The sequence below is a fragment of the Thermobia domestica genome, chromosome 7, assembly GCF_964235325.1.
Source record: "Thermobia domestica chromosome 7, izTheDome1.hap1.1, whole genome shotgun sequence".
Taxonomy (NCBI): domain Eukaryota; kingdom Metazoa; phylum Arthropoda; class Insecta; order Zygentoma; family Lepismatidae; genus Thermobia; species Thermobia domestica.
This window is the reverse complement of record NC_137460.1, coordinates 185,952,624-186,096,802: the sequence shown is the minus strand read 5'-3', so window position 1 is coordinate 186,096,802 and position 144,179 is coordinate 185,952,624. Positions and strand designations below refer to the sequence as shown.

The 144,179-nt window shown below is 35.1% G+C and overlaps 2 protein-coding genes across 2 annotated transcripts; both read right to left on the bottom strand.

The window, feature by feature from the left end:
• Positions 1-27,405: 27,405 nt before the first annotated feature.
• On the bottom strand, positions 27,406-70,678 carry LOC145690613 (uncharacterized). Its single transcript, XM_081765674.1, has 2 exons — positions 68,330-70,678; positions 27,406-27,669 (listed from the first exon to the last, which is right to left on the bottom strand). Exons 1-2 carry the CDS (start codon positions 70,540-70,542, stop codon positions 27,522-27,524), a joined length of 2,361 nt encoding a protein of 786 aa, XP_081621800.1. The 5' UTR covers positions 70,543-70,678; the 3' UTR covers positions 27,406-27,521.
• Positions 70,679-84,991: 14,313 nt separating this feature from the next.
• On the bottom strand, positions 84,992-139,205 carry LOC145690612 (uncharacterized). The gene is made up of 3 exons (XM_081765673.1): positions 139,099-139,205; positions 113,886-115,258; positions 84,992-92,568 (listed from the first exon to the last, which is right to left on the bottom strand). The coding sequence occupies exons 2-3, from the start codon at positions 115,247-115,249 to the stop codon at positions 90,537-90,539; spliced, it is 3,396 nt and encodes a 1,131-aa protein (XP_081621799.1). The 5' UTR covers positions 115,250-115,258; positions 139,099-139,205; the 3' UTR covers positions 84,992-90,536.
• Positions 139,206-144,179: the final 4,974 nt, after the last annotated feature.

The window sequence follows — 144,179 nt, the reverse complement described above, 5'->3', positions numbered from 1 at the left end:
TGATACTAGAGGAGATACTGGTCTTCTTTTTGCATGCATCCAGTCATTTAACTTCATCGCTTTACTATATTTCTGGTCTTCAAATCTCTAATATATTGATCAGATCCAAAAATGCCTTCAATCTCAGGATATGAGTTTCAATGAAACTCTTATTCAGTTTCAGAGCCTGCTTGACACCATTGCTATCTGGAGACTTGAGCTGGGCAAGGAAATCATGTTCGCAGCTGAAGGAAGTTGCAGGGCATGGAACATAACTTTGGGTACACACAGTAGGAGAAGGAGATGCATGCCTGGAGAAACAAAGAATGAACCTCTGACTGCACAGGCTGAAGTGAAGCGCGCTAACAATGAAATTCTACATGAGATTAGACAACAAATTTATGATCAGTTTACTCAGATGCATGACCTGAACGGCAGATTTGGATTCCTGTGTTCTATGGCCAACTTTGTACAGCAACTAGATGATGAGAGCGAGGAACGGCTAAAAGCATGTTGCTCTGATCTGGCTTCGTTCTACCCGAATGACCTGGATGGCTTAGAAATATTTCACGATTCTAAGAATACGTTCACTAAGGTGTGCTCAGAAAGCTAAGGAACAACTTGACTTTTCCCTAAAAGCCATCCTGAAATATGTCTCTTCAATGAGGTTTGAATTTTACTAAAGTTTGGCAACCGCTCTTGATTTTGGTAGCACTACCCGTATCTGTCGCATAATGTCAAAGGTCTTTGACCAAAATGAAATTGATAAAATCGTACTTGCGTTCCTCAATGAGTCAAGAAGGATTCATGAATCTGGCCATTCTTTCTATCGAAAATGAAATAGCATCCACTTTGGATTTTGATAATATAGATGAGACTTTCGCTGCTACCAAATCAAGGAAGATATCATTCTGAACGTTGATGGAAGACAGGCTAATATGGTAGTGGAACTACTGTCGAAAGAAGTTTCATGTTTGAAGTTAAGGCAATAAAAATACTAAAAGAGTAACAAAAAGCCTTCAAGATTTGTCACTTGGCTGGTGATAGGTGGCAATGAAAAGTAGGACGGTATAACCTGTAGCAGAATTCTGTGCTCACATATTTAATCTCCCCAATTATTCAATATATTCAGGATTTTTTGTTTTAATATATGTTAATACTAAGTATGTTAGCAAGTGGTAATGGAAATAGTCTTAAGTGACAGAATATAAACATGACTGCATTATTAAATACAAAATGATATAATCATAAAACAAGTGTGAAATCTGGAAACAATAGTAAAAAGACAAGCAGAAGAGAAATATTCTAGTGGTTAACTATTCATTGATACTTCGGCGAAAGCAGTGGGACTAAATAGATCGTACATTATCACTGGAGAGAAACCTCGTAAAAGATAAATGAAGAAGACAAGCAGGGGAGAAATCTATTCTAGCCATTATTTACTGATAGTTCGGTTAAAAAAAAAATGTTTAAGTATTGTGTATGATCACTGGAGAGAAACCGAATGTTAAAGTGAATGGGACTAATTGCAGAAGAAAAATCTAATCAAATAAAACCCATGTAGCGTAAATTCATACAGGGAGAAACTATGAATAAACTTAATCATATGAGAAATTGCACAGGAGAAATACCAAGGAGGAGAACCAAACAAGAAAATTCTAGAAAACATAGGGCTTACATTTAGAAATCGCGTCGGTTATATTATTATTTGCAATTTTTTTTGAATATCAGCTCATTGTTAAGTTGGGTACGCAAATTTGTCTCTAAATGTATTATTAGGAGGATTACTTCCACTATTCCATCTAATTACAGTATCTGTTGATACTAGGATAGTATAGGTGAAGGATAAATTCTGGATTCTTTGTTGTTACGTTTTATTTGTTCTTCAGATTATGCTATTTCTGTTGTGGGATGTAGTTTCCGTTACACTTGTATCCCTAATCATTTTTATATCGTGTCCTTTGTTTGAAAATGAATAAAAAAGAAAAAAATATGCAATGATAGCCCTGGTCTAGTTTTATTTTTAGATACCAGCTTGAAGGCGGTTCTAAGCATTCAAAAACAGACAGGGATGCTGAATGTCACCCCTGTTTATTTAATATATCCCAGACTAATCCCTTACCGCATGCTGTGCCATATATGGCACATGCCCTTTTTTCACTTTAGCTTTTTTGTGATTTATCAAAGGCATCAAATGACTGTTTTGTCTGCTGTGTGAGATATTGACGTGTATGAATAAGTGATTTTGTTGTCATCTGGCAAGTGAGTCATATATGGCACTTATTTATTTATCGTCGGAATTAAGTGAAAAATCAAATTCAAGCTTTAATTCATTTTTCAAGTTCCCATATGAGGATTTCCAATACTGATTTTTTTTTTCGCTAAAAGAAAAAATCATGCAGAAAGGGGTTAAAATGATCTAAACACACACATCAACGGGAAAAGGGGAGGAGGAAACAGAAAGAATGATTATATAAATGAATGCCAAAAATAGAAGTGTATAAATCACGATTGTTCGAAAAGGGCCCCGATCTACTTCACTGGCCCCCGGCCCCAGTTTGCCTTATGCCGCCACTGGTTATGTGACCATGAGGTTAAGTAAATGTGAGGTTGAGTGAGCGTGATGTCAGATTTTGTGAAGTTGAGTGAGCGTAATTTCAGGTGTGAGCGTGATGTTGATAAGTGTGATGTCGGAAAATATACACATACTGTATGTGCAAATACTGTATTTCCAACACGAGTGATGATACACTATCTTGTACCCCATACTGTTGATGGAATTCGGCTCCAAACGATAGGGCTATTTTCGAAGGTTGAAGGAAGGTACATTACAAGTTTCATTCAAATCGGATGACTTTTGAGAGAACTGACATGGAGCAGACAAACATACGAACAGTTAGACACACAAATTCCGTAGAGTCAAATGGTTGAAAGTCGCTAAATTCTCTTCAATTCTCAAATATCAGTTGATTTCATTCTAACTAATGATGTCTGTGCATTGTACCGTTTACGAATTGCCATCCCATCCAGCATAGTTATCTCTAGTGGCGAAGCGTCCTATGAGGCTCTGAGGCCGGGCCTACCTTGTTTTCTACCATATATCTTCTTTATCTTTGGTTTCTTATAAAATAAAGTCAATACTTCAACATTTCGGTTTTTTCGGTAATAAAATAGTAGGTTGGAAGCACTTGGAGTCCCTTCCGTCTGAGCCTCATCAGCTCGCTAGACAGGCTTATTAGCTATGCTGCTCAGGGAGCGAAGCTATTATCGATGGTTATTGCACGCATTGTTGGGCAGGTGCGAAGGCTCGCCTCTGAGAGTTAATATTAGCGTTGAAGGCATCTTTCAAGGCTAATATGTTATAAAGCTATTTTCTTAACACAGAGTAAAAAGTTTCTGTGTACAACTATCTGCTTCTAGTAGTGATAATTTGTTTAATTTAGATACATATACTCGAATATTTGTTTAATTTAGGTATTCAGAGTAGCAATTTTTTCCTACATGGGGTCTGGAACATTATAGCTTGTAGAATATAAGTCTGATACATTAAACATATATATACATTTACCAAACGCTACTGTACAGGATAAAATAATAATATTGCTGTGTAATTTTAATTGAGTTTTCTATTTGATAGAATCTTTGGGGTATTTATGATTTTGTTTCGGAGGACTTTGCTTGTTTCGGGAGCGGCTTTGCTAACTTTATTCCTGGAAATGTGAAAATTCTGCAATATATATAAAACAACAAAATGTTGTGATAAAATTTCTGTGAGTGCTTAAGCCCGGAACCCACCCCCTTAAAGGTCACTGCAACTGCATAGGATACAATATTAAATATCTTGCATTGTTTCTATTGAAGTTCCTTCGAGCATTAACATTTCTATTGAAGTCATTATCACGTGATGCATTAATTAAACGCAGCATTGTAAGTGGGAGATGCAAGTAACAAACGCTGATCCAAGAAATTTCACAGCTAACTGTAAGAATGTACTTTCTCTCTCCCTCCATTTTCAAATATGCAGGAAATGAAAACAGCAAGTGGGGAGGAAATTCCCCCTCATCCCCCTGCAAATTCCAGATAGAAGAAAATTTGAACTGCATTTTAAAATATCTGTAGTGAAGCTAAATGGGAATATTCCATTAATACATATTGCGTGTTTTCTTCATATAAATATTTGTTTAATAATAATAATAATAATAATAATAATAATAATAATAATAATAATAATAATAATAATAATAATAATAATAATAATAGACTACTTTCTGTCTACTTTTGCTTATATAAATATCCATTCTTTCTTGTTAAATTAATCAACAACACAAAACTACTATGTGTACATGTACATAAATTTAACTTTAAACAATGCTAGAAATACAGCTAAGAAAGTTCTTTAAAATAAATAGTTTTGTTAGCTTCATTTGTTTAACTCAGTGAGGAAAATGTCTATAATTTTAAACGCTTTATGATACATTAAATATTGTTTGTGTTGTTAGTTTATCGGGCCTACCCTACTTGTGAGATTACGCTTCGCCACTGGTTATCTCTTTATCTTCCAAGAAAGTACATGCTTTCCTACATAAAAATAAGGGCTATCATTATCATTAATAATAATAATAATAATAATAATAATAATAATAATAATAATAATAATAATAATAATAATAATAATAATAATAATAATAATAATAATATAAACAGACCAAAACCATATCCAGGAAGAAATTAAATATTGACTGAAAGCTGACTATAGTACAATATGAAATTATAATGATAAATTAACTTCGATATTTCCAGGTCCATAACTTGTGGGAGGGCAGGGGGCAACTGCCCCCCAAGGGAAGCTCCCAACCGTTCGAGGAAGGCCCATTTTAAGACAAAAATTTTCTTACTCCATATACGATACGAACACGAAATTATAAATGAAGCATCAAACAGGTTCACTAATTCCATAAACAAAACAGCACACAAAAGGTCAATAAAACAAAAATGAGTCGTGAGCCCATTTCAGCAAAAATGTCTACTATTAGGGGTCTTAGAAATAATATTTATTCGTATGGCTTTGAAATTTGGCAATATTTTCCCTAAATTAATTTGTCATGTATGTAGCGGGCCCAGTGGCGTAACAAATAGTCCCACAGACGCTGCCGTGCGGGAGGGTCCACAGGCTCCGTGTGGCTCATAAAGAGTAAAAGGAAGATGGAAAGATGGGACCCAAAAATTAGAAAAACAACTTTTCTAGGGGGCCCAAATACGCGTATTAATGCTTTTCCCCCAGAAAAAAATGTAAGTTACGGCGCTTGATATTTCACCCCTTCATTACAAACCTCAGCTTTAAAAAGTGAAATTAGTTAAATTTCGATACTAAACGTAGAAAGTAATTTTCACCTAGTAGAATTCAATTAGGGCTTTTCATGCTACTCGTACGAGACAAAATTAAAGAGAAAGTATTGAAGAAAATGGTGTTTGTTGCAATGTTTTTGATTAGCCCAGTCCTAAAGTCAAGTTTATGCTATCTGCAAAGTCACATATTGGCACGCAGTGCTCGACAAAAATAACCGTCAATTACAAACTGCCTAGGATTATTTTTTTAAAAAAGTTTTGTGCTGCCAATATGTGGTGATGGTATATTTAAAAGATCCATATGTTGAAAAGCTAGGTTTATATGTTTGTCCCCAATCCTTTCGACAATGAGATCTCGAAAACCACAACTACTAGAAACGTGCCGTTTTTACTGGTCGATTCCAATTTTTGTGTAGAGTGTAAAGTTCTAAGTGAATATTAAAAAAAAAAAAGAGCATGTCCGTTATTACATTTTTAAGGGTAGCCTACACTGTAAGTGTTGAAATTTAATAAAAGCATCATATCCTACGAGTTATACATTCCAACACCACATTGTTGTACATAGGGGTTGTGTATATATCTCAGGAGTTAGTTTCATGGCCAAATGATAATGAGAAACGAAGAATAACCATTTCTTCAGGCTAATATGAATCTTTATTGTTTGGAGTGTTTTGCTCAATGAACACCATACATCACTGACATTATAATTAATTGTGTATGTAATGTATTTGCTTATTACATACTGCATGTAAAAAGAACGAAATCACTGATCGTAGTTGAATTAGAAACTTCAACCGGAAGTAGGCTCAATCTTGCAAATGGAGCAGGATATTGTAAAAATAATCCAGAAAATTTCTCCTTTATGGTACCCCTTGCCGATTTTTATGAAGACGTCATTCACTTGTGTCTGTAAAGGGACATTTACAGATGTTGTGAGGAATGACAAGGAGATTGATGCTCATATGTGAATGATGCGCGTGCTGTGTAGAGAGCGCAGGTCGAGCTAGGTAATTTAAAAATAGTGAAGTAACTCTCATTAATGTCAATCAACTTCATATAGATTGACCGATTTTTAAAGCATTTATTTTTCTATTTGAAACTTTGTACAATGTAGATGGATTTAATCTTTACGTACAGGTTAAGAACTGCCCAGCATACAAAATATTTCTGCAAAATAGTGTTTATCTTTAGCCAATTATATCTTCTGATACTTTAAACATTTCTAAACATGTTGGGCAAGGATATTTTTTCCATAAGGGAGGTGCAAGGGCTAAGGGAGCAAAGGCAATTGAGTGGCATGTAAAGGCTTCTAATGCGCAGGGGGCGGTCTTTATTCGAAGTCTCTAGGTGTCGTGGCATATAAGATGTGTGAACTGTTTCTCATATGGAGGCACATATGAAGGTCACGTTCTACCTTATTATTGTAATTGCAGATTTCCCAGTTGTGTAAATGAGTTCCTTAGATATTATTCTTTCTCTGATAAGTAAAATATTTTACGCTAATATTTCCAATTGTAATCAAGACCGCCCTAAATCTGTACTATTGTAAATATTTTTAGTTATTAAATAATCAGTGTGTGTTTTATGTTAAGCGTAAAATTGAGCATAGCTAAAAAAAAAGTTGACGTGAGTTGAGCTAGCTCCCTTTAAAAGCCTGAGTTTGAGCGTGAGTTCACTCACTTTTTACACATTGACTAATGAGTTTGAGCTAACGAGGAAGGTCCATAAACCGTGAAAGTTGAATTTTGATGAAAATTTGTGACAAGATCCAGTTCGAGTTGCAAAGTAACGTAGTAACAGTCACTCGATGCGCAAATGCTTCGTTGAGCTACTACACTGACGCCATCTTGAAATCCAGTAGGCAATGTCAAAGAATACCCTTTTGACACAAAAATGAAGAACCCTTTGATAGATCTGACTTCAGTATTGTAAACAAAGGTATAGCATCTATATGTGGGAGTACTTTCAGTGCATGATCGCCATTTTGAAAGGCGCCATATTGAATCGCGGTTAAATATGATAAATGGCAAGGGGGTCATATGGGGTATCAAATAGCACTGGAATTTACTCCTGAATCCATTTCCGTAACCAAAGTTTACATATCTGTTTTCACTTCAGAGTTAGGAGCTCTCTCGCTCACAGGAATATATAAAAACTGTGCAATTAAAATGTGTGTTATGAAATACAGTCGTGCGAGCACTTGCAGGATTTTGACTAATGCAGTAGTAGTCACTTGATATACAATAGCCGCTATACCAATCAGATCTTGAGACTAGTGAGAGAAATCGTTAATTAAATGAAAATTCCTGTAGTGAAAAATGGAATAGCAGCACTGTAACAAATTATACCTATTTCAAAGAATGCTATATATATGAGTCTATGTGTGTTGCGATTATGCATAGCATTTATATGCTGTAATATAAGTTAGGTGCAACGGCACATATGACTTTACAAGAATATATCTTGAAGTTATTAGAAAATTAATAGAAAAATTAATAGAAAAATAATATAAACTGATGTACATAAGCATGTATTAACCTACTAACCTTTTGCTCTTCAGTTCTGATGATTGAGATCCAAAACGAAGTGATTAGCACACAGTATCGTGGAGCAGTACAAACACTTAACAAATGCACTTTCGTCACAATCTTCATGACTACAGACACTATTTTCTACTATTCTCCAGAACAGAGCTGGATTTAGGTTTGGTCGGGCCCTAAGCTACTGAAGATAATGGGACCCTTTATGTGCCCAGATGAACGTAGGGCCCTATATACATAAATGAAGAAACCAGTGATATTTTACGAAGCAGACTAGCAGAAGGGGCCCCATTACTCACATCATAGGGCCTACACAAACGAAGCACTGTTGCTATATGTAGATGTTACTTCATTTCTTGTTTTTCTTATATTTTGAAAATGTACATTCAATTTTTTCCTTTATTTTTTTGGGCCACCATGAGTTGGGGCCCTAAGCTATGGCTTGTTTAACTTATACGTAAATCCGACACTGCTGCAAAACATTTGTAAACTAACCAACTATTGCTCCTGTGACGTTCCCACATTTCTGCCATGCATATGCAAGCATGTCCTTTAGGACTGGCGCACAAAATTGATGATACACAACAGAATGCACTTTCATTATGAAAATTCTGCCACGTAACTTGTACACCGAACAAGTGAACACCTGCTACAATTAGTTATTTATCACAGTTTTGATATGAAAACTAGTCTTGCCCTTATTATAAGCAAGTGTTTTATCGTTAAAGGTGGAAAGTTGCAGATATTTAATTATTTAATATTGAAGGAAAAAGCAAGAAAGAGGCTTGTTTTATGGATTGCAACTTGGTATTGAATCTTGTAATAATCTTTATTGCCACCTATTCTTAGCAGGTGTGTAGGCATTCCCCTATCACTAATAGCAGAACAAACACAAGAGAACTGAATTCTAAGTTTCCAGGTGTATCTTCTTCTAAGAATTAGCTGTGAACTGATAATTTAAATCCCCTTAATTGTTCAATGCGTCAGCAATAATTCGATTGTATTTAGACAAACAGGCAATAAATACATTAAAGTATTTTAACTTCGTAATATGCACGGTAAATTATAGGTTGTCAAGTATGAGTATTGGAAAAGAACGAAATATTCTGCAATAATGATGGTCTTTGCCTAAGGTTTCAAGATTGGAGAAGAAAACTTAACACACCATAACGGACCACGTAAAATTGCCTAAAATAGATTTTTGGTTTGATTCAGTCCAACGTCCCACACTTATGCCTACTGCGCTAAAGGAGACGTGGACCTACTGATTATAGTGGAATCCGAACCATTTTGGTCGTTCATATAATATTCACCAGTTTATATCATTTTTCTAATATTTATCCGAACAATCACTTTGGTATTCTCTGCTCGTCAGTACTATTAGGCATGTGTTTCATCGACGAGCAGTCTATTCCATCGCACTTTGGAATAGGTATAACTTGTAGCATGCTGCTATTCCATTTTTCACTACAGGCATTTCAATTTAATTAAAGATTTCTCTCATTAGTCTCAAGATCTGATTGGTATAGTGGCTATTGTAGTGCATTAACTACTGTATTAGTTAAAACCCTGCAAGTGCTCGCACGACTGTATTTCATAACACACATTTTAATTGCACAGTTTTTATATATTCCTGTGAGCGAGAGAGCTCCTAACTCTGAAGTGAAAACAGATATGTAAACTTTGGTTACGGAAATGGATTCAGGAGTAAATTCCAGTGCTGTTTGATACCCCATATGACCCCCTTACCATTTATCATATTTAACCGCGATTCAATATGGCGCCTTTCAAAATGGCGATCATGCACTGGAAGTACTCCCACATATAGGTGATCTATTTTCGTTTAGAATACTGAAGTCAGATCTATCAAAGGCTTTTTCATTTTTGTGTCAAAAGGGTATTCTTTGAAATTGTCTACTGGATTTCAAGATGGCGTCGGTGTAAGTAGGGTGGGGACACTTGGGCGAGTTTTTTTCCTACTGCGCATGCGCAAACCCTGGACGCTGATTGGCTGGCGCAGGTCACGTGACCCGGCCACGCCCCCTGACGCTGATTGGCTGGCCACGCCCTCTTGACGCTGATTGGTCGGCGCAGGCCACGCCCCCGGCCACGCCCCCTTGACGCTAATTGGTCACGCTCTTTTATGACCTCCGATTGGCCGGCGGCGGACTCCGCCCCGTTCACGCCGATTGGCTGGCGCAGGACCCCCTTCCGATTGGCTGGCACCGGACCCCGCCCCTTAACGGCGATTGGTCACGCTCTTTTATGGCCGCCATTTTAGGAGTACCGCGCTGATTGGTCGGCGCCGGACCCCACCCACTGGACTCACGTACTGCGCACATGCCACATTGCAGCAGAGAATACGAACACATAGCATAGCAGATAATACATAAGATTCGTTCCCTTTTATGAGCACTTTACGAACACATAGCAGAGCAGATATCACATTCTTCATTCGCCTATTTAACGCAGCACATATTACACAGAGACTCGTTCCCTTTTATGAGCACTTTACAACCACATAGCAGAGCAGATATTACATTCTTCATCCTAGCGCAGAGTATGGCTTATTTTCTTTTACGGGGGTAGCAACACCCCCAACCCTCCTCCTTTCTCATCCAGGGCTTGGGACCGGCAATGGCGGAGTTTAAAAAAATAATACCATCATACTCTCATAAATGAATAAAGCATAATATCATTAGCATCAATAGCGGTGAGTGAGAATTTGTTTAAAAAATCGTGCAGTGAATAACCAGATGCACGACATGCTAGATATAGAAAACAGTAATGTCCACAAAATTGAGATAAATCACCTTGAATACGTCTATTATTCCATGTATAATACAGACAGTTTCGTTTTAAAAACCTTATATGATGTTGTATATAGGGAGGTATACCATAGCTATCGAAATACTCTCCCACACACATATTAGATATATAAACAGCAACCCAATGTTCACCAGGCTTATCACTAGAATCAGTATTTATAATTATGGCGGCTGGAAATGTATGAATAAACAAAGGTAACTCATCGGCGGCATACACACCAATAAAATGATCTTTAGGCAAATTTTGTTGTAATGCTTCATAAAGCTCAATTGTATTTAACATTTTTCCCTTTAATTAATATATACTTTTCTCTGGAAATCAATTTCTAATTCTGAAGAGAATTCACCATAAATAATTGTTGTTACAGGAGATGGCAGTGCTTCTTTAAAATGAACCTCTAGGCGTACACTTCCTTGCCGTTGTGGGCTAGTATGAAATCCAGCGCTAGCACTAGAATCGGGAGTTAAATCAAACACCAGTAGAGTATAACCATTAGGATATTCGGCTAGTGAAATATTATTACCTTGATTAGAATAATAAATACCTGAACCTGTAAATAGCGTGGAATATGCTTGTATATATAGCTTATTATCAAAATCAGGTTGTAATGGTTTGGAAGGCACAGGCGTTCCATCAACATACAGTGTAAAAAATGACATATTAAAATGCTGAAAATTGAACGGATTTGTCTGATAAGTACCATTAAAAGCAGTATTAGTAACAAAACCAATAATAATACGTTTAGGCACTAGGCCTGAAAATAGATCTGGAAGTGTACTATCCATAATTCCTTGTGGCAGCGTTTCAGTCTTCACTTGCACTTTTGTTATAGGATATTTTACTCTAAATTTAGGATTTTGTAATACTTTATTTTGTGCTATTTTAACGGCCGGTGACACATCAACCTTTTTCACAAGCAATGTTGCATCTGTAATTACAACTTTTCCATCAGCATCTGCGTCACCCATTAGACAGAATGTAGGTTTAGCTGGAATTAGTTTAATGCGCAGTTGTACACCATTCAGTAAAAATTTCTCCTGATTAAATATATCAGCATGAATATAACCCAATAATTCAAATGACTGACTTAAAGTAGTGAGAAGAAAACGTTGTTTAAATCCTACATTAGCATCGGTCACACTGTCCATATGTCCTGCAGTATCTTTAAACCACATTGATGTTTGAAGATGCGTTGATTTAGCTTCAGCATTATAATTTAGTAGTTTTTCAATATACGATCGATATGGATATGTGTGTGAAGAGTAGGAAATAAGTTGATTATTTAAATATAATTGCAATTCACTGAACATTGCATTGAGAAAATCATTTACAGGGCCGATTTTCTTATCGGCAGAAGTTAAATTAGAACCATCTGATTTAGTAATTTTACCTTTAATATAAAACATTGTGTGCGATAAGTCAATATAGTCATCCCCATGACCGGGGACAACAAATTCTATTGGTGCATTATCAGCTATCGAAGCCACAGGCTTATATGGAACTATTTTATTACCTATAATACTGGTTTGAGTGGGTAAACCAGCAAATAAATCTAATTCTGATTTCATACACTCACACTGCATTTTTTTCTCTCTATTAATATTCACACATGGTAAAATTTATAATACCGTATTACGTTTGCGAAAATGTAATTTTACACATACACTGCCATGTTGGAAAGGAAGTGGATTACCTGTACTATCTCTTAAATCAATAATAATTTGATCAAATTGTTTACGTTGCACGGAGACATAGTGAGGATTGTCAAAAATATGTACATTATTAATACCATACTCTGTAATATTTGTATTTATAATACGTAACAATGGAGCTACTGTGTCACCCACCATTTGTGGTTCTACAATATCACTGTAAATATACATAAGTGTAGGTAGCGATTTTTGTAAATCAGGTGGATAACGAGCATGATGCACAACTGCAATATCTTCCTGTTGTATGTGATCAAAACCTAGTATTCTGGCCAGTTCAGGAGATAGACGTACTTCTATATGTCTCTCTTGATCTTTTATTACTCTACTGACTTCAATTCGTTTTACTGATGCTTTAACTTTTAATTGTAAATTTAATATATCACTTTTATGATTAATTTGAGATAGAATATCATCGACATTATAATAGTGTCCTGGTAAGATTTTAGTTATGTTCCAGCTTTCTGTATTCATGAGACGGTAATAAATATTATTAGTATATTTGGAAACATTCTGAAATGAATTTGTATAATGTACTTCAACAACTGCCGTCTCCCACTCACCTTTCTCTAGCACCAATGGATGATATAATTTGGTAGTATAACATGACAAAGAATTTTGTGGAAAATACTCCATAGAACTGTTACTCGGTAGTGTAAGATAAAAGCTAGTCTGTTCCATATTAATCAAAAATATCACTCTTCCTTTTCTTTTTACCACCAGTCGTCTTTGCAAAATGAACTTTTCTCCGTTTTCTTCTTCTTCCAGATCCTTCCAACACTTGATTTATTTTATTTTGAGCTTTAGTTTTTAAATTATTTTTAGCTTCTTGCCAACGTGATGTTAAAGCTTCGTCAATAGGTCTATTATCACCTAATACATCTCCAGCTACATTAATTCCTGTACGTAACAATTCTTTACCAACAGTTTTTGCTCCTTGTTTAATTAACGGAAATACACTTCGAAATAAACCACCTAAAAAACTTCCAATACCATAACCTTCTTGATATGGTGCACCTCTATACACGTTATAACCACCTCCTGCTTGGTGAGTATAGTATTTAAAGTATGGATCATTCATTATTATTATTTTTTCCTATATACACAGATATAACAGTTGTTTCTAATATTGTATTGTGGCTAAATGTTTTTCAAATGCGACACAGGAATCCATGAATTAAAGGAAGGGGGTACCCCAGCCAACGAACAAGTACACGTTTACCTTTAACTTCTAAAATTTCGTCTATTTCATAAAGTTTCGGCAGAGGCACTCCTTGTAATTCCTCCTCGTAAAATGTACCATCAATTACTTCACCATTTAAGTCCTCCAACACATAAACCACTTTCTTTTCCTTATGTATCACCTGTTTTATTTTAAATATTTCTACAGTCCACTTTTCCTTGTACCCTTTTTCAAAATGCCGTTTTGCTTTAGTAATGCGCACAGTATCACCTTTTTTATATTTTGCAATGTTAGTATGTGGCATCGGTTTTATTAATTTATTCCAAACTTGTTGAAAAGTGTCCTGGTTCACACTGGCGGGTGGTAATTGATGAGCTCTATGTGGTCTAGAATTATATGCCTGAACAAGTTTCAATAGCACATCTATGTATCGGTAAGTCTTCTTTGCTGTAAAATATTTCCACATTCGTTCTTTAAGAGTTCGATTAAAACGTTCCACCACACTTGCTTTAATATCGGCGTTTTGTGTTGTGAAGAATTTAATATTTTGCTTTTTTTAGTATAACTGAAATGGTCTATTAACAAACTCTGTACCTTTATCTGTTTGTAGACGTAAGGGTCTACGACGTGTAGATGCAAATATTTGCTTAAATGCTTTTATAATGTTTTCACCAGTTTTTGTACGTACAGGCACAGCCCAGGCATAACGACTAAACAAATCAATCACTGTTAAAATATACCTATTACCATCATTATACTTCTGCAGACTGTGCATATCGTTTAAATCAGCTTGCCACTGATCGTCGATATTGAACACTAAATAGGGATTACGTGGAAACTTTTTACGTACTGGCTTATGCAGAGTATAAGCCGACTGTTCTTTTACCCACTGTTGCACTTTGTGTAAAGGAATAGATTTCTTCACAGCTCTCCATAATGACGTTGCGGTTGAAAACGAGGCAGGGTGTGAAGGGTTATAATAAATAGCGGCCAGCTTCTTCATATTTTATAATCACACCATCTGTTGACAACTTTACGTTTACGTGGTGGCTCCTCCTCCTCCTCTTCTTCTTCCTGTTTTGGATCATCAGCAGCAGCAGATGATGTCAGCTTACGAATATATTCTATACGTTGTGGGTTGCCTATATACTCTAAAGGTATATTGGATTTTGCTAACAGTACAGCAAAGGGTTCCCAACCTGTAGGGGAAATATTTTTCTTGCGATACCTGACAAAATCTGCTATTAGATCTACTATATTAGCTCCAGGAATTAATTTATTATAAATATTAACATTACCACTGTCATCCCAATGAATGTTGGAATTTTGTTTTAATCTACGTAATAAAGGTCTTGCTTTACGCAGACAATTTTCGGGAAGAGTAGATAGCATTTCATCGTCCTCATCCTCCTCCTCCTCCTTCTTAGTACCAACACTAGTTGATGTTGTTGCAGTAGGTTTTTGCACAATGTGTAAATATTTTTGTAACACCTCTTTATAGCGTATCCATTTTTCTTCAACACTCATATTTTTATTATTTAAAATATTTTTCATCTCATCATCTAAATTAGATATAGTTTGATATTGGTGCAATTTTTCTGGTGCAATTAAAACAAGCTTTTGTGCATGCTGCATAATTATTTAATTAAAGTAGATAGTATACCTCCAATAATAGGTGCAAGTAAAGCAGTAAGAAACCCACCTTTTTGTACAATTATTCGTTTTTTCTTTTGTTTTAATGATGGACCTTTTTTCGCTAAATACCTCAATTCCTTTCTATACCTTTTTAATCTATTTTTCTCTTTTTTATTTAACGGAACATTTCCTTGTAATACGTTATAGGAACATTCACAAATAGAACGAATTAATTCGGGATCAGCATTTTGTAAAATTGCTTGGCGTACTTTTGGTTTCGCCTTTGCTAAAAGTTTTAGTAAATGTGCACTCTCTTTGCTAATCATTTTTCTTTTTTGTAGCTATTATATTAAAATTGAGTATTAAAATATATCAGTTATTGAGATTATTTTTTTACCGGTACATAAACATAGTTGTAAGAATCTGAGGGGAAAATTTTTGTTCGAACACGATGTTCGTCGGGAGTGCCCTGTTTTAAATCAAAAACCAAATAACTATGAGGATCTTGTGTTGCATCCTGATAGGCTTCCTGTACAAATTTTGTGTTACCAGGATATAATTGGCGTGCTAGATAATTAATTTGAGCCTGGTCTCTGGGGTTTTTAAAACATATTATATAATGGCAATTTAATGATATGTCTCGCATACCTTTAGCTTGATGAAACATATTTTGTGTTATAAAAATAACACTTAAATCTCGGTGGTGGCTACCTTTAGTAAAAAAGTCAACAATTCGTGTATCACATTCTCGCATTAAATCGTCAATAATTACCAGATGGGGGCCAGCTTGTGCTGGAAAATCATCTATTTTGGGGAGCCCTTCTTTAAATGTACAACCTGAGGATAGAGTTTCATACAGAGGTTGCCACTCACCATAACACCATACTATATTTTTCCATTTTTCGGCATAATGTTTTAAAAACTCTTTTACAAAATATGATTTACCACACCCAGTGGGGCCAGCTATAATACAAGTAAATGGATGTTGAAACTCCATATTCTGTTACACCACAAAATAATTATGAATATAATAACATATTATTATTATTACTTTTCAGGCATGTTTACAACTTTACATAATTGAGAACAAGTAATTATGGTCCGCTGAATGCACGGCAAATGAAGCTGGAGTTTTCGCCATGTACAAACACAGAAATTTACCTGACCATTACTATCGTCATCTGACGAGCGAATAAAACACTGACGAATACCTTTAAGAGTATCTGACAATGATATTTTATAATTTTCACTAATGAAAAATTGTGTAGGCAATGAAGAATTTGTATCAGCATTAAAGTAGTTTTCAATATATGAATAATATGATAGAAAAGTATACCACTCATCAGGTGAAAGACGAATACGATCAGAGTACTTATGTAAAGTGATAATAACAGAAAATTCTCCCTCATCATCGTATGCTAGACCAACACATACCTCGAGTTCATTGAAATAATAATAATATTGATTTAAAATTTGATTATCCATTTTTTTACTCTCTACTTAATTAAAAACTATCGTTTCTACTAATACTGTATTTACCCTATTCGATTTCTTTTATAACCGTAGGGAAGTGTATCAAAATTTTCTATTCGTTTCCTTTTACTAGCAGTAACCTGATAGATTTTATGCGCCTCCGGCTTAGTAATCAATTTATAATCTTTAGTACGTACAATTTGTCGACCGAGAGGAACGCTAATAGAAGGTGAATTATTTAAAATCATATCTTTCATCTGTTCAAAGTTAACATATTTTAATGTTTTATTATTCAGTGTGATTCCCTTGATTTTACATATTGTCTTTGTTTTACCATTAAGAGTGTTAACAACAGAATAGCCGTAACATTTGGGACCACCAGCACAAAATTCTTCGATATATGCATCCGGACCATATTCTGCCAACTCATTCTTCCATTCCCCTAAATGAACTCCTATTTTTAACTGTGGCTCGCCAGGCGATTGAGTGTAAATAATACTATCGGTATCATAATATAACACACGCTCGCCAAGTAAATCCAAATAACGAAATAACTCGAGGCGAGCGTGTGTTGTGGTGTATGCTGCGATTATCACGTTAATGTTTTTAGCAGGAGCAATAACGCTCTCATTAACACTCCAGTTGAGCACACGGAATTTGTCGCCGATTGGAATACACGAATTAACCTCAATATTTGGATTTGTTAATTTATCGAAATACTCCTCGGGAGTTTTAATGATAGCGATTTGCTCCATGTTTTCTCTCTGTGCGAACTTACCCCACAGGCTGTTTACTCCTAGCTTTGAAATTCGTTTCTTAGGTTTGTTGCGCATAATCTTTTCCCAGTCTAATCGAATACCCTCTTTCTCATAATACTCCTGTATGAACTGGTCTTTTTGTTGTTCGGTGACGCATCCTGCAGGCCAACCGTTACACTCAGTCTTGATCTTCATAAACAGGTTAATGTATTCCGTGAAAAGACCGCCCTCTTTCTTTTCAGTGTCATACATTACAACCTCATAGCTCCATACCTCGTGTTTTTCTAGCACTCTATATCCTTTCTCGACAGCTACCCGCACTTCGTCTACAACCCACACTCCAGTCAAAGCTCTTTCCCCTTCTGAATGCCGGCATTCTTCTTCCTCATTCAGAGTGTCCGCGCACGTTCGGCATAAGGGGAAGAATAATTTTCCACCACTCCGATAGGGCAGCACCGGGTGGTAGAGATCGGCCGGTGGTAAAACCGAACACTTTATTATCCCCTCAAACGCTGAAATATCGGGACACTCGTCATCGCCCACATAAACTTTCGGATGACCCACAGGATATTTTTTCACCTTACAACAGTAAGGATAGAGGGAGATTATATCTGTATACATGATACGTTCTCCCTCTTTCGTCTTTCTATAGAGTTTCACGTTGTCGACTCTACCGCCATACAGGGCATCCCGCGGGTGAATTGGGGCTTTTTTAGTCATGATGTGGTTTTTTACAAATATACTCATCGGTGGGTGTTCTTTTAAAAACTCACGCCACCGGCATTCCCACATTTCATGGACTATATACCCCAGCTCTTTTAAACGATTAATTTTGTTTACACTACTTTCATAACGCATATTGAAAGTAGTGTACGCGTCATTATATATGGGGTTGTCACGGCCTGTGGGGTAACACTCCCGACACCCGTGAAATAGACACCCTTGGTACTCCCAAATGTGTTCTTCTCCGTTATAGTGTGCATATCCATCCACTTTATACCCTCCTCTCACCACAACCTCTCGCCCGTTACCAGAATGCTGGATTCGTGTTTTCAATCTGTCGGCCTCGTACACGAGCCACTGAACGGCGCCGACAGATTGATTATCACGCCACCTGTAGCCACTATGTGGGATAATACCAATGGTGTCTTGTCGCAGGAACTTTTTTCGATACATTAAGTTGCACGCGCTGGCAATGCTTATAGTCTCGAGGAACGGGTTGACGCCCGATATAGCCTCAAACTCGTTCATGAATTTTACGCAAGCATTGCGCAGCACGTCCACATCGTTCATACAATATTTTATAAGTTGTTCTTTTAAAATGAAACCCGTCTCTCCAAGTGTTTCCTTTTCCTCATTGTACCAACGCAAAAACTTCTCTTTCTGTTTCTTTTTCAAACCTCCCACATCGTAATACTCGATACCCGGTAAAGTGCCCCTATACCCCTGATTAGCTTTTGCGTTAAATAAATGAGGGAAATGACCCTTCGAGACGGGCAGATCGAACGCGTCGCCTAATTTGGCCAAAGGCATCGGCAAGAAATTTAGACTATCGATAAATTTTAAATATAAATACTCCATCGATAAAATTTTGCACCCCCGCATAATTATTCGCGGTGTCCACTCTTTATGAAGCTTCATTGCGCGTAAAATAAAATGGGCGTCGTAGCCCTTTGCATTATGAGCCACAACGACTATTTTATTTATTTCAGAACGCCTTTGTGCTAAATAGTCTAAAAATTCGCCGATGCATTTGTCCCCATAAAATACATGTGTTCTATCGCCGCATACACCACACCGTTCAGTCTCACTGTTTTTACAGCGGTAGCACACCTGTTGGCTGACTAACAGGTTGGGCTCATGCTCAAAAATACCGCCGGCTATCTCTTTATCTTGGCGGCACTCGATATCGTAAAACACTAATAGCCATTTCTGTGGGGTACGCGTTCGGCATGGTTGTATATAACATAAATGGCCTGACGGCATCATATTATTACACCCTGTGCAGAATACCTCCCCACAGACATGTGGATTCCGCCCTTTTTTCACGACGTAGGCTTTACGACATTGAGGGCACACCTTCAGAATAGCGCACAATGAAGCCTTATGGTTTTTGAGACACTGAGCCCCATAAAAACATCTATTGCATTCCCGGCAGTATACCACACGTTCCGTAATTGTGCATGGTGGTCTGTTCCGGCATTTATTGCATAAAGCTTTACACTTCCCCACGTGCCTGTCTTTGGTCTGAAATTTTTTGTGACATTCTTCGCAGAAGTATCCGCATGAAAAGGCTGCTGTTAGGCTAGTGATCACGTTATAATGGTTGTTAATATATAACAAATTAATCTGTTTGCCATGACCGTGACCCTCAAAAAATATTTTTTCTCCCGATAACCCATCATACACTGTGATTTTATAGTCCGCTAAATATGCCTAAAATTTTTTAAATTCCGGTATCCCCCCGCCATTCTCTAGGCTAACACCAGCCTTTTCACTTAGTTCGGATACCTTTTGAAACATATGTTTTGGGCATTGATCACGATATCTATGTCTTTCTTTTGTATCATTTTTATGTTCAATAAGCCCTATAGCTACCACCAGAGCTTGACCCAAACAATAGTATTCAGGGTTTTTAATGACCATAATACCTCTGTTATGTTTTATGTACTCGTTTATGTCAGAAAAATTCTGTTTCACCCGTCCCATACCAATAGGTAATTCGACGTGGTGAAAATAGAGAATAAAGCGATCTTGATATAAGAATGAAGTATTGGATTGAATTACTTTTTCTAACGCACCCCACACATTTTCAGCAGTCATATTATTAGCAGTTCGAAACGACAAATAGAATGGTTTATCTGGGTGATTTTGGTTTATAAAAGTCAACCCTACACGATGATGAGGAAGCACACCTCTCATTACATACCGTACCAAATCATTAATACCATTTTCTACCCATTCAAGGGGGTTTTCTCCCTCGGGGGGAGGAGTTAATTCAATTGTCACTAAATTCCCATTATCTTTAAACTGTCTATAATATTGCCGAGATTCAGATATTATATTAAATCGGTCCATTTTTTTTTGCTGTTTATCTAACTTTTAAAATATTGTAAAATCGTTAATGCTTGCTGTCTTCCAACTATAGAACACCAATTACTGTTTTTTCTAATAACCTATTATTCTTAACGTTCAACAATTATTCACTGTAACGCTATATTTTTTTGCAGAATTCTTCTCGAAAAAATCAGGTATTTGCAAGAAAAAAGTAATTGGGACTGTTCCAACTATAGAACACCAATTAGTGTTTTTCCCAATAACCTATTATTCTTAACGATCAGCAATTATTCACTGTAAAGCTATATTTTTTTGCAAAATTCTTCTCGAAAAAATCAGGTGTTTGCAAGAAAAAAAGTAATTGGGGCTGTTCCAACTATAGAACACCAATTAGTGTTTTTCCCAATAAAGTATTCTTTCTAAACCTGTAAATAAAAAAAACGGAATTTTACTTTGCAAAACCACCACCGAAAATTTTGACGTCGGCTTATACTCTGCATAAGCCAGTACGTAAAAAGTTTCCACGTAATCCCTATTTAGTGTTCAATATCGACGATCAGTGGCAAGCTGATTTAAACGATATGCACAGTCTGCAGAAGTATAATGATGGTAATAGGTATATTTTAACAGTGATTGATTTGTTTAGTCGTTATGCCTGGGCTGTGCCTGTACGTACAAAAACTGGTGAAAACATTATAAAAGCATTTAAGCAAATATTTGCATCTACACGTCGTAGACCCTTACGTCTACAAACAGATAAAGGTACAGAGTTTGTTAATAGACCATTTCAGTTATACTTAAAAAAGCAAAATATTAAATTCTTCACAACACAAAACGCCGATATTAAAGCAAGTGTGGTGGAACGTTTTAATCGAACTCTTAAAGAACGAATGTGGAAATATTTTACAGCAAAGAAGACTTACCGATACATAGATGTGCTATCGAAACTTGTTCAGGCATATAATTCTAGACCACATAGAGCTCATCAATTACCACCCGCCAGTGTGAACCAGGACACTTTTCAACAAGTTTGGAATAAATTAATAAAACCGATGCCACATACTAACATTGCAAAATATAAAAAAGGTGATACTGTGCGCATTACTAAAGCAAAACGGCATTTTGAAAAAGGGTACAAGGAAAAGTGGACTGTAGAAATATTTAAAATAAAACAGGTGATACATAAGGAAAAGAAAGTGGTTTATGTGTTGGAGGACTTAAATGGTGAAGTAATTGATGGTACATTTTACGAGGAGGAATTACAAGGAGTGCCTCTGCCGAAACTTTATGAAATAGACGAAATTTTAGAAGTTAAAGGTAAACGTGTACTTGTTCGTTGGCGGGGGTACCCCCTTCCTTTAATTCATGGATTCCTGTGTCGCATTTGAAAAACATTTAGCCACAATACAATATTATAAACAACTGTTATATCTGTGTATATAGGAAAAAATAATAATAATGAATGATCCATACTTTAAATACTATACTCACCAAGCAGGAGGTGGTTATAACGTGTATAGAGGTGCACCATATCAAGAAGGTTATGGTATTGGAAGTTTTTTAGGTGGTTTATTTCGAAGTGTATTTCCGTTAATTAAACAAGGAGCAAAAACTGTTGGTAAAGAATTGTTACGTACAGGAATTAATGTAGCTGGAGATGTATTAGGTGATAATAGACCTATTGACGAAGCTTTAACATCACGTTGGCAAGAAGCTAAAAATAATTTAAAAACTAAAGCTCAAAATAAAATAAATCAAATGTTGGAAGGATCTGGAAGAAGAAGAAAACGGAGAAAGTTCATTTTGCAAAGACGACTGGTGGTAAAAAGAAAAGGAAGAGTGATATTTTTGATTAATATGGAACAGACTAGCTTTTATCTTACACTACCGAGTAACAGTTCTATGGAGTATTTTCCACAAAATACTTTGTCATGTTATACTACCAAATTATATCATCCATTGGTGCTAGAGAAAGGTGAGTGGGAGACGGCAGTTGTTGAAGTACATTATACAAATTCATTTCAGAATGTTTCCAAATATACTAATAATATTTATTACCGTCTCATGAATACAGAAAGCTGGAACATAACTAAAATCTTACCAGGACACTATTATAATGTCGATGATATTCTATCTCAAATTAATCATAAAAGTGATATATTAAATTTACAATTAAAAGTTAAAGCATCAGTAAAACGAATTGAAGTCAGTAGAGTAATAAAAGATCAAGAGAGACATATAGAAGTACGTCTATCTCCTGAACTGGCCAGAATACTAGGTTTTGATCACATACAACAGGAAGATATTGCAGTTGTGCATCATGCTCGTTATCCACCTGATTTACAAAAATCGCTACCTACACTTATGTATATTTACAGTGATATTGTAGAACCACAAATGGTGGGTGACACAGTAGCTCCATTGTTACGTATTATAAATACAAATATTACAGAGTATGGTATTAATAATGTACATATTTTTGACAATCCTCACTATGTCTCCGTGCAACGTAAACAATTTGATCAAATTATTATTGATTTAAGAGATAGTACAGGTAATCCACTTCCTTTCCAACATGGCAGTGTATGTGTAAAATTACATTTTCGCAAACGTAATACGGTATTATAAATTTTACCATGTGTGAATATTAATAGAGAGAAAAAAATGCAGTGTGAGTGTATGAAATCAGAATTAGATTTATTTGCTGGTTTACCCACTCAAACCAGTATTATAGGTAATAAAATAGTTCCATATAAGCCTGTGGCTTCGATAGCTGATAATGCACCAATAGAATTTGTTGTCCCCGGTCATGGGGATGACTATATTGACTTATCGCACACAATGTTTTATATTAAAGGTAAAATTACTAAATCAGATGGTTCTAATTTAACTTCTGCCGATAAGAAAATCGGCCCTGTAAATGATTTTCTCAATGCAATGTTCAGTGAATTGCAATTATATTTAAATAATCAACTTATTTCCTACTCTTCACACACATATCCATATCGATCGTATATTGAAAAACTACTAAATTATAATGCTGAAGCTAAATCAACGCATCTTCAAACATCAATGTGGTTTAAAGATACTGCAGGACATATGGACAGTGTGACCGATGCTAATGTAGGATTTAAACAACGTTTTCTTCTCACTACTTTAAGTCAGTCATTTGAATTATTGGGTTATATTCATGCTGATATATTTAATCAGGAGAAATTTTTACTGAATGGTGTACAACTGCGCATTAAACTAATTCCAGCTAAACCTACATTCTGTCTAATGGGTGACGCAGATGCTGATGGAAAAGTTGTAATTACAGATGCAACATTGCTTGTGAAAAAGGTTGATGTGTCACCGGCCGTTAAAATAGCACAAAATAAAGTATTACAAAATCCTAAATTTAGAGTAAAATATCCTATAACAAAAGTGCAAGTGAAGACTGAAACGCTGCCACAAGGAATTATGGATAGTACACTTCCAGATCTATTTTCAGGCCTAGTGCCTAAACGTATTATTATTGGTTTTGTTACTAATACTGCTTTTAATGGTACTTATCAGACAAATCCGTTCAATTTTCAGCATTTTAATATGTCATTTTTTACACTGTATGTTGATGGAACGCCTGTGCCTTCCAAACCATTACAACCTGATTTTGATAATAAGCTATATATACAAGCATATTCCACGCTATTTACAGGTTCAGGTATTTATTATTCTAATCAAGGTAATAATATTTCACTAGCCGAATATCCTAATGGTTATACTCTACTGGTGTTTGATTTAACTCCCGATTCTAGTGCTAGCGCTGGATTTCATACTAGCCCACAACGGCAAGGAAGTGTACGCCTAGAGGTTCATTTTAAAGAAGCACTGCCATCTCCTGTAACAACAATTATTTATGGTGAATTCTCTTCAGAATTAGAAATTGATTTCCAGAGAAAAGTATATATTAATTAAAGGGAAAAATGTTAAATACAATTGAACTTTATGAAGCATTACAACAAAATTTGCCTAAAGATCATTTTATTGGTGTGTATGCCGCCGATGAGTTACCTTTGTTTATTCATACATTTCCAGCCGCCATAATTATAAATACTGATTCTAGTGATAAGCCTGGTGAACATTGGGTTGCTGTTTATATATCTAATATGTGTGTGGGAGAGTATTTCGATAGCTATGGTATACCTCCCTATATACAACATCATATAAGGTTTTTAAAACGAAACTGTCTGTATTATACATGGAATAATAGACGTATTCAAGGTGATTTATCTCAATTTTGTGGACATTACTGTTTTCTATATCTAGCATGTCGTGCATCTGGTTATTCACTGCACGATTTTTTAAACAAATTCTCACTCACCGCTATTGATGCTAATGATATTATGCTTTATTCATTTATGAGAGTATGATGGTATTATTTTTTTAAACTCCGCCATTGCCGGTCCCAAGCCCTGGATGAGAAAGGAGGAGGGTTGGGGGTGTTGCTACCCCCGTAAAAGAAAATAAGCCATACTCTGCGCTAGGATGAAGAATGTAATATCTGCTCTGCTATGTGGTTGTAAAGTGCTCATAAAAGGGAACGAGTCTCTGTGTAATATGTGCTGCGTTAAATAGGCGAATGAAGAATGTGATATCTGCTCTGCTATGTGTTCGTAAAGTGCTCATAAAAGGGAACGAATCTTATGTATTATCTGCTATGCTATGTGTTCGTATTCTCTGCTGCAATGTGGCATGTGCGCAGTACGTGAGTCCAGTGGGTGGGGTCCGGCGCCGACCAATCAGCGCGGTACTCCTAAAATGGCGGCCATAAAAGAGCGTGACCAATCGCCGTTAAGGGGCGGGGTCCGGTGCCAGCCAATCGGAAGGGGGTCCTGCGCCAGCCAATCGGCGTGAACGGGGCGGGGTCCGCCGCCGGCCAATCGGAGGTCATAAAAGAGCGTGACCAATCAGCGTCAAGGGGGCGTGGCCGGGGGCGTGGCCTGCGCCGACCAATCAGCGTCAAGGGGGCGTGGCCAGCCAATCAGCGTCAGGGGGCGTGGCCGGGTCACGTGACCTGCGCCAGCCAATCAGCGTCCAGGGTTTGCGCATGCGCAGTAGGAAAAAAAACTCGCCCAAGTGTCCCCACCCTACTGTGTAGTAGCTCAACGAAGCATTTGCGCATCGAGTGACTATTACTACGTTACTTTGCAACTCGAACTGGATCTTGTCACAAATTTTCATCAAAATTCAACTCTCACGGTTTATGGACCTTCCTCGTAAGCTAAGTTCGTTCCAAAAGTGAGCGTTTACAACCCTGGTATTTATCACGTAATTCAGTTGTGGTCTTAATTCAGTATAAGTTGCTGTCAAGCATGATATCATTACATATCAAAAATCGATTAAGTAGTTTCTTTTGTTGCATAGTGATGGAACCATGTATTAACTTAAGGATAATCTGGGGATATTATTTCCCATAAATAATAGATCTGGATTTATTATATGCTGAGGCAAGAATATTTGCAAGGAATTCCTTCTATCTCGAATGATTCATATTCACCAATAATGATAATGTCTTAAATTTTCACTGGCTGAAACTTGAATGAGGATAATTATATTATAAATTATATCCTATATCAAGGTAATAAAACCAAAAATCGATTATTTTACTATAAATATCCTATATTGGTGGACCTCTAACGTTGAGAAAAGCATATCCATAATATCCAGTCAACAGCAAGTCATTTGGTATCACAACTAATGTGACCTATTGTTATGGCAAGATGTGACACATTTGGTGTATTTCAATTTGTATATTTTCCTCGATTCCACTTATATGAGTTGTCAGATCAGTAAAATTCATTATATATCCGTCAACTGTTTATCTAGACGAGTTGTTTGATAGGTTGCAGGTAGAAAAATGTTCAATAGTTTTTGAGTTGCTAATTAGGTTAAAATTAGTCGTGGTGGTAATTTCAGCTCATTTACTCGATCCGAACAGCTCTTTCTTTGCAGCTATATAAACATGATTAATCGCCCTTCAGGATTTTATCCCTCTTGCAACAAGTCTTGGGTAAGAAAGGGAAGAAGTCTCCAGTTGTATGTTGTTTGCCGGGACTTGGCTTTTGTTTCTGGTCATATGTGAGAGCCGTGTAACTTAACTGTTCGAAATTACTGGAAGTTGGACATATATGAACCCTTTATATAAGAATGCGTTTCATCCGGGCAAAGAATTGAAACTTGTTTGACAAGCCCTTTCAGGAAATATATAGGTTGTCCCCAGATTCAAGGTTCATCTTTGGAAGCATCCCTGGTTAGACCGAGATAGAGCAGAATTCTTTGAAATAAATCCACTTTAGTCATCTATATTCTAGTGCTTAATGACAATAAATAAATAAATAAATAAATAAATAAATAAATAAAACTCCTGTAGAAATTTTTGAATGCACAAAAGAATTATACTGAATGATCGAGTGTGTTCTTTCATGATACGTTATATATTTCTCACATTAATGATTTCTGATATGCATTGCAATGCACAGTTCGTCATCTTCAGAGTAAAAATGATTTCGAGACGATATTCATACAGTTAATTCCATTAACCATACATTCACCATACACCATACAGTTAATTATAGTGTTTTCAACAATCAAAATGTCAACATTGAGTCAAAGCGAGTTGAACATTAGAAAATCTCTTTATTTATTTATTTTGTGTATTAACTACTAACCATACAAATAAAATTTTATGTATTTGCATACGTAAGTGTACTATACTATCTGAAAATCTGTGAGTGTAATGGTGTTGCCTCTATTCATGGAAACAACCTCGCTTATTATGAGATATAGACAAAGAAGAAAATGACCCGATTTTGACGTTCCAAGGAATAATAAGCACAAAGAAATCATAATACGAATTACAAGGAATATGGTTTATTGTTGAATTAACTACAGAGTGCATACACATAAATTATAACTTACACAATTATTTTTCTCCTTCCTCCCTATTCCTTCAATGTTTCACACGTAATTTTCAGTTTATTTGGTGTGTGATTACCAGAATTCTATCTATGGGCACATGACCAAAAAACGCTATCTTCGCTAGCAAGTACTTCTCCTTGGATTCTCTGGTAAACTCTGCTCCAAACAGTAAGGCTGCCTTGTAATCCTTTAGACTTCGACTGAAATTTAATGCAAAAGAAAACACTCAGAGAAACATGCTTAAATCAGGTACAGCTGAGGCGTTAAGAGAAGAAAAGATATCAACACTCATTTGCCAGTGGTGAATGAGTCTCTTAATCTTTAGATAGCATGTTGTATATCAATTAAACATGTTATTATGAACGAAACAAAAAATAAATTTGAAGACTATTTTTGAATATAAGTTGATACTGCTGATGATTTATCAGATTAGTTTCGAATTAAATTTATGTTCTTTATACTCAGAAATTAAAGTGAAGTTTTTATATTCAGGAGCATAAATTCAAAGAAAATCAGTACTGTGAATTTATTACCTGCAGGGCTGTAGTCGAGGGTACACAGGTACACGCAGTATACCCTCTGCTTAATCTGAGTCTTTAGAGTATAACTTTCTACTCTTCTTTCGTTGATATGTTTATTTAATCAGGCCATGACTCCAATGATAAAGTGACCAAATCATCTCTTTTCTTATATTCTTAGCAGGTGTTCATATATATGAGACAAGAAAAAAAGATCCATTTTTTCTAACTACGCTGCGATCAAACACACACAAACACAAAACACACACACACAAAAAAAAAAAGAAATCAGAGAGACGGCGAGTCAAAGAAAATGTCCGAGAAGTTGCCCCCCCCATTGAAGCACTAATGATCTCTTCTAGTGCAATCGTTAGTGCTTCGTTAGTGCTTCTCAGAACACCAACTCCCAACATTAGTGCTTCAAAAGTTTGGACGCTAGAAGCAAAAAACTTTGGGGGGGGGGCAACTTCACGTTAGCCCCCCCAGAAAGCACTAACGATTAAACCTAGTGCAATCGTTAGTGCATCGTTAGTGCTTCCAGAAAACACGAGTAGTTTCGTTAGTGCTTCACAACTAGTGTGGTTATGGCCAGTTATATGTCACGAAATTCCCATAACGAATACATGGGGAATTTTTAACTGGCTCTAATTCCCGCCAAATTCAAAAGCGCTTATGATCTCTTCTAGTGCAATCGTTAGTGCTTCGTTAGTGCTTCTTAGAACACCAACTCCCAACATTAGTGCTTCAAAAGTTTGGACGCTAGAAGCAAAAAACTTTGGGGGGGGCCAACTTCACGTTAGCCCCCCCCAGAAAGCACTAACGGTTAAACCTAGTGCAATCGTTAGTGCATCGTTAGTGCTTCCAGAAAACACGAGTAGTTTCGTTAGTGCTTCACAACTAGTGTGGTTATGGCCAGTTATATGTCACGAAATTCCCATAACGAATACATGGGGAATTTTTAACTGGCTCTAATTCCCGCCAAATTCAAAAGCGCTAATGATCTCTTCTAGTGCAATCGTTAGTGCTTCGTTAGTGCTTCTTAGAACACCAACTCCCAACATAAGTGCTTCAGAAGTTTGGACGCTAGAACCAAAAAACTTTGGGAGGGGCAACTTCACGTTAGCCCCCCCCAGAAAGCACTAACGATTAAACCTAGTGCAATCGTTAGTGCATCGTTAGTGCTTCCAGAAAACACGAATAGTTTCGTTAGTGCTTCACAGCTAGTGTGGTTATGGCCAGTTATATGTCACGAAATTCCCATAACGAATACATGGGGAATTTTTAACTGGCTCTAATTCCCGCCAAATTCAAAAGCGCTTATGATCTCTTCTAGTGCAATCGTTAGTGCTTCGTTAGTGCTTCTTAGAACACCAACTCCCAACATTAGTGCTTCAAAAGTTTGGACGCTAGAAGCAAAAAACTTTGGGGGGGGGCAACTTCACGTTAGCCCCCCCAGAAAGCACTAACGATTAAACCTAGTGCAATCGTTAGTGCATCGTTAGTGCTTCCAGAAAACACGAGTAGTTTCGTTAGTGCTTCACAACTAGTGTGGTTATGGCCAGTTATATGTCACGAAATTCCCATAACGAATACATGGGGAATTTTCAACTGGCTCTAATTCCCGCCAAATTCAAAAGCGCTAATGATCTCTTCTAGTGCAATCGTTAGTGCTTCGTTAGTGCTTCTTAGAACACCAACTCCCAACATTAGTGCTTCAGAAGTTTGGACGCTAGAAGCAAGAAACTTTGGGAGGGGCAACTTCACGTTAGCCCCCCCAGAAAGCACTAACGATTAAACCTAGTGCAATCGTTAGTGCATCGTTAGTGCTTCCAGAAAACACGAGTAGTTTCGTTAATGCTTCACAACTAGTGTGGTTATGGCCAGTTATATGTCACGAAATTCCCATGACGAATACATGGGGAATTTTTAATTGGCTCTAATTCCCGCCAAATTCAAAAGCGCTAATGATCTCTTCTAGTGCAATCGTTAGTGCTGCAACTTCACGTTAGCCCCCCCCAGAAAGCACTAACGATTAAACCTAGTGCAATCGTTAGTGCATCGTTGGTGCTTCCAGAAAACACGAATAGTTTCGTTAGTGCTTCACAACTGGTGTGGTTACGGCCAGTTATATGTCACGAAACTCCGATAAGGAATACATGGGAATTTTTTAACGCATTAACGTTCGGATTTGCTGCTCTAAGAAGTATTAACGATTGCACTAGAAGAGATCGTTAGTGCTTTTAAATTTGTCGGAAGTTTGACTCAAAGAAATATTCCCAATGTTTTCCTTACGTGAGCTTCGTCACATACATTTTGCCATATATATACTAATAGTAAGGCACTAACGAAACTATTAGTGTTTTGTAGAAGCACTAACAATATTGCAATATTTTTCCATTCCAATATTGCAGTATCTTTCATGTCAAATTCTTATCTGCTACGCTATTTACAATCAATACCACGTGTTATATTAACATGTGTTTTTATCATAATATAAAAATCTTTACAATATACTATCAATTGCACTAGGTTTCATTCTTAGTGCTTTCTAGGGGGCTAACTTGACGTTTGTCCTTTTAAAGATTCTTGCTTCTAGCCTCCAAACTATTGCAGCACTAATGTTTTGAGTTAGTGCTCAAGGAAGCACTAACGATTCCACTAGAAGAAATCATTAGTGCTTTTGAATTTGGTCTGGATTTCAAAAAACGAAAAATTCCCAATATATTTGTTACAGGGTTTTCGTGATAAGTAATTGGCCATAGCCACACTAATTGTGAAGCACTAACGAAACTATTAGTGTTTTCTAGAAACACTTACGATACACTAACGATTAGACTAGCTTTAATCGTCAGTGCTTTCTGGGGGGGCTAACGTGAAGTTGCCCCCCGAACTTTTTTGCTCCTAGATTTCAAACTATGCAAGCACTTATGTTGGGAATTGGTGTTTTAAGAAGCACTAATGAAGCACTAACGATTGCACTAGAAAAGATCATTAGCGATCTTGAATTTGGCGGGAATTTGAGCCAATTAAAAATTCCCCATGTATTCCTTATGGGAGTTTCGTGACATATAACTGGCCATAGCTATACTAATTGTGAAGCACTAACGAAACTATTCGTGTTTTCTGGAAGCACTAACGATGCACTAACGATTGCACTAGATTTAATCGTTAGTGCTTTCGGGGGGGGCTAACGTGAAATTGGCCCTCCAAAGTTTTTTCCTTCTAGCGTCCAAACTATTGAAGCACTAATGTTGGGGTTGGTATTCTAAGAAGCACTAACGAAGAACTAACGATTGCACTAAAAGAGATCATTAGCGCTTTTGAATTTGGCGGGAATTTGAGCCAATTAAAAATTCCCATGTATTCCTTATGACAAATAACTGACAAAATAAGAAGTTTTTTTGTTTCCAGCGTCCAAACTATTGAAGCACTAATGTTGGGAGTTGGTGTTCTAAGAAGCACTAACGATTGCACTAGAAGAGATCATTAGCGCTTTTGAATTTGGCGGGAATTAGAGCCAGTTAAAAATTCCCCATGTATTCGTTATGGGAAGTTCGTGACATATAACTGGCCATAACCACACTAGTTGTGAAGCACTAACGAAACTACTCGTGTTTTCTGGAAGCACTAACGATGCACTAACGATTGCACTAGGTTTAACCGTTAGTGCTTTCTGGGGGGGGCTAACGTGAAGTTGCCCCCCCCCCCCCCAAAGTTTTTTGCTTCTAGCGTCCAAACTTTTGAAGCACTAATGTTGGGAGTTGGTGTTCTAAGAAGCACTAACGAAGCACTAACGATTGCACTAGAAGAGATCATAAGCGCTTTTGAATTTGGCGGGAATTAGAGCCAGTTAAAAATTCCCCATGTATTCGTTATGGGAATTTCGTGACATATAACTGGCCATAACCACACTAGTTGTGAAGCACTAACGAAACTACTCGTGTTTTCTGGAAGCACTAACGATTGCACTAGGTTTAATCGTTAGTGCTTTCTGGGGGGGCTAACGTGAAGTTGCCCCCCCAAAGTTTTTTGCTTCTAGCGTCCAAACTTTTGAAGCACTAATGTTGGGAGTTGGTGTTCTAAGAAGCACTAACGAAGCACTAACGATTGCACTAGAAGAGATCATTAGCGCTTTTGAATTTGGCGGGAATTAGAGCCAGTTAAAAATTCCCCATGTATTCGTTATGGGAATTTCGTGACATATAACTGGCCATAACCACACTAGTTGTGAAGCACTAACGAAACTATTCGTGTTTTCTGGAAGCACTAACGATGCACTAACGATTGCACTAGGTTTAATCGTTAGTGCTTTCTGGGGGGGGCTAACGTGAAGTTGCCCCCCCAAAGTTTTTTGCTTCTAGCGTCCAAACTTTTGAAGCACTAATGTTGGGAGTTGGTGTTCTAAGAAGCACTAACGAAGCACTAACGATTGCACTAGAAGAGATCATAAGCGCTTTTGAATTTGGCGGGAATTAGAGCCAGTTAAAAATTCCCCATGTATTCGTTATGGGAATTTCGTGACATATAACTGGCCATAACCACACTAGTTGTGAAGCACTAACGAAACTACTCGTGTTTTCTGGAAGCACTAACGATGCACTAACGATTGCACTAGGTTTAATCGTTAGTGCTTTCTGGGGGGGGGCTAACGTGAAGTTGCCCCCCCCCCCAAAGTTTTTTGCTTCTAGCGTCCAAACTTCTGAAGCACTAATGTTGGGAGTTGGTGTTCTAAGAAGCACTAACGAAGCACTAACGATTGCACTAGAAGAGATCATTAGTGCTTCAATGGGGGGGGCCAACTTCTCGGACGTTCAAAGAAAGAATGGAAAGATTACTTCAGCTTTCCATGCAATGAAAATACTAGCTGGCAAAACAAGTAAAAAGACTTATCACATATTAATAATATTTAGTGGTTGTATCCCAACGGTACAATATTTCTACTTTCCAAAACCAGAAGATTAGGGCCATTAAAACATGTTCTTAAATGCGAGAATTAAATTCTGTTATATTTTAAGCACAAGGGGAGTAATAAAAAATGAGCGTTGATTCCTTTTCTTCCAATACAATTTCCTTATTTAAAAAATAAAAATAATTTGAAAAATATATTCTGCTCCTTTTTAGTGAGTACATACAATATTTTGGTTACCAGTATAACAGTTGTTTTGTGTAATTGTGATGTAAATTACGATGTACATGTTCCATCATTTAATACTATACTATTCAATTGTCGTAAAAATGATATACCTACAGTGAGACCCGCGACGCCATTTAGTGCTCTGTGATTGGCCCGCCCACTGTTCCAAGTTGCACACCCCTGCAGTACAACTTGCATGCTGATTAGTATGCACTTTTCCTCATGTGCATGTTCTTCTTAGTAATTTTTCATATTCCCTATGTTTTTGGTTACTGCACCCTCTTTTCATTCACGTTCGAACGCCAATTCCTATTGCAGGTATACACACACTGTGCTGCTGCCATTCACCTCGAGTAGTCCGTCTCTCTCATTTATGGTAACTAAAGGATGCTTTTACCTCTTACTGATGTTGCCGTTATGCAACCCCACATTCCTAATTACAAAATTTCCGCGCCATGTTGAATTCCTTGAAGATATCACATTGCCGACAACGAATTATTGTTTGCTGTTTTTATAGTCTTCAAACCACGCTAATGTAGACCTCTCTTTCTCAAAAGAATTTACGAGGATTCCCCACTTCCTTTGGGGAATCCCTTGCGCACCGCTAACAGCACAAGATGTGCTAGGCATTTGCCTTTTAGGTGTAACAGCTACTTTTTAGGTACCCGAACTTGGCACATATGATATTCATGTGCTAAGTATGTACTTCAGCTACCTACAGTTTTAGGTACTTGTTACACCTAATTGCTATTTACAACTATGTAACACAAATATAGCTTTTATAAACCTGGCTCAGTTTCGCACTCTAACAGTCATTTGTTATTATGTAGTCACTTGGGACATATATCTGTCATGTTCTAGGTACGTCCTTTAGGTACAGTACATACTGTTTCAGATACCCTAACAACATAACATGTGCTAGGCATGTGTCAGTTACATGTTCTAAATTCATCTCCCACATTTCATGCATTTGTTGCTTCTTTTTCTAAGCGATTGTGTACTAGAAGTAACAAACGCATTAACTTTATTAGATGGCAACTGTCGTCGATCATTTGAAAGTGAATATGAAAGAACCATGAAATGAAGTAAATAGACCATCATTTTGTTATAAAATTACATGGCGAGCAGATTTTATCTGATTCCAAACGGTTATCGTCGAATATACGCGCTTAAAGGAGCAATCTGATTAGCCAACTTTAAATGCCCTAAATAATTTATCGATCTACAAGTGACGTCCTCTTCATCGCCTTCGTGGCGAAGTCGGAAGAACACAGGTAATAATCCATAGGTTGGTGGTTTGCGCCGACCCTTGGGTACTTTTTTTTTTTTTACTTGTTTAAGGTGACATTTTACTCATCTTAATGTAAACACATTACACATATAGGCGATTTAACATATTTTGGGGGAATAATTTTGTGGTTCATTGACGCTTACGGCATGGGGAACATACCTAGAACATACTAGGCACGTTCCCAAGGCACATGTCAGGCATGTGTCTACCTGCGGACATAGACTGACTATCACTTGCCATCCATGTGATTGTTCTCTCAGGGGTATTGCCTGCCAACAAATAAATGCATGTTTTCTTCGGAAAAGTATCTTGCCCCTTGCTGCTATGAAAATAAAAAATACTACACATTACCCCATATCATTTCGCCAGTACCTTTCTATTTGCTTATCACTTAAAACAGTATACCTCGGCATCGTGGCCAAAAATGTATTTGCTTTTTCGTGCATCGTACGAAAAACATAAAGAGTGAACGCAATAAAAAAAATACAAAGCGATGTAAAGTCCTTGGACTCTTTCGACAAATCACTCAATGTAGCGCTTTACTTGCAAGCAGGTGTTGATGGTGTAATCGGTAACACCGTGGGCTCTAGTTTACGGGGTCCTCAGATCGATTTCCCCTGAAGACATACTTTTTATTTTCTTTACAACAATTGAAGCTTTTTTAAATTATCCAGTCATCCGAGAAAAAGAAATTGTGTAGGAACACAATATTTCACTTTTGTATTCACATTATCGCGAAGAAATATGGTCATTTCTTGTAGTTCAAACCGTAGACAATATGTTAGTGAATAATGTTTTTCGGTCTTTTTTATAAACAATATCCAGTGTGTTGTCGGCAGAGCTCTACACTGTAGACAATAAAGTCACAAGTTTCTGATGAAAACTGTTTCCATTTATTATTATTATTATTATTATTATTATTATTATTATTATTATTATTATTATTATTATTATTATTTTGAATTTTGTTCAATGGTACCACAATTACAGGGGCAAAGCATCCTAGATTGTGCTGTAGTTAGTAATCTGGACAGCAATAATATAACGATTCCAGAATATGTGAAAATGATGTTACTGAAGTAATAGGTAAACTTCGGCCATTATCATCTTCAGGATCTGGGAGCTTTCCAAATTATATCCTTAAAGCATGTTCGAAAGAAATAGCTCCAGTCTTGTCAAAAATATACAATACCTCATTAAGAACAGGGTCATTCCCATCTAAATGGAAACATGTACATGTGGTACCGGTTTACAAGAATAATGACAAGTTAAATCCGAACAACTACAGGTCGTTAACCTTATTGAACATATTTTCTAAAATTTTTGAAACCATCATTCACAAACACTTGTTTTTTAATGTAAAAAAATATATTGTAAAAATCACAGCATGGCTTTTGTAAAGGAAAATCAGTTGTAACCAATCTCTGTGAAATAACGGATTTTATCTACTATGCAATGAAAAGTAGATCACAAACCGATGTCATATACATTGACATGAGTAAAGCTTTCGATTCAGTTGACCATAGATTACTATTAAAAAAACTGTCAAATACAGGTGTAACACCCTTGTACCTAAAATTTTTTGAAAGCTATTTGACTGGTAGAACACACCAAATTAAAATTGGAATTGTCATGTCAGATTCAGCCAGTATTAGTAACGGTGTTCCTCAAGGTTCTTCTCTGGGCCCATTACTTTTCTCTATTTTTATTAATGACTTACCAACAGTTTTAAATCATTCAAATGTTTTACTTTATGCTGATGACATTAAGCTCTTTAGTGTAGTAAATAATATTGAGGACAACGATAGACTACAAGATGACTTAAATAGAATCATTATGTGGTGCAAGGATAACGGTATGTGTGTCAATTGTCTGAAAACTAAGTGCATTACCTACAGTAACAAATCACAATACTATGTAAGTCAATACGAAATACAAGGTACTGTAATACAGAAAGTTGACACAATAAAGGATTTGGGTGTAACATTTGACAGGTCACTACGCTTACAAAATGTACAAAATGTATGTAATGAAGCAAGAAAAGTAATCGGTTACCTGTTTAATCAATGGCCTGCTTTCTGTCAATCAAATACATATGTACTCTTATATAAATTACTGGTAAGGTCGAAACTAGAATATGCATCAGTGACTTGGAACAGCCTAACAAAAACTCTCGTAAACAAACTCGAGATGGTGAAAAAGTGTTTTATTAGAATACTTTGGTTAAAGTTAGGACTTGACTATTATTCTAGCACGTATGAATATTGGATAACGTATTTTAATTTGGCACGACTGGCTGACAGGAGAAAATTGATTGAATCTGTATTTGTAGAAAACTTACTTGACAACCAATATACCTCAGACTATATTTTTAAAAATGTTGATTTTAAAGTTCCAACATATGGTACAAGGGCAAAAATTTTATTGCAACCGCATAATAGAAAATATATTTTAATCTGTAGGATTTTAAAAAGCTATAATGAATGCATATCTTAAAATATGACTTTACTTTAGAATTTTAAATATAACTTAGTAGTTTTTATTTTTTTACTTTTAATTTTTGACACTTCCTTGTTTTAATAATTGACGTACACTACACTGTTAGTATTTTTATAATTAATAATTTATGTTATAGATATAATCATAATTTAATGTAGAATAATGTAGAATAAGACAAAGTGCTGTATTTTTGCTGTTCTCAGCACGTAAAAAAATAAAGTTTATTATTATTATTATTATTATTATTATTAGTAGTAGTAGTAGTAGTAGTAGTAGTAGTAGTAGTAGAATGACAAAAGAAGGAAAGAAAATGACACATAGTCGAAGCTATTGATAAGAACAGAAGAGATATATTTTATGTCAGATTGTTTTTAGGTTTATACATGAACGTAGTAATATTATTACATTTATGGATTGACAGAAAGAATTATTATTTTATGAGAACAAGAAATGGAGTATAAATATTTGTAAGCTGGTAGCAGAAATGAATTTTGTTTTGTCCTTCTTCTAGATAGGTTGAGTTGATTTTAAGTTAAGCATACCTTTCAGCAGCAAGGCTATATGAGACGGGACCTATTGATTAACTTGGAATCCGAACCACAAGAGCTTCTGATGGGAATCGAACCCGGGTCTTTTTCTAGATGGGAAGGTGAGGTGACACCTTGAATAGAATCGTTCTTGTGACTAGAGTTGTAAGTTCGATCACTATTTGTAATTTGTGTTATTCCTTTAATGCTTTATCAACGTTGCATGTAGTGTTAAAGCTAATAATAAGTTCTTGGCGAAATCAAGTGTAAAATTTGAAGACCGAGTTAGTTGTGTAAATTCGCACACAGATCGAGGTAATGAAGCGAGAGTAATGTGCGTATGTCTCTTGAACAAAGCAATCAGTTTCTCTGCTCTGACAATCTTCCCTCGTAGAGTATTCGATATCAAGGTGGTCTGAAGATCTTCTAGTCTACGAATCTCCGTAGAGTAGACGGTTAGCGCACGCTCCCCAAGTATTTTGTTTTTATCCACGATCATCTGTTTGAATCCTATACCCTACTCTGCCTTTTTGTATCTTTTTAGAAAAGCTTCATTCTGTCAATTTCTTAAACAACAATGTGTTGTTCTAATAATGTTGCTTACAAGGAAGGGTCACGCAGCGGCTCCGCTGAGATCCGAATGAGACAATTGTGTTTGCATTTGATATGTTATAAATAGACGAATCCCAAAGTTATACGTGCCACCGAGCGGAATATCGTGAGTTACAACATATTTTGTAATGTAAAAGTTACGAAAAAATTACATTGTAAAATAATTTGAAACGGGCCATTTGTTCGGAAACGATTGGATAAATGGAAAACTCGGTGAACACGTGTCCCATCATTTTCAAGAGAGTACTTCTGGGGCTAAAAATTTTTGCCCCAGGGTCCTCTGTAGGGTCCTAGACGGGGTCCAACTCAAAAGTTTCAAATGGCAAGGGGGGTTAAGTCGCACATCGTTTGAAAGCTGTTGTTAAATGAAAGAAGATGGAGCAAGTCTCGACTCTCTACGACAACTCTGTGCAAAATGGCGGAGGGTCAAAATGTAAACAAAAACTTAATCGAAAAGTCCATGGCCACCCCTATAAATCGGAAACGGTGAGACAAATGTGAAAACAGGAAAGGACGTGTGGTATTACTTCCAAAGTACAACGATTTAAGTTAAAACGTCTTGTTCTAGGGCCCTCACAGGGTCCCAGGTGGGGTCCAACTCATAAGTTTCAACCGGCAAGGGGGGTTAAGTAGCACATCGTTTGAAAGCTGTTGTTAAATGAAAGAAGATGGAGGAAGTCTCGACTCTCTACGACAACCCTGTGCAAAATGGCGGAGGGTCAAAATGTAAACAAAAGCTAAATTGAAAAATCTATGGCCACCTTGAATCCAAGATGGCCGCTTAAAACCTATGTCGAAAGTATAGACATACCAAACTGCAACTACCCATTCGTACATGATCATGCCAAGTATTTCGATGGATGGAACATTATTACCACATATGTACGTTCTTGTTCCGGAACCAACTGGAGAATTTCCTGCCAATTTTCAAATCGATTTACCTAACATCAAAGCCTTTGCTGGTAAATCTGCAAACATGTCAAAGAATGACCTTACTGTTTTCTTAACGGATGTCTTATGGCCAGATTTGCAGGGTAAAAAGCAAGTTCTACTACTAGTTGATTCGTGGACATCCAATAAGGATTCTGACCTATATAACTCTACTGTTCCTGCAGGTGTGGAACTTATCAAAGAATTGATACCACCTAAGTGTACAGGACGTATTCAACCAACAGATGTTTACTTTTTCAGACTTTATAAGAATATGGTACGATTCATCACAGATACCGTTCTCACACAATTTGATATCAATTTGTGGCATAGAGATCATTTTCTTCGGCTTCAGTCTTTCGTACATTATCAGTTCATGGCGGACAGATTTAAAAACATGATAAAGTACGCGTTTTTCGCAAGTGGTTATGTTGATGACAAGCCAGAAGAGTTCGTAACGCCTCTGGAGTATTGTTTTGAAGCTGGATTGCTAGACAATTGTGCTATGGACAATTGTCAAACGCCAGCTTTCATGAAATGTGCTCATTGTAACAAATGTTTTTGCCTCAATCACACTTTGCTTACATGTTTGCACACCTTTTGCACTGCTTCACTTACATAGATATGTTAAACATAGATATTCAGTTGTTAAGTACAATATCCTATGATATTTGTTTCATTTGTACAATTTTGCGTATTCTATATTAAGTCTTGCCGGTTGCATTACATTTTGTATCTGTTCAATATCATTTTGCTATTGTGTACATTCATAACAGTACAAATGTAAATTTCCACTTTTCTCTATTATGTATTTAGAAACAATAGGAATATTAAAGAACAACTGAATTTCGATTCACTTCAACTATTATTTCATTCCGTAATAACACATATATGTTTTGTTCCTAATGTACGATCGTTACGGTTCTTTCGATATCATTTACGTGAAAATAATGAATATGCAATGAACACATAACTCTGACTTTCTATTCATAATGCTAAACAAACGTTGAATATCTTCGGGACTTTTCTAATTTTCTCATAAGTAGTTAATACATAAAGGACTTGCTGCACCAGTTAGGTTGAGAGCTCTATTGTAACGTATTCGTGATGGTTATATTTGTATGCCATTAGTTGGTTTGATCACAATGTTTCAAGCAATACTAGATATAAAACAGAACATTCATTTACAAGATTGGCGAGCAGTACCAACCACGTGCAAATCACTCCAGTACATCGAGCTGCGTCAAAGTTTGTTGGTTTGGTCATAATACTCCAAATAACATATTTATATACAAACTCATTTTTCACGCTGGCAGACATAATGGATTATAGATGATACGTCTTTGATATTTTCTGGATATCTACTATTGACCATAAACGTAAATACCACATTTCGCTTCTCCAATTCCAGTGGTTTGAGCTGGACATGGTTCGATAAATAGTGTGGCATTTTGAACACAAGATGTCACTTTTTTAATATTTCGTATCCTCTTGTCACTTATTTTTCCTGATCAGCATTCATACCAAATTTAGCTTTCCTAGCTTCAGCAGTTTGGTATGCCTATACTTTCGACATAGGTTTTAAGCGGCCATCTTGGATTCAAGGTGGCCATAGATTTTTCAATTTAGCTTTTGTTTACATTTTGACCCTCCGCCATTTTGCACAGGGTTGTCGTAGAGAGTCAAGACTTCCTCCATCTTCTTTCATTTAACAACAGCTTTCAAACGATGTGCTACTTAACCCCCCTTGCCGGTTGAAACTTATGAGTTGGACCCCACCTGGGACCCTGTGAGGGCCCTAGAACAAGACGTTTTAACTTAAATCGTTGTACTTTGGAAGTAATACCACACGTCCTTTCCTGTTTTCACATTTGTCTCACCGTTTCCGATTTATAGGGGTGGCCATGGACTTTTCGATTAAGTTTTTGTTTACATTTTGACCCTCCGCCATTTTGCACAGAGTTGTCGTAGAGAGTCGAGACTTGCTCCATCTTCTTTCATTTAACAACAGCTTTCAAACGATGTGCGACTTAACCCCCCTTGCCATTTGAAACTTTTGAGTTGGACCCCGTCTAGGACCCTACAGAGGACCCTGGGGCAAAAATTTTTAGCCCCAGAAGTACTCTCTTGAAAATTATGGGTCACGTGTTCACCGAGTTTTCCATTTATCCAATCGTTTCCGAACAAATGGCCCGTTTCAAATTATTTTACAATGTAATTTTTTCGTAACTTTTACATTACAAAATATGTTGTAACTCACGATATTTCGCTCGGTGGCACGTATAACTTTGGGATTCGTCTATTTATAACATATCAAATGCAAACACAATTGTCTCATTCGGATCTCAGCGGAGCCGCTGCGTGACCCTTCCTTGTTAGTATTATCGTCTACATCCTAGTTTATTTGAATATTTTCAAATAATTCAGAATTACGTCCTTTAAATAAAGTATTACAATTATCAAGAATGTTATAAAAAGATGAAACTTCATTTCTATGATTATCCTAACCGGAAGTGTAAACTTATAAATATTAGAAATGGTAATTAACATATGACTAAACTTTAATGAGACATTACTAAAATAAAACATTTACTCCGAATAGTCTCTGTAAGTAATTTGTAGAAAATGGATAGAAATAGTGAACATAAACTATTATTTATCAATTAAAAGTGTAGTAGCGATAGTTCTAAACCCAAGTAGTTCTAAACCCACTTTTTGCTTCATGAAAATAATAAACATTTTATAAAAATAATGATCTTTTGGCTGTATCGTAAATATTTTAGTAAATAAATAAATAAAATACATATTATGTATAATTTAATCACCGTGACTCGATGGGTGATTGCGAGGGTGAAGATAATGAATATTACCACAAACTGTTACAAAGCTAGGGGCCGCAGTGGCCCAGTGGAAGCCGGTGGGTGTAACTGAGCAGCCTGAGGTGTTAGACTGTAGTGTTGTCAACGGCTCGAGCGGCTGAGCTTACGGCTCAGTCATCACCGAGCTGAAACGAGAAGTGAGCCGAGTCCACACCTCACCCTACCGAACCGGCTCGAGTCCTTGGTTCAGTTGGACCAAACCGTGCCGAGTCAATGTCTCACACAACAGACCCGTCTCGAGACGAACCGACTTGGTGACTCACTTAAGCTGAACCGAACCGAACCGGCTATAGCTGTTGGCTCAATTGAACCGAGGCGGAGCTCGAGCCGAGTCGGTCGATATCATTATTAGACTGATGATCGTGAGGTTTTCGAGTCCCTCTGTAGTAGGAAGGGAAGAATTTTAATTATCCTCGATGTTTCTGAATTCATGTTCCTGTCGATTCTAGGGGTCCTGAAATGTGATTGAAATAGAGAATAAGTCAGGAAGTTAAAAAATGGAGAGCGGTTACCTCTGGTGCATAGAGCCCCTGGTTCGATCCCAGCTCACGCCAAGTGAACTTTGTGGTGCACACAGCGTGTGTATGTGGGTTTTCTCGGGGTTTACCTGTTTTCCCTCACTTTCTTTATTCCCCCATTTCATTGATTTCTCATGAGCACCGCCTTCTTTACCCTAGTCGGCATAACTATGGGACGTAAAACTTAGTGCTTTTTTGTTGTTGTTAGAGGTAAACGACTTTAAGTAAAGTACTGTAAATAATTGTAAATAGAATTTTGTGTCTTCTCAAGGGAACATCTTATATTGATAGTGGCGTTGCCCAATCAAACAATGTGCAATCGATAGAGGAGTGAAGAAAGGTGAGAAATCAAGTTTTAAGGGCCGACACCAAGAAACACAGGAGATACAGAGGAAAGAAGAATCCAGAATCATGTGAAAATAGCAATGGAAAAGATATACTGACACAGAAAGAACTTCGAAATGATTAAAGTAATCAAAATGATATTTACACGTCAGTATAGTAAGCAAACATTGTACCCACAGACATGCTCAACAACATCATATGTAATGCATTTAACAAAACTTCATTTTGTGCTCAGTTTTCAACACTGCATTACACATGATGTTATTGAGAATAAAGAATAAAATTCCCTCTCTCTGTGTAAATTTCGCCCCGCGTTTGCCACGCTTACGAAAATGGAACTTAGAATCTGGCGATGAGTTTAGGAGATTTCTTTTATTAATTATAACTTCTTTATTTCTTAATTTTTTTACAGAAATATTTTTTAAATGTGGTTTCCTTTTTCTGCATATTTCTAAGAAGACATTTAAGATTTCCTATAATATGGAAGAGAGTTATTTCCATTTATGTAATATTGAACGACATGCGACAGAAATTCTGGACAGAAGTGTACCGTAATTGCGGACTACTTGGACCCTTAAGGGGCTACTTGGACCCATACCAAAAACTCGTTTAAAGTCCCATATGCAATGCAATAATGAGTGAGTTCAGAGTTAGATCCGTTATATAGGATCAAAATGCAGGCGTACACACATTGAAACTAGTTCTGTGGTAGGCTACGATTGAGCAGCATTGGTGAGAAAGGTCGCTGACGAAAACAGTGTATTTATTGACCGCCAAACTTTTATGTGTGGACACTATTTGCAAGGAAGTGGAACCAATGCTAAGTAAACACATAAGTAATTACATATCGGTTAATGAAACTGACATGGTAAACTTTTTCACATACAATAAGATGGGTGCGTAATTGCATTATTTATGAAGTGTGTACATATGACCTGGAAAACATGGGTATTTTGTCTCACCACATCTTTTGTTATCTTTATCCCACCCCATCCTTTGTTATATTTATATATGAGAAATAAAGGTCTGTTGTCACGTGTCACAGAAGTAAGAACTTCTCATTGTGAAACGTCCCGTCTTGGGTCTCGTTTCTATAGAAAAAGATCTTTGGATTAAAGGAGCCAATTTTTGTAACAGTCTTTCCCAGGAATGAGAAAATCTCAAAAACAAATCGAAACTCCGGATTATGTATTGTCAATTTTTGTAATCACTTAATCCTGTCAAAATAAAGAACGAGAACTGATTTCTTATTTACATACGCAACGGAATTTTGAACGCAATCGCAGATTCTTGTCAAGTGGTAGACCGTCAATGAGATCTTAGCGACTGTGCTATCTAGCACATGTTCGACATCAACTTGCACTTTATGTTACTATTATCCTATAATCTAGGTACTTAATATGAATTACTGGTACGGAATCATACATTGAAGTTCAAGTTATCATTTATTGTCAAAAGCAAGGAAAAATCGAAGTACAGCTTAAGAAGAACGGTTATAAATTTTGAAATCTTGTTTCAGAATAAATTTGATTCTTTAGATTGGTTTAGTATTACATTCGGTTAAATATTATTGCAATTGTACGTAGTTTACATATTCGTAACTTACCGGTACATATAAGAAAGAAAGAAGAAAAATAAATAACTATTATAATTAGCTTCTTAGGCAGGTTTACATAAAATATTACGTTCCAATGGAACAATCCTATTAATTCTCACTATTCATTGATCTCGTTCAAGACTCAGGAAAGTGTAAAGAATAAAAAAAATTATGAAGAAAAAAAAATATGCTCCGTGCACTTCCGCCACGTGTTGCATACGTGCCCACTTGTGTCATTTTAACATCTATATACTACATTAGCATTATTATTATTATTCCTTCTTAGGAATCGTTTCATAAATTATATCTGTAGCATATTCCAAGTTTATTTCTATGACACTGGGTCACCTTTAACACAACAACACTGCATCGATTATCAATCTAAATGAACATGATATATATTTATTTATATACAAATGAGTATGAAAAAAAATTACATCTACAATATCTATCACTTTCCTGACTATATTGTGAACATGACATTTCAGTACATGGAAATACGAGAACGACAAGTTAAGCATAGCTAACCTAACCTTTACGTAGAACTCTGTACCGGAAGCTAAGTTTTTAATTTTTACCGAATGCATACTATCATTTTATAATAGTACCAGTCTTAATAATTATATTAATGGAAGTATTACGATAATCCTGTTAGATGCGTGGCACAACACGAGATTTTATTTACACATGTTTGTTGTGCTATTGATGTACCGAATAACAATTTTACAAACTGTCATTAAGTTGCAAATAGTTTAGGTTTTATATCACCACTGGTACCCTTGCTGTCATCAATCTGAATGGTTCCCGGTTCAGGATAAATAAGTAAGGAAAGTTTTTACCTTATGACACGTTGGTTGTATCCTCCTCACTCCTCCGGGTCCCACCTTTCTCATTAAGTAATGGAATTGTGCACTCCGAAGAAATGATGATCATATATCCAACTTTAAACCACCTGACACCTACTATTTTCAGCATTCATAGGCGGTTGTATCAGGCGACTGTTTACCAAAATTGTTAAAGATTAATTTAGCCTTCGGCATCCAATTCTTTTATTCCAATTATTTCTAGGTTGGATCAAGACACAAATTTTGATGAGGTTGAGTCCTAAAAGTACGTTTTACGTATTTAAATTTCAAATTATCATGGATGACCGAAGGGGTCGCCTATTTCGTAGCACGGTAAAAATGGCTGAGCATCATGCAATACCTGGCGACTACATAGCTCAACTACACCATATTTTTCATATTGTAAAACTTAATATTTTAATGTTATTACTTCCCTGAAATTTAAGAACTTAGTGAAGTATTAATATATATATAATATATTTAATGAGACACATAACTCCTCAAACTAAAACAGAATATTGATAGTTCTCACCTAGTCGTGTCTGTCCATTCACTCGAAGAACACCAATCGGCATTCAGTACATTTTCATGTCTTCTCACCCGGTTATCGCCATCTTGGCCTCACTACCCAGCATGCCGCAAGCACAAGACAATTGAATGCAAAGGACCGATGATCGACACGATTAATTATGTGACGTCATGAGTGAGTGTTATGTAAATAAGCATTTTACTATTACAGTGTTAATAAAATGTACCTAGCAAATTTAGAAGAATCCGATATAATATTAAATCATTTGTAATTGATATTAGTTATACGTAAATATAGTGGACAGTCATAGAATAACCCCACCATCCGGTGACTTGTATTAACAGTAAAGAAACATTTGAACAACTAACGTTAATAGCTAACACGTAAAAACAAATAAAACATGTATTTGAACTAATGGCACGACTATACCAAATGGGGACCATTTAATAAAACAACAGCACAACAATAACAATGAAAAATACCGGTAAAACAATAACAATGTAAAGTACCAGTAAAAGGGTACGTTACAATTGTTTCCTTAAGGATACCGGTACAAAATGGTATATCAATATAAAAGATTGCCTGGAGGTCGAAAATATGCTGAAAAATGTTTAGCAGCAATTCAGTCGAGGAAAATGTCGCAAAAAGAAACAGAAGCTCAATTCAAGATAAGTCGTTCCACCATAGAAAGAAGATTAAAGAACAGGTCAAGGCAGAATCCGGGCCATCTGAAAGTGTTCATTGAAGAAGAAGAATTAGCCTTGGCTAGTCATCTTGATAAAGTTTGTGATTTCGGATTCCTCGTTAATTAACTTGATTTCAGATTTATTGTGAAGTCCTATTTAGCCATGCATGGGCGAACTGTCATTGCTTTCTAAGACAATCTTCCCAGTCGAGATTGGGTGAAGTTATTTTAGAAACTGCACCTCCAGTCAACGACTAGATTCGCTGCTAATATAGATAGGGCTCGTGCAGCTGCAGGAGAAAACGTAATCAGCTATTACAGTCATTTTATTTGATAGTACCTCTTAACATGTTCTCTTTGTGGTTTGTAGGAAATAAAAAGTGTTGTTCTTGGAACACATACGTCCTACTTAGTCTCAGAGCAGATTTCAGTGGTTTTCTGTAGGAAAATATGGGGGTGGGTTCAAGTAGCCCGAACACAAGTCTTACTTGGACCCATTTTTTTTAAACAATAATCGCCTGTGCTTTGTTTTCAATATATGTAACTAAAACTGCCCTCGATATGTACAATAAAGCCTGTAGTTCAACTTAATATTTGTTATGACAATAACTTTCGAGTTTTCGTGGATGAAAACAGGCCGAAAGAACGAATTTATTGCAAAATTGGGTCCAAGTAGCCCGCATCTACGGTACTTTCTTTTATTTATACTCCATTTCTAGACACAGAAAAAACAACTTTTCTTCATTTTGTTTTTTTAAACAAATCACGTAATGACCTATACCTTTAGTTCGGTCTAACTTCTTAGCTGTAAACTTTATGCGTCTCGATTTTTATTTGCCTTTTCTACTTGTTCTCAAGAATTAAAAATGGTTCTGTGTGCGCTGCGATCGATTCGTGGACTAGAAGATCTTCAGACCACCTTGGTATCGCATACTCTACGAGGGAGGATGGTCAGAGCAGAGAAACTATTTCTTTGTTCAAGAGACATACGCATATTACAGTCTTCATTACCTCGATCTTTGTGCGAATTTACACAACTAACTCGGTCTTCAAATTTTACACTTGATTTCGCCAAGAACTTATTATTAGCTTTAACACATGCAACGTTGATAAAGCATTAAAGGAATAACACAAATTACAAATAGTGATCGAACTTACAACTCTAGTCACAAGAACGATTCTATTCAAGGTGTCACCTCACCTTCCTATCTAGAAAAAGACCCGGGTTCGATTCCCATCAGGAGCTCTTGTGGTTCAGATTCCACGTTAATCAATAGGTCCCGTCTCATATAGCCTTGCTGCTGAAAGATATGCTTAACTCAAAATCAACTCAACCTATCTAGAAGAAGGACAAAACAAAATTCATTTCTGCTACCAGCTTACAAATATTTATACTCCATTTCTTGTTCTCATAAAATAATAATTCTTTCTGTCAATCCATAAATGTAATAATATTATTACGTTCATGTATAAACCTAAAAACAATCTGACATAAAATATATCTCTTCTGTTCTTATCAATAACTTTGACTATGTGTCATTTTCTTTCCTTCTTTTGTCATTCTAGTTATAATAATAATAATAATAATAATAATAATAATAATAATAATAATAATAATAATAATAATAATAATAATAATAATAATAATAATAATAAATGGAAACAGTTTTCCTCAGAAACTTGTGACTTTATTGTCTACAGTGCAGAGCTCTGCCGACAACACACTGGACATTGTTTATAAAAAGACCGAAAAACATTATTCACTAACATATTGTCTACGGTTTGAACTCCAAGAAATGACCATATTTCTTCGCGATAATGTGAATACAAAAGTGAAATATTGTGTTCCAACACAATTTCCTTTTCTCGGATGACTGGATACTTTTAAAATACTGCAATCGTTTTAAAGAAAATAAAAAGTATGTCTTCAGGGGAAATCGATCTGAGGACCCCGTAAACTTGAGCCCACGGTGTTACCAATTGTCTTCACTCTTTATGTTTTTCGTACGATGCACGACAAAGCAAATACATTTTTGGCCACGATGCCCAGGAATACTGTTTTAAGTGATAAGCAAATAGAAAGCTACTGGTGAAATGATATGGGGTAATGTGTAGTATTTTATTTTCATAGCAGCAAGGGGCAAGATGCTATCCAGCAGAAACTTGTATTTATTTGTTTGACAAACAATAGATAAGTCACATACTGGATACATTCCCATGTACCTGAAGGAACATGATAGGCATATGCCTGGTATGTTAATTGTTCTGTTAGGGACAGGTTTCACGATTGTGGCATAAGCATTTTTAAATAGAGCACATTCGATGCCTTTGACTTGACCATACCGCCTTTTCTGTATCGTTTAGGATAGTGAAGATATAGATCTCTGAAGTTCATTTTCCCACACTTTCGGCACCCTATATCTCCGAAACTATGGACTTTTTGTAATATACCATTACAGTTGAAAGTAATGGCAATTTTTTTTACGCACCCTGTACCTAGTAATTTTTTTTTAATTCAATTTCGGTTTAGTTACACAATTTATTTACTCTCTCTACTTCGAATTAAATATAATGAACCCAAAGGTTTCGTTAGTAACCATATTCCCACTGTATAATATATTTATTTATATTTTGATTAAGTGTAAATCCCATTTTCGGATATATAACTTGAATAGTTACAAGGTTTACCATTCTGACGTCATACCGAAACATAGTTCCGTTATTGGATATAAATTTCCTTAATTTCAGACCAATGTAGATTTTGGCCAGGTACCTAATCTTTCCCTCACCCCCTCTCACTAGTCCATAGTAGCTTTCAGATCCGGTTATATCTGGATTTGCCAAATTTCTATTTGCTTTGTAATTTCCGCGGCTAACGTTTTCGTTCTGATTGGAGGAATTCTCCTACCTCTGGCTTTTTCGGCGCAATATTATCAGAATAATCGAAGACGCTATGAGAGGCGTAGCTTGTGACGTTGATTGACACATTTTGATGGGAAGAAGCTGACATGTTAAGGAAAATCCAGGTAACATTAACTTATTTGCATAGATAAACGTCGTGTGATCAATCAGAAGCCAGGAAATCCATATTTTTGTTGAAAGAACTGTAAAATCAGGGGAAAATATCTGATTCAGGATTTCGGTTTGCAGGAAGCCATGTTTGCTGCCCAGATAGGATAGACAGTATAGGAAAGTGATTTTTTTTTTATCTTTTCAAACTCAAGTAGGGATTAGGGAAATTACGACCTGTTTGGTGCATGTTGTTCGTGTATTAAGTAAATGTGACTTTCTATTATTTATTCAGTAATCGCATGTACGTAGGTTTGATGGTTGTAAAGTGAATAATCATAATGGCAGCTTAAGGTAGCTTAAAAGGGCTCCTATCCCCTTTTCCAAATTGAACCAGTTCTAGCGGGGGAATGGGTTAGTTATTGTTCGTTTTAGGGCCTTTTCCCCTTTCAGGGGAAGGGTCCCTCCATAAACCTCGTTAAGGTGCCCCCCGGGCATCAATTTTTGGCAATCATTATGTAAACAATTGGTCAGGTCAATTGGACCTAGTGTTACTTTTCTCATTTTTGACCCCCTTTAACTTAAATAGAGCCGACTGTATATATCGACGAGGGAGTAATGTATTTTAAATCTAATGTGTTAGGTTATTTTCGTCAACATGCATGTAACTAAATGGTGCATGTTTAGTTTAGTTAGTTGTCTTTATGTATAGTACTAACCGTGGTGTATGAAGTTAGTAGTTTTGTGTGAGTGTGTGAATTTTCGATTTGGACAGTGTATAAATATGCTTTAATTTAGTACCATTTTTCTAACATAAATAAACCAGAGTAAATATTAAATTTCCGATTAATGAGTACAAGTATATATTTCAGTACACGGTAAATTATGCCTCCACTACAGCGCCACAGCGTCCGGTTTCGGTACTCAATTGTTTGTTGACATTACGACATCGCATAACTTAGTGATCTAGATTGTTTGATTTTGGCCATTTATTCTCAAATTACTTCCCGTGGACATGGTTTTCGGTTCGGATGAGTATACCTTCCTATAAGATAGCATGAGATCTTACTGTACTGAAAATTTCAGTTTGCTAGGTCCAATAGAAAATGAATAATCCGCTGAAATAAAGAACACCTATTTTCTTAATAGAAGTAAAACCCATATGCTGTTACTGTTTGTTTAAAAATGTAGGATTAAATTCTCTTTTCCCGTGGCTGTAGAAAATTCCATTGTTGCTTCAGTTTTATCAACAAATCAGAAATAGATTAATCGTTGACAATTTAACTTTCCGTAAATACATGTATGATTTTTTTTTTTTAAACCTGCAAGGTAAATACAATTTGGGTGCTTCGAAATAAAGAGTACGTGGTTCGATGAATGTGATCGTGTGGTGGTTTGAGCGTGATAGATTGTGATAGTTATATATATATATATTTATTACTGCGTAACGTAAATATGTGTATGGCCTGCGTGTAAAATGTACGAAATAGGGTGTTTATAAAATATTACTTCGTGCGAAAATTAGTAGATAATGAATGAATGTAATGATATGTTAATAATATGATATATAATACGAATGAGATGATGACCCCTATATTTAAATGGATAGGCCTAGTGAATTTTATATAGTGAAAATATGAATATGTTTACGAAGAAAGAAAGAAAAAAAAAATCTCTCGCGTTTTGACTTCCACACCAGTGCATTCATCCAACCGAGTTTGCTACTTGGATAGTAAATTATAGTTGGGAATTGTGTGTTACTTTGCATTTATGTACCTCCTAACAACAGCCCCAGATCTTAAGCCTTTCAATAGATAGAGTAGCATCATGTGGGAATTACTTCTAAAGGTTGACAGAAATGATAATTAAGAAAACCAACTGCTATATCCTGTGATCATCGAAAAGTACAGGTTTCGGTCATTTGTACCTTTAGCATTCATTGCCTCTCCGAGATTTTTTTTTTTGCTTACCTTATTTAGTTATTGTGCAGTGTTCATATAACTCAGTTCGGACTATCCGATTAAATCAACTGCTACTAAATTAATATTTATGAGATAGCGTACCCGGACGTCGACCCCTAGTCCCCTTAAGTATTTTTCATGTCTTTTCTTAGTTTAATTAGATGAGGGAAATTAACGACGTCCCAGACGGTGGCATGTCTGCGCTGGGTAGCCATCGGTGATGTTTCGGTAATTGAAATCACCGATCCAAAATTCAGTTTATTTATTTAATTTTTTTTATTTTTGGCGAATTACTAATTAGGGATACCTTAGCTATTACTCTAATTTCATCCCTATTCTGGAATCTTCTAGTTTCCAAGAGGTCGGATGATTTTTTTTTCTTTTCTTGAAATTCTAAATTAGCGCCTTCTCTAACCTTCCGGACGATTTCCGGGAACCTGCTGGTTTGGGCCGGATACGGGGATCGGATTTCAATCTTACAACCAAATTCTTGTGGGATTGGGATCTGATGGACACAGAACTTGCATCCTTGGCAGCAGGGCGTTCCTTGAGTCTACGTATTTGAGTAGACCACCCTTTTGGCATGTTAAGAATATTTTGGCTATGGATTTGTTGAGATAGAAATTCGACTTTTGTCTTTGTAGCGTTAGTTATTTCCCACTTAAGTCTTTGGCGCCACTATTCTTCGTCTTCCTTCTTCTCTATCTCTCTCTGTCTTCATTACTTCGAGATTTTTTTTTTTTAAATTTCAACCTTCCCCCCCCCCGGTTTCTGAAACTCATAAAACATACAATATTCATTTCACTTATTTCGATCGTATGTACTAACTGAGACATCGAGGGATGCAATTCGTGGAGGTATTGCAGCACAACTCAGGACCATTTTCGCGATATTTAATCCACCACGGGAGAAATTGACGAGAAGGTACACTATGCTTTCGGATTCCTAGAAACCTTCGTTATTCATTGATCATACAACTTATATCAATTGATTACTGATTTCTGGTTTTTATTTCTATTGATTGGTCATATAGTGTGTATGTATTAATAGTTTGGGCCCACTAGTTTCGAATAACATTGATTTTTTTTCCTGTATATACATCTATATATGTATTTACATAGTGTTAAAAGTTACGTGCCTGCTCTATTTGTTGCATTTTCCACCTCTTATGTCAACTCATTAAATAACACCAGCTATTTTGTTTTTTGTATATATACGCGGATCTTTAGTAAACTGAAAATGATTATTGATTATCGGGTTTATTCATATGAAATACAATGTTGCAACCTTATGAAGGAAAAAGGTGAATGTTGATAGTCAGGGTTTTTGTTTTGTCTTTGAGCCAAATAAATATAAATATTTATAAAATATGAATACTTGTCGAATATGAACGGTGATGTAGAATTTAAACGTCGATGAAATATTAAGATAGATATTAAAGTGAAATTTATTGTATTGATTAATATGAATACATATATATATATACGAGTATGTATGTAATGGGCTCGATATTTACCCTGGTCTTGTTAGGTTGCCATAGATTTTAGACACCCGGTATTAACTAACTATTTGTGATATATAGTATTCCCGCGTAAATTGTCATAAATTACCTTTTGTTGAGTTGTTATTAATTTTTGTAACTATTAAAGTGGAATATAATGTTAACTACTGCATGTGAATAAAACAAGTAGCGGGTCGTAAGATAAATAAGAATAACCCTAATCCTTACTCAAATTTACTTTGCGAGTGAAACTAGCAACCTACGAAACAGTGTGCCCCTCCAACGAATCTTTCCATTAGTGAACCATGAAACAAATCCTTCCCCTACGATCGGAAACCAAACTATTCAATATTTAGAATCTTTTGACTATAAGATCTATATTAGGAAAAAAATTAGTGATCTTAAATTCAACGAACTGAAATCTGTTTAATAAGTTAATATGAATACCGGAATATGGAAATATGTTCCCAATATCTGTGACTGGATTTGATAATTTTTTCTCTAATATTAACAAACTTTGAAATTTTAGATCAAGTGTGTCGAGTGACAAAATAAAAAATATAAACGTATATGTGATATGAAGCAATTAGTTGTCTATAGTTAAAACAAAACCAATTGAATACTCTCATGGACACAAACCACAGTGCGTAAAGAGAGTTAAGAAAAAAAAAAAAGGAGCTATTATCGACGTAAAAACAAAGACTCATAAAACTGTCGATATGTCTCCTATTGAGACAAAGACTCAATAAAATATTACTAAAGTTTTTTTTTTTTGAATGATTAACCAATTATTTTTTCTCTTCTGCCTGCAACGATATGTATTCATTGCACTGAATTTTAAATATATCTTGACCCTTGAAGTTTCTTTTTTTCTTCTTTTTTCTTGTTTCGTCTTTGGTTTAATTCTTTTTCATGTAATTCAACTTTTAATATATATATAAAAAGGGAAATGTGTTATTTGATCTTGTTGCAAGTAGCGAATTTCTGTGCATGTTTATGAAACATTCTTTTCATGTATTAAATTTTTTGTTATGTTAAACTAAATCTTCTTCTATTGAAATGTAATAAATGTCTATAGCAATGTAGTTAGGTTAGTTTAATTCAACCAAATACAACCCGAAGTATACATTGTCCTGTATGAATGTGTGTGTGAGTGAAATGTAGGTTTAGTATTAAGTGCACCAATTATCTTGTCATACATGTGTAATTTATTATAATTATTGGTAGTTATCAATTGAACTCATTGAATGTTAATACTAACTTAAGTTGGCTCTATGAAGGAAGTAAAAAAGGACTGAAGTAGCCTGAACGAATGATCATCATGAGAGAACTGTGAAAGTCAAAATTTTCGACACATATGTGATACTCTGATTTTTTTTTTTTCTTACTGTGGTCGTTTCTAACATGCCATCAACTGCGTCGTTCATTTTTCAAATATTGAATATTAGTCTAAAACTTCTGGAAATATTAAATAAACGGTAAAACTAAACTTTCTCATCTATCTCCGAGCTAGATTGAGATAATTCGGTAGTTGGGGTCAAATGGATCTAGATCGGGGATGTATGGGTTAACATGTGTCTACCTTTGATCACCCTGATACCAGACATTTACCCAATAGCTATTGGAAATGATCACCATTAGATAATTATTCACTTTCCTTTACCATATTCCTCAAAATATCCAGTAACAGTTTCCTCTTTATCACCTTCTTACTTTACCTATTTCCTCTTCTATCTTCCTCTTCCTTTCTTCATCTTCTTCTTCTATTTTTAATAAAACTGAAAGGGGGGTCGTGACTGGGAATTCTATATGTAATAAACACGGTCATGTATTTATTTGATTTTATTTTCTTTAGAAGTCCGATAAAAAGTTTTCTCGTTTCGATCGAATCTAGTATGTTCAAAATTAAGAAACGGCTAATATATTCCAACGTAATTAGACATAAGCTGATAGCTTCATGAACATCCCCACCAGGGGTGAAGGGTTCCCACTTACGACTTATTCTTTTCTTCAAACAGTTTTAGATTGACAAGCAGTGACAGGATTCGTTGTTATGGCAACAGTGGTTGCTGTGGCAACGGCCCCCCCTTTTTCCAGTTTTAGAGTGGCGACACGTGACAAGACTGTTGCCATGGTAACGCATGTTTACTGTGGTAACGGATCTGAAAATGCTTATTGAATAATACCAGTTATCATGCCAATCAGTTTGAATTGGTGAATCGCGATAAGAATGGTTGTCATGGCAACGTTTGTTTCCATGGCAACGGATCTCAGTTTAAATGGCGACCGATAGATTTGAAATTTTTTTTAAGAATGTCAAAGAGTGAGGTTGAAGGCATGTTGAATTGATTACAACATTGAAATTAATAAGAGAAATTTTATAGTCAAATGAAATAAGTAAAGTCGTTGGCTACTTTGTCATTTTTGTTTCCTTTTCTAAGGGGGAAAAAGAGAAGGAGTGTCCAAATTTTTCTAAAATTAGAATTAAACGCTAGAAGGGTTTCAAGGAAGGAAAGAGAATGGGAGTCCTTTAAGTCATGAATAATACTTGTCTGGATAGCAAATAAGTATTTTATAGTATATGTGTATTTTTGCTATATATATCTTGTCTTTTGTAAAGTGTAAAGTGTCTCGAAACTATGGCAACAAAAAAGGTTGTGGTGTCACAGGGCGAGTGTGAAATCACGTGCACTCAATGCACATTAAATGAAAAAGAGAAAAGATCTCGCGCCCCGCGAAGATTAATTAGATGCACCGGTTGTGGACAAAAATGGATCCACTTTGCTTGTTCCAATTTAGATGACACTGCTGAAAATGCAGAAAAGGTGCAAACCGGCGAAATAGAAAAATATTGTGAGGACTGTGAAAAGGACCGAGGCCAAATATCTCCAGCGGAGATATCTGACCTCGACGATGAAGAAAAAAATGAAAATCACAGTGATTCTCGGGATCAGACGGCAAACCCGAAGGAAGGAATGTCATCTGGAGGGTCTGACACGTCTGCATTAATTCGCCAGATGATGGAAATGATGCATGAAAAATTTTCTAACATGGAACAAAATAGTGCAGATATGAGGCGTGAGATAAATGAGATAAATCAGAAAATAGATCAGAATAGTGAAAACTTAAGGCGTGAGATAAATCAGAAAATAGATCAGAATAGTGAAAACTTAAGGCGTGAGATAAATGAGAAGTTTGATACCTCGAAACGAGAGACCGACGCTCGATTCGAGGTATTAAACAATAAATTCGACCAGATTTGTTTAGACTTTGCCTCTTCGATTAGTAATCTGAAAGAGCAAACGTCTACTGAATTGGAGCAGGTTAGATACCGGGCCCAACAGTCTACCGAGCAGCTCAGAGACGAAACAAATGAGAAATTCAACGAAATAGATGTAAGGTTTGAGAGTACGAACAAAAGATTTGGTGACATCGAACAAAAAGTTGAACAGCAGCAGACTGAAATAAGTAGATTGAATGTTGTAATATCCGACCTATCAATAGAAACTAAACTAGAGTCGGTTGATCAAAGAATTAGTCGAATTCAAACCGAAGTAGACAGTATTAAGGGGAATATTACTAAATTGCAAATCGCCAAGTCTGATATCTCCTATCCTTTTCCTGATGGCGATTCTCCAGGGAAAATTTTCCCAGAAACAAGTAATGTCCTCCCGGGTAAGAGTCAAGTGTTGCCTGATGCACGGGACACAGCAATGTATTGCTCCCCGCATCAGCCAACCTCGAAATCATGGTTGAGTAATTTCGATGTACCGATGCAGTCGAGTGTTGTGACTACAACAGTCACTAGCGTAAATGCTCACTCTACCTTTGGAATGGTACAATCTTACAGTGTGCTGCCAGGAGGGGAAAGGAGATGTGCCGGACCGTCAGTTACTGCAGTGGTGGGTCCTAAATTCGAACCTTACATGGTCAATACTAATTATAAAACCTCTCTTGGTCATATGGGAGCGTTCAGTTCAGTGACCACTCCGTCGGTGGCAAATCCGGTGACAACCCCAACTGCTCAGGATAACGCGTTGATTCCACTGGATTCTTTTCCTGCCCCGCATAGTATGAGCTCTAAAGTTTCCCTCCGGGATATTGAACGTTTTCCCACTTTCGATGGGAACATTACTAACGGGTTACCTCGAGTTTTCCTGCGGAGACTGCAGCAATATTTAGACATGTACAAACTTACAGATGGGGAACGCCTACAGATAGTTGAAAAATGTTTGATCGCCGCTTCGGGCGCATGGTTTGCTTCAGTTAAATACCAAATCCGGACGTTTAGTGATTTTTTGATTCTTTTTAAAGAAGAATATTGTAATGAGCACATCGAACGGCTCCAAAAGAGAAACTTACAATCACTCCGGTATGATCGCTCCAAGTATGGATCCCTCTTGGACTATGCTTGGAAAATTATCGAACTATATTATCAGATAGCTGAACATCCCTCTCAGGCCGAACTGGTAGATATTATAGTTAACGCTCTTCCACCCGATGAGTCCCGGGCCATAGCGTCCCACTTGTGCCAAACGGTGCGAGAAGTCACCTCACGTTTAGCTGCCTTGTGCGGTAAGGAAGTTGGTGGTCCACCAAAACGATACTTCGCCCGACAGGCAAAGATTCTAAAACCGACGAAGACGAAGGTAACGGCAAGTTGCCAGACAGATTTCCTGAGTTATACCCAAGCTGGATCTCGTTATCCTAGTGGGTATGGCTCAGAAAACAACAATAATGGCCGGCGACTGTTTAGGAATCGGCCCATGTTCAACAATCGCCGGAGTTATCGTCCCTATGACCGTACCAACATGGCATCGAACCCGGATAGGGGCGATAACACCAGGAGGAATTTTAACAGGACGTACGGAAGAAGGGAGAACGGTAATAGTCAGGGCAATAATAATAGCAATAATAGTAACAATAATGTAAATCGACCCCAGAATTCAGTCCCTTCGCAGGTGCGTGGTAACGGTGAGCCTAGAACAATATTAAATGGGAGTGATAGTCGCGAAACGGCGGTAAAGTCGACAAACTAACGCCGCAGTTACCTGATGGAATGGGGGAGGATAACTGCGGGTACATACACCCCATTAACTACAAAATGCAATATTCTAATAATAGTAAATCCGAGTTTCAGATACAAGAATACCCCTCACCAAATTCCTTAGAATTTATAATAAAATTCGTAATCGATGAAGAGCCATTTGCGGTGGGGGAAGAACGTTATTTCTCGGCATCTCCCAGCCTAAAAGGAAGTATCGGTGGCGTTGAACTTGTTGCTACCATTGATAGTGGTTCGGAGCTCTGCCTAATGGACTGGGAGGTGTGGAGAAGATTGAAACAGCGCTTCCCTTCTGCAAAATTAAGGCCGTACACGGGTCTTACACTGGGTGCATTTGCTGGGAAGGAAAGTTTTTCAGTTCAAGGGGTTCAAAATTTCAATCTTAATATTCAAAACCATATTTTTGAAATAGCTATTTTTGTTATTAAGTACTTGCGAACGGATTTAATCTTGGGTTGCCCATTCTTAGATAAGTTCCATTGTATCATCGACCGTGAAAAGAAAGAAATTCGTATGAAAGATAGTCTCGGGAATGCAGTTACTGTTTCAACTGATAAACCAAATGTAATGTTAGTGGGAATACCGGAAAGAGAGATTGCAATCGGTGAGTCAGGGCGGCCAGTGATGGATCAGCCCATGCTTGACCCCAGGTTTATCTGTCAAGCTGCTTGTGCAGTGACGCCTCTCAATGGGGGAGAGGTTAACAGGGACGATCAGCTGGATCCATTCCTGAATGCCGAATGCAATGTCTCTCCACAAGACATCGACACTTACATTACTACTCGGGATGATTTACCACCACCAATTAGATCAGGTCTCCGTAAACTATTATTACAGTACAGATCTCTCTTCTCCGAGTACCCACGTCGTGTTAATGCGCCTCCATACAAAATTCAACTAAAAGATAACGAACCAGTTGTGGGACCTTGCTATTCTGTCCCACAAGCAATGCAACCCGAGTTTGAGGCCGAATTAAATAAGTGGTTACGGTTAGGAATTGCTATAGAACAGATGTCCCCATACAGAAATCCTATTCATGTTGTCAGAAAGGCCTCTGGGGGCGTACGTCCCGTTTTGGACCTCAGGGCTACCAACTCAAAAATTATTTCTCCACAAGCACAGGTTGAACCAATAGACGATTTATTACATCGTGTTTCACAAGCCACTTGGTTCTCATCTTTTGATGCATCTAGTGCCTATTATGGGATCAGTTTACACAAAGAATCATATCAATGTACTAGCTTTGTGTATAAAGGAAGGCAATATTGTCTTACCGTTTTGCCACAGGGATTGAAGAGCAGTCCTGCTGTTTTTCAATCCGTTATGACTAATTTTTTCAACGACTCAACTCGTTCTTTTGTAGTTTTATACCTTGATGATGTTATGGTAAAATCGGTCACGGAAGAAGAACACTTATCTCATTTAGAAAGAACCTTTGAAATTTTCAAGAGGGCAAATTTTTCCTTAAATTTTCAAAAATGTAAGTTCTTCGCACGGGAGATAAAATTTTTAGGTCATATCATTAGTGGCAAAACGATAAGAGTCGACCCTAAATTAAACGAACCCATTCGTTGTTTTCCGGTTCCGAAATCAAAGAAGGCATTACAAAAGTTCCTAGGCCTCATAGGGTGGAGGAGAAAGTTCGTACCAAACTTTTCTGGACTTACCGCTAAATTATATCAACTACTAAAAAAGGATCAAAAATTCACATGGAACGATGAAACATTGGAAACTTTCCATAAGTTAAAAGAGCTTATTAGCAATCCGCCTGCTCTAAGTCAGCCAGATTTCTCCCTGCCATTTCACATACACAGTGATGCGTGTATGGAAAATCTGGCTGGCTATCTTGCACAATATCCAGCAGGTCAAGAAGATCCTAATGTCATCGGATATGCTAGTCGACGGGTAAAGCCTTACGAGTTGTCTCTGTCGATCTCTCAGTTAGAACTACTGTCCGTTCTGTTCCTATGTGAGCACTTTGAACAATATATTATGGGTCGTATCACGTATGTTCATACCGACAATGCAGCAGTTACTCATGCTTTCACTCAGAAGAACCTTGAACCAAGAACCACCAGGATCTTACTTAAATTACAAAAATTTGACTTAACATTTCAGCACTGTCCAGGCCGCGAGAACTTTATCGCCGATACACTTAGTAGGTATCCGCCCGAGGTATTGCTTGAACCCGAAACCCATTATGTGCATTTCCTAACGAAAACACAATATGCTGACATTGATTTACATCATATCAAGAAAAATCAGGAAACTGATGAATTATGTCAAACGTTCTTAAAGCGATATGAAAATAGTGGTAATCAGAGTAGAATCGCAATGCATTGTGGGTTAATGTACATAAAACCGTTGCGAGTTCAAAAATGGCTTTTAGTAATACCTCAGGCTTGTATTCACCAAATTATCAGTATTGTTCACTCCACAGGTCATTTTGGAGTTCAAAAATGTTATCGCTTTTGTCGCGCAATCTTTTATTGGAAAAATCAAAAAGCTACCATAAAAAATTTCATCCGAAACTGTATCCAATGTGCGGAAACAAAGTTCGCAAACCGAACCATAGCTCAGCAAGAATATCACATAAGAGCAAATGTACCCCATGAGACTCTGGGGGTGGACCTTATTGGGAAATTACCACCTAGCCAGGGATACTATTATATTTTATCATTAATAGATATTTACTCTCGTTTTGTTACTTTTCTTCCGCTCAGAAAAGCTCATACCAAAGAAATAATAACGGTACTAGAGAGAAGATATTTTCACCTTTTACCATATCCTCAAGAATTCTTAAGCGACAGGGGCCCACAGTTCCAGTCCAAACTGTGGCAGGATTTCTGTGCTAAGTATAAAATTAAACACAAGAAAACAGCTAGCTATTCTCCTCAGGGTAACAGCATAACAGAGCGCAGCCATAAAGAGCTCAATAGGTTAGTTCGGTTATGGTGTAATGAAGATCAAACCACCTGGTATAGATATCTTGTAAAAATACAGGACCTTCTTAATAATTCTTATTGCTCAAGTATTGGTTGCACGCCGGCGGAACGCTTTCTGAGTTACTCTGCTGTTGACAACTACCGGAAGGTGTTCCCATGGCCAAAACAATTAGATTCCGTTGAAAATAGGTTTAAATTTACGGAGATAGATATAAATTCACGAAATTCTAGTAAACGGTCAACACATTCTGTTACTCTGGAGGAAGGTCAACTAGTAATGCTGAAATTACACAACTTATCGTCAATAATAAAGCAGGAATCCGCCAAATGGATGAAAATTTTCACTGGCCCGTTTATCGTGAAAAAATTATTAAAAAACTGCGCTGTTTTGTATAATCTCAAAGGTGAAAGTATCGGAACTCACAATTTTCGAAATTTAAAGATTTTCAATTGTACAGAAGAGAAACGTAGTGAATTACTTGCGCAATACCCCAAGTAGATATAATACACTGTCCTAGAGTGACTGGTAACGTGTGAATGGGATGAATGAGTGTGTTAATTTAACAAGCATCATTAGTTAGTATTCCCAATTAGCAAAATTTTGTTATTCTAACAAAATTTTGTTAATGGGCCGGGGAAAACTGTAATATACCATTACAGTTGAAAGTAATGGCAATTTTTTTTACGCACCCTGTACCTAGTAATTTTTTTTTTAATTCAATTTCGGTTTAGTTACACAATTTATTTACTCTCTCTACTTCGAATTAAATATAATGAACCCAAAGGTTTCGTTAGTAACCATATTCCCACTGTATAATATATTTATTTATATTTTGATTAAGTGTAAATCCCATTTTCGGATATATAACTTGAATAGTTACAAGGTTTACCATTCTGACGTCATACCGAAACATAGTTCCGTTATTGGATATAAATTTCCTTAATTTCAGACCAATGTAGATTTTGGCCAGGTACCTAATCTTTCCCTCACCCCCTCTCACTAGTCCATAGTAGCTTTCAGATCCGGTTATATCTGGATTTGCCAAATTTCTATTTGCTTTGTAATTTCCGCGGCTAACGTTTTCGTTCTGATTGGAGGAATTCTCCTACCTCTGGCTTTTTCGGCGCAATATTATCAGAATAATCGAAGACGCTATGAGAGGCGTAGCTTGTGACGTTGATTGACACATTTTGATGGGAAGAAGCTGACATGTTAAGGAAAATCCAGGTAACATTAACTTATTTGCATAGATAAACGTCGTGTGATCAATCAGAAGCCAGGAAATCCATATTTTTGTTGAAAGAACTGTAAAATCAGGGGAAAATATCTGATTCAGGATTTCGGTTTGCAGGAAGCCATGTTTGCTGCCCAGATAGGATAGACAGTATAGGAAAGTGATTTTTTTTTTATCTTTTCAAACTCAAGTAGGGATTAGGGAAATTACGACCTGTTTGGTGCATGTTGTTCGTGTATTAAGTAAATGTGACTTTCTATTATTTATTCAGTAATCGCATGTACGTAGGTTTGATGGTTGTAAAGTGAATAATCATAATGGCAGCTTAAGGTAGCTTAAAAGGGCTCCTATCCCCTTTTCCAAATTGAACCAGTTCTAGCGGGGGAATGGGTTAGTTATTGTTCGTTTTAGGGCCTTTTCCCCTTTCAGGGGAAGGGTCCCTCCATAAACCTCGTTAAGGTGCCCCCCGGGCATCAATTTTTGGCAATCATTATGTAAACAATTGGTCAGGTCAATTGGACCTAGTGTTACTTTTCTCATTTTTGACCCCCTTTAACTTAAATAGAGCCGACTGTATATATCGACGAGGGAGTAATGTATTTTAAATCTAATGTGTTAGGTTATTTTCGTCAACATGCATGTAACTAAATGGTGCATGTTTAGTTTAGTTAGTTGTCTTTATGTATAGTACTAACCGTGGTGTATGAAGTTAGTAGTTTTGTGTGAGTGTGTGAATTTTCGATTTGGACAGTGTATAAATATGCTTTAATTTAGTACCATTTTTCTAACATAAATAAACCAGAGTAAATATTAAATTTCCGATTAATGAGTACAAGTATATATTTCAGTACACGGTAAATTATGCCTCCACTACAGCGCCACAGCGTCCGGTTTCGGTACTCAATTGTTTGTTGACATTACGACATCGCATAACTTAGTGATCTAGATTGTTTGATTTTGGCCATTTATTCTCAAATTACTTCCCGTGGACATGGTTTTCGGTTCGGATGAGTATACCTTCCTATAAGATAGCATGAGATCTTACTGTACTGAAAATTTCAGTTTGCTAGGTCCAATAGAAAATGAATAATCCGCTGAAATAAAGAACACCTATTTTCTTAATAGAAGTAAAACCCATATGCTGTTACTGTTTGTTTAAAAATGTAGGATTAAATTCTCTTTTCCCGTGGCTGTAGAAAATTCCATTGTTGCTTCAGTTTTATCAACAAATCAGAAATAGATTAATCGTTGACAATTTAACTTTCCGTAAATACATGTATGATTTTTTTTTTTTAAACCTGCAAGGTAAATACAATTTGGGTGCTTCGAAATAAAGAGTACGTGGTTCGATGAATGTGATCGTGTGGTGGTTTGAGCGTGATAGATTGTGATAGTTATATATATATATATTTATTACTGCGTAACGTAAATATGTGTATGGCCTGCGTGTAAAATGTACGAAATAGGGTGTTTATAAAATATTACTTCGTGCGAAAATTAGTAGATAATGAATGAATGTAATGATATGTTAATAATATGATATATAATACGAATGAGATGATGACCCCTATATTTAAATGGATAGGCCTAGTGAATTTTATATAGTGAAAATATGAATATGTTTACGAAGAAAGAAAGAAAAAAAAAATCTCTCGCGTTTTGACTTCCACACCAGTGCATTCATCCAACCGAGTTTGCTACTTGGATAGTAAATTATAGTTGGGAATTGTGTGTTACTTTGCATTTATGTACCTCCTAACAACAGCCCCAGATCTTAAGCCTTTCAATAGATAGAGTAGCATCATGTGGGAATTACTTCTAAAGGTTGACAGAAATGATAATTAAGAAAACCAACTGCTATATCCTGTGATCATCGAAAAGTACAGGTTTCGGTCATTTGTACCTTTAGCATTCATTGCCTCTCCGAGATTTTTTTTTTTGCTTACCTTATTTAGTTATTGTGCAGTGTTCATATAACTCAGTTCGGACTATCCGATTAAATCAACTGCTACTAAATTAATATTTATGAGATAGCGTACCCGGACGTCGACCCCTAGTCCCCTTAAGTATTTTTCATGTCTTTTCTTAGTTTAATTAGATGAGGGAAATTAACGACGTCCCAGACGGTGGCATGTCTGCGCTGGGTAGCCATCGGTGATGTTTCGGTAATTGAAATCACCGATCCAAAATTCAGTTTATTTATTTAATTTTTTTTATTTTTGGCGAATTACTAATTAGGGATACCTTAGCTATTACTCTAATTTCATCCCTATTCTGGAATCTTCTAGTTTCCAAGAGGTCGGATGATTTTTTTTTCTTTTCTTGAAATTCTAAATTAGCGCCTTCTCTAACCTTCCGGACGATTTCCGGGAACCTGCTGGTTTGGGCCGGATACGGGGATCGGATTTCAATCTTACAACCAAATTCTTGTGGGATTGGGATCTGATGGACACAGAACTTGCATCCTTGGCAGCAGGGCGTTCCTTGAGTCTACGTATTTGAGTAGACCACCCTTTTGGCATGTTAAGAATATTTTGGCTATGGATTTGTTGAGATAGAAATTCGACTTTTGTCTTTGTAGCGTTAGTTATTTCCCACTTAAGTCTTTGGCGCCACTATTCTTCGTCTTCCTTCTTCTCTATCTCTCTCTGTCTTCATTACTTCGAGATTTTTTTTTTTTAAATTTCAACCTTCCCCCCCCCCGGTTTCTGAAACTCATAAAACATACAATATTCATTTCACTTATTTCGATCGTATGTACTAACTGAGACATCGAGGGATGCAATTCGTGGAGGTATTGCAGCACAACTCAGGACCATTTTCGCGATATTTAATCCACCACGGGAGAAATTGACGAGAAGGTACACTATGCTTTCGGATTCCTAGAAACCTTCGTTATTCATTGATCATACAACTTATATCAATTGATTACTGATTTCTGGTTTTTATTTCTATTGATTGGTCATATAGTGTGTATGTATTAATAGTTTGGGCCCACTAGTTTCGAATAACATTGATTTTTTTTCCTGTATATACATCTATATATGTATTTACATAGTGTTAAAAGTTACGTGCCTGCTCTATTTGTTGCATTTTCCACCTCTTATGTCAACTCATTAAATAACACCAGCTATTTTGTTTTTTGTATATATACGCGGATCTTTAGTAAACTGAAAATGATTATTGATTATCGGGTTTATTCATATGAAATACAATGTTGCAACCTTATGAAGGAAAAAGGTGAATGTTGATAGTCAGGGTTTTTGTTTTGTCTTTGAGCCAAATAAATATAAATATTTATAAAATATGAATACTTGTCGAATATGAACGGTGATGTAGAATTTAAACGTCGATGAAATATTAAGATAGATATTAAAGTGAAATTTATTGTATTGATTAATATGAATACATATATATATATACGAGTATGTATGTAATGGGCTCGATATTTACCCTGGTCTTGTTAGGTTGCCATAGATTTTAGACACCCGGTATTAACTAACTATTTGTGATATATAGTATTCCCGCGTAAATTGTCATAAATTACCTTTTGTTGAGTTGTTATTAATTTTTGTAACTATTAAAGTGGAATATAATGTTAACTACTGCATGTGAATAAAACAAGTAGCGGGTCGTAAGATAAATAAGAATAACCCTAATCCTTACTCAAATTTACTTTGCGAGTGAAACTAGCAACCTACGAAACAGTGTGCCCCTCCAACGAATCTTTCCATTAGTGAACCATGAAACAAATCCTTCCCCTACGATCGGAAACCAAACTATTCAATATTTAGAATCTTTTGACTATAAGATCTATATTAGGAAAAAAATTAGTGATCTTAAATTCAACGAACTGAAATCTGTTTAATAAGTTAATATGAATACCGGAATATGGAAATATGTTCCCAATATCTGTGACTGGATTTGATAATTTTTTCTCTAATATTAACAAACTTTGAAATTTTAGATCAAGTGTGTCGAGTGACAAAATAAAAAATATAAACGTATATGTGATATGAAGCAATTAGTTGTCTATAGTTAAAACAAAACCAATTGAATACTCTCATGGACACAAACCACAGTGCGTAAAGAGAGTTAAGAAAAAAAAAAAAGGAGCTATTATCGACGTAAAAACAAAGACTCATAAAACTGTCGATATGTCTCCTATTGAGACAAAGACTCAATAAAATATTACTAAAGTTTTTTTTTTTTGAATGATTAACCAATTATTTTTTCTCTTCTGCCTGCAACGATATGTATTCATTGCACTGAATTTTAAATATATCTTGACCCTTGAAGTTTCTTTTTTTCTTCTTTTTTCTTGTTTCGTCTTTGGTTTAATTCTTTTTCATGTAATTCAACTTTTAATATATATATAAAAAGGGAAATGTGTTATTTGATCTTGTTGCAAGTAGCGAATTTCTGTGCATGTTTATGAAACATTCTTTTCATGTATTAAATTTTTTGTTATGTTAAACTAAATCTTCTTCTATTGAAATGTAATAAATGTCTATAGCAATGTAGTTAGGTTAGTTTAATTCAACCAAATACAACCCGAAGTATACATTGTCCTGTATGAATGTGTGTGTGAGTGAAATGTAGGTTTAGTATTAAGTGCACCAATTATCTTGTCATACATGTGTAATTTATTATAATTATTGGTAGTTATCAATTGAACTCATTGAATGTTAATACTAACTTAAGTTGGCTCTATGAAGGAAGTAAAAAAGGACTGAAGTAGCCTGAACGAATGATCATCATGAGAGAACTGTGAAAGTCAAAATTTTCGACACATATGTGATACTCTGATTTTTTTTTTTTCTTACTGTGGTCGTTTCTAACATGCCATCAACTGCGTCGTTCATTTTTCAAATATTGAATATTAGTCTAAAACTTCTGGAAATATTAAATAAACGGTAAAACTAAACTTTCTCATCTATCTCCGAGCTAGATTGAGATAATTCGGTAGTTGGGGTCAAATGGATCTAGATCGGGGATGTATGGGTTAACATGTGTCTACCTTTGATCACCCTGATACCAGACATTTACCCAATAGCTATTGGAAATGATCACCATTAGATAATTATTCACTTTCCTTTACCATATTCCTCAAAATATCCAGTAACAGTTTCCTCTTTATCACCTTCTTACTTTACCTATTTCCTCTTCTATCTTCCTCTTCCTTTCTTCATCTTCTTCTTCTATTTTTAATAAAACTGAAAGGGGGGTCGTGACTGGGAATTCTATATGTAATAAACACGGTCATGTATTTATTTGATTTTATTTTCTTTAGAAGTCCGATAAAAAGTTTTCTCGTTTCGATCGAATCTAGTATGTTCAAAATTAAGAAACGGCTAATATATTCCAACGTAATTAGACATAAGCTGATAGCTTCATGAACATCCCCACCAGGGGTGAAGGGTTCCCACTTACGACTTATTCTTTTCTTCAAACAGTTTTAGATTGACAAGCAGTGACAGGATTCGTTGTTATGGCAACAGTGGTTGCTGTGGCAACGGCCCCCCCTTTTTCCAGTTTTATTTTGGCCAAAGTTGAAGAGGACGTTTTTGCTTTGTTTGACATCAGCTATCTACCCTTAATTTTTTGTACGGATTAATAGGACAGCCTGTATATCTATCTATCTATCTATCTATAGATAGATAGATAGATAGATAGATAGATAGATATAGATATTGATTGATTGATTTCAAAGAAGTGTTTAGTTTCCGCGACAAAATTTTATCGAACTTTTTGTTCGAACTCCAAGTTCGAGATTTGGAGCGTTCGTATTCCTTAAGCAATAGCGTGTTCCACTATACGTAGGGACTAAAGGAAGCAAGGAGAGGTCTCAATACAAAAGTGTGTCATTGAAATTTTATAAGGGGCAAATGTAACATTTAAAGCAGTTAGTAACCGAATAATCGTGAACACTACTCTATTCGAAGCCGTACCATAATCGGGAGAGTATGTGTAGGGCAGGAGAGGGGGAGGTTGGCAATCAGAACCAATGAAAAATCTGAAAGTTACATATGTCATGAGAACTTGAGTGGAGTAGCATCCCTGCTATACGGATATATAAATCCTTGGATGAAAGGAAACAAGGAAAAAAATCCAACTCCTTGTTACTATTGGTATACATAACCAAAATCCTAGCAACTTTTCCTATACTTTCGATTTGGAAAACTAGTTATACATGCACAATTACTAAAATGCAGTAAAGAAATGTACCACTTACCACCTAGTTGTACTCTCCATTTTCATATTCTTTCGACTGCACCACGATGATAATAATGGTAATAAATATGGAACAATGTGAACCTCAAGGTGATCTACAGTTTCTATGCAAAAAGGCCAATCCTTGTGCACAGAACGCATTAGAACAGACTCCTCTATAAACAAATTAATTTTTTCAGTGTTCCAATATATGTCATCTGTAACCCATGTGCTACTCCTTAGATTTGGTTCACTTGTAATGTTTATGGGAAATAATTTAAAATTCGCTTCCTCAACAGCGTGACTGTTTATTCTATCTTCACTTTGAGACGATTGAGGGCGCACGATTGCTTCCTCGCTGTTTCCATGCTTCAGGAAAAATAGTAAGGAATCCTTTCCGCTGATGTATTCTGGTTCTGTTGCTAATGGCAAGTATTCGTTGTATTTCTTACGTGCTCTTGCAAGTACTGGCTTCCTTATATTTATTTGTGAGGCGCACCGATGTAAAGCAACACTACTCTTAGCTTCCAGTGAGTCTATTACATGACGTACTCCACATCCTAGAGAATTACTCTCATCATTTTCAGTAGTACCTGGCTTTTTAGTAGCAGCAACTATTTTTGGCTTCTCAATTTGAGAAGCTGAAGATGATTCCATTTTAGAACTAGTAAGTGCAGGAATAAAATCTCCAGTGCCATTTCGATAACCTTCATTTACTTCTGTTTGACTCCGCTGCACAGAGAACCCATCGCCTGCTAAATGATGCTTTAAAACGTTATTATTTTTCTGTTTCGCTGACCCACGAACAAAGTCAAATGCCTTCGTTAAATTTCTTTTCGACTTTTTCTCAACTGAGCATAGATTTTCAGAGCTTTTGCCTTCATATCGAGCTCTGTTTATGATTGAACTTGCTGTCTGTTTAGAGTTCTTACATTTGTCCATTTTTCTAACAGAAACATTGTTTTCCTTTCCTGAAGCTTGGTTATTTCTATCTGTAGGAAGAATTCGCTGTCCACAAGATTCAATAAGTGATGACTGAAGTTTGTCTATGTTTAGATTTCTAATGGAATCAATATCATTTAAGCTTTCACTGCAACGTGAACCTAGCTTAACATCACAATGTTCCCTTGAATTCTTATATAGAAATTTAATTGATTTTTCGGTGTTTTTGTTAGAAGGTTGCAGCAATTTACAATGATCCTCCTTTTTATCGTTGTCTCTTCTATCCACTGATCCACTACCAAAGTTATTCTTTACAACCTTTCCTATCTTTGTGTGTCTAAATGTCTGAAAACAAGATTCCTCTCTGGAACCAGAATTGTCACTACATTTGGAAACTATTAATGGTGTCGATGGCTCAATTGAATTTGAACATTCCACACGTGAAGTAGATTTGATATCATTCGACCTTATTGTTACCTCCTTTCTAGCAGAACTGCTTCCCTCTGCATGGTTCAATGGAGTAAAATTGTTCTTGTCAGGTTTTGTTACTTTAGCTTTCGGAAAGCTCTCGTTTACTTTGTTCTTAGTAACGGAATTACAAACACTACTCTTTGATTCCTGATGTTTTGAAATACTAACCAAACTATTCTCACGAAAGACAACTTTTCCTATTCCGTTATCATCATTATCTTCACTTTTACAATGTACTTTAAGTGAAATATCTTCTCTATCAACATAATGAACCTGTTTTATTTCCAATGGTTTCTTTGCCTTATTTTCCCTGTTAATCAAATGTGATACATTTTTAGTTAAAGATTTTACACACAAACTATCTAGCTTACTTGTATCGTCACCATTAAAACACTTAATGTGCCTATGTGACAATAGTTGTCTATTTTGTGATTTAATTACGTTTTTTTCATTAAATTCCTGATTTACTTTTATTCTATCAATTTGAGAGAAGTCTTGAGTTTTGAATATATTCTTATTGCCACGATTGCATGCATCACCAAATGTTGATACGTTTGCTCTATTCTCACGTGTTCCAATTTTTGTAGAAGAATTATCGGTTTTGCTATATTTTCTAAGTAAATCTAATTTATGTTCACTTGTCGATTCTACATACGCTTTAGAGAAATTTGGTCTAGACTTCCCTTCAGTTCCTGAAGAAGTTTTAGGTCCAATCTTATCTTGAGATGCGTTAGTTCCATTCATATGTTCAAATTTATATATCAATTCCTTAATTTTTGAGCCAAATACTGGTGTATCATCTGTGCATATTATGGAACTCATGTTTAGAAACTGTTCCTTAAAATTAAACACTTAAATAAGTAATCTCTTTATCTATGTACAATAAACACTGATGTTTTAAGAAAATATTCGTGCGATTGCTCATAGAATTGTAAATTGATTTGCTGAAGCAAGAAACTTCTTTCTTTTTCAGCACATCTTTCATAGATGACAATATCAGATGCGGATTTTGTCCTTGTCGCCTATATCCTATGTTTGGTTGCTCTTTTCTATTTTTCAGGTCTTTCCTATATTGCATTAATCCTTTTCTCCAATGAAATCACTTTAAATCCATTCAATAGTGTTCCTGTCATATTTTTGTGTTAAGGTTGAAAATTGTATTTAATTTCCTATTGGATTTTCATTCGATATATCACACTCCTACAATAAGACTGCCTGCTATAACTCTAAAATGCCAGTTTTAGAGGTAACCGAGAAAAACTTTGTACTTAAAGAAACTTGATTATATTTTCTGTATTGGGGAATTGTAACAGTATTTGAATGTGTATCATCATCATCATCATATGTATTCTTTATTGGCAGGTCACTTGCAGCAACTGAAAACATTCTATGTTCCATAGTCTTCAGTTAACCTCTTCGTCTTCGCGTACGATTTTTCTGTTTTGATATTGTCCATCAATTGTAGCCTGCTTCGACCCCTCCCTCTTTCCTGCTACCATACCACGTCCCCCATGATACAGCTCCTTCTTAGCCAATGTCTCAGCCAGTTTCTCTTCCTTTTTCAACAATATCAAAAATTGTTATTTCCCTCCACCATTTCTAACACCCTTTCATTTGTTTTCCGCTCAACCCAGCTAATTCTCTCCATTCTTCTCCACACCCATTCTTCAAAAGCTTCCAGTCATTTTTCGGCACTTTTGTGTAATGTCCGTGTTTCTGCTCCATAAAAAGTACAATATTCTACACGAAGCATTTCAGGAGTATTTTCCTCAACTCTTTATTCAAGGTTCCGCAAAATAGTATTTAATTTGCCATCAGTGTTTCTTCCTCCTAAACGATTTCTCCGCCATTCATATCCTTGCTTTCATTTCACGTTCGCACTTCACTAATAATACTACTCAGGTATCGAAAACTTGTTACCTGTTCTATCCCCCCCCCCCTTCTACTTCTAAATTTGAAATCGACCACTTCGTTTCAATCACCATGGCTTTTGTATTTCTGTCACTCATTTTCATCCCACATGTATAAAGTTAGTCTTTATTTTTCGACTTCCGAGGTTGTTTTTTTAAAGTCTCATCCCGTAAAATACGAGTGCTGCCCAAGTGACCTTAAGTTCTTAATGCATTTACAGTATGCAATGTAAGGTAAAGATGTATTGTATGTCTGCAACGCCTAGAAGTAATGACACTATATTTTGGATAGTGGTAATGGAGATAGAACCGCAACTACTACTGTATATTATCATCTTGGTGGCCAATTTGAAGTCCACCATCTTGAATTCAAGTTCAAAATTTTTAATACGAATGGGGTCGTATGACATATTCTTTCGGGTTATCTTTTCACCGAAAAAACACATCTGATGTTATCTTAAACTTATCTTAAATCACCTAATAGTTATTGGCTTCATTGCCTATTCAAATTTACAAGATAACTGTGCTTCATATTGTATACTAAAAATGCATTTAAAACTTGAGGTCGCTTCGAACACCATTTAATACTATTCAATTAAGCTCATTTTCCTCATAGAGTACTTTGATCTGATATGGAACTATTTTAGAAGGTGAAATTCAAACAAAACTCAGAAGTCGAAAAATATATTGTATAAAAAATCTTGAGACAATCTTGTAAGTTCTAAACTAATAGATCAAAAAAATTTTCACAGCAAATATCATAAAAGGAAATCGTTTGATATACTCTTCAATACCTACTGGTGAACAGTGTTCCCTACTCAACAAATTTTCTCAAATAGCACTATGTCAGATTATTGTATTGTATTTTAAATCTACATCTTAAATGAAAATTAATAATACCACGTTTATAATTTAGTACTGCAAACTAAGAATACTGCAGTATTACAAACACTAAAATTTTGGAAACCTCTACAACACTAACAACACAACTGAGACGCATGGAACAATGCACATTCAAAGAATTTTAGTGTTAGATTGTGTTTGGAATAAATGGGGACGAAGTTACAAAGGGTTGAAAATGTTACTTTTGAGAAGTTTTATTTCGAAAAAAAAAAAAAAACAGTTAAGTGTCATGTCGAAGTACCTACATGGCTTCTAATAGATGAACAAATCATTTTGTCGTTTGCACCAATTTGATATCTCAAATCGTTCCAGAGATATGGTAAACATTAGTAAAGTTTGCAACACTGCTTAAAATTATGTAATTCGGAGAACTTGTAATTACAACTATTAAAAGTTATTGTTGTAATGTAAAAAAAAGCAAAGGGAAATAACAATCGTTTCAAGCATGTTGCAAACCTTATCAATGTTTATCATATCTCCAAAACGACTTGATACATCAAATTACTGTTAACGACAAAATGATTTGTTCGTCTATCGGAAACCATATAAGTAATTAGATATGATAGGTATATAAACATTTTTCCCAAAATGAAGCCTTCCAAAAAGTCAAACTTTCAACTTCTTGTTACTCCGTTCCCACTTATTCGAAATACATCGTGATCATGATTATAGTATCTAACACTAAGGTACTTTGAATGTGCATTGTCTCATCCTTTTGAGTTATATAGTTAGTGAAGTGTTGCCATACTTGGTACAATTGTATTAAATTCAGCCTCAGAGAGTACTTTGATCTGATATGGATTCTGATATGGATCTTTTTGTCATTCATCGGCCTGTTGGTAGCACGCTGGCATTTTCAGCCCCTTTTGTGAAAAAGTAGGTACAATTCTACCCATTCAGCACCATTTAACAAATATTTGTCACATTTTCAAGTGTCAGTAAGACTTTTCCTACATCTCAGGTTACTCATACTGTGTGTTGGATTCTTAAAAACTGCTATGACGTTGCACCGCATAATACGAACTTTGTGTGGAAAATTCGTAATTCGAACTATACCGGGAAACAAATGACGCTAGATGGGCGCATCCACGCCTCGCGTGAAGAAGACGAGAAAGCAGTGTGGTGGAAATTTAGCTTGAAATCTTAAAAATGAAGAAGAAGAAGAAGAAGAACCAAAATATACTGTTTTGGTTTATTGGTCACTTTGAAACACAGGCGCGTTTGGTTTCCTTACAATTCATATCTAAAATGATAACTGTTTTCCCTTTTAATTTGCGGCCTCTGTTATACTTGCTACGCGCGAGAAAAGTTTCATCTACTTCCACGGTTGTTCGGCATCCTCCTATTTGGATTAAAAAAAAAAAAAAAAAAAAACTTTTGAAAAGAGCACTTTCTCGATTTGAACTCTTGGAAGAGGGGGGGGGGGAGTTGTCTAGAACTTTACCTCTTTTAGTTTCGTGTTATACAGCCATGTTAACACTGGTATAAAATAATGAATTCAGCCCTTTTTCTTTCAATTTGGTACTATTTTTCAGCCCACTCCAGAGCTAGGATTGTGGCAACACTGTGTTAGTGTGTTAGTCTTCCAAAATTTGGATGTTTGTAATATTATGTGGTCATCAGTAGCAACACTAAAAAACAAATGTGATAATATAAGGTTTCGCTTAACATGCAGAATTGAAACGTAAAAATGATAAATTTAAAACCTATTATGAGTTACAACAGTCTTAATATGAGGGTGATATATAGTACCATTTGAATTGCAAACATTATGCATTAATTGTAATTGCCGATTCTGTAAAACAATTTCATGTTATTAATGGTTATATCGTACAAAAATGTCAGTGTTTTTTATCTTATGCTATAGAGAAGTCTGCATTTTATATATATATATATATATATTCTATTTAACTGTGTTCTTTGTTTTATCTTTTGACAACTTTCAATTATTTGTTGCAGAACATTACTTTAAACGAGCCATATCTTGATTTTTTATACATTTTATCCGTTAATTTCTCTCTATCTTTTATGCAGAGTACCCAATTAAAAGAATGTGATCTATCCTTCGTCACACAAACATAAATATGTCTTTCTTTTTAATTTGATATTGCTTAATTGGTATTAGTGCCACATTGAAGATTAATCTATACAGTAGAACATTCTTATATATATATATATATATATATATATATATATATATATATATATATATATATATATATATATATATATGTATGTATATATATATATATATAGATAGATAGATAGATAGATAGATAGATAAGCGTATTTGCCTAAAATCAAACACCAACAATCAAATGCTTTTTCTTCAAAAACTGTCATAAATTTTAGAAGCTTTTACAGTTTTCTTTTCAATTTCATGATTTGTTGTATTTACGCTGCTATTTGGCTTTTGATAGATCCGTAAATATTAAGGTGAAATTTTGAGATGATTTAACAATGCGAAAGTTCCAAATAAGTTTCTACATATTTTTCAACTCTTTACTTCTATGTATTTGATCATATTTTCGTACCATAGGCTCTATACAATTAGATTTGTAGCATATTGAGTTGCATAAGCAGAAAATGTAGGAAAATTTGAAATTTTATTTTTATATTCTTAAACTTTCTTGCATACTTTTACTAGTCGTAACTATGGTACATAAATTTGGTATGGAACTTTTTTTTTTTTATTAGTATTGACTTAAGTTTTTTGATTGCATGATTTTTTGTTTTAATCATTCTGGCCAATAAGAAGTTATCCGCTAAAGTAAGAAGTTTTATTAGAATTTTGTATATTATCTGTTTCTTCTAATATCAAAATTTTCGAACAAAATGGTGGTTGCAATAAAACTATTTTGAGTGTGTTATACTGTATTTTACTAATCTTATTATCAAAGTAAGTTTTCTCTGCATAAAATATATTTCTTTAATGAATTTTGGCATTGATGTGTTGTATTATAATTTTATTTAGTGTTACTAGGCAGCTCTCTTATATTCCAGCACTGAGACTTTCAAGTATGTTTGGGTGCTTCACCCAATAAATAGTTTAAATGGTGTTTCAATTTATCTTTGAGTCCACGTTTAATTCATTGCTTTAAATTATTAGCATTAATTAATATGTTGCCATTGGAAGAGATTTTTTTTTATTTTGGAAATAAAAATAGTGAATTTTATTTTGTTCTACTTACTTTCTAATATACGTGTCATTCAGTCTAAAATTCTTTTCATGATTTACTTTTTTCCTTTATGAAGATTATCCATAGTTTCAAAAATAATTATATCGTCCGCATAGATACATATACTCATATTTTGATCTACAGTTCTACTACGCTTAATAAATATACATATTAAATAAACTTGAACTAAGTTTACTTCCTTGTCGCAAAACAATTGAAGTTAATCTAGATGTGTTGTAAGTTTTATTTTAATAAACATAAACTTGTCTATCAGTACATTATGCACTATTCTTATGAATTTCGATGGAATTTTAATGTCTTGCATGTGTTTGAGTAGAATATGTAAAATTATTAAGTCATATGATTGTTCGATACCCAAACTATCTACCACGAGAAACTTTTGTTTCAAATGTTTGTTAAATGTCTAATATAATTATCCAAGAGCATTATAAGTAGAATTCACATTCCTAAATTCTGTACTATTTGTAAGAAATGTTTTATTGTTTCCTTGAAATCATATCAATCTATTCAACATTAAAATTTCGAAGATTTGCAAGAATAAGGAAGTAAAGCTAGTGGTGTCTTGTTTTCTTTTCTTTTCTTTCTTATATATATATATATATATATAACCTTTAGCATAAGTACAATGAGATTTTTCCCATTATGTTGGAATGATTGATAGATCAAGTTTGTGGAGTACACAAGATGACAGCCAATTAAGTACCGGGTTTTACCTTCTTATTTGATTCAACTCAGGCCCGTATTTATATATTGTGCGCCCCTGTGCTCTAAATAATTTTCCGCCCTCCGCACAAAATTTGCCACCCCCTCCCGAAAACAACCAATATTAGAGCTGAATTCATAGTTTTTGGGGTCGCTGAGATGAATAGTGATAGTTTTAATCTAATTGAACTTCAAGATCATACTCCACTCCCCAGGGAGGGGGCGAGATTTTAAAAGTAATCGAAAAGGACATATATATTTTTGTTGAATTCATAGTTTTCGAGGTCGCTGAATTTAACGTTATCAGTTTTTATGATGTTGAAGTTCATCCTCGCCCCTTGAGTTGGGGGTGGGAGATGATCTTTAAAAATAATCAGATAAGGTAGCTTATTAATAATTACTACTATTAGAGTGAATTAAATACATTAACATATTTACTTCTGCCTGCGGGGGACTGTGGGTTGCTAATTTCAAATATTACTTTATTGTGGACCTTAAAAAGAGTTCCAAAATTTTGCCGCCTTGTGCTCGAGCACTTACCTAAATACGGGCTTGATTCAACTATATACTTTTACAATTATTATATTTTTTAAACAATTTTTGTGTTGCTGTGAATTTTTATACTGCCTACTAAGTGTTATACATCTGGCGTCAGTGTTCCTTCACAGTTATAACAATTTACTTATTTGATCATGTTTAATTCTTTAAGGGTATTTAGACCTCGTGCACGTGCTGTTACTGTTTAATACAATTTGTGATGTATAATAAACATAGTGATATAGTTGATTTGGCTGTTGATCTGCGACTTTTAATCATAAATGCTTCAATTCTTTTATACATAAAGAATGATTTGATATTTCTCAAATGTTGAACACAGTTAACAGTATCTTTAGACTCTCTTGTCATATTTGTTTAGTACTAATAACAAGTTCCATTAATGCCTTTTGAGGTGTTTTTGATACTATTCTGTGCATCAAATCGTGTTTTATTAAATTGAGATTCTAAAGTTGAATTGATTTGACTATATGTCTTCTTTTCGGGAGTTAAGATACACAGGAACTCGTTGCTGATGAAACTCCAGAACTTATTCATTACAAACTATATTATTTTCTACGTTATTTTTATTCATCTGGTACTTTTTATTTACTTTCTAAAGAAGTTTCAAATAATTCTGGAGATTGTTAAGAGATCTTGTCACAAACATTTTTGACAATCTTCTGCTGTGGAATAAAATTTACTTGATTAAAGCTATGAACTAAAATAAACTCGTCGCTGAGCAAAGCAAACTAATTTATTATCTTAAAATTAATATCTTCTGACAGTTTCGCATCTTGGCTCATCTACTAGCTTTATCAAACACTAAAGTCAAATGGTTAGTAACCGAAACTGTCACATTCGAATAACTATAAAATAAGTAAAATGTTATAACTGTGAAGGAGCACTAGTGCCAGATGTATAACACTTAGTAGTCAGGACATACAGTTTACGGCAACCCAAAAATTGTTAAGAAATGTAATTATTGTAAAAAGTAAATAGTTGAATCAAATAAGAGGACAAAATCATCACAGAAAATAATAATAAATTGATTTGTTTTGCTCAGCGATTAGTTTATTTTTAATTATACAGGGTGGCTCAAAAATAGGTACACAGTACCATGCTGATCAGCTCATTGCATTTTATATAATTTCTTATTGTTATCCATTAAATAGACTTAGTTTCTTTATTATTTGTTCTTAATGTCTTTTTACTTATACCTTAAGCTCGGAACAGCCGAAGTAAATAAACCCATACTAGATCATTGCAGGGCTGTATACCTACTTTTGGGCCACCCAGATTCTGGTACAATGGACAATATTACAGGTGGTTAAAGCTTCCTTTATAATTTATAGTCATCTTTAGTTTTGGTTCGAAAGAACATTTTGAATTTTTTCGACAGTTATTTAGCCCACTACCTTTTAACATAAGATGTTCCTCCAAAAATTTTACTGTTTTATTGATTATATTATTTACATTATTAATTTTTCTTTCCTTCTGATTCTGTTTTGTGAAGTAGTTTATCAATATTTTCTCTCTCTTTTATATGTAATATTCTGCAGTTTGGTTTAAAAGTTTTGGGTAGAGGGTTGTCAGAATTTGTTGTTTAAAATCATCTCATGATCTTGGAATATAATTGAGAGGTGATCACTCCTATATGAATCAAAATGTATTAGTTTTCTCGAAGAATGCGTATTTTGGACAGAAGATTGATTGTATTCATAAATATTTCAGTGTTTTGTATTGAATTTTTGTGATTTTGTTACGATATATCTCATATTTTGAGTGTAGAATATACTATTGTATAATATTTTAGTGTTAACGTATTGTTGAAATATTTTTTTTTAAAGAACATGGATTGATACCCATTTTTTGGTACCATAGCTGGTAAGAATTCTGTAATATTAGTTTACTTCATTTGTTAGATTTGTTAAATGAATTTTCTAATTTAGGTTTTATTCTATGTAGAATCCGAGTTATTTCCTATCATAAGAATGGCTACTGATTTTATTATTTTGATTATTATTGTATTTCTACTGTATACCGTAAATTTTATTTTCTTCCAGTTAATTTTAAATCCATATATTATAGACCGTTAAAATTATTATGGATATGAAAATGGTTGGTAAGACGACGACTTATATGCTGGCTTTTAGTTTCATGCTTACAAGTATGGCAAGTATGGCAGTTAGATTCATACCATGGCTACGAACAACTTGTGCTATTTTGACAGATTTGCTAGAGGAAGCAATAACTGGGGCTTCCGGCCTAGAAATCTTAGATGCAGAAAATTCAATTGCATAGAAACGTTAGATTTCTCGTTCATCACAATTTCAGAGAAGTGATAATAACAAAAATAACGGGAATAGGAAACAAGGTTACAATGCTTTCTTTTAGATGACGGTTAGCTTCGTCAGCATAAATCTCGACAACCATTATTCTCGGATACACTTTTCTTGTTGAAACACTGAACAAACCTAGACTAAGCAGAATTACCACCCTGACATTTTATGTAATAGTTTGATCGCTGTGCAGGACTCCGCACCATGGCTTTCCCTGTCACAGATCGCGGGATGTCAAAGAAGGGAATTGCCGTAATTCCAGTTTCCTGTTCCATATGGCGATAGAATTCCAGCGATGTTTTCGCTGTGTGGTTGGATGCCTTGTCTTGGTACAGTTCAACCTAGTTCACGTTTTGTCTGTACAATGCTGGGATTTCATGATGGCACATTTTAGTTAGGGTATGAGTCAGGTAGTATGCAGCATTTTGACGTTTAGCTCCAACTTTCGGAGACGCAATTGCCCTTGTATGAGAAACTGGCCACAATCATAAAGCCTTTTGGGAAACTGCGCACTGGCGGAAGAGCGTGCTTCGGTCCTTGGCGTTAACAAGTCTGTATGTAGTGACAAACTTTATCAATGTGTGAGATAAATTCAAGTCTCATCAAGGGTAACAACAAAATTCCACTGATCATTCACAATATTACATTCATAGAAACTCCTGTTATTCCTTTTTCGCTCAGCCTCATGATACATTTTCAGGGCATGCACACTACTCTTGCAACGACCGTGAAACATTAATCCCTGTGGCGCATACTTTATAAATTTCTATGGTGCGCGACACCCTGAACTTAGCGTCGGAAAGGACCACCCCTCCCAGAATCTGTTCAGTTTCGGCAGCATCAGATTACACTCGACCACACTACTCTACTGCGTGTCTAATGAGATACTGTTGCTTGCCTTGTGACGATCACACGTGGCTGTTTCGCATGCGTGGTACAGTTACACATTGACTTCGGATCAATATAAATTAATCAAACTCTCTAACTCGAGTTACCTGCTTTCAATTCACATTTAATTTCTTTATGAATATGATTTTGGTCTCTTAATGTTGATCCTAGATATTTGAAAGTATCCACCAGATTTTAACATATCCATAATTTGCAGTATTATGATCACGGCAATCCCATGTATTTAGTTTTTCTCTGCATTTACTTCCAAACCCATCTTCGTGCAAAGCATTTAATCAAATCTTTGCATTTCTTTCCACTGTCCTCATATAATCCTCTATCAGATTTATATTATCAAATACATCATAGCTTGATGAGTACAATTCAGCTCAAAGCCCTGCTTTCTACTTTTAAGTTTCCTTATAGTGTATTGTAGAACAAGATTGACTAATAGTGGAGATAACGTATCTCTTTGTTTCAGACCTTTCTTGACGTGAAAGCTCGTGACACAAGTATTTTCTTCCTCGAACTTTACTTTGGAGTTCATTTAAATACATCTTAAATATTGTAACTACCTTCTTTATTTATTATTATTATTATTATTATTATTATTATACCAAATTCAGTATGTTGACCAATGTTTCCATACTATCCGAGTAGTAGGCCTTTCTGAAATCAATAAATAATATATCAGGGTATTGTATTTACATTTCTTTTGAGTATTTGACGAAGGGTAAGTATCTGGTCACTAGTTGATCAATTTTTCCTAAATCCGCACTGACAATCTCCAATAAATTTATCTGCTATAACCTCGTTTCCACTGCTAAATTTCTGTTCTTTTAGAACTTGTTTTAGTCTAGGGAATAGACAAAAATCAAATGGTGCAAGATCTGTGGAGTAAATTGGGTGGTCAATGCACTGAAACTAGGCTCTTCAGAAAATCCACTACTCTTCCAGCTTTGTGAAAGATAGCATTGTCCTGCAGAAATAACATACCTCTTCTTAACTTTCTCCGCCGCATTTCTTTAATAACGTCCTTTAACTTAGCCAGAAGAGAGCAGTAATACTCTGATGTTATGGTTTGTTCCTTTGGAAGATAACCTGATGACAAAACACCATCCTTATTCCAGAATATGGAGCCAAACACTTTGCCTGCGGTCCTCTATACTTTGAATTTCTTTGACCTTATAAATCCTGAGTGGCGCTATTCACATGATTGCTATTTGGTCTTAGAATCAAAGTAATGGAACCAACTTTCATCCTGGATAGGAAGCAGATTTTAAAAAATCGTCCTTAGAGTTCGCAAAATTCCGCAAAATCAACTGAGATGTCACACGTTTGCTTTTTTCATCGGGGTTCAGATGTTTGGGTACCAATTTCGCGGAAAGCTTGTGCATGTCCAACTGATCATGAATTATTGACCAGACATATCCTTTGGATATGTGCAAGGTCTCAGCTGTCGCTTGAAGTGAAATTCGTCTGTTCCTCAAAGTCAGGTTATGAACCTAATCCATTTGAGTTGACACTGACACTGACCTTCCCATATTTTACCGTCTTTTGTTGAAAAATCACCACGCTTAAAGTTTGAGCGTGTGTCTAGCATGCAACCTTGGATTTCTTTCAGCAATTTCTGTTGCAGGAAGAAATTCATGATACCTCGCAACTCCTCCTTGGTGAATTCCACATTTGACTCCGCCATGGTTCAATCAATAGCCTGTAAAGAAAATACCGTTAGTGCTATGATCATCCCAGTTGGCACTTACAAGAGATCCATATTTCAGGTGCAATGAATGATTTCAGGATGACATGTGCGGAAGTAAGTCAAGCTGAGAACTTATCAGCACCTTCTCGTATATGGTTTGCGATTTTGTAGCCAACGCAGTTTTGCTTGTTTTCTCTTCTCCACTGGTCGCATTCCTGGTCGAATCATGGTTTGTTCTACCTATTTCCGTGTGATTTTTTCTTTTTTCTTTTTGCTGAAATTTCAATTCTATTCCCAATTTTAACCTAAGTATCCTCAACATTAGTGTATTCCGAACCTTCTAAAACCGAGAATCTATTCCACACTTAAATCTGGTATTCCCTCTCGTCTGACCCTTCTATATTTTTTTAAAATTAAACCTCTTTAGTTTCAGATACTGAATATTTCCTTTTTTCAACAATAATTTCTCTCTCTTATAATTAATCGCTGCTACCAGGCATGGGTCAGTGTCACAATCAGCCCCTCTAAACGACCGAATATCAATTAGGTTAGATTTTCTTCTTCTATCTATTGAAACGTGATCAATTTGATCATGTGGTTTTTCATCTGGTGAGGTCAAGTATATTTATGAACGTCGCGATATGGGAATTTTGTACTTTTCAGGATAAGGTTTTGGATGTTCTAGAGTTCACGAGCCTAATGCCGTTATTACTTCTCTTATGGAGACTTTCGTCCCCTATAATCGGACTGCAAATATCCTCTAGTCCTATCTTTACATTGAAATCCTCTAACAGATTTTTCATATGGTATTGCGGGAATTGGTCAAATACACGTTGTGATTCTTCGTAAAAACTTCCTTTATATCACCATCCTTATTTTCTGTTGGACATGTGCATTATTTAGAACAATAACATCACTCTTAGGACATAGAGACAATATATGATTGACTATCATGCGCAATTCAATACAAAGATCTGTATATTAACACCATTAGCTTAAATTGATTTTTCGAATAATGATTTCATCTTGACATCAAGCTGGAACTACCAAGTTGGGATTGTAACAATTTTGTAATTGTAGTCCAGCAAACTATGACCTATAGGTTAAGACCATTAATTTATGCAAACGTTATTTTTGTTTTCAAGTACTGATGGTATTTCCTTGATAATTCAGTGTTATACTTTTGTATTGGGTTTGTGCCATTGAAACATCCGACTGATGTTTGTCATTTTCAAACAGGTTGTGGCGGGGGGGGGGGGGGGGGAGGGAGGAAGAAGAAACTACAATACTTGGTTAGTCAATGTAGTCTCCAGCTGCACACCTTTGCCCTTTTGCCATCGCTTAGCCAATTACTGAATTCTAAACAGGAAGAAGCCTGGAGCTTGTGATGCGAATAAATCCTCAACCATATGTTGCACTTCTCGGTTATCAAGAAAATTCTACCCTCCCAAGATGTAATCGAGATCCTAGAAGAGGTGGTTGTCAGTGGGAGGACATCAGGAGAACATGGTGGGTGAGGAAGGTTTTCTTACTTCGAGGAACATGTGGATGTGCATTGTCGCACAACATGAAGACATCATGTCTGTTGACCATTGCTAAATGCTTGCGTGATTAAGTTTGCAGTGCATTTCATGGAGTTCATCACTGTAACTAACTATAACTATCCGTAGGGATGGTTTCGCCTCGATAGTTAAAGGATAAATCATCATAGCAAAACCTCCTGTGGGTAAAAGTAGGGGTTTGGAAATTTATCCTGGAAGTTGATCAGAATCCAACCACTGACTGTCCTGATCATTTACGATTTTTGCAACACATCTATTTTTAATGAAAAGTGATAATCCGATGATGCGGGAAACCTTCTTGGTTATTCCAAACACCTCCAGATTACAAGAGAATTCCACACCTCCAGACGGGATCATTGTTGGCCAGTCAACTCGTGACATCCTTTTGTGCAGCTTTTTCACATTACCGATTGTATGGACCCGCCGAGGGACAGTTTTACGGTGTATACCTAAGTCGTCTGTGATTGTACGAACACTTTCGCGAGGGGCTGCTCCCACAGTATTTTTGAGGAGTTTATCAGAACATGCGTTTGTACAGTGACTCCGAAGCTCCTTATTAATGTCACTACACGAAATTTTACTAGCCAACAGCGTATGGTGCGTTTAGTTAAAGCTGTTACCGAAATATATTCATATTTCTTTATATTACATTTTCAAGTGTCCAAACTTGAACTTGCAAAGGAAAATCACTCGCAATTGTATGTTCTTCATGGTGCACTTTCACATGACCGTGTTCAAAGACACTGCCTCTTTACTGACTTTTTAAAAAAATATTTATGGTGTTTGTGATGCCCGCTTGATCTTCATCCATCAAATTGATGCGTTATGGATAGTGGTTTATCAAAAAAGCCGAGACATTTTAATCGCACCAGCCCGTTTTTTTTTTTTTTTCTTCGCAAAAACGAAAATATTTGCTTTTCAATTCAGTAGGAACAAAGATCTTAGATTAAGACTGTTGATTGATTTTCTGTATGTCACGCTGGAATTGCCATTTTAAAATACGTATTTTAAATAACGATAATTTCAAACACAAAATTGTTTGCTGCTCAATCCTGCACAAACGATTGGGATTGTTCCTTAAGTTTCTGAAAGCAGTGGTTCCAGCATTACACACTTGCTTTAAATATGGAAATCATAAGGATGTGATTAAAAAGTTTAATACACAGGTCAGAAACAATACGAAATAAGACCTTTATATTTCTATGATTCTAGAGAAAGTATGTACACTGATTTCTCAAAATGAAGTGATTATCACAATAGTTTGGAAATGGCTATATTTATAGTCATTGCTATGTATGTTCTTACAATGATAAAGAAAATGTATTGAATACATTTTAAAGGTGAGAACTGTTTTTCAGGATTCACTTCAGGAGAATTAAGAGTAGGTCGTCATAAGTCACGAAGCTATGAGTAGTGATAGACTTTTCAGTATTATTGGTGCTTTATGCTTACAGAGTATACCTAGGTAGATAACTGAAGAATTAAGTATGGTTTTGCTCAAATTACTTAAGTAAATGTTGACCCTCAGGATTTTATTTTGTATTTCAATCGAAGTACACATAAAAAGAGAAAAAAACAATTGAACAAATTTATTAAATTAAACGTACATTTCTGAAACTATGACAATCAAGTTCCTGTTTTAGCAAAATGCAATGTAACAAAGTTTCAATGGAAAATAATGTTTGATAGGGATAGGAAACGAGGAAGAACCAATATTTTATAACAAAGGTAAACAAAAAAGACGAACAAAACTGTACTAAATACATTTGAAATATCTTAACAATATTTTGATTACATTTGTTTTAAAGTGTATCTTACATGCAAACAAGTATGTAAGATACACTTTGAATTAATTGGGTTTCAAAGTAGAAAATTATAATTACACTAAAACACGAATCTATGTTATTAACCATGTTACCAATATAGTGATTCATTACGGGAAATTAGTTTTTGTAAATGGACATGTGTTCAAAAGCAAGAGAAGAAAATTATAAAAGAACCTTCCCAATCACTCAGAGTAAGATTTGAGCAATAGTAAAATTACAATATATTCGTGCAGAATGAAATAGGAACATGTATTTGGAGTTCACTCCATAACTAATTTGTTTTAACAAATCATAAACTATCAAGTGGTATTCTGTAAGGTCAGTTGATATCCATAGTTCAATAATTTTGGTACTTAATGTTTTCTACTTTGCAATCTTTAAATATGCACTTCTGCGTTCATAGTCTATGAAACAGATTCAATTAGATACTGTATAACTCTATCTGTAGTTTGTATATACTATATAATTTACCGTTAATTTTAGTTACACATACTAATAACAAAAATTTTTAAGTTCTGATATTTATTTATGCATACCTTATATGAGTGTTAACAAATTAAATTAACTTTTATACAAGAAATGAATCTATTACTTCTTCTGAATAGGATTCCATATCAATGTCCAAATACCATTTAAAGCAAAAATTGGTTTCAAGGTTTTAAGATTTACAAATTTTAATATTTCTCAGAACTTTAGGAACAACGCATTCATGAAAGAAGAAATATATTTAGGGACATGCTGAATGATCTTCAATGCTTCCTCGAAATTATCAACTACAAATGTGATTTTTTAAACTCTTAGGTGGTGTCTATCATAATACAGACACAGGTACTATGAGTAACATACAGGAAGAGTTAAAAGTATGTTATTGACAAGACTCTTATCGATAGATTTCACAGTTTTCGATATCTTGTGAAATCAGTGAATATACAATACAATCGTGATTAAAAATTTGTTGATCCTATCTATAGACGAATTATTTTGATCGCGATTGTACAATAGAAAATATTTGTTTTAGGATATTCTATATAAAAAAAAATCTTCCTGCCAAATTTCTGAGTATTTAAGAGAAAGTATCATAAAAAAAACGTCAACCTTTAAAAATGATTTTACCTTACCAACGGTGTTGTATTGATTAAGTGATTAAGCAGAAATAGGATTATCATATGTATGTTGCTGTAATATAATTAACATTGCAAGTCATTTGATGTTTTATTTTACTGTCTCGCAAGTGACTTGATTATTTTATGGATATTATTGTGGCCGACAACAACGTTCTTATTTCAAAGCACGTATCACCCATTTTGTTTTAAAAGTTCTACATTCTCTTCCAAGCTGTTTCTTATTTTTGTCACTCGATTATTTATCAAATAAGAATACGTTAACAATTTATAATTGGAAGAAACGATAACGAGAATGATATAATCTTTAAATTTAAATAATTAAGACTTAATGAAGTACACAGGTAACTTGCATACATGGTTGCAAGGATATGTTGTTAATTTCTTAATGCAGTCATTTTGCACTCATTTTGGAGCTAAATTTCATAAATTTTAATTACAATATACGCGTAATTGTGAGATTCCAAGTAAATTTAAATAATGCCATAAACATTTGAAAAGTGTTCCATGCTTCCTCTGAAATCTTTACACAATGCCATATTAACATTAAATAAGCTCAATTTTATCATGAAAAGTTGCCCTTATCCGTTATATTGCTTTCGAACTTATTATTTCGTTACATTTTCAGTAAAAATAGAAACAAAAATTGATGCATTCAATTTATCTCAATAGTTTTTTTTTCTAATATCATTGCAAGCATCTTGTAATACAAGATATTTTGTAAATATGACCATGTAGATACTAAGGTGGTAACGTCGATAAATTCTTGTCTACAAACAATCAAATATACACCCTGAAAATGTTAGAGGGTGTATTTAACAACTATATGTGTCGAAATTTGGAAGTTCTGTGGACAAACAACACTTGTATTATTATTAGTTTGGTACTAGTTGTTTGTTAATGATGTTTCTGTCAGAATATTACAGTCGTAAATCATAGTTCATATATTTTATATCAAAATCACAGCACACTTATAAAATACAAATTTCAAAATAAATGTAATTTTGAAATTTAGGATTTGAAAATTGAATCTTCATTACAAAATATATTGCGATTTTTTTTTTTTTAAAGAAAAAGCTAGTTACAATTAAAGCCAAACTAGTGGGAACATTCCATTAGTTAAATATTTCCATTCCTCTGACATTAATTTTTAATATGAACACTATCTACCACTCTATTGCCTTCCTACTTCAGTTGTAATCCATTAAAAGATTATTTATTATGAAATAGTTATTGATTTTGCTTTCTCTTTTCAAATTCCAATAGGCATAACAAATCTAGATCTTCTTAGGCTTCTTAGTAAGTTTACTTTAAATAGCATCTTGTTAATGATATATTGTGTACAGAATTAACCAATGTAGGACATGACATGTTTTACTTCTCATCTTTGTAATTTGAAAGTTATTTCTTGTCGAAAGTTATACAAATTCTAACTTAATTTCTGGTCTTCTCTTACGAAAATCTGACCATATTTTGAAGGGCATGCTTTTCAGCTGAATATATTGATACAAACCAGTTCTGAGAACATATATAGCTACATTTTCAAGTATACTAAAGCTTGGCTGCGATTCATTCTATCTATTAACAAAAGTACAGGATTCTCAGAATATAGAAACAATCTCACTTCTTTGCACTGTTTCTAAGTATTTCTATTATTTGTATTCGTTACTCAAAAATTGAAACGAAAACAGTTTTTAAGTCATTTTTGTATTGAGATTAAACCTGTTAAAGTACGAACATAAGTACATTTCAAAAATCTGTTATAGCTTCAAATACAATTAAGACAAAGAAGTATTTTTTCTCCACAAGTCATCACACAAATATTAATACGGCTTAATAGTCCACTTAACTGTGAGAGGAGAAACGAACAGTTGTCAACACCATATAGGGTAAGATAATAGCAACATTACATACCCGACTAATGGTATTCATACAGAGGCTGGCTGCCTGAATATGCTTCCATTGAATACTCCCAATTGTGAAGACATATGTAGATACAGAGAGAGGGAATGATTTGAATGACGGATTTTCTCATGAATCTTTATATTTCGGGAATTTGAAAAGCCCATCGTGTTAAAAAAAAAAAAAAAAAAAAAAAAAAAATCGTGGACCACAGAGACTTAGCTCAGAATGTTGTTATCATGTTAGAATGTTTTGTATAACTAGAACCATGAAATAAAGGCATGTATTGAGGTAGGCGGTGGCTATATTTAATATATCGTTTAAATATCCTTCTAGATTTTGTAAATTGATGTTTGTCTTATCCTATGTCAACAGTACACACATATATATATAACACAATATTTACACACGTACATTTCTAAAGTTATCTTAAAGTATTTACGTATAATACCGAAATTCTTATTAAAGTTGTTTCCAACAATTATGAGATTAAACTTAACTTTGAAGATAAGAATTATGTTTCCTATTTTTTCAATGTATGAATATTGATGTAATTTTCTGACATGTGTACCGTCATGACTTAGAAAATGATGTTGATCATATTTTCATTGCATTTAGATGATCCACATCTCACTTTAAAATCGCATAATGCCTCACTAGTCATATGCTCTTGGACACCTCAAAAAGAGAAGCAATTTTAAAATAGTTATCTTCTTTAGGTTAAATTAAACGTACGTTGAATTAAACGTACAACGAAGTTTCCGAATGAACTGCTAGGTTTCCTTTATCATAATGAGTAGTCCCAGGATTGAATTACTGGCAAATTTTATACTTCCTTAAGACGTAACATGAATATAAATTATATAGATTCTTTTAAATACTGCACTTTTGTAAGTAAGTATACCACCTGAAAAATGATCTTAAAATGTGTCTGGTCTCGTATCACGCAAAAGAAAAAAAACTCTTACATGTTTTAGTTACTAATATAATTAAACTGAATGAGTTGTGTTAACAATACAGATTAAGGTACACTGGCAAACACAGTGGCAAGTTATTCTTATTGAACACAGCATTACAAATGAGAAAATAGTTTAATAAATAACGTACGAAAGATTGAAGAAATCAAAATAAGTTAATAAAGACATCTTTATCTTAAATCTATAAATACAGTTCTCTACCAGCTTGTTAGAACAAAATTATTTTTTACACATGACTCGCTTGTACTTGCTATTGAAAGGTATAATAATTTAAATTGAAATTAAGTACCAACTTTGTACAGCAGGGGACACTTCTAAATGGTACACCTTAGCCGTAAATCTCCATATGGCTGTACCATTTAGAAGTGTCCCCCGCTGTACCTCAAATAAAGTTCTATATTTAAATTATTTCAACCTCTTTGGAGTTTTCTTCAGTAACTTCCCTCATACTGCTATGCTTATTGTTGAATGTTGATCCAAGTTCTACAATTTAATCGCTTATAAATAATTCTATTTTCAAGAATAGAAGCCATAAAGTAAAGATGCTCGAAGTTTCAGACTATACAAAAAGAGAGTTTTTATTCATGTTTAAGAGTTTTTAAGAGTTTTAATTCATGTTTATAATTTTGGTGGTTCAAATATATCCTTACTTTGCATCAACATTCAACAATAAAGACAGCAGTTCAAGAAAACTCACTGAAGAAAACTTCAGAGAGAATTGGAATAATTTAAATATCAAAATCAAGGTTGGTATTTAATTTCAATCACTTGTTTGTGCTTGTCAAACAAGTGAAAACTTCAAACAAGTGAAAATTTCAGCTGATATCTTACTTCACACTTTTCGAAAGAGATCAACCTTTTAATCATACTTTCTATTTTCTGGAAAAGTCTACTAGTATTGTTTAGAATATTGTTTTTAATTCAGGTCCTAGGCGTGTTAAAGTGAGATACGGTTCATTAACTATGATAAATATTTCTTTACAGACCCATCATTAATCAATATTTTTGTCATATTGCTATTACAGTATTGTGATATGAGGTTACTATCTTGGGCTGAGGTGACTAGGTGACAAGTTGAATATAATGAATCTTTTATTGTAATATTTGCAAAACAGAACAAATAATAACTGAATGAGCGGTTTTTAATAGCAAACTTGATGTCCACTTCAAATATTAAATATGTACTTCAATACCCTCATTTCATTTCCGCTTGTAAAAAATAACATATTATCTTAATGTAATTATACTTACGATGCACAACGTTTGAATTGCAACACCACTTTCTTAAATTCTGTTCGTTTGTGGTACTGCAAATGACTTTGCAAAGTTGCTATATCCTGAACCTTTTGACAACAAACTGTACATTTGAAGTACCTACGTTTTACTGCCGGTTCATTGTCGGTTTCCGAGATCTTATCTTCATTCAGAGATGCAGGCGTCGATAATGGCGGTCTTTTCTCATTGCCTTTATAGTGTGCTATTACTTCAACGCCATCTATAGGATCATTCATTGTAGAATCAGTGTTCAGATACCGTACCTCGTATCTTATGGGTGCATCATTATCAGGCGAAATAGAAAATGAGCGAGACGATGGTAAGATTCTTTGTTTAGCATCAGAACTAACCTGTACTCTGTTCGTATCGCTTACGGAACAACATTGTGTAGGATAATTGTATCGTTTACCACACGTGGAACTAGATATCCTGTTACATTCAATGCTGGAATTGTCTTCTATTCTACTTATTTCAGAATAGTTTTCTCTATACATTGTTAAGCTTGTATCTTCTCCTTTGTTACTATCAAGAAGAAAATACTTTTGATAAATGTTCTCGTCCTGTTGGTTGTTTTCTTTCAATACATGATTGTTCGCATGAACTCTCCCTTTATGTTCTAAGTAATCGTCATATCCGAAGAAAATCGCCTTGCATAGTGAGCATCTAAATATATACAATTCTTCAACATGCAGTGCGGTATGAGCATATTCCTCCTTTTCACTACTTAAATCTAAATTGCATAAAGCACATCGCATTACCTCGCTTCCCACATAGTTTTTGTTACCATCATCTACGTACGTCTCCGTCTTATGAGCTTGTTTTATGTGTTCGTTAATTTCTAACTCAAAATAATACTGCTTAAGGCACAATAAGCACTGGTACATTATCTTCCTCAAATGTCTTACGGCATGTAAATATGCTTCACATTGCGAGTAGTAACAAGCATAACAGAAAGTGCATTTAAATAATTTTACAGTTTCATATTGCACCTCTGTGTTTACTTGGTATTTGTTTATTTCATTAGCATTACAACTTCCATCTTGTGCATGGTTTAGTGGTTCATGTCCTTGAAAATTGTGTAACATCTGTGACTGCTTAGATTGGCTATGTTCACGAAAATATTGTTTATAATGATCATTTTGTGTTTCAGATCTTCTGTTTTCTTCATAAAGAGTGTTATCCATACTACCTTCATATATCTCGTTAGTGTTGGAATAAGAAATTGCACTCTCAGCATTCCTATGACGTTTATCGCCTACAACTGTAGTTTTATCCTTTCTAGAATTTATGTTGTGTCTTTTTAGCATGTGAGATTCTAAAGACGTCTTAGAATGACACTCTCTGCTGCAGAAATTACAACAGTACTTGTTCGTAAATGTACGTCTCAAAATTTCCTGTGAATTCGACAATTTGCTATTTGAATCTTTTGTTTGGCACCTCATGCAGATATACAAGTCTCTCTTGTCCATTTTAGATTTCCGATACAGCAACTTTGATGTAAGTATCTTCTTACATACTCGACATTTAACTAAATAATCAGACGAATGTTTCACTATATGTTTCTCTAGTTCACCAAATTTATCAAACATCTCTGAACAGTAAGAACACCTATATGGCCCATACAAACCATGAGTTTTTGCATGTCGATTTTTGTGATTGTAGACCATTTTATCACAGAATGCACACTGGGAAAAGTAACGCTGACTAGAACCGTCAGTAGACTTATATTTCTTTGGATTATCATCGAAATGATCATTACTATCTATAATATTTAAGCAATCAAAATTGGTATGGACAAAGAAAGAACTTTTTCTTACGAACATTTTTTTACAGATTGCACATTCAAAAGTACCCTTTGAAGGAGGTCTTTCGTCATCTCTAAACTTCACTTCACTTACGCTTTCGTGAGGTGAAGCTGTAGAAGAATTTTCAACTAACACGTGATTGCTCTTTATTTCTGCAGGATCTTCATTAATCACCAGCTGAGTGTCTTCATCAGATGATCTGCAAATATAGCGAGAAAAAGTTAGAATTCACGAAAATACACAGAAAATTTCTTTCAAATACATTAGGAATAGAAAAATGAAATAATAATATATCGGCCAACCCGATAATATTGCAAGTTACCCTTCGTAGCTCAGATATTTGATGTTAACCTTTCATTATATACAGGCTATTAATCACGTTCACTTAGATTTGAATGATATACTAGAACTATTAACATATGAAAAGTATGTACAGAGTGATCCGGAAGTGGGCGTACACCTCATTTAGTTTCAACAGTATAGTGTTAGTGATGGTAGAATGTCTGTACACAGTTACCTTGAAGTCTTAAAGAGTCTTACGAGTAATAAACATCGGTATGATCACCATCCATGTCGTAACACAGCTGAATTCTGCGCCGAATTCTCGCAGGTGTTTTTCGGAAATACTCCGGAGTCACGAGGGTGAAGGCGTGTATTGTATTGTATTGTATTTATTTTCATCCTTTTTTCACACAAATTGTTAACAACGTGAACGTATGAGTTGGACATGTCACAAGAACACTGAATGTGTACATATGTATGTATACATTTAAATCTACATGTAATATTAAAATAGTGTCAATTTAAGTAAAAAAAAAAAAAAAAAAAAGGTACAATTTTTCATTATTCTAATTTACAGACAACGATACAAAACAACATAACAGTTAATAAAACCTTACATTATAGATATACAAAATATATATACTTTAAACCTTATTTACTACAGGCGAGATATTCTTCTACAGAATAGAAGCAGTGCTCGAGTAGGTAGTACTTGAAACCGGGTGTTTTGTTTTTTAAAGCGAAGGAAGTTTGTTATAAATATTCACTGCCATAGGAAATGTACTATTCTTATGCACTTTTAAACGTGAGGACTCTACATGAAGATCCGACGCTTGTTTTGTATTATGCATATGAATATCTGAGTTCAACTGGAGGCTGCTTGTACCTAGCTGTATATCTTTTCTTACAAATTTTAGAAGTTCCTATATATATAAACATGGAAGAGGTAAGATTTCAAGAAATTTAAATAGAGGTTTACAAGAAGTTCGAGGTTTACTTCCGGTCATAAACCTTAAAGCTCTCTTTTGTAAAACGAATATGGAATTTAGCAGTGCAGTAGATCCCCAGAATATAATACCATATTTCAATTTAGAATGAAAAAGTCCAAAATAAGTTGTAAGCAGAACATGCTGACTGACACTATTTCGTAAAAGCTTCAACATATAACAGGTTTGAGCCAATTTACTAGATAATTTTTGAATGTGAATTTTCCAATCTAATGTATCTGACACCCAAAGACCAAAAAATTTGATATCCGAAACGTAATTCAACGTTTTGCCGTTAATTGTTACACAAGGGCGTTCTCTTATCTCGTTTTTTACTACGTGAAAGCACATGCACGAAGACTTTGTTGTATTTAGTATTAGTTTATTTTTATCCATCCAGTCACTGACGGCAGCCATGATGGAATCTACTGCATTACATAACTCAACGTAAGTCTCCGGTTACTAATATATTTGTATTGTCAGCACACAGAACAATTTTAGCAGAGTCTAAACATTGTGGCAAGTCATTTATATACATTAAAATAAAAGAGGGCCTAAGCTGGAGACCTGCGGAACTCCAAATTTTAACTCTTTGGTTTCTGAATAACATTTGCTTACTCCCTGTGTCTCGAGTTTGACGGTTAATTTCAACAGTTTGCCTTCTGTTGGATATATACGATTTAAACCACTCATAAGCATTTCCCCTAATACCATAATCTTGTAATTTTTCAAGTAAAATTTGATGATCAATTGTATCAAAAGCTTTGCTAAGATCAAGGAATATGCCGGTTGTATACTTCTTAGCGTTTAATGAATTTAAAACGGAATAGAGAAAGGAGTAAAGAGCAGTTTTAGTAGATTTATTTGATCTAAAGCCATTTTGAGCAGGAAGTTATTTAGAAAGCTAACTAGTCTTATATACATAAGTTTTTCAACGTTACGTTATTCCTAAAGTTTAGTTATTCCTAAAGTTGCGTTATTCCTAAAGTTTAGAGAAGGTAGATAGACATGATATTGGTCTGTAGTTCGATGTAAGATCTATCTTACCACTTTTATATAAGGGTTTAATAACTGCTAGCTTCAATGCTTCAGGAAAAACGCAACTACTAAATGAGTTATTTACTATGAAGCATAAGATATCAGCAATCTCATAAGAGCATTGCTTTAGAATTCTATCAGGAACTTTAGCATATCCTGAAGAACTCTTATTTGTCATTTTCAGTGTAGTATTTAAGATTTCCTGACTAGTTACCGGGTGTAAGAACAATGATTTTTCGAAAGTATCGTTGTGTCTACTAACGTATTGTTTGGTAGATAGTTTATTGTTTACGTCATTCGTGAAGTAATCGTTAAAAGCATTTGCAATTTCAGTCGGTTTTTTAATAATTTTATTTTGACACGAAAAGCTAGTTATTTTAGAGGAGAGTTTTCGTTTCCCAGATTCTTTTCGAATAATTTGCCATGTAGCTTTCATTTTATTGGAAGCTTTCCCAATATATCATTCTCTAACATTTTTGCCTGTTTTATGACTTTATGTAAAACTCGTCTGTACATTTTATGGTATAGTTTAAACACGGGAGTGCGGCAGCGTCGGGAAAGTTGATGTAAATAGCGCATTTTTTGTAGAGAAACCGTTATTCCTAAAGTCTTCCACTTCGAACTGACATTTACCGATTTATTTATCTTAAATTTTCGTTTAGGAAAAGCAATATTAAAATAATGAGTAAATATACATAAAAAGGAATTAAATTGGTCGTTAACATTACATTCCACACATACAACAAACATTAACATTACATTCCACAGCTGCTCGTAATTCCTGCGTTGTGTGATATCGAGTGTTTCTTACTTGTTGCTTTATGAAACTCCAGAGAGCATTGTATGGGTCGTCAGATCGGAACTTCTTGGAGGCCAGGCAAAGGGAGCTGGTGAAGATGCACAACTTCTTTCAATCCAGCGGCAAGGAAACGTCTGATTCTGGTAATTGCGTACATGAATCGCGAAGTGCGATGGTTCTCCATCCTGCTGTATTACAACAGTGTCTTTGACAACATTTTCTTCCAGTTGAGGCACCAACCACTCATTAAGCATCTCCAAATAAGAATGTCCATTAACATTGTCTTCGAAGAAGTAAGGCCCAAAAATGTGTGTTGTACTTATTCCAGCCCACACCATCACGTGTGGTGGGTTTCTCACCATCTCTTTGTAAAACCGGGGGTTTTCCTTACACCACAATACAACGTTCCAAGAATGCATACTCCGATAGATAGCACACCCGTCTGTGAAGAGGACTGCACCACGGGATCGTTTGGAAGGGAACGCCTTAAGGAGAGTTCTGCATGCCTCCTTCCGCGCATCCATGTCGGCGTCACTCAGTTCATTCACATGCATTGGACGGTAAAACCTTCAATTTTAGATCTTCTTTCATGTCCTTGTCATGGTGGTCCGAGGAATACCAAGCTCCGAAGATCTTTTACGTGTTGATTTTGAAGGAGACTGCTGCACAGATGCTTCCACTTCACGGCATGTTCCCCTCCGTTTTATCGGTCGACCGCCTCGGGGAAGATATTTCACATTGCCCGTAGAAAATGCACGTTTTTCCCACCCCAACATTGTTGCTTTTGTTGGCGGATTAATACCAAAACGGTCTGTAAATTTCGATTTTACAATTTCCATGGTGTCACCTGTGTAACGCCTTTCGTGAAGCCAAACCGCAACAACTAATCTTTGTTCAATGCTATATGAACTTTGATCACACATTGTTGATTACTCCAACTTCATTGCAAATAACTTTTACCAAGCAGAAAACAGCAGAAAATAAATGAACATGGATAGCAATGTTGCCAGACAATGGCAAGCAATGTTGCCAAACAAATGTGAGTAAAACCTAAACCGTCAGAAAACACCAGGGGTACGCCTACTTCCTGACCACATTGCAGAACTCCAATTGAGAAAATCAAATTAAATAAGTAATGTCAAATTGGACTACATTCTAAACTGGTGCTGAGGTCTCTTGGTGTTCTAAAATAGCTCATAGTCAACTAATAATGATATTATTTTGATGTGAAAATGTTGGACGAATTTTATGAGTCGGACTTATACTCTAATGCATGGGTACTAGCCAAATAGAAAGATCGTATTCACCACTATCTCTACGCGATGATGATGGTGTTTCTTTTATCACTGTTCTTACAAGGTTCTCTTAATTCTCACATTTGCCAGTCCTCGAATGCTCGCTTCCTGTACCAATGGCTTGATGATTTTTCTTCTGCCTAATTGCAGTTTTTTTTTTTTTTCTGGTTTCGTTATTAACAGGACGACAGCTTAATTCTCCGACTTGGCAAAGTCTCACGCATCGGGACTTATTTCCTAATTAAAATAATGTCTTTTGTGTAAATAATTTAAGTGTAATTATTTGAACTTGCTTGTTTGTTAAGACGTTATATGATTGACCGGCAGCACCAGGGAATGATGACTATTTTCAAACTTAAAATACAAATATTTTATAAATTATTTTGCCTACACCAAATGTTCTATCATATTACAATATTGAGTCATAAAGAAGTCCTACGGGAAGCTGTTACTTCAATATTGTCAGATTCCACTTCTATACTATTTGTATATTGCTATTTTCTAAAAATGGAATTTACTGTTCGTCAGGTTTTGAGAGAAGTTATTACCATTAAAAGATAAGTTTCGAAATTTGTTGTGCTCTTAAGAAGCACCTCTGCTCAATTCTTTTCTATATCCATTTGGATTACATACTGGCTCTCTGCTGGATGGAGAGTATAGGTACACATATGTAGAATGTTTCTGAAGGTTGTTTAAAGCGCTTGAGAGGTGAATCAACTCATAAGAACAAGAAAGAAATCCAGTAAACATTTTCCTCATGATCGCTTAGTTTCTGAGTTTCAGGCTGATGAAAGCATGGAGAAATAACCTTTGGATGTGAATAATAGCTATTGAACTGAGGCGGCATGTTATCGTCTTGGATTTTTAATATTCTGTATCTAAAAATGCATTATTCAGAATCTTTTAATGGTGGCGCAAGGGATTCCGTTGCTGGAACTGAAGGATTCTGGATAGTCTGTTTGGAAAGATGAATCCAATGCATAACGTATGAAACATCACAGCAAGTACGTAAAAAACAATTCGTTAACATATTATACAGAAGGGTTTTTGGTGTATTGCACGTATTTGCGTAACTACAGCAGCGAATGAGTGTAGTGGATAAAATGAAATTAAATATCTTAGGAGACATGCAGTTAATGATATTTATTTATTTTAGAAGAACTGGTATGAAAACAATGTTGGACCTCCTCCAAAAAAAAGGAAAAGGAAAAGGAAAAAACACGGACGTTCTGGACCACAAACTCATTTGGTCTGGGATTAGAAGTGAGACCCCTTGCAGTAGAGGTGAACACTCTACCACTGAGCCCCACAATGTACTTCCCGTAGCAGACAAAAGATTATTTTTAACCCAAGTAATGAAAGGTTGAAAAGGGCTGTGTTACAAGGGTATCTCGCAAAGCATGGGTAAATAAACTTTCTAGATGGATAGTAGCAAACATGACAATACTACAGAAGTGCGGGACAGGCAACCCACAAGTAAACAACCAAAACACGGAATGATATCAATTTATAATGCAACATTTGATTTTGTCTTTGAAGTAACCAGGACTTGACAGAGGAATATTAATTTTACCCCCTATCGAATTTTCGGGTCGACATAATGCCATCTTGCCCAAAGTGAAAGCGTCTGTTGATAGATAACATAGAATGATATCAATTTATAATGTAACATTTTACTTGGTCTTTGAAATAACCAAAAACTGACAGGGTGTGTAATTAATTTCCTACCAAAATTTTACCTCTATCAAATTTTCCAGAATAAGACCATCTTACAATATTAATTTATAATGTAACATTTAATTTTAACTTTGATGTAACCAGGAACCAACAGGGATGTATTATTTGCTTAAGAAAATTTTATCCCCTATCAAATATTCAGATATAAAGTCATCTTGGTCAAAGTTAGTGTGTTTACTAAGAGATAACAGAAATAAAATTGAAATATTTACCAGCTCATTCTATCAAATTTTAGAATAGTGCGTCTGTTAAGAGATAACGCGGAATGATATGAATTTAAAATGCAACATTTGACTTTGTCCTTGAAGTAACCAGGAACCAATCAGGAATATTAAATCGATAGGAAGATTTACCCCTATCAAATTTCGGATATAAAGTTATCTTGGTCAAAGTGATTAAGGCATAAACGGAATAGTATCAACTTATAATATAACGTTTGACTTTGTCTTTGAAGTAACCATGAACCGACAAGGAGGCACTGATTTTCTTTAAAAAAAAAAAAAAAAATCACCTATCAAATTCTCGAATATAAAACTATATTGCCCAAAGTGAGTACCTGCTCTGAGGTATCATTTTCAGTGATATCAATTTTTAATGCGACTTCTGACTCTTTGAAATAACCAAAAAGTGACAAGAAGTAAAGATTTATGAGGGTAAAGCAAAACCGGTGACACCGGCATATATGCAATTATGACATCACTATGACCTAAACATTCATCAACAAATAGCGTTAAACTATTTCATGGTGTCCAATGAGGTTGATTTTTTTTTTTTTTTGATATTTCCAGTCCTGCTAAAAAAAAGTGAAAAAAAAGTTTTCATTATCTGTGATGAACTGAAAAATACGATATGTGCCTCATGCGACTGTATGCTGTGATATTTAACCGCCTGTACAATATATTGGAAAAAGCAAATTTTTTTTAATATTCTACTAGAAAGAATGAACAGAAACTAATGAGTTAAAATCGAAAAGGAAGAAAAGTGGAGTAAGTGTTTTCTGGGTGTTATTTCTCCCAGAATGGCTCTCATAATCCACATTCACATTTATGGTGTGTGTGTCTGTGGTTTGACCTCAACTCACAGCCAACCTTTTCCTTACCTTGCCCACCATATTAGATATAATTATACTATCTTTTTTTTTTTTTTTTTTTTTTACATTCGTATTATGTTTCGTATGGAAACACTGTTAAGTGGAAAACCAATTAATTATAAATATAAAAAAAAAAATTATGTCTAATATTTATTATTACATATTTAAATGTACTATTCTCTTGACACTTCACAAATATTAAATGAATACAAATTGCATATAAAATAAATTAAATAATGAGAGTTTAAAAACATTTATAAACACTATCCATGTAACTTCTCGAGCTAGTTAATTTTTGAGCGGTTGACCAGTTAGTCCATCCCCACCTACACCCAGATGATGGGGCTGCCATCTTGAAAGGTCTCAAAGGAAATTTTACATTTCTCCAGTCTTACATAATAATTTCCAGTACATTTCCAGTATTTCCTATATTGATACAAGTTCCTAGTAGTTTCTAGTACTCCAAGCACTTCAAGATTATTAGTCACCCTATATTTAGAGATATTTGGCTAAAAAAAAAAAAAAAAAAAAAAATAGTTCTACGTTTGGATGCTACATGAACCAACTCAAAAGCATTTACTCGATCGAATTGCTATGTACGATTCTGTACTAAAAATGATCATGAGTGATGAAAAGTGAATAACCTATAACAACATACGAAAAATATAATGGCCGAAGCGAAGAAAAACTCCACAGTGTGTGTGGCAACACCCTCTCACAATCACGCCCAGAAAGATTATGAAGATTACGTTGTCCGTTTGATGGGATTGGAAGTATATCGTGCGCACTTAGGAATTCAAAAGAAACGATTGGAACTCGTCAACAGAAAGGGTATAATATACCATGCTGACAACGCCAGACCGCATATATCTTTCACGACATGTCAGAAACTGAGAGAACTTTGATCTAAGATGTTAATGCATTCACCCATAGAATCCGGACCTGGCACCGTCAGACTAATATTTGTTTCGGTCTTTGAAGGATCCTCTAAATGTTGTTAAGTTAACTTAATTTCAAAATAGGCCTATGAAAACCATTTGTCACAATTTTTTGACCAGAAATCAAAGAAACTCTATAGCGACGAGATTGTCGTGTTACCGGAAAAATAACAGATCTTTGAATAAAATGGCGCACATGTGGTTTCATAATATTATTTTTAAATTACAATAAATGTATTCTCAAAGGCTCCATATCTTTTTAGACAATCCCATACATGGTCATTGTAATGTATATCTGTGTGTATTACCTGCTTACCACTCCAGAAATTTCTAACATATTGGTGAAAACCCTTATAAATATTCATTTTTATATTCCCCATCATTCCTTTCTCCTTCGCATTCTTACCAACCAACTCATTCTCTCCGGTAAGTTTAATTTTCCTTCAGTAATGATGGAAATAAATATGAAGCAATACTATTTTAGCTGGAAATAAATATGATATCAGACCAAGTTTTTCGTGTTAACTCCATTATTCTTTAAACCTTTTTCTTCCCTCTTTATTTCTTTCCATATGATGAAGCATCGGGGAACACTTATTACATAGTTTTGCTTTACCTGTATTTCCGTATGTTTTAAACCATTCTCTTCTCTCTGTAAGTATTTGTTTCTCTCTGTATACATATACATACAGTGAAACCTCTACTAACGAACACCTCTACAAAGCGGACACCTCCCGCAACGGACATATTTTATAATCCTCGAACATTGTAGTAGGAAAACAAACATATTGGCAAATCTCTCTAAAGCGGACACGGACAGTCTTTTCTAGATATTATTTACCTCCGTATTACGGCCACTTTTCTAGAAACAAGTTGAAAAGTACTGTAAAAATACATTTTTAGTAATTCACATATGTGTCACCAAGGAAGCATTGTAATAACATTTTGCCTCATCAACTGTTTGCTCAACAACCCAGACGAAGCGTCTCTATTTAACAACACTTTCATGTCTTTTGGTTGCATTCCACTCCCACTCAACCTGTAGACACAAAAATGATCGATAGTTACCCGCCGTTTGGGATGACACATTATACAGTCCCGCTGGAATCCCTAACCAAGCAGAAGACAAGTTCGGTATTTTTTGCCCGGAAGTACGCATATTGTCTCAAAAAAGACATTACTGGACTGCACTTAAACCACAAATTAAAGCGTCATACTGAAAACGTAGTAAGTAGTGAAAAATGTAAAGTGCAGAGAACTATAACATATTATTTCCATGTTGTGCCTCGAACATACAGTATTGGATGACGGAGAATAATGCAAGTAATATTCGTAAATACATGATTCATGCAAAAATATATTTTTTTTTCAATTGTAGGCCTATATTACCTTGTTTACTTCGCGACGTGTACGCTGATTGTCGACAGTACAGGTACTATTCTATCGTTCTGTCCGGAAGCAGAAGCTCGTGATGCACGATGTCCTTTCAACCCCACCAGAGGCACAGTATAACTTCCCTTGGAGTCAGTATCGGTGAGTGTTGCCACACGCTGTGAAGCATCTCGCTTCAATCATAATCTCTTCATCAAATTGTTGTCACAAGTTATCAACTTTTCAATCCTTATGATAAACCGTTTTAAAAAATGTCTCGAGCTCGTGACGTTTTAGTAGAGATTCGTACACAGAAATTCGAACGACTAAATGTTTTTGAATCAGATTATGTGCCACCGAAACGTCCAGTTTCCTTTTGTAACCCAGTTTTCTCCAAATGATTTAACGCTGCTTTTTGATGAATGTTTCGGTCAATTTGCGATATCATAACTTTTTGCATGTGGGTCTAGCAAGACTTTGCCAGAATGTTTTTCTGATTGGTCGCCCTCATCGAAATTTCCAGAACTAAAGCGATTCACAATTTTTTGGCTGTTGCTCTTGTATCTTACCGTTAAAGTGCAAAAAAGTTTTCACAGGTCTGTGCAGCATTTGCGTCTTTATCGAAATAAAATTGTATAATGTAGCACAATTTTGCAAAAAGGTCATTCATGTTCATGCCGCAATGCCTTACGTCTAATAAAAAAGCATTTTTTGCATGGATATCTACTAGCTTCAATTATCATGTCAAAGGACGTTAGGGCTGACCCGCTGCGACTCATTTCCTGAGACTAAAATACTAACGCCACATCGTGTGCAAAGAGATCACTACTCTTTAGATTACCAGATATATAAATACATTATTATGATTATTATTTTTATTATTATTAATATTATTATTAATAATAATAAAAATAAAATAAGTAGTCCATTACTATTCGTAATTACTACTCTTTTCTTTAATATTTATTATCTCCTTAAGTTTCACATCTCTATCAGATGAAGTACTTAGCGGAAGTTCATACTTTTATTCTACTTGGTGTTGATTGATAAGGGCTATATAAGTACATTATCACAGCTTTCTATACTGGCGACTGAAATTTGGTGAGATCATAAACGAAATTCAGAAGTCTACTTGACAAAGCAAAGTCATGTGCAATACTGACTGATGAATCAGGGTCAAATATGAAAGTTTGATTCTTTTTCGTATTGAATTTTAGAATTAAATAGTGGACTGATAATGTCATTCTTCTGGATATCGATTTCTTGAGATAAAAATTGGAATATGCGTGTATGTTCTTATGTGAAGCAATGTGCTAACGAGAAATGTGTTTAGTCGTGCTTTGATTTCTAGCAGATCACTTGAGTCTGTCAATGGAATAGCACTGTCTGCAACAACTGACCATGTAATATAAATTAAACCAAATAGGTTATGAGTTCGAGATTTTGTATTTTATGTATTATTGTAATACCGAGGTTATGGATATTTTATTAACAAGTTCCGAACTTCGACCAGGACTTGAATCAGATGCAATTGGCAAGTTCATAGGTCAGCACACATGATCAACGCTCACGAAGTATATGCCATTCCCTACCATACTATATCGCCTCCAAGAGAGCTGGATTATAGGGTCACGCAGCCTCAACCAAATAATGTACAATTGGATACACAAATAAATTATTTTCGAAAGTTTCATTTAAGCTCTAGAAGAAGATCATTAATGGTACAAATGCACAAGGTCACAACACTTAAGATACCTATTTCAACTATTGAAGAGTATCAATTTATTCGACCTAAGCGATAATAATTGTATTAAGTAAGAATTGCAAACTAAAAAACATATTTTCTATTGTAGAATGAAAACTGAGACATTTGACACTTACCAAATCACCTGTGTTTTTGTTGTTTTCTAGAGCTGATCGTATAAAATAAATTTAATCCAATAGATTGAAATTATAAACACAAAAAAAGAACCGAAGAACCGTTAAAGATCAAGTTAACCCTACGAGCACCAATGTCACAAGAGGTAGAGCTTCAAGAAGCTTGAGCTTTTTTATCTGACATAGTGGAAAATATCAATTTATTCGACTTACAAAATAATATACGGATTATATATGAAATTAAAACTAAAGAATAACATTCCCATTTTAAACTTTGTAAATTACTAGGTTAAATGTGACTACTGTTGAAAAAATACTCCTTTCATTCATGTAGAGTAGTTTAGTGAATTAATTGGTATTTGGAAGGTCATACAGAATGCTAATGAATGAAGGTCATAATATTTTTCTGACCGAAGTATCGTAAGTTTACCAAGGTGAAGTTTTTTTTTTTTTTTTTTTTTTTTGTTGAGACTTGAGGAATAAGGAGCTTGATTAGCGAGAGTTAAGGTTGCATGTTATAGATACGTTAGAAAAGATCTATTCTGGCTTTGTTCAAAGTATCATTCAGTAATGTGTCCGTTAAACCAAATAGGAACATCAAAAAGTTTCACCCATGCGGAGGCGCTCTATCGCACTTTGCATGTATAGTGGTGCCCACTACGCCACCAAGCTAACTTCGAATATTACTGAATATTAAGAACACTGCACCACATGCAGTATTATTTGGTAATTTGTCTTTTAGTGGGAACATCTAGTCCTCGAACTATGCACTACATTGGAGGAGATAAAAGAATTCATATAATTATAGAAGCTTTCGGGTCTCATCCTAAACGAAGGGGAAATCACAACCTATACCTCCTCGCGGGAGAAAACGGGCAACGTCTTTGGCGGCTAACGTAGGTGGGGACCGACCGACTCCCGGGATAAGGAGTCAGCCTCTATCAAGTGCCGACGGTCTTTTCGGAGGGCGGATGAGCGGGTGGAGGTCAGGGCATCTTCTTGCTCTTAGGAGGAGAAACTGTCCTAAAAGGCAGATGAACCACAAGGTGGTCAACGTTATGGACATGCAAAAAGGAAATGGAAATACTACTACATTATCTTTTTACCAGGAGGGACGAAGGAAGAGAACAAACATAATGATGGTTCTTCCTGAGGTGAAACATTCCGGAGGTAAAATAGTCTCCCGTTCGGATCTCCGGGTGAGGACTACTCCGGGAAGAATCATCAGAGGAGAAAATAATAATAATAACAACTTTCATTTCAACATAGGAACCTGGAACGTAAGAACTTTACGATGTGAGAGAAAACTTGAAAATTTAAAATTGGAAGTGGGCAAATGTAAAGTGGGCTAAGTGAAGTGAGATGGCAAGGAAAAGGTGTGATAGTATCGGGAAATTACACAATATTCTATTCGGGTGGCGTTAAGGCCGAGAATGGTGTCGCGATAGCAATGAAGAACGAAGCAGCAAGAAGTGTAACCAAAGTGGAACGCTGCAGTGACTGCTTGATGTTTGTAAAATTAAGTGAAAAACCAGTGGATATTGTAATAATACAAGTATATATGCCAACAGCCAACTATAATGACAATGAAGCAGAAGTTCTATATGATGAGATTATTAACATATTGCACCAGGAGCGAAGAGGGAAGAGGTAAGAGGGATCTCATAGTAATGGGAGATTTTAACAACGTAGTAGGAGAAGGAGCCGCGAATAAGGTGGTAGACCATTTGGACTAGGTAGAAGAATCGAACAGGGCCAAACGCTCATCGACTTCTGTAGGCAACATGATCTGGTGGTGACGAATACGTGGTTTAAGAAAAGAAAAACGAAGCTGTACACATGAAAAAGTCCAGGAAATAAGAAGCGCTACCAAATCGATTACATTCTTGTGAAGCAACGTTTTAGGGATAGTGTACGAGACGTGAAGACACTACCGGCAGCGGATACCGATTCGGATCACAACCTCTAATGGCGGAAGTGCAAACCTGGTTAAAGACAATCAAGAAAAATGGGAGGAGAAATCGAAAATGAAACTTAGAGCAACTAAGAAGTATGGGCAATGATGTGAAAGAAGAGATTGAAGAAAAATTCTGAGTGATTGGCGATATGGTAGACAATGTAGAAAATAGTTGGGGAAAGGTTAAACAGATCCTACTTGACACTCTCCACAACAACATTGGCAATATGGAAAGAGTACCGAGAAAACCATGGATAACTGAAGCGATGCTTAAGAAGGTCGAAGAACGCAGAAGGACGAAAACAACGGATCTCAAAGAATACAGAATAATAAATTGAGACGAGAGACGGACAAAGCCTAAGAAAAGTACATGGAACGGATATGTGAAAAAATAATGGAACTCCAACGCCGCGGCAAATATGATCTGATGTATCAGAAAACACAAGAATTAAGAGGGAAAGCTAACAAATGCATATGCACATTTGAAATCGAAAATCAACAAGGTCATGTAGTCACTGACCACCAAAGAATTCTTAGAGTTTGGGAGGAATACATAAAAGATCGGAATGACCAGAAGAACCACCCAAAAAATATTGTGACCGAAGCCGAGGAAGAGGTGGATGATGAAGAAAAAGGACTCAGTATATTGAAGAGTGAAGCAGTGCAAATCATCAAGGACATGTGAAGGAGAAAGGCCACTGGAGACTACGACATACTAGCAGATTTGCTCAAGGGATTAGGAGACAATGCAATGAAAGTACTGACTTCACTTATTAACAAGATCAACCTGAGTGGAGAGTGGCCAAAGGATTTTCTTGATGTTACAATTGCATTAGCCAAGAAAAAGAAAGCAAAGAAGTGTAGCGATCACAGAACCATTAGCCTTATTTCCCACATTGGAAAGATAATTGCGCGCATACTGAACAGACGGCTGGAAAATAAGATAGAAGAGATGTTGGAGGAAGATCAATTTGGATTCCGGAAAGAAAAAGGCGCCATAGATGCCATTGGGTTAATGAGAATTACCTCAGAAAGAGTTCTTGACTTAAAGAAAGAATTGTGTTTGTGCTTTATAGACGTAAAAAGCTTTCGACAGGGTCAATTGGACGAAACTTTTGCAAATACTTAAAGAAATTGGGGTCAACTGGAGAGACCGACGGCTCATTCGCGACCTGTACAAGGACAGCGACTTAAGATACGATTGAATGAAGGAGGAATCAATAGTGCGGAGATTGGAAGAGGAGTCAGACAAGGATGTAGCATGTCGCCCCAATTATTCAACATATACAGTGAATGTTTAATGAAGAAAGCATTAATGGGAATTGAAGATTTCAAGATTGGAGGGCAAATCATTGACAAGATCAGGTATGCAGATGATACAGATATTATAGCTAGAACCGAAGACGGACTACAGGAGATGATTGACAAAATAGTTGACACTGGGAAACTATATGGAATGGAAAATAACATCGAAAAATCGAGTCCTGAGAATATCCCGTGGAAATGCGCCTTTACGGGCCAGAGTAAAACAAAGAGTACTTGAAGAGGTCGACCATTTCAAATATCTGGAAAGTATTTTGAAGAAAGACGCGTACTGCACAAGAGAGATCAATCAGGTCGATAATTGCCATAGCTAATGAAGCATTCAACAAGAAAAGGTCACTCTTAACTAGGAGCCTTAATAATGGACTAAGGAAGAAATTGGTAAAATGTTATATATGCAGCATTGGACTTTATGGTTAAGAGACTTGGACACTACGGAAGTTACAGAGAAGAAATATGTAGAGAGCTTCGAAATGTGGCGTTGGAGGAAGATGGAGAAAATAAAATGGACAGAAAGAGTAACAAACGAAGACGTTTTAAAACAAATAGGAGAGAAGAGGACGCTTTTAGCCACCATCCTTCGTAGAAAGGCCAACTGAATTGGACACATCTTGCGAAGAAATTATCTTCTTCATACTGCCATAGAAGGAAAGATGGAAGGAAAGCGAGGAATAGGAAGAACACAAGTGATGATTTGAAGAATAGAAGAAAATATTGGAAGTTAAAAGAGGAAGCTGAAAATCGCGGAACATGGAAGAAACATTTCCAGGCCCAAACTGAAAATGAAAAAAAAACAAACAAAAAAAAAAAAAAACTCATTAGTCCCAGTACCTGCCAAAAGGCAGAATATTTAATAATAATAATAATAATAATAATAATAATAATAATAATAATAATAATAATAATAATAATAATAATAATAATAAATATTGATTATAGAATTATAAATTTCTCAAGTAATACTTCGCAAAAGTTAAGAATTCGCGTGCCACGATTTTTTTTTTAAGTCTCTACATACCCTGCGATATAAGCAATGACTTCAGCTTACTGTTAGTTCAAATTCAGTTTGACGGTGTAGTACCTAACAATCTTTAAGTTTCATGGTTTCTCATTCCTGATAGAAAAATGTTAGTCTTTAGTTTGCAACTCCATATATAATTAATTTATTGAAGTTGAAAAAAATTTATATTGAATTCTAAAAGTTCATTTTTTGTTAATTCATTTGTGTTTTATTTATTTTATTTCAACTTGCATTACAAGCACACTGACTGTGTTCATCATCAGGGCTAACTAATTTGAGAATTGTTGTACAATTATTGTGCTGCAATTTTAATTGATACATTTTACAATTTTATGTTTCCATATAAAACAATGAAATATTATTTTAATTAACGTTTCATTCAAATTTATAATATAACCGTTTTATTAATTATTATTATTTCCGATCTCTTTTGATTATTATTATTGTAATAAAATATTCAAAGTAACACTCAATTTCAAATCTTCCTCTCTATTCAATGTTTTATAGGTAGTTTTATTTCCATTGCTTCTCTTAATAACCTTTATCTCTGCGAGTGCATCTGCATATAACGGACGCATTTTTACACAAAATTTTGTGTTTCTAATGCATGTTGTGCTAATGCTGATTTTTCTCGATTTAATTGTGTATATATATATTGTATGCTCCACACATCTGATTTTAATTATTTGTCCTGTATGTTAATTGTGTGTTAGGCCACATTCACTGAAAGAACAACATAAAATTTTGTTTGAAAATGCGTCAGTTATATGCAGATGCACTCACAGATATAAAAGGTTATCAAGAGAAGCAATGTAAATAAAATTATATGATAGAACATTGAATAGAGAAAAAGATTTGAGATTGAGTGATACTTGGAACATTTTTTTTATTTATTATTATTATTATTATTATTATTATTATTATTATTATTATTATTATTATTATTATTATTATTATTATTATTATTATTATTATTATTATTATTATTATTATATCTTCTTTCTCGTCCTTTGATCCTGTGGCTACTCTATTTTTCGAAAGTATTCCTTTAGTTTTCTGGCCAATTTCCATCTAGAGTAGCTGTCCCTTCCTCCTAGAGTGTCAAGTGTTTTTCTTATATTTTACATCTAATTCTTATCCTTGGCTGGTGGGGTTGGTTAACGCTGATGGCAGTTAGTCAACCGGTACTGTTACAGTACGTCGCAGTGACTGTGTTGCAGCAGAGCCTTCAGCAGCTAAGCAGGTACATTTCCATCTGTCTGTTGTTATCTATATGCTTATATTTGCGAGTAGGAAGGGTCGTGAGGTCTTCTTTTCTTTTATAGATCTTCTGACAATGCTGAGAAGCGATTTTATGTTTTTGTGGCGGCCGTGTTTTTTATGTTTCTTTTGTCTTGCTCCTTAGGCCAGCGGAGTTTGACTTTTTTTCTTTTCTTTTTGATGAATGTAGTTTCTACTTAAGTCATTCTTTTTAATATGTCACCCTCAGCTGAAAATTGTCCATTTTGTGATCTTCCAGTTTACGGAAGACAAAAAGCTGTTAGATGCAAGAAATGTACAACTAAATGCCATGTATCATGTATTTTAGTAGAAACTGAAGGAAATTATGTATGTAAAAATTGTGAGGAACAAAATATATATACGACAACCCTGGAAATAGTAATGAAATGAATAAACATGGTAAATCTTATCTGAGTGAAAATCCTTCTTTGGCTACCTTTCATAGGCTAATTGATAATTCCTTAGATAAAATGACTTTTTTTTTGAGAGAGAGAGAGAGAGAGAGAGAAATGTGCGACTAATCGGAAGGATAATTCGGAGGGAAGTTTGGTAGAAGTAATTTCGACGAGAAGCAAATTTTTTAATAAAGACAATGTAAACTTAAATCAGAGTTCGAATGTAGGTATGGGAATAAAGAATAACTAACGCAAATTGAATGTTGGTCGTGGTAATACTAGAACAGAGTTGATCTCTAATGCAAGGAAAAAGGCTTTATTTGTTACAAGATTTAGCCCATCTATTTCTGTTGAGGATATTGAAGAATTATTAAATGAACATGTAAAATCTGTCAAATGTACTAAACTCAAAACCAAATATGACTCTTATTCCTCATTTCACATTGAGGTCACTGAGTTTGATTATAATATTATATGTGATCCAGAAATTTGGTCTAAAGGTATTTTAGTTGGTCCGTTCTATGGAAAACTAAAGAAATTAACTGTTACAAATAATACCGAAGAAATGAATGAAAGTATAAGGATTCGTCATAGAGAACATTAATTATGGTATCAAAATGTACGTGGATTACGAACTAAAAATAAACAATTTTATTGTTCTGTTGCAGACTGCAAATATGGTGTTCTTGCTGTCACTGAGACTTGGTTAAATGACACTTATAATAATGCTGATTATTTTCCCGACACCTAGTCCTGCTTTAGATCTGATAGACATTATGAACCTCATATATGAGAGAGAGGTGGCGATGTTCTCTGTGCAGTGAAGAAGAATATTAAAGTAGTGAGGCGAACTGATTTTTAATTTTTTTTCACGAAAAGTGTTTGTCTAGAATTTCCGAGAAAAGTTGGATTTTTTTTTATTATTTTGGGTATATTTTCATCCTAACTTACACCTGAATGTATTTAGTGAATTTTTTTAGGCCTTTTCTAATAGAATAAATAGTGACTGGACTGGATCGACGACTTTTAGGTATAGCTCGTATCTTAGCATTGTCATCTGGTAATGAAATTATTTTCTCATGCACTTTTCGTTCTGAAATCGTGGGAATATTTGCTTTATCATTTAAAAAAAGCTTTTAACTACGACAAAACAAGCTTTGCAGCTTCCCACCTTGTCCGATTGATCTTTTGTCCATCCTCGACATGATACATTACACACCTCAAAACCTGCAGACATATTAGTAAGCGAGAGCCAGTGAGTAAGGCGTCGTCCTCAGTGATAGCACTTCCTAATCCAAATACACTAGAAAATTTCCTAGTTTCAACAGACATCTCTTCACATACAGTACGAAAGTAGTTCTTTTTTTAAAATTGAATTAGAACAGGTGGAGTGGAGCTGAAGACTGTGAAATTATATAAAAACAGGAAGTAATGTCTTCTCCGTAGAAACTCCAAAACCTTGGTTGCGTAAAAGTGAACAGTATATAAAGAGGGAACTTAAGATTTTAAAATCTTAATGTGCAAATACTGAGAGAATATCTTACCCTTATGCTGTTTTTCTTCAAAATTCACGATACAAGTTACGTGGCGCCATCTGTTGAGCCACTTTTCAGATAACTATCCTGTTTCATATAAGTTTATGCCTCTGGTGGACCCACTAAACATACTTTGATTTTTATTAAAAAGTTGCTGGGCTGTATTATACCTCAAATGGAATATTTCTAGCCCAGCCCAGGGACAAGTTATTTTGTGAACAGTGAGTGGTTTGATGCACCCTATTGTGGGTGAAAATTGAAAAATGGGACTGCCGTGATGGGATGCCCTATTTACACTACGTTAATATGTTTAAAAAAGGTTTAACATAACTATCTTGTATGGACAATGCTAAAAATCAATACTACAGACACACACCTACATGAAGAATACTTAGTAAATTTCTTACACTCAGTTTCAACTTTTGCCACTAGGTGCTTGCAGATTGTTCCGAATTCAGATTTTCATCCATATAGAGATAATATAATATCAGGTTTTTTTTTTTTTTTTTTTTAACCAATACTGCCCTTATCCAAAGTTAATTTGGGTTCTTTAGTTTTTACGGAAAAAAATATTCATAGACTGATCTTTCAATACGTCACAATGTTTTATAGAAAATATTTACTTCATGAAAGTGTTTGGAAATGTGTAAATGCTTGGATGAGCTAGAAACCTTTTTTGGTATATTTTTAGTTCTAGTATCAATGTTCCTTTGGTCGTCATGGAGTTATGTAATTGAGTTATTCATATGTCACTTGGTAAATTTCTGAATGTATTTTCCCACTAACAAAATAGCTTCTAAAGTCTATCAAATATTTTTCTAAGCTTCTAGGAGATTTAAGAGCTACGCCAAAACCGCACCTAGAAGTTCGCAGAAGTTTTAGCGAACGAAATGTTGCAAGTATTAAAGTGATTCCGAAGAGCAATAAAACTGCCTATGATAAAACTGTTTTAAACATCTATTCCATCAGCTCAGAGCATTAACATTACTTGGGATGATTCTTACTAACATTATAGTACCTCACCTGACGAAACTTTGTAGTAAAGTGGTCACCTTAAAGAGGGAAAACAATATTACTTATATATATATATATATTTGGTCTAGGAATTAATTCGTGCGGGTGGACAAGAGATGGCGCAACGAACGGAGCGTCCCACAGTTCCGTGTATCCACATATGTGTTGCAAACCCCTGTCATCGCGTATCGTTCGTAGTATAGGGCAGTGGATTAAAGCGTCAACAACACCAGTTTGTAGTTAAGTGAACATGGCACAATTTGTGCCTGATAAAGTGTTTTTGCGGGGTGTCCTGCTGCATTACTTTAACATGCAGAAAAGTGCGACTGAAAGTCATCGTATTTTGGTGGAAGTGTATGGTGACCATGCTCTAGCTGAGCGAACGTGTCAGAAGTGGTTTGCACGGTTTAGAAGTGGTGATTTCGGCTTGGCAGACCAAGAGCGAGCTGGACAGCCAAAAAAATTTCAAGACGAAGAATTCACAGCATTTCTCGAGCAGGATTCGTGTCAAACGCAGGAACAACTTGCAGCAGCATTAGGCGTTGATCAAACAACAGTCTCCAAACGCTTGAAAGCCATGGGAATGATTCAAAAGATGTCACATTGGGTTCCACATGAATTGAAAGACAGAGACGTTGAAAGACGAAAAACCATTTGCGAATTGCTGCTTCAACGACAGAGCAGAAAGGGGTTTCTGCATCGAATTATTACGGGTGATGAGAAGTGGATCCATTACGAGAACCCTAAACGAAAAAAGGCCTGGGTGAAACCAGGTGAACCAGGTCCATCACAACCAAAACGAGATATTCACTGTGCAAAGGTTATGCTGTGCATATGGTGGGATATGAAAGGTGTGGTGTACTATGAGCTGCTGCAACCGGGTGAAACTATAAATGAAGAACGTTATCGACGACAATTAATGCGTTTGAAGCAAGCTCTGGCCAGAACACGACCAGAATGGGAGAACAGACATGATAAACGTATTGTTCAACGTGATAACGCTCGCCCACATGTCGCAAAACCGGTCAAAACCTATTTAGAAAATGTCGGATGGGAAGTTTTACCCCACCCGCCGTATTCACCAGACGTTGCTCCTTCGGACTACTACTTGTTCGATTGCATGAACAACGATTTGATTGGACAGCGGTTTACTTCTTCAGAAGATATCGAAACATGGGTCTCTGACTGGATCGCTTCCAAGGATGAGGACTTCTTTCGCCACGGAATCCGTACATTGCCTGACAGATGGGCGAAAGTGGTGGCTAGCGATGGACAATATTTTTCTTAAGGTATTTATGTATTTTGTGTTTGTACTACAGCTTCAATGTGTGCGTACCAACCGCACGAATTAATTCCTAGACCATATATATATATAAAACGGTGGTCGTCGGTTGAGAGGAAGGGTGGTTAGTATAAAGGGAGTTCTAATACAATAATTGCTCGTATGAAACTATAATTCCATTCCAATAAAACATAGATCGTGATTGCTTGAAGAGGTGATCGTTCAGAAGTGTTTCACTATATATGTAACACTGATACACAAACACTGAATTATAATAAGTAAAAATGTGCCTACCTTGCATCATCGGCAGTTCCTTCGTTATTTCCAGCGTCTTCTGTAACTACTTCAACATTACTCTGTACATCGAGCTCATTCGCTAGGGAATCTGGACAATTATTTGGTAGCTCTTCGACCACATTTTGCTCTTCTTTGGGATAATTCTCTGTCAATACTACAACTTCTGCATCGTTTTCAATACAAACTTCTTTATTCGAAGTAATGCCATTTAGGGGCAGATCGGAAAGCCTAATAACGCTGTAGCTAGTAACTTCAGTCTGTTTGTGTACGCAACTGTCATCATCTAATGTACTTATTTCTGAGTAGAATTGTTTCCTCGATCCAACGTAAAAAGAAGGGATTTTCTCAATTTGTCTGTCCTGTTGCAGTGAGTGCTCTTCGACATTATCCTTAATGCTTATATCGTTGCTCAGGTTTTCCTGAAATACGAATGTAATAGGGCGATAGCAATAGTTATTTGATACTGAAGAATAATCATCATCAAAGCTACACATCGGCTTTGAACTATCTGATGATGTCAATGTCTCTGTGAAATTATTACTAAACATGTTGACCAAATGTTGTGACCTAGTTTGCATATTAGCTGTTCTTTCATTGTTACTCAAGAATTCTTGATTCTTTGTCATATGTGACTGTTCACAATCAAACTTCCCACTGTCTACATTCTTAGTCTCATTTCCTAACGATGAATCATACACCTTTGTCGCTGCTAAAGTAGTGTAAAGAATAGTAGAACACAATGAACTCTTATCATTTTTATCACATTGCTGTGTAGCATTTACTTCAGTGTTACACTTATCGTTTGACTCCCGTTCTGCCTCATTCCATATCAACGTTTTATCTTTGTCATGGAAAGAGTCAGAGTATAATGGTTCATTTGTAGTTACAAATTTTTGAGAGTCGATATCGAACAACACATAAGACTCTACTTTTTCTGTATTATTTTCAGCTAAGGATAGAGCACAAGGCTTTGATTTGTGATGGTCGACATTCAGAGTCTTACAACTTTCCAGGATCTTGAGAACTGATTTGTCTGGTTTTGATTCAACTACAGGTTCAACAATATCACTAGATGTCATTGGTTGGTATGAATCATTGACACAACCGTAATAAGAAACAGATTTAAAATTTCGATGTGGAAACGTAAATGTTCTTTGAAAGCTTGGAAGAGGAGCTCTTTCGGCTGAAATACAAATCTGCGACGAGGTAACATGCAACTCTTGCGTTCCTACCTCCTCATTGACAGTGAGACCTGCGTTGCCATTCTGCTTAATATCACATTCTTGCCGAGCATGGTGCTGATTACTACAACCACTAGCTTCTGGTGTCTCTTCTTTTTCCTTAAACTGATGGTCACTCATCCTAGAAAACTGAAAATTAAATTATATAGTATACACTCTCTTTTTACATAAGTCAAAATACATTTGAAATTAAGAATTTCCAACAAATAAATATATCAATAGAATAAGATTCTTAAGTATATACGTACAGAGGCGTATCTACAGTGGGGCAAGTAGGCACCTATCCTGAGTCCCAGTGTCAAAAGGACGCTAAAGGCCGAGCCAAAGAAATAGCGGCTAAGTTCCACGTACAGTAATTTCGTGTTTGGTTGGTTTAGCGCCCCTTTGAGCACAGAAGCTACATTAGACATGGGTTTACAACTTAACGTGTGATACCAACCCATAAAGTCCCAACGGAAATCGAACCCAGGTATCATACGTCAAAGGTAGTAATTACACTAAACAGACTTTACTCTTGTGTCACATTTAAACTTGGTGGCATTCATTTTATTAACTGAAAGATTACCACTTGTGATAGCTTACAGATAAAATACAGAAACGTAGTGCTACATATTGACGTAAAATCTGTCTACTGGCGTATTCACCTAATTGATGATAACATTAAAACTCTCCGTTCATTCTTTATTATTACTATTTGTTATTTTCTTATTTTTCTTTCTTCCCTTTACTATGTTTTTCTTATTTCTTTTCTAAATCGTACCGACTATGCTATTCCTATTGAAGTGTTGTTGGGGTACAAAAAGAGAGATTTTCTCTTCGTTGAGATTTTCACCTATGAAACCGCTTAGATAATACTCAGAGCAAGCGGTAGTGTTACGATCTCGGCTTCCGGAACTCGAGCCCGCGTCCCCAGCAGGGCAAGAGTCCAGAACATTCGGAGTAGTGCATAGCCGGAAGTGTTTGAACTGGCGCTCGGTCTCTCAGGTGCTGGTTGAAGTAACGAAACATACTATGATACAATGTTTCTCTCTCTCTCTCTCTTTGATTTTCGCTTTGAGATAGAGCAAATAAAATGGAAAATAAAAAGTCAAATTTTCAGTCAATGTCAATATTTTAATAGTTAAATACACAAAAACATTTTATCATAAAAAGAAGAAAGAGCATTTAAAAACAAAATATTTTAGATATTAACTTCATAGTTTTTTAATATTTAATTTCAGAAAAGTCAATAACTATAGCATGAAACACAATGTTGCAAGCTGACTAAGAGTCGAAGATATCTTTGGCGTAGGCATAAAGCTTCGTAAGTCCGCTGAGAGTTTTGTTTACGATTGTTTACTAAGAAATGTAACTTCACTGGTGCAGGAATAACATCCTCCTAAACCTAACTATGAAGTTACTTCTGAATCTTTGGCGTGGACATACAGTTCAGTAAGTACACCTAATGAGTGAATCTACTAGGGATATCCTCTGGCAAAAATTAGTTGTATCATTGATGAATGAAGTACAACCAGTATTTCCCTAAACCTGAATAAAAATGAGGTTAGAACTTGGCGACGGATAAATCCTCGGTAAGTCAACAAAGAATGCTCTGACTAGGCGAGAGTAAATATCATTTTCCTCCATAAAATTAACCTTATTGACAAGAGAAAAATTACTTGGTAATTAATTAACATGTAATTAGCATTCATATGAATAAAAAGAGCATATCATTGTTCACTTTCATGTTTCATCTATAACATACCGAATATTGGTTGCTCAATCTGTGGGTCTAGGGTCACAAATAGAGGAAGAAAAACTTATGTTCCTTTGCCTTTCTTATGGACTGTTGGGAGATTGTTTTAGACGGAAAGTGAAGAGTAGCTGGGAAAGATTGCAATAATTGAGTTCTATTTTCCTTCAGTAGTCACAACCATGTTTAACGAAGAAATGGAGGAAAAGATATTGTTGAAATAGTAAGTATGCAAAGATGGGAATGGACTAGAAGGTAGGGCGCAATTTGCACGCTTGCCTGAAGTGTTGTTAGCTCTAGTTATTCACAATTATTATAGTTTCTTTTCTTCCTTTCTTTCTTTCTTCCTTCATGACACGTAATTTATATGTTGCTATGGTGTATGAATCACTGGTTGAAAATTCTTTCTGTACTATTGATGAGTTTCTTTCTTTTGATTATAAAATGCATAAAAATCTGTCACTCCTAGTAAGTATATCCTATTTAAACACAGAGCACTCATCGGTAATATAAATTCTAATGACTTTGATATGTATTATTATGAACTATGTTTAAGATAGCACAATCCAAATGAATGTTTCTGATTAAATATTGTGATGTTTTCTTATACTGTATTGCATACTTCACATTTGATTGTATAAATACTCTCACTTATTACGATTATAAATGCTATACTTACAATTATTAATTGATGCTGTGGGATGGATATCTATTAACAGAAAAGAAAAATTTTCATACGTTGTAACATTCAAAAAGTACGAAATCTGTGATCAGTTTCGACACTCCTCACTTCTTCATCAGCGCATCTACAGAAGCTTGATGCTACACAAAAAGACATGATACATGAAATTCTCGGCTTTCCCATTCTATAGAAGAGAAAGTTCAAGGATAAATTTATAGGCCGATAGTAAGATTTCCTTCTCTAAGTTACGGATAATGAAAAGGTCCTGGTTTTTACTTTTTACGTAAGATACATATATCAAACACTTAATTGATAAGCTTGAACATTCAATTAACGGTCTTGAACTACGAATCACTTTTTTTAGATATACAGTCCTCTTTATAAATTTGAAAGAATCATGGCAGTCCTCTTGTAAGGAATTTTTTGAAGCTTCACACTTTAAATCCTAGTAAACTTCGCATTTTGGTCAGAATCAATTGAGGATTATTTTTCCACTGCATCCCTTTATAACGCTTATGGATACAATTATTTATATAACAAAATGACTTACAATATTAAATATGTACATGCTACGTACAAATTCTTCTTTTCAAATTATCACATTAAATAATTTTTTCCCTATGGCTCTGTTTCCCACATCTGAAGACATCAAGACATTAAGACATTAAGTTTACTAGTATTCTAAATGTGAACTTTCAAAAAGTTCATTACAACAGGATTGTCACGGTTCTTTCAAGTTCACAAAGAAGATAGTATATCAGAGAAACTTAAGTGGTCGTCAAAGAAGTGCAAATAGTTATATATTTTAGTGTTATCAGGATATTCTGCGATCTCACTTTTTATTTTACAGAACATGATACTAATGTACATACATTAGTAATGTAGAGGGAAGTAAGTTCCGGCAAGCAGTCGGACGAGATGTCGAAAATGACAACAGCGTTGATCGAAATGATCCGTTGATAAGATAATCACGTGGTATAAAAGGTAGGTGCATTGTATTTATGTAGTATGTATCCTATAGCTTACAAAATATATATTGCTTATATGTATATGCTTTCAGTTTAGTTTATAAATTTTAAGCTGTACTGAACGTAACCAAAATTGAGAAAAAAAGTATTAATAATGCCTTTGTAAATTTTTACTTATGCAATAATATCCTATTTTCTGATTAAGTTACAGATTCTAGATTCAAGGTAGGACTTTGGTCCTGATAAAAAATGATTCTAAAACGCTTCTGTCCCTCAATGAAGAGCCGTTTATAAAATCTACACATCTTGTATATTGTGGTGTGATTCCTGTTGATGTCTAGATAAAACATTAAGTTGTTAGATCATCTCCTTCAGTGTCCTTATGTGTTCATTGACTCTCGGGTGGATACTCCTTTTGGACATTTCAATATAGAATTGTTTGTAAGAACATATGGTCAGATAAACTGCTGATAAAGAAAGCGAATCTTTATAGTAATTTTTGAAATCAGAAAACCATATTTTTTAAAATTTCTGACTGATTTTATTGATTTTTTTTGTGTGTGTGTGTGTGTGTGTGGACAATTTTTTGCAGGTTTGGAAAATGCCTTTCCTCAGAGGGAGAGAAATTAATTTTTCTTTCATTGTGGGTAAATCTGGAATGTTTTGTGATTCCGAGGCGAAAAATTTCTAAGCTTGTTCCTTCCAATTAAGTACCGTGTTTTTGTCACACCAATTTTCTTGCATAATTCAATAACCAATTCATGATGTTCAGTGAGATCTTCCTTATGAAAACATGTCCTATACACCCTTGGTAAAAATAACATCTACACATTAACCTTCACTAAAGAAAGTGTGAAGACTGTTTATGGACGAAATAATCGCAAGACTTCTGTTTTCTGAAAACAGAGATGCGGGATTTGTTGTTGGATCTATTTATATGGAAGTCCAGAAAGTTATTACCTTCGTGACTTTCTTTCTCAAAGGTGAATTTTAGGTTACCGTTAGTGCTATTTAGTTCTGACACAAGCTCGGTAAAGCTTCATCTTTAGAAGTAACTAAATAATCATCAACCAATTTACAGTATTTGATATACTTCAAACCTTCTTTTTTAAGACTCCTCGATTCAAGATGGTTCATAACTATGCTGGTTAGGACCGGGGACAATTAACTACTAATAGCTTTTGTTTATACATCAAGTTTCTAATCGCAGAGTAGATACGATTTGCAGATACTACCAATATCTTTGTCTTCATAGATAACTAAATGTGACAGGTTGTTATCTCTCAGTCATTGCTCGATACGCTTTATAGCAAGACTCTTGAGACCAGAATGTCCATTACATCGATGGAAGCTAATCTTAGCTTATTTGCGTTTATCATACTAAAGACATCTAGCCAGGGACAATAGTTATAATATTCTTAATTGCGTATCTGAAATTTTATGAATTTTTGGAAATAAAAATAGTTAACAGTTTAGAAATTTTGTAAGTGAGGACATTTCTATCCGAAAGTAATGAGCCTTAATGGTATTCCCTTGTGAATTTTCGGATATCCGAAAATAAGTAATGAAGAAGCATCGACTTTGGAACGTTTAGCAAAATTTGGATCTATTAATTACATCTCTAAAAAGAATTCCACATATAATGTCTTGCGTAGCAACAAGTATCCTTCAGATGTGCTGAGAAAAGTGAGAAGTACCTCAAAATCGTTCGCTGATTCTGTCTTTTGGTTACCTTAACATATCTTAATTTTTATTTATTGTTAAATTCTATACCGTAAAATGAGATGATTTCAGCCAGTTTTTGAGTATTTTTCTGAAGCATTGACCAAAACATTTCGAACTCAATAATTTAAATCTGTCAACAGCTTTCTTTTCAGATGACCTGTCGCTATATTATACGATCTAAATTTAGGAATAAAAATTATATAGTATACCAGTTTGATGAATAAACCATATGAATGGACTTCTGTAATGTGACTTCATTCTCAATGCTTGTTTTATAAAATTATATTATATTGGATAACTTACAATAATACAATTATGCACAGACACAAAGAGGTAAAGATCAATAATTATTCCTGAAAGCTGTTCATATTAGCTTTGGAAGTACGTATTGTTGTGTACAAAGAAATTTTACCATGTGTGGGCTAAAATATAATAAAGTTTACGAATATTTAAATCAATCAGGCCTCCCAGCAGAACATTGAAATAATATAGAACAGTTCGGTTTAGAAAATAGGACAGTTTGGTTTCTATAAAAACACTAAAAAATGCAGCTCCAATATTGTTAGAATTCAGAACATATTTGCACTACCTCAGAAGAAAAAGAAATAGTCAACTCTTAATTATAGGATCACCATGGCATTTAACACATTTACATGTCGTTATTCATACACAATTTTGAATACGTAAATTCAATTAATGCAAGCAAAACTATTAACTATTTCTCTACCTTCCAACTATCTTTCTAGTATTTTTTTTTAAAATGAACTTTATTTTGACATTATTTTTAATTATTTCATATCTTTCTCATGAAAAAAAAGAAGACAACTTATTTCTCTATAATGAAATATTTGAATCTAATTAAATTGAATTATTTGATCAACGTAGTTCCCTCTGAAATAACTAATGTAACAGCATTTCATTCATCAGAGCTCTGCAAATTATATATACACTTTTAACAACTGTTACACAACTTAAATTTCAATACATTGCCAGTTCATAAATAATTTCCATGACTTTTCCAGGATTTTTAACCAATTTTCTGCTTTCCATGACTTTTCCACGACACACTTTTATTTCCAGGTTTTAAAGGAAGCGTGGGAACCCTGCATATTATGTACAATAATATTGAAAAGTGTTGGAATATGTTGGTAAATACCATCACACCTCAATGCCTAGAAAATAGTACTGCACACACTGCTAAAAAAAATGCTAACACAGCTTGCGTTGTAAAAACTGGAGCATGGCAAGGTTACTCAGCTAAGCTTCATTGGGGAAGAATAAGCACACAGGAAACAAAAGCGTGGACATGCGAGAATAGGAAAAAAGCAAATAAAAATAATAGTGAGAATTAGTGACTAATCTCTCAGAAAAAAAAAATGCTAAGACACATTTAGCATATTGCTAATATATATCAATTTAAATCGTCACTAGAACTGCCCTTGGTTTGTATTTTTAATATGCTAATATGTACCAATTTAATTCATCACTAGAACTGTCCTTGGCTTCTATTTTCAATAATTCAATCAGTGAAAAATATAGGGAACAAAGGACAAGATTAAAATATAGGACATAAATAGGACAAATATACACAAATTTCCAAAATATAGGAAAAAATAGGAAAATACGACAGCTTGCAACCCTGATCAATATGAATAAGTAAATAATGGATAACGAGGAACTACATAGTTTATACGGTTTACCCAACATTGTTAGGGTCGTCAAGTCTAGGAGGCTTAGGTGGGCAGGTCATGTAGCTAGAATGGAAGAAAGTAGAAACGCTTTCAAAGTCTTGACTGGTAGACCCATAGGAAAACGACCATTAGGAAGACCTAGGCGCAGATGGGAGGATAATATTAAGATGGATCTCGCAGAGATAGGAATACAAAGTAGAAACTGGATGCAATTAGCTAAGGATAGAAGTCAGTGGAGAGCTTTTGTGAACGCGGCACTGAACCTCCGGGTTCCATAGGCCATACAGTTAGTTAGTTAGTTAGTTAGTTAAATAATGGATATTTATTTGCTAAAAAAGGTAAATGGGTAACTTGCGTCTCTAACTGTCTTCAAATGATAATTATTATTTATGCATTTTAAAAGGGTCAATTAATACATTAAAAGATTAATAAAACCGGTAGTGTAGTTTTCGATAAAATATTTGTAAGCGTATAATATAAAATCTGTATTCTCTTTTATGAACATAGCATACATAATTTTAACATTCAAGTGTGCATCAACATATAGTTTTTCTTTCCCGGCAAAGTCTGTCCAGTTACACTGAACTTACTAATATGATCAGAAGTTGTTTTACACTTGTTTCTGGTTTCACATTAGTTGACTTTTTCCTCTTATATTGTGTGGAGATTTTTGTAGGTATAAGCAACTATCAAATCCTTTCAACTCATTTCTAGAAAACTTTCTTACAGACACGAAAATGTGACTTTTACATCTCCTTTGATGGGAGAAGCTTCTACACGTTCGTTTCTTTTTTTTAATTGTATTTTATTTATGTTGGTTTACAACTGATATCAACGCAATTCAATGAATTGAAAGTATTGCAACATATAGGAGGGTGATCTGCACCTATTGCGATAACTTAAAACGGTTGAGTCACGTGATAGAACTTAATATTTTTCAAATGGGAAAAGTACTTAGTTTTACAGCTAGGGCTGCCCAAAAGGGTGGAAAAGCTACATTACTACTTGTGTTATTTCGAACATTAATAACTATGGATTGGTTGTCCATATCAGCATAAAGAAAGTCACACATGTCATCCAAAAATGCATATTTCACTAAGGTGCAATGTGTGTATACGGGATTCCCTGTAGGACATAATTCCCAGACATACGATACTCCCAACAGAATTCGCAGATGCTCTGACTAAAAGGTAGATTTAAAAAAAAAAAAAAAAAAGCGTAAGACTTCATAGCAATGAGTACACAGAATGCGTCAGTGTGAATTCGTAAGTATTAGGAAACGCCAGCTTCACTGTTTCTTATCTTCGAAATAACGTGTGATGTATAACGTTATGTATTTTTTCTGGATACATTTATTTTTTACACGTATAAGAACATTTTTGAAATATGTATCTTTGGATGGCATATGTGTGATTTCCTTTGCCCTAATATAGACCACCACTCCATGTTCCAAACAACTTGTGCTGCAATGTAGTTTCTCCACGCTTCGGACGGCCGTAGCGTTGATACTACTTTTTCTGTCAAGTTAATATCAACTTTTTATCTTGATGTTAGGCTTTATATCCCAAACAATGTCGGTGTTGTTTTGAAACGCCCTACATCCCTTCCAACTTTTTCCTAAAAATTTATAATTCTATTTTTGACAATTTTATTTTACACACATATCTTTATCACCACATTACTCCATAGTTTAAGATTCTATAAATTAAATCATGAACGTTTTTAATTCTGAACTATGACTAAATTGAACAAAGTCAGATGGACTACCTTCTGGTCTTGGTTCTAGCAAAATATTATATTGCTACAGATGCTGGTAGAAAGAGCGACTGACAGAGATAATAGGAATACCGCACCCTTCATCATTCGTCCAAGACCAAGCTGTCCGCACGCCTGGTACGGAGACAAGATCCGTTATATCTTAAAGGGCGCACCTCGCATCTTTTGTAAATATAATATTTATTCTTATAACGGTTCTTTTCTCTATAACAGGGTGTTCATTTTTTCTCTTGGACATTGTGCCCTTAGACCAGTGTTGGGTAAGTTACTTGTAAAAATGTAACGCATTACAAGTTACTTTACTTTCTCTTAAAATGTAACGCGTTAGTAACACGTTACTTTCCCGCAAAAAGTAACTGTTACTTTATTTTTAGGTCCGAAACTTTCAAAATGTAAAAAAAATTATGACTTCAATTTTCCGTACTACTATTACTACCGCTATTATTATTATTATTATTATGTTTATTTGTATTACGTTCAATATATTTAAATTCTTAATAATACATCTAGTTTAATTTAATTTTTATTGAATCGAGTTTATGTTGTAATTTTATTTTATTATTCAGTTTGTATCAAACTTGTGTAAAATTTTTATTTACTTTTTCTTTGTATTTGGTCGTGATGGTTTGATGTATTTCTAATTTCTTTTTGTTTTGTTTGTATTTTTCTTCTAATATTTTATTGTATATCATTGTATATATGACCATTTTGATTTCGGCTGTGGTCTTAATCATCATAATAAATAAATAAATAAATAAATAAATAAATAAATAAATAAATAAATAAATAATAATAATAATAATAATAATAATAATAATAATAATAATAATAATAATAATAATAATAATAATAATAATAATAATAATATTATTATTATTATTATTATTATTATTATTATTATTATTATTATTATTATTATTATTATTATTATTATTATTATTATTATTATTATTATTATTGTAATTTTAAGGTCTTTTCCTTTCTTCTGGCCATATCATCAATGAGCAACTGTCCCTTCCTCCACGAGGTGGGGCTGGAAACACCGTGAGCAGTAAGTCGAGGTGCATTAGTATCTCGCAGCAGGGCTCTATGGTGGCTAAGCAGGGACCTTTCCATCTTCTCTATTCCTAAGCTTCACAATAATAGGTTGGGTCGTGAGGTCTTCAGTGATTTTAGATCCTCTGGCAGGTCGAGAAGCTGATTTTATTTTTAATTGAATAGATTCCTTTTTGGCCGTTTGGAGTCTTTGTACGTCTGTGTGTGCGTTCATTGTATTTATTTTTCTTTTTCCCTTTTTTTTTTTTTAGTGTTATAATGTTTATATTAAATGGCACCTCTAGCAGATGATTGTCCACAATGTAACCAATGTATATATGGAAAGCAGAAAACTGTTAAATGTAATACTTGTCAAAGAAAATGTCACTCAGCTTGCTTTGAACAAATTAGTAAAAAGGAACATATCCAATTAAGTGAATTTAAATGTAGTGCTTGTGATCAAAAAGATAATTTTTTTGTTTGTGGTAGTTCAACTAGTGCTAGGCAACTACGTGTCTCTGAAAATGAAAAGAGACAAGATGACCAGTTATCTTGTTGTAAGGGTTCTTCTATGGACTTTGAAATGATATCAAAATTACTTGAATTTAGTGTAAACAAGATCAAGAGTGAACTTTTACATGAACTATTTGAACTTAAAAATGAAATTGTAAGTTTGAGGAAAAAAACTCTTTGTTGAGAAGTTTGTTAATTGGAGAACAAGTCTACACCCGTAAGATCTCAACTTCTAACCAGGACTTTGAACAAGACTATACACCGACTCTTAACATCAATGATCAAAATCATTTCCCACATTTAACGGATAATAGTGAAACTGGAAAAGATGAGGAAATATCCTCTAAATCTACACCTTCACTCTGGTCTCAAGTAATATCCAAAAATAATAAACCGTTTCAAGCTCTGAGAGCTAACAATTTGCCGATTTCAGATTCTCGGAAAGAACCAAGGAAACTCACCGTTGGCTGTGGCTCAGGTAATTCAAACCTGGTATCTAAATCAAGAAGAAAAGCACTGTTTGTAACAAGACTTAACCCGTTAGTTACTAGCGAAGAAGTTGAAGGAATTGTTAAGGAACTCAATGTGAAAGAAGTGGTTTGTACCAGATTGAAGACTAAACATAATTCTTACTCTTTTTTTTTCATATAGAGGTGAATGAATTAGACTTTTCCCGAATTAATGATTTTAAAGTGTGGCCTACAGGTGTTCTCATAGGTCCTTTCTATGATAGATTGCGGAATTATGGCGAAGTTACTAATCATAATTCTCCTACTAAGCATGATGAACCTAAACCTTAAAATTTGGTATCAAAATGTCCGTGGACTTAGAACTAAAAGTAGTGATTTTTTTCTCTTCAATTTCTGACTGTGAATATGATATAATTGCAGTAACAGAAACATGGTTATCCGATATTCATAGAGACTACGATTATTTCCCAGATACCTATACATGCTTTAGAGCCGACAGATTATACAGTGAAGAGTCATGTCAAAGAGATGGTGGATCTTTGATAGCAATAAAGAAAAACTTTATGGTGAATCACAGGCCTGATCTTGAACTTATAAGTGAATGTGTGTGGATTGAATTAAAATGTAATACTGGAAAGAATCTCTTAATATCGTGTGTTTATTTTCAACCAACTTTTTCCCCTGTGAATTTTGAAAATTATTTGAACCATATTTCTAGTAGGTTAAATCCTTTGGAAAATGATACACTGATTCTTGGAGATTTCAATATATCCAAAGTTGATTGGTTAAATAATGAACAGCTTCCAGGAATACATTATTACTCCAAATTGAAGTTTCAGCAATTGTCTGTTTTTTTGGAAAATACTAACCTGTGTGTTGAACCTTCAGTTTCTGCTCTTGATCTTGTTATCACAAACGCTACTTCTATGTCAAGAAAAACCAATCAGTGCATGGTCCATCCTGACATTTTTCATTATCCGATTGAAATCATTGGGTCAGTCCATGTCAATTCATCCAGGTCATGAAACCCATAGTCTCAGAATGGCATGAAAATTTTTCTGTTTACTCTACTTGCCATCCTTATTGATCACACGAAATTTTAATTTGATATCTTATATACTTTTTTAGTTAAATTATTTTTTAGTTTGGTAAAATATACGTTTTTGTTGTTGCCGAGGGTTAAAGAGATTACGACATTGATATACTAAAAAGATCATAACTTTGTTAATTCTCATCATATCACAATGATTTTTTCACTAAAATGATCAAAATAAGATACAGAATAAGGTAAAAATACATTCAGCTACTTGTACTTGAATTGTTGTAGTAAATATTAGCTCAAACCTGGATATTACGATTTTTTAAAAGAAAAAACATAAAATTTTAAAATACAGTAAAAACTTAAAGGCACTACATAAACCAAATTATTTTATATGTATTTATAAGCCTAAAGGCATGAGCTAATGTGTTCTGAAAGAAAAACTATGGGTTTTTAACTGCAAATATTTTTAAACCATTTATCTTTAAAGTACGGCCAGGTATTTTAAGAAAATCGTAGACCTTCACGTTGGCAGCCCTAGCGTTGTTCCTAATTGTCACAGGGACATGAACCATATCTCGTTACAAAGTTTATGGAACACGGATTCCAACAAGGTAACTTCTGTGCCCCCTTGTTTCCAACCAACAGTAGAAGAAGAAGAAGAAGAAAAATGGCTTTAAAAAATATTTTGTCGGACTCTGGCAACACTGTTCATTGTCATACGCAGGAAAAAAAAATTCTCGCATACACATCAGACATTGGGTGGAATCATATAAAAAATAAAGGGCCTAGGTACAATAGCTTGCGAGATAAAAATTCGAAACCTCGTATATACTATGGTCAACCTGTATATATTTTACGAAGGAACTGTGGTCTACCCTCAGGTTGGCAACCCTGGCGACTTCCCTAATTGTCACAGAGACGCGAATGATACCTCGTTGCAAAGCTTACGGAACACTGGTTCCAATGAGGTAACTTTTGTGCCCCCCCGGTTCCCAACCCACAAAAGAAGAAGAAAATAGCTATTCACTATGAGTTTAATGAATTATCCATATTCATCACATACAACAAATTGAATATAATCAGTGAACGAAAAGAGAATTTACCAAATCATCTTAAAGTCCTGAAGTGGTTCATTTACTATTTACACCATAGAGGTCCTGAAGTGGAATTACAGAAAATGTTTAAATAAAACACTAACAACATTTTATTTCTGGGCTTGCGTTTGTTTCAACATCTTGTTGCACTGAAGATTGATTGAACCTATTTCCTTTTCGGAAAAATAATACATTCTTCCGGATGCTTTTGTGACTGGGAGGGGGGGGGGGTTACACATGAAATTATGTTACTCATAGGAATCCAGCAATCATTATCTTTTGGGGGCCAGTGAAAAGATGGAGCAGGCCCATGGGGATGCATAAATTTAATTTTAACGTCTCCTTCATCTTCATGTTTTGACAAAACTAATCCAACATACCACCGGTCATCATAAAGGCATGCAATGTAATTGTGCACACCCACATCAGGCATTTTCACGGAATTATTTTCTCCAGAAAAGTTGAATATTGTGCAAAAGTTGTCATCTAAACTTACTCGTTTTGTTGTGGAGTCTTCCGATTTGGGCTCAAAGTGATGAAGACTACGTGTTCCAGGTACTGTCCTGGCTTGAGTAAAACGCCCTTCTAAGTTTTTTCATGCCTCTATCAATGTTTCTTTTCTAATCATTGTGAACTTTATATTTTCTATATTTTCCTTGCAAAAATAAATTAAAAAAAAAAAAACTCGGAATTATCAATAGCATTACCAGGACTACGTTGGAGACTTGCTTTTGTTACGATGCGCTTGACAGTACACCTATAACGTCACAAGGAGACTTCCTATGGCTGGTGGCAAAAAAACACCATGTAGCTTTTAATCCAAAGTGTTTTTCATGAACTCATGTGGTTCGGATTCCACGTTAATCAGTAGGTCTACGTCTAATATAGCCTTGCTGCTGAAAGGGACGCTAAACTGAAATCAACTAAACTCTTTTTCATGAACCTGAGGGCTGTAGGATTCGCACTCCTCAAGATACTGAACGAAATTGCTACCTAAACTGATATAAGATTCCAACGAACTGTTTTGATTTGTGAAATACTTTGTGAAACTATCTTACTTTCTAAATACATTAAATATATTTTTAATTTATTAAAAACGAAGACAGTTACCAAAAGCGCTTATGAGTAAAAATAATAAAATTATTTTGGTTATTTGATTTTAAAGTTTACTGTAAAAGCTTATGCGCAGTTGTATTAGTTCTAGAACATTGATAAATTTACTGCAGCTTAAATAATTTAACATCTTCAGCTTGATTAAAATGTTATAATTTCATTACGCCTTACATGTAAATCATTCAATGAGTTTTTCAGAAAGTAAAATGTGCACTATTTTAACCCTTAGAAGATGCCTGGCTCATCCCTTTCTCTTAGCGCCAGTACTTCAAACCTCTGTTGCTCGGCTCGTAATGAACCTAGACTGTGCCTCCTCATGCCGAATCCGTAGGAGAAAGTGATTTTTTTTTTATGACAAAAAACAGTGTTGCCAAAGTCCCACAAAAGTCAAAGATGATTTTCATCTTCTTTAGTGGGTTGGGAACCGGGGGGCACAAAAGTTACCTCATTGGAACCAGTGTTCCGTAAGCTTTGCAACGAGGTATCATTCGCGTCTCTGTGACAATTAGGGAAGTCGCCAGGGTTGCCAATCTGAGGGTAGACCACAGTTCCTTTGTAAAATATATACAGGTTGACCATAGTATATACGAGGTTTCGAATTTTTATCTCGCAAGCTATTGTACCTAGGCCCTTTATTTTTTATATGATTCCACCCAATGTCTGGTGTGTATGCGAGAATTTTTTCCTGCGTATGACAATGAACAGTGTTGCCAGAGTCCGACAAAATATTTTTTAAAGCCATTTTTCTTCTTCTACTGTGGGTTGGAAACAAGGGGGCACAGAAGTTACCTTGTTGTAATCCGTGTTCCATAAGCTTTGTAACGAGATATGGTTCATGTCCCTGTGACACCTCTGCCAACGTGAAGGTCTACGATTTTCTTAAAATACCTGGCCGTACTTTAAAGATAAATGGTTTAAAAATATTTGCAGTTAAAAACCCATAGTTTTTCTTTCAGAACACATTAGCTCATGCCTTTAGGCTTATAAATACATATAAAATAATTTGGTTTATGTAGTGCCTTTAAGTTTTTACTGTATTTTAAAATTTTATGTTTTTTTCTTTTAAAAAATCGTAATATCCAGGTTTGAGCTAATATTTACTACAACAATTCAAGTACAAGTAGCTGAATGTATTTTTACCTTATTCTGTATCTTATTTTGATCATTTTAGTGAAAAAATCATTGTGATATGATGAGAATTAACAAAGTTATGATCTTTTTAGTATATCAATGTCGTAATCTCTTTAACCCTCGGCAACAACAAAAACGTATATTTTACCAAACTAAAAAATAATTTAACTAAAAAAGTATATAAGATATCAAATTAAAATTTCGTGTGATCAATAAGGATGGCAAGTAGAGTAAACAGAAAAATCTTCATGCCATTCTGAGACTATGGGTTTCATTTGATATTTTAGCTGGATGATTTGAAATGGACTGACCCCATTGTGTTTTTACCTAAAGGTTGTAAAATAAATAAGTTTTCTGAACGTTTTCAATTTGTTAGAGGTGATTATTATGCATTATATCAACAACTGGCCAATATAGATTGGTATAATATCTTGTTAAAACCATATATAAATGAAGCTGTTGTCGATTTTGAAAAAGCAATTGTATTAGCTATGGAAACAAATATTCCGAAATCTAGGCCAATATCTAAATATCCGTGTTGGTACTCCAAAAAATCTGTTTCTTTATTAAAAGCAAAGAATTTAGCTCATAAAAAGTATAAAAATACATTAAAACACGAAGACTATTTATTATTTGCTAACTACCGCAAAGCTTTTAAGACTCAGTTAAAAGATGACAAACGTATTCACTATATTAAAATGGAAAATCAATTAAAAACTAATCCTGAGAAATTTTGGAGATATGTATCTAAGGGTAATAACAAGACTGCAACTGGAATAGTAGTAAATGATTCTTTGGTTACCGACTGCGAGTCGTTGGCAAATTTGTTTGCAGAGTACTTCGCATCAGTTTACCAGACATTTTCAAATATTAGCAATACAAATAATTATTTAACATCATCAGAAACTTTTTGTGAAACGAAAATACATCCTATTACAACTAGAAATGTAAGAGATGCTATTAAATCCTTAAAGACTAAATCTGCGTCAGGTATAGATGGAATACCTGTTTTTATAATAAAAGGTGTAGCTGAGGTAATCTCACCAGTGTTAGCATCTTTGTTTAATTGGAGTTTAAATGAAAACATTTATCCTGAAGCCTGGAAAATTGTAGCCGTAACACCAATACCTAAGACTAAAGGTGACAAAATTAACGATTATAGACCAATATCTATAATGAATGTTATTCCTAAAATTTTTGAAAAAATAATATACAACTACTTGTATAATGCTGTACGTGATCAGTTGGATATAAATCAACATGGGTTTATAAATGGTAAATCAGTTACTACAAATTTGGCATGCTTTGTACATAGTTTGTCTTCTGTTATTCGATCGGGTGGTCAGAAAGATGTTATTTACTTTGATTTTGCCAAAGCTTTTGACAAATTACCTCATCACTTATTAATAAATAAGTTGTATAAGTATAAATTATCGAATCAAATAATAAAGTGGTTAGATTCGTACTTAGATAATAGGAAATTCAAAGTAAGGTATAATGGCTATATGTCTTCTATTCATAATATAACATCTGGTGTGCCTCAAGGCTCTAATCTTGGTCCGTTGTTGTTTTTGTTGTATGTAAATGATCTACCTGAGAAATTAAATTGTAGATATTTGATGTATGCCGGTGACATAAAAATTTTTAAAGAAATTAAAACCTTTCAAGATCAAGTAACCTTAAAAGATAATATTGAATTAGTGGTCAAGTGGTCTGAAACCAATTTTTTGCCTTTAAATATTACCAAAACTAAAGGCATAATTTTCTCAAGGAAAACTGATCTTCTTTTGTATAATTATACAGTCGGTAAACAGAGAATCGATTTTGGAGCCTATGTCAAGGATTTAGGAATAATTTTGGATAACAAGTTATTATTCAATAAGCATTTACAGATAATAACTTCTAAAGCTAGGAAGAACTTATCTATGTTAAAATGTCTATGCCGTAATTTTTCGAATGTCAATACCTGTAAGTCTCTGTACATTTGCAATGTGCGATCCCATCTGGAGTACTGCACTGTTATTTGGAATTGTGAAACTAAGTATTTTGTAAATGCTATAGAATCTGTTCAAAATAATTTTTTGGCTTGGTTACGATGGAAGTTTAAGAACTTCAAAGATAAGAGTTTGTCTTGCATATCTAAAGACCTTTATTTGTTACCTCTAACTGATAGGCGGTGTATTTTTTATTTAAGTTTTTTTCATAATATTCTTCAAGGTGTCTTTTCTATTGATGGTCTCTGGTCCATAAGAATTCCATATCGCAATGTTAGAAATTTTGTACTCTTTGTTTCGAATGTTCCTACTCTGAAGAGTTCAATTTATAAAACTATAGATACAGCCAATAAGTACTACTATGCTATAGATATCTTTCAAAGTAATTTTATTAAAATTTGTTCACAATTAATTAAAATTCTAAAGGACAAATAATTTTTTTTAACTTGTAAGGTGCCATTTGAAATTTTTTTTTGAATTTTTTTTTTAAATTTGAAAATTAAAAAAAAATTAGGTTTTCTTGTTCTCTTTTAACTTTCTTTCTCTTTTCCTATCATCTTTTTTCTTTTATCTTTGCTTTTTTTTGGATACTACACTTTTTTTATTATTATTATCTTGGTTATGAGTTTCACATGCCATATGCTTATTTTGTATTCTTTGGTAAATTTATCTTATTTTTATTTCTGTCTTTGAATGAGTGTACTTTAATTAAGGTGCAAATTGATTTAAAAATCATGCTTATATTATTTTATGATTTTCATGTATGTTCATTTGTAACTTTGACTATATGTATGTTCCTTTTAATATGTTATATACTTTTTTCCTACTGTATACTCATATTAATATGTTATTTTAGTCTCATGACAGGGTGTACTTGTTTGAGATGTACTTAAGATGATATTTCTGCTTATTTGTTTTCTAATTATGCTTTTCATTGTATTTTTATCTGTAATACCCATTACATGTATTTTTTTTGCATGTTTCAATTTTATGTTATTTAAATGTAAGCGCCCTATATTTGTATAATCCTTCTTGGGGGCACTTTGTGGCTGTAGCTGTTTGTCCCTAATAAACATTTAAACATTTAAACATAATAATAATAATAATAATTATTATTATTATTATTATTATTATTATTATTATTATTGCACGTTCTGAATTGCTTTACGTAAATGCAAGGACAAATTTTTACTTGATATATGAACATTTCCATATAATGTAACATTGATAAAATGCCACACTGCGTTACTCGTAGGGATGGACACGAACGAGTTCGAGCGAGTTTTTTTTGACACTTGATTCGACTAGAAACAGACATCTTTGAGGTCGACTCGAAAAATTTCCTCCAACTCGACTCGAATTGGGGTCGAGTTTCGAGTCGACTCGAGCCAAATCCGCTGTGTAGTTTCGGGTACATTCTTCAAGTATATTACATAGACAGTATAATTATTATCAATGACACTACTACTACTACAACTTCTTCTTCTTCTTCTTCTTCTTCTTATTATTATTATTATTATTATTATTATTATTATTATTATTATTATTATTATTATTATTATTATTATTATTATAACAACACTGTATATAAAAAGAAAGATAGGCGGTTTGTATTTGAATACTAAAAAAACTAGTTGATTGCCAACCTCGGTAGTCGTGAAGTCTAGGAGTCAAGAACATTGTTCAAGAGCTTCTGAATTTGGGTTGAGGGTCTAGGTTGAGTATTCGGGCTCGAGCCAAACACTGTTGTGAGGGCACTGGCCATATATCTTCAAAACTGCTTGGCCCGGGTTTAGAATTCTCAACGACTCGAGCAGCTCGGCTCACAGCTCATTCACTATCGACCCGAACTGTGAAGTGAGCCGAGCCAACAGCTCACCCAACCGACTCGGCTAGAGCCCTCAGCTCAGTTGAGCCGAACCGAGCAAATGGTTCATCCCTACCAAGCCAGCTCGAGCCGGTGGTTCACCCCAAGTGAGCCGGCTCGAGCCATCTTCTCAGTTGAGCCGAGCCGAGCTGAGCTTGTTATAAAAATCTCTTGTGGCCTCGCTATCAAGACGAGATGAGATGCGAGCCGTGCCCCCTCTCGTGAGCAACACTAAAAGTATTCCATATTACTGTTTGGCTTACATTTCTCATGGCTTTCGTTTTCCAGTGTAATCAGGCCATGATTTCAAGACAACTTAAAACGAACGAGCCATTTATCAAACTCGACTGGACTCGAAACTTGACGCGAAAAACTGAATCGGCTCGGGACTCGACTCGAGGATATTACCCTTGACTTGACTCGAAACTCGACTTGAATTCGAGTCGAGTAGAGTTTTAGCTTGACTCGTGCTCATCCCTATACGTTAGAAAAAATGGTTGCTTATTATTATTCTGTTAAACTAATTATATAATAATAACAATGTTATGTAAAATTAAAAATAAAGAATATAGAGAAACATTACACTACTCTACGAGGTATAATCAACGGGACTCTAGGATAAGCAAACTGATCTGAAAGAACTCCAATATTACATACCATCAGCAAACCATTTTCTAGTAATAAAGTAGGCCTGCTCATCAGAGCACAGTTTATTCATATTAACACCTTACTGTAAATTGTTAATTATGGCACCCTAGTTGTTGATAAATATTTTCCGCCGGGGCACTTCAGACACTTTACTTTTAAATTCTGTCCACCATCATCTTCAGCTCTTAAGAAAAAAGTATTCTTTCAAATGTTCGGAACAGTAAAATATTTTCGTTCTCCATCTTTATAAAAACAACACCAATGAAAGTAAAATAGACTAGGTATCATTGCACTCCTAGTTCACTCACTGAATTTATTAATTTGGAGCTGGCAAAATCTACGACAAAATCTTCCAGGTGCTTGCAATCAGTACACGTGATTTCCCTGAGGCTGTCCTCATCTTCAAAAAACAGCAAGTGGTACTACCAACTTATCTGTTCTCTGTGTGTCTGTGACTGTCGGTCACTGACATGCGTAGTTCATGCTCGATTGTTTTATTCTGATAAATTCACTTACAGGAAAGAAACATTTGTTTTCGAAAAAATATATACATATATTGTAGTTACTCATCCGAAATGTAAGGCGAAAAAAGTAACGCAAACTAGGTACGTTACTTAAAAATTTGTAACGCGTTACCGCTACAGTTACTTTGGAGAAAAATGTAACGCGTTACTAGGAAACGTTATTGCGTTACGTTACTTCCCAACACTGCCTTAGACACATGCTCTGTGTGGCCCTTTATAGAAACGAACTTACTACAACTTGGCACAAATGCATAGAAAGTACGCTGAGCACTTGGTTACTCGGGAGTTCTACTGAAATTCAATGGTTAAAGACGCTGCCAATCCTACAATATGAATATCCAGTTCGACTTTTTTTTTTTTTTTTTTTTTTGTTAGTTTGTCACTTCGAAATGTTCGCTTTGAAATGAAATGAAGTTAAAATTTTAATTTTTCCTCCCAGAGCTATGCCCTTTACTTTATAGCAGAAAAGAAAGTGAATGGTTACGGTGAATAATTTATTTAAGAAAATATGGAAGAATCCCAAGAAAACCAACATACACAATGCTGACCACTACAAATTCGAGACCTCTCGCACCAGAGATAAGCGCTCTACCACTGAGTCACCTTGTTCTTCACAATTTACCTTTCTCGTTTGTTTTACGTTGTAGGCTAGAGGAAATGAATGAATTGGTGGAACGGGAATTTTGTAGAGAACAAGAAAATAAGAGAAAACAGGAGACACGGTGTTTTCCACTACGAACTAATTTGACATGGGATAGAAGCAGGACGCTTCGCACCAGAAGTGAGCACTCTATCATTAAGCCACTGTATCCCTCTTTCTATTACTTCGAAGTTCTTTAGACGCAACCGAAATGCGGGTTCTCCTCTAATCTCACAAACCGAAAAACAAAACTGTTTCCAAAGTAACTCAATAGTAAGCAGGACCCGTTCATCTATGATATACAGCCATCTAGAAATGGTCACCAGCTGGGACGCTCGCAGGATTTTTCCAAGGGGAGACAAAAGACCAATTAAACGGCGGCGAAAGATCGCCACACAATCAAAATCACAAATACATAAAAACTTGTTGCACGCGTGCACATAATAGGTACATCACATAAAACGATTATTTACACACATATCCTTATTAACTCCAGCGGGCAACTGCCCCCTACTGTAGGCGACTATGATCATACCAAGCGAACGTTGAACTGGTTTCTTCAAAAATAAGTAGCTTACAATTCATTTCCTATTCATAATTTCACATATAGACACTATATAGACACTTTTTTCAAGTAGTCGAATGCTTAGCATGTGTATTCTTTTGTGTGCGTTGCTCTTACAACGGCACAAATGATTCGGATCCCAAATTAAACCTGCAGGAAAGAAAGATATGGAACATCTAGTCATTTTCCCCCTTATTCCAGTAACGGTCTTGAAGACAGGGTTCCTCTAAAATTTATGCCTCTATTAGCCTCACCGATTTTAAACTGAAAAATCACCTTCCTTACAGCCATGGTTTTGGAAAAGAACGACAAAACAATAACAGAATAATTAATACAAAATAAAGGTGAGTTGATAATAAAACTAATGAAACTCCGTAAAATACAGAATCCTATCTAGGTCTCGCGGTTTCGTCCAGAATTTACCAGGATTTAGTATATATGAGGCAGAATTTACTGCTTACAAATTAAATGGAATTTAGTTTAACTTTCAACGGTTATGGTTACAAGTGACACATGATGCCATTGAATTATCATTAAATTAATTTTTTATGCTCTTCCATCAGGAATCGAATCCAAGACCAAGTGCACCAAAGGTGTACACGCTAGCCACTAGACTAGCCAGGGAACTGTTTAAAGTGGGATCCGCATTATTACTTGGGAAAATGAAGTCAAATCTTTCGGTTTTATATCCCACGTCACGCCGTGTAGGCTACAGAAGACAGTGATAGTAAGAAATGAATGAAGTGATTGAATGTAGAAAGTGGGAAGAAACAGACAAATCCTGAGAAAACCCATGCACACGGTGTTTGTCCGCCTCAAAGGTGCGATGTTAACCACCAGAAACTTACTTAGCCCGGGATGAAAAGAAGGACCTTTCGCATTAGAAATGTGAGTTCTACTACTAACTCGCCGTTCTTCCTACTACTGGCTCAAATCTCGGAGGATGACGGGACATGTTCCCTCCAATCTTGGAACTGGGGAGACTGCCCCCATTAATCCGATTTGAAATGTTTTTTTTTTCTTTATTGGAGGGGAAGAAATGTGATGATTTGCATCAGATTGCCACAAAAAAGTGAGATGAAATTCATGTCCCCCCAGAATAAGCCTCAAATCTGCCCGCCTCCCAATGTTGAAGGCAACTCTGCTCTCCTGTTCCTCCACAGGATTGCTTTTCAACTTCATAAATATTTTAAACATCGCTCAAAAAAAAAAAAAAATGGTTATTCGGAGGCCAGAATTTAACCGACTTTTCTGCGATATTCTATTCGCATTCGGTTAGGTTAGGCAGTGGTGTCCAATCCCCCTTATGTCCATGACGCACCCCCCCAATTGTCTATCCATAGGTGTTCTTCCATGAAAAAAAAATATTTTCGATTATTTTTTTACACCCCTCAAACATTTTTATAGCCTATAGATTTTTAACCCCCCCGAATATTTCAATGACGCAGTTTGCGTCATAACCTCCCCTTGTGGGCACCCCTGGGTTAGGTTAATAACATTTAATTCAGACAATATTGCCGATCGAGCGTTAGGGAGTGAAGGCGGGTTAGAGCCCCGCAGGGCACGTTGTTTTCTGTCTTTGTTAGTGTTGGCCCCCATTACTATATATTATATATATATATATATATATATATATATATATATATATATATATATATATATATATATATATATATATAGAGAGAGAGAGAGAGAGAGAGAGAGAGAGAGAGAGACGTAAATGTTTCCTACATCACTTTTTAGGTCTTATTAGGCAAGCATTCCCACAGGTATGGAGCCTGGGGCTACGCACAGAAATCAGGTGTTTCATGAAGAGGAGCATCGTTAGGCGTAACGCATTAGCCAACTCCAAAAAGAAATTGGATTGAGTATAGCCCGCTCTCCCCAGTGATTTTTAACGAATCATAGTGATTCCAACGATCCATATTAGAAATAGTTCATAGTGAATCGGAATCGCATGTTATAAAGATTTAAAATGTAAACCTTGTGGTAAAGGAAGCTTTAGTATAAGTAGTAGTAGTAGCAGTACTAGTAGTAGTGGTAGTAGCAATAGTAGTAGTAGTAGTAGCAGTAGTAGTAGGAACGGGTTAGAAGTCCGGCAGTGGTTGGTTGGGTTCTTTTCTCGATATAAGTAGTAGTAGTAGTAGTAATAGTAACAGTAGTGGTAGTGATTTTAAAGTTCCGGTGACAAAGAACTGGGGGGAGCGGGCTCTACACAAGCCAAGTAACCTTGAAGACTTCCAATCCCTCGATAGATTTTCATATCACAAATTGTAACAGAAGTTTCTCACAATCAAATGCTGCTCAATGTATTTATTGCAATACTACTGAATTGAGCTGAACTCTTTTCAGCACCGAAGCAGTTTGAAACTTACATCTTACCAACTGAATAGAAAGGGGTGGAAACTGTGTAGATCTACTGTTTGTATTATACGTTGTAAGTTCATGAAACAATAAGTGTCACTTTTAGTTAAATGCCCTGCCCATATCTATGTATGTCATTAAAATTAAAATCGAATTTGCCCATTGTTATTTTTAATACAATTTCTGTTAAACTTGCATTTAAAGTTAACAAGAATAGAATCTGATACTCCTGTTTTCAATCACTAAAATCAGTTTATGGTGTAGAATATAAATAAAACACGTCCCTTCAGCAATACTGCTTCAAAACGTGTTGCATTTAACCCATTTTATTTTCATTCCTCACGCATTCATTTCTCCAATAGTATATACCACTGAATTTGAATTTGTTAACCTACCGTAGCATATATTGTGCAACATAAACATCTTCTTTACAAATGGATGCCTGGAAATAGGCGCCAATATGCATAATAATCCCTTAAAATGGAAAGCCTTTGAGCACAGGATAACGAAATAAATATTCTCAACATAGACTAAAACTAACGTGAGCAAGGAAACTACGGTCAACCATATTTGATCCGAAACTCGTACAATAGGAATAAGGCAAGTTATGGCAATTTTTTACATTAATATTGTTTTACTGTTTGAACTTCACTAAATTATGGAATGTACTGTATAAACGTATCGAAGTTCGCACGAAAACCAAACTATCTGTTCTACTGCTTTATTTTTTACAAGAGTGCTTTACTTGTGCGGTGTAGGCCTACAAACGTTTAAAGGGAAAGAAAAATTCTAAAACGTTAGTTAGAAATTAATTTCTTTTAAAGATAGAATATAATTGATAATATCACAAGATAGAACATAATTGATGTCATCACAAATGTCTAAGGGGGCAAGCCGTAACAGTGACGACGCCAGAGGGGGGAGGGGGCGAACGCCCCTGGTGGCTACTCCTACCCTCCTGACTGTCATCCAGACTGCCCCCTCAGACTCCTACAATCATAAAACATTCTACATATAGTATTTTATATCAGTATCATGACCAATCTCATTGTCAGATCGTAGCCTACTATCTATACATTTACTATGTGATAGATTAGTCCTCAAGCTTTCTTGAACAAAAGAAAGGTAAAACCAATTACATAACTTGTTTGTATCTATCCAGTTTTGAAGTTTTCAGTTTCATATTTTGTTTTATTTAAAGGTTTTTTCTATTTCCTGAAACATTATTCTCGGCTTTCAATATTCGGAGGATGGGCTTATAACAGCTTAATTTGCGACTACCAGGGGTTAATTTTTTGAAGGAAAAAAAGTTGTGTTTTCCCTTCCTGCAAATGATAATAATACTAAATGTATGGGATTAAATCGATTATTTATTTAGCTCCCAATAAAATGTATTGTCAGAATGTTGATCTTTACTTAGTAATTGGTACGCACTAGTGCTCCCTTACTTATTTTGTTTCAAAGTACTGACATGACGTCTACCATATTGACTAGAAATGTACGCGGAGCTGCTGAAAAATTCGTAGCCCAACCCAGGAGTTCACTTGGAATGGTGAAATTTTACTTCTTCTACACTTCCCCGAGAGTCAATATACTACCTTGTACAGTGCTCCAGTTTTGCAGAAGTTAAGAAAATCTGGAGACTTTCTCGCACCACTGTTCGTAACACTACCCTTATCAGATCTAAAGTTCAATCAGATCTAAGTTTGCAAATAAATACAGGGAATAGTTAAACGGAGCTAAATCTAGGGAATAAGGATGGTGATCTAGACATTGAAATCGTAGATTATGCAATGCTAATTGTGTTCGCAGGGGTTCGATGGACAGGTGTATTCTCTTAAAGGAACACAATTCCTTTCTTTTCATTTTCCGCGATGTTGAACTTTGAATTTTTCTTTCAGTTTTGTGAGTAATGTAGAGATTCTGAATTAAATATCTGACCGTTGCGGAGCTAGTCTATGAGTACGACTCCATACTTATCCCAGAAGAATGTTGCAAACAGTTTTTCAACCTACTTCTGCGTCTTGAACTTCTTGGGGCGAGGGAGAAGTGAGTGCTACTACTCCATTGACTGTTGTTTCGTTTCAGGGTCATAGTGGTACAACCATATTTTGTTCATGGTTACTATTCGTGACCGAAATGATCAGCATTACATTCAAATTGGAAGAAGACTTATCTTAATGCCGTCACTCTTTTATTCTCCTGACAGATTTTTTGGGAACCCATTGTGTCAAGAACTTGCGCATACCCAAGCCATTCTGAATTATACTACCGACGCGTCCCAAAGAAATGTCCACAATCTCTGACACAAGTTTTACTGAGACGGTAAAAACTGGGGAAGGGGGTTGCAGCCAGACCTCAGACTATAATAAGTATATCGTGAGTTTACTATACACTTTAAGAAGTGTATAAATAATAGCTTAAATTCTTTTTGTCAGTCAAAAACGGGTGGCGTACGAACCCCGGCCCCAGGTTATATCTACCACTGGCTGAAATGTTGCAATTTTCAAGAATAATGTCACAAATTGCATCCATGATTTCGGGAACAGTCACTGGATGTAAAGTCATCCTGGATGTAAAGCATAATTTGTTGAGAAACCGCCACGTTTGAACTAAGCCATCACTTCTTCACCACTGTATATAATGGAGGAGAGTCCCGTAGTTTTTCACTGATTTTCTCATTAATTTACTTTGGTGACTATCCTTGGTGGAACAAAAATGTTATAATAGTTGTGATCTGGATGTTCGTGAAATTCGCTGTTTGTTCACACATAATCACTTCAGAGGCCTGAGAAAGCAATAAGAATTTCATTATTAATATGAAAATTTGTTGAAAACATACAGTTTTTTTTTTTAGTTTTTTCAAAACTACAGTTTCATCTTTCTACCTAGTACCTACACTCCTTCTGGGTTGGATTACGAGATTTTCAGCTACGTAAATTTATATATATATATATATATATATATATATATATATATATATATATATATATATATATATATATATATATATATATATATATATATATATAGTACTAGACGAATTTGTTACTTGTAGCAAACGCGAAAGTAATTCAATTTAGGTTTCAAAAGTTGCATTGAAAAATATTTCATGTGCAGACGTTACTTATTTGTTAGTTACCAATTTTACTTGAAATAAGTTTATCATATAGGCTTAATATAAGAACAACAACGAAATACACAATGTAAAGTAAGTCACATAATAAATGTCATTTTTGGTGTGGAAAATAGCCGCCCCCCCGAAAATGTATCTGCCCCTCCTTTGCCCCCTAGGAACTTATAGCTGGCGTCGTCACTGAGCTGTAACCCTCCTCGGAATTCAAGTGAGTGAATAATTTTAATTAGGATTCCGGGCCCGGGTTGAAATTTCCAGATTTAATCCTTTTTTTTTTGTTTTTTTTTGTTTACTTCCTTACAATTTCAACTTCTATTGAAAAATGTACATTATGGACCATTAGTTGGTCAACAAAATACAGCAACGTTCCTGAACACTTATTCTATATTTTATAGTATTTTCATCCATTATTCTGTTGTCTTCATAGTACAGTGGTGGCTTAACATTGGGGAAGATGTGGGTTCAAATCCCTCAGGGCCATTCTGAACAGCGTTATAGAATTTTCTTCATTCAAATAAGGTTAACACCGGGATGATACGTTAAAGTCAGCCTCTATAAGATATACTCCCTTAGCTTCTCCTATGACGAGCTGAGTCTTAGACGTTAGAAGACCACGAATAAGCTATAAAAAATGAAAGATCATGAGAAAGTAAACTTTGCTCACCCTTTGAAAATCCTGTGTACACCCATGGATGGCATATTAGAAAAGAACATAAATTCCTTCCTATATCTCTTTGAACATCAAACTTAAAGCCTATTTTTTCTCATATCCAATTGACTACAGTTAGTATGCCTTCACACGAGATCTTGTGAGCCGCTCACGTAAGCCGCTCATGTGAAGCTGCAGCATGAAGGCATTGAATACTTCTGAGCCGCTCAAAAGATCGTGATATCAAACTGGCAGCCATGTTAGAGCCAGAGGAAGCTGCAGCTAAATCTTAGCTATAAATTGCAAGAAAGAAAAAAAAAAAGAAGAAGAAGACAGAAGAATGTGGATACATCCTATAAATCGACCAAGAGCGGAAGAATGTTCATTTTACAGTATAACGAACGTTTTATTTTGTCTGAGTTCGGTTTTATTTTGTAGTATAACTCATATATAAATGACTGCTATTTGCTGTAAGTATACACACTATTTGCAATCATTTAAATGCACTATATTTCAGAATACTTCTTATTTGGTTCATAGCGATTCAGTACACTTCAGCATAATAACATGGCGTCTTCTTGCATAAACAAGTCTAGCAACGAAATTGTTATCATAGGGGCCGTACTATTTCCTTAACAACTGCAGGTGTAGAGTGTGAGTGGAAATAAGTAGTTTGGAAATACTCTCATTGGTATTGGAAATAACTAGTTTTCTCGCCCCTAAATCATACTAAAGAGAAAAGGAAGCGAAACAATGAATCAACAAACATTGATATCTATCGACTGAAAATATAAAATCTACAATATTAACTTATTCATGACATTCGGGGCCGGATTAAGGGGTAGGTTTAAGGAGGCTGTAGGCCCGGGCCGCTAAATGGACGGGAGTCTCTACTCTGATCAAAATCTAAACTGACTGTCTAAAAACAATTATACACGATACAGGGATCGTCATAAGATAAAATATGTCCAAAAATATGAATCATATTTCCTTAACTTTCCTACTGTACTTTCACAGAAATGTATTAGACGAAGTCAGCAGGAGCCACATATTTTTTCTAGCCTCGGGTCTCCAGATAGGTTAATCCGGACCTGATAGAACTAACTCGGGAGAGTAATGCTCCCGGAAATATGAACGAAATACACGGTTCTGATTGGTTGGCGTTATCCATTTATTGCCACGTAGCATTTATGTATTATCTGTCAGAAAAGTAAATGTACACCTATTTTTCGAGTCTGGCATTCCTGCGCTCCATCCGTGGAGAGTATGAGAATTAAATCAATCAAATGTTTGCTGCGGGGCAAAAAGAAAAGTATAATCTGAATAAGACATTGCAGAGGGGCACAAGTTGTGAATACGAATAGTGCATAGTGTAAATAAAGGACGACACCAAAAGAGAAAGCCAGAAGCAGCTGTTAAACAGAGAAAAAAAGACTAAAAATTGTCGAAGTGGGAACGTAAAACCCAAATACAACAAATACGCCGACAAATAAATATTCACCACGCCATGTTCTTGGTGTAGTGGTTAAGGTGCTGGCTTATAAATGCAAAGGACGCGAGTTCGAATCCCGGCAAGGACGTTTTTTAAAATGTTTGTTAATAATACATACAGCTCACGAGAGATGGTAAAAGAGGTCGTATTTAGTCTTTCGTAGCAATTATTATTTGTAATGTTTAGTACTGATAATAGT

Coding starts and splice junctions, on each gene's coding strand:
- LOC145690613 (XM_081765674.1), bottom strand. CDS start 70,542: ATGAGTTCCATAATATGCACAGATGATACACCAGTATTTGGCTCAAAA. Junction 27,670..68,329: donor ATGGAGAGTACAACTAGGTG/GTAAGTGGTACA, acceptor ATTAAATTTCAG/TCGAAGTCTAAAGGATTACA.
- LOC145690612 (XM_081765673.1), bottom strand. CDS start 115,249: ATGAGTGACCATCAGTTTAAGGAAAAAGAAGAGACACCAGAAGCTAGT. Junction 92,569..113,885: donor GGAACTGCCGATGATGCAAG/GTAGGCACATTT, acceptor CTATATTTGCAG/ATCATCTGATGAAGACACTC.